The 141,063-nt window shown below is 40.9% G+C and overlaps 10 protein-coding genes and 1 long non-coding RNA gene across 21 annotated transcripts; 10 read left to right on the top strand and 1 right to left on the bottom strand.

The window, feature by feature from the left end:
* The first annotated feature begins 2,852 nt into the window (after positions 1–2,852).
* Positions 2,853–4,727, top strand: LOC115197040 (homeobox protein Hox-B13a-like). The gene is made up of 2 exons (XM_029758177.1): positions 2,853–3,568; positions 4,036–4,727. Exons 1-2 carry the CDS (start codon positions 2,902–2,904, stop codon positions 4,281–4,283), a joined length of 915 nt encoding a protein of 304 aa, XP_029614037.1. The 5' UTR covers positions 2,853–2,901; the 3' UTR covers positions 4,284–4,727.
* Positions 4,728–28,142: 23,415 nt separating this feature from the next.
* hoxb10a (homeobox B10a) lies at positions 28,143–34,153 on the top strand. The gene is made up of 2 exons (XM_029758165.1): positions 28,143–28,751; positions 30,401–34,153. The coding sequence occupies exons 1-2, from the start codon at positions 28,166–28,168 to the stop codon at positions 30,676–30,678; spliced, it is 864 nt and encodes a 287-aa protein (XP_029614025.1). The 5' UTR covers positions 28,143–28,165; the 3' UTR covers positions 30,679–34,153.
* A 5,336-nt stretch (positions 34,154–39,489) lies between these two features.
* LOC115197024 (homeobox protein Hox-B9a) lies at positions 39,490–45,995 on the top strand. The gene is made up of 2 exons (XM_029758152.1): positions 39,490–40,145; positions 43,353–45,995. Exons 1-2 carry the CDS (start codon positions 39,632–39,634, stop codon positions 43,586–43,588), a joined length of 750 nt encoding a protein of 249 aa, XP_029614012.1. The 5' UTR covers positions 39,490–39,631; the 3' UTR covers positions 43,589–45,995.
* A 3,591-nt stretch (positions 45,996–49,586) lies between these two features.
* LOC115197005 (homeobox protein Hox-B8a) lies at positions 49,587–54,337 on the top strand. Of its 2 annotated transcripts, none has more exons than XM_029758121.1 (3): positions 49,587–49,629; positions 51,650–52,528; positions 53,247–54,337. In XM_029758121.1, exons 2-3 carry the CDS (start codon positions 52,105–52,107, stop codon positions 53,561–53,563), a joined length of 741 nt encoding a protein of 246 aa, XP_029613981.1. In that variant the 5' UTR covers positions 49,587–49,629; positions 51,650–52,104; the 3' UTR covers positions 53,564–54,337. The 2 variants fall into 2 exon arrangements, with proteins under 2 accessions (XP_029613981.1, XP_029613990.1); XM_029758130.1 differs by having other exon boundaries at positions 49,591–49,629; positions 53,250–54,337.
* Positions 54,338–54,918: 581 nt separating this feature from the next.
* LOC115197017 (homeobox protein Hox-B7a) lies at positions 54,919–61,038 on the top strand. Its single transcript, XM_029758140.1, has 2 exons — positions 54,919–55,946; positions 60,147–61,038. Exons 1-2 carry the CDS (start codon positions 55,535–55,537, stop codon positions 60,404–60,406), a joined length of 672 nt encoding a protein of 223 aa, XP_029614000.1. The 5' UTR covers positions 54,919–55,534; the 3' UTR covers positions 60,407–61,038.
* An 8,786-nt stretch (positions 61,039–69,824) lies between these two features.
* LOC115196988 (homeobox protein Hox-B6a-like) lies at positions 69,825–72,732 on the top strand. Its single transcript, XM_029758089.1, has 2 exons — positions 69,825–70,473; positions 71,866–72,732. Exons 1-2 carry the CDS (start codon positions 70,047–70,049, stop codon positions 72,120–72,122), a joined length of 684 nt encoding a protein of 227 aa, XP_029613949.1. The 5' UTR covers positions 69,825–70,046; the 3' UTR covers positions 72,123–72,732.
* A 1,103-nt stretch (positions 72,733–73,835) lies between these two features.
* Positions 73,836–77,466, top strand: LOC115196976 (homeobox protein Hox-B5a). Its single transcript, XM_029758062.1, has 2 exons — positions 73,836–75,645; positions 76,347–77,466. Exons 1-2 carry the CDS (start codon positions 75,063–75,065, stop codon positions 76,592–76,594), a joined length of 831 nt encoding a protein of 276 aa, XP_029613922.1. The 5' UTR covers positions 73,836–75,062; the 3' UTR covers positions 76,595–77,466.
* An 11,743-nt stretch (positions 77,467–89,209) lies between these two features.
* Positions 89,210–93,810, top strand: LOC115196984 (homeobox protein Hox-B4a). The gene is made up of 2 exons (XM_029758075.1): positions 89,210–91,052; positions 92,057–93,810. Exons 1-2 carry the CDS (start codon positions 90,629–90,631, stop codon positions 92,383–92,385), a joined length of 753 nt encoding a protein of 250 aa, XP_029613935.1. The 5' UTR covers positions 89,210–90,628; the 3' UTR covers positions 92,386–93,810.
* A 1,600-nt stretch (positions 93,811–95,410) lies between these two features.
* Positions 95,411–121,147, top strand: LOC115196937 (homeobox protein Hox-B3a). 7 transcript variants are annotated; one of them, XM_029758006.1, is made up of 4 exons: positions 95,411–95,429; positions 111,715–111,781; positions 117,550–118,150; positions 118,875–121,147. In XM_029758006.1, the coding sequence occupies exons 3-4, from the start codon at positions 117,658–117,660 to the stop codon at positions 119,636–119,638; spliced, it is 1,257 nt and encodes a 418-aa protein (XP_029613866.1). In that variant the 5' UTR covers positions 95,411–95,429; positions 111,715–111,781; positions 117,550–117,657; the 3' UTR covers positions 119,639–121,147. The 7 variants fall into 7 exon arrangements, with proteins under 7 accessions (XP_029613866.1, XP_029613851.1, XP_029613874.1 ...); XM_029757991.1 differs by lacking the exon at positions 95,411–95,429 and adding an exon at positions 101,167–101,190; XM_029758014.1 differs by lacking the exon at positions 95,411–95,429 and adding an exon at positions 105,527–106,200.
* On the bottom strand, positions 111,941–123,312 carry LOC115196995 (uncharacterized). 4 transcript variants are annotated; one of them, XR_003878945.1, is made up of 3 exons: positions 113,468–113,578; positions 113,190–113,342; positions 111,941–113,033 (listed from the first exon to the last, which is right to left on the bottom strand). It is a non-coding gene; the product is annotated as an uncharacterized LOC115196995 (long non-coding RNA). The 4 variants fall into 4 exon arrangements; XR_003878946.1 differs by lacking the exon at positions 113,468–113,578 and adding an exon at positions 123,249–123,312 and having other exon boundaries at positions 111,941–113,342; XR_003878943.1 differs by having other exon boundaries at positions 111,941–113,342; positions 113,468–113,618.
* On the top strand, positions 122,817–126,632 carry LOC115196969 (homeobox protein Hox-B2a). The gene is made up of 2 exons (XM_029758052.1): positions 122,817–124,421; positions 125,366–126,632. The coding sequence occupies exons 1-2, from the start codon at positions 124,001–124,003 to the stop codon at positions 126,088–126,090; spliced, it is 1,146 nt and encodes a 381-aa protein (XP_029613912.1). The 5' UTR covers positions 122,817–124,000; the 3' UTR covers positions 126,091–126,632.
* The last annotated feature ends 14,431 nt before the right edge of the window (positions 126,633–141,063 follow it).

The raw sequence follows: 141,063 nt of genomic DNA, 5'->3' as shown, positions 1-141,063 counted from the left end.
ATGCCTTTTATTTTCGTGGAGAGCGAGAGAACCGTGAAATGCACCGACCCTTTTGTGAAGTCATTATGAGCCTCGACAACTGGGCAGGAAGTTTGACAATAAGGGTTATTAAGGCATTTCCTGCGTACAGTAGCTCTGTGCGCAAGTGCAGCGTGTGCCATTAGGCGAAGGCTTTGCACCTCCAGGAGCCAAGGCGCGTGGCATCGACGCTGTACGCATGAGACATGACACAGCATAACCAAAATACAGCATAACATAACATCTCATCCTGCACTATTGCACAATTATTCACGAGTAGTCTTAATATACGTTTGTAAACCATAGAGCCACGATTACGTTCTTAATAAATGATCTTATAAATCATGTATTAATTGAGCATATATAGGCTAGCCTAGTCACTTGCCCTGTGGTCTGTAGGTCTTTGATTGAAATGAAAGAAAGGTGCTGGTTACAAACGTTATATGCTATTTGTGTGCCTTGTTTGTCTGTGATGATGACACACAGACAGAGGCAGCCTTGAACTTGAGCATTTGCTCAGGCATGGGCGGGTCTGGTCTGGTCGGTGGCGGCCAAAACAGAGCCTTCAGGGAGGGCCAGACTCACTTTAACTTGGCCTTGACCTTGAGGGCCTATTCTGATCCCTATGTAAAGACTACTGTCTGGGGGTTGTGTGCGCGCGGTTGTGTGTGTGTGCGCGCGCGTGTGAGTAGTGAGGGATGGAATGAGTGAGGGGAGGGGGCTGGGTAGAGGCTAAAGATGATGGAGATAGTCTTTCTACCTATCCCATTTAAACACAATGTACAAATCCTGACCAATGAGAATAATCATACTCTAGTTTAGCCTATTGTTATTGCTTGAAACATTTTCATTATAGTTATATTGTTTGAAACATTGCCCATATCGCTGGACCTTTTGCGTCTCTCGCTGACGCAGGTCAACCATTAGATGCATAACTGCGCCATTGAGCTTTAAATGTACATTTCGTTACCTGATAGCAATTCCAGACGCAGATTGACATATGTTTTCATAAAACTAGATAACATCAGGCCTACCTTCAAAATGGCAGAGTCGGAGAGGTAACGGATTTTTCATCGCAGCATAAGGAGACATTTCAGATAAAACACCACTTTTACGCACACGCCCATGAGCATTTGCCCACTTATTCAATCTCGCGCAACACATTTGTGAACATGCGATAACTTTGATAAAAGCTATATGAGCAACCAGTAACAATTTACTTATTCACTGTGTTTTCCATGTCGTTCTCTAAAAACTATGTGTAGCATTTAACGTATGGGCATAGCCTACACAGATTTTCCGAACTAAGAACCACTTCATGGCAGAATGAAAGCTTACTTTGCTTTTTTGAACCACTTCATTTCAGGTTTGACACGTTTGTGATATAATATTTATTTATTTATTTCGAACCTTTATTTAACTAGGCAAGACAGTTAAGAACAAATAATTATTTACATTGACGGCCTACCCCGGTCAAACCCTATCGCTGGACAACGCTGGACCAATTGTGCACTGCCTGGAATCGAACCAGGGTCTGTAGTGACGCCTCTAGCTTTAGCTATATCTCGAATAATGACAATAGGCCTATGCATTTCAGTATAAAATAGTTAAATTCATAACTACAGTCCTAACCACAGAAATAATGATTACACAAAGAATATTACTTTGAAGTGCCTCAAAACCCCAATAAATCTATTTGAACTTCAGCCGTATTTTAGAAATCTTAAGACCTCCAATCCCGTTCATAAATGATCTTTACGGTTCCTTCAATAAGCCATGAAACATTGATCATGATATATTAAAAAAGCGCACATAATTTACTATTAAACGTTCAAAGAAGTTATTTTATGACCCCCCGCCCCCCCAAAAAAAATGTGGCAGGTATGTAATGCTATGTTATGCTTAGAGAATACTTTTATGACAACGATAAACTTTCTTCATGCATTTGGCAAGGACGATTATAAGTCTTTAAATATGTCCATAACCATTGGGAAATATTCAGCATTTCACATTAGCTAATTAAAGCCGAACCAAAAAGGCAAACGGTGTAACATAATCTGTTGGGTTTTGTGGTAAAATCTACATTAATAGTCATTTTGTGTGAAAGTAAAAAAAAAAAAACATGTCTTAACAGTGTTCATTTTGAATTACCATTTCCCTATGTGAAGCCTATATTATTTTTATGCAATTATTTAAAGAAAAAAAGCAAACAGTATTTTTCAAAGTAGGTTACATTATTACTGGACTTTTGATGGAGTGATTGCCGAAGTGATTCATTCCCAGATTTTCTGCGCATTCAATAGATGTCATAGGCAAAATAGCCCTAATGCCATCATTGTATGGCGTTACTTAACATAGGTAGCCCTTTTCACGGTATTTGATTTAGATCGCGATCATTTGAATGGCTACATGCTCGTTGGTCTGCTTCCATTGGCCTTTGGAGAGGTAGACGCATGGAGCTTTGGGAAGCTTTATTCACCCTACAAATCCAGTACGAAATGCATGTAGAAAGGCTTTTGTACACCGTTTTTATTGTTATGCTGTGCTTCAGAATTGTAGTCAGAGGTTGAATTGTGTTATTTATTCGAGACAGTGTGTGTATGGAAACCGCAGAAAACACAACAATTGGGGAATGGAAAATGACAAAACAATACGCGGAGAGCATCTCGTGCCATTTCTCCAAAGCAATAAAAATAATGAATTTGACTGACATCCCCAACAAGGGTTTGTTTTATTCATCACGTGGTAAGCTTTTCATCCAATGGCGATGCGCCTTTCCATGTCTTGGTCCGTTGCGTCAATACAGCTGTGGATGTAACCTGGTGTCCTACTCTGGACTTTGGTCTTTGAAACAGAATTCTCCGTCCGAATGGTGAGCGTGATATGACCACCTCCTTGGTCCTGAATCCTCGCTGGGCGGACACGGTTATGTTTGTGTATGAAAACAACTTGGATGAGTTGAACAAGAACATGGAGGGTCTGGTTGGTAGCGGCAATTTCGCGGCCAACCAATGCAGGAATCTGATGGCCCACTCCGCTCTGGGGGGTCACCCCTCTAGCTTGGTGCACAGCTCCGGCTACTCCGCGTTGGATGTATCGGGCTCAAGCTCCGGGGAACCAGGCAAACAGTGCACACCATGCCCCGCGGTCCCTCAAGGCTCCTCCACAGGTCCCTTACCCTATGGGTACTTTGGCAACGGCTATTATCCCTGCAGAATGGGGCGGGGTTCGCTCAAGTCCTGCACCCAGCCCAGCGCGCTCAGCTACTCTGCGGAAAAATACATGGACACCCCGGTCACGTCTGAAGAATACCCGAGCCGGGCTAAAGAATTCGCGTTTTACCACGGGTACCCAAGCCCCTACCAGTCCATGGCGAGCTACCTGGACGTGTCGGTGGTGCAGACTCTCGGGGCAGGAGAGCCCCGTCACGACACGCTGCTTCCAATGGACAGCTATCAGCCGTGGGCACTGACGAATGGCTGGGGCGGCCAGATGTACTGCCCAAAGGATCAGAGTCAAGCCGGACACCTTTGGAAATCTGCGTTGGCAGGTAAAAACATATGCTCTGAACACTGTTTTAGTACATTATTAGATTACTGTAATGAGACACATTGTGACATGGGTTGGATAGCTTATATAAGGCAAATTAATTCACGCTTTTTTCTAATGCATGATTTCGCAATATAATTACCCTTCATGTTGTGCATTAATCGCAAACCATCGAATACATTATGATTTTCAATCCCTTATTCTGTCACATGTTTGGGCTGAATATTGGATGTTAATGTGTCTCTGTATAGGCACGCACGTTTATATGAGCGACCATTTTGGTCGTTGTAGTCTTCCTGGTTTTCTGAATACCTCATTGTAGTGTTAATGCATCAATATGTAGGCAGTTATACACTGCCGTTTCCCAAAAAAACGCTACTTGGGTTATCGCTTACAATGAGAAAGACTGAATTATAGAATTAAATGCACATTTTCCAGACTCCAGTTTCTCTTTGTTGTCCATTACAGATGTAGTGGCCCACCAACACGATGGCAACTCCTTTCGTCGTGGTAGAAAGAAAAGAATACCGTACACCAAGGTGCAGCTAAAAGAACTGGAAAAAGAGTATGCCGCCAACAAATTCATCACGAAAGATAAGAGGAGAAAGATTTCAACTGGAACCAACTTGTCGGAAAGGCAGATTACGATCTGGTTTCAAAACAGGAGAGTTAAAGAGAAGAAGTTCGTGGCCAAAGTCAAGACCAGTGCGCCGTAGCCAGCCAGGCTTGAGCTAGACGATTTGGACGAGGGACATTGTTTTTGGTGTATGAACAAAAAATGACGGAAAGAAAACGTCGACGTGGTACCTTTTTTTGGATTGGGATTTGGTTTGCTATTTTGCCTGCGCAACTGCATCTCCAATTCGTCTTTTGAAAATAATAAATAAAACAAGAACCAAGCCCTCTAAAGACAACGTTTTAGAGGCCTGTAAATACAGCACTTGCCTGCTTTAATGTAACACTTAAATCTGCTTAACTGTTTAACTCGTGCTATACATGGAGGTATATATAGGCTATATGTTAGGTATGTCAATGTTGTTACTGCAGTAGACTAGGAAACGTATTATGCAATCATATTCCCAATATATACTGTTTATAACGCTTGTAAAACAGTACTTATAAAAATATAGCGTAATGCTTAATAAATTGTTTTAATCCCAGTATGTTGTATAAATTAAATGTTACTTCGTGGATTATATGTGTTATATATGTGATTCTGTTTGCAAACCCTGTTTAGTTAAAGATAAAATTGAATAATGATTGGTAAAAGTACACATTGAAATATGGATGGTCTAAGACCAAGAAATGGAGTTCAGAAATTCCAGTGCAATGTAAAGTTACATTCAAACCGTTTATAATATATTTTAAATAGGCGTTTTACGCATTAAGTTAGTGATGTATTTTACATATTATGCTCCATCATGAAAGCTGCATAAAAACGTCCAAAAAAATTATAACTTTTAAAGTGTCCATACCCTTTACAAATAATCTCGTGCTTTTCATGCCAAATAAACAGTCTTTCCAGGGCTCATGATTTTGGTGATGGGTAAAAGCTTACAATTGGCCCATTCATCTCCCTCCTCTCCCCTGAAACTATTCCCCAGGTCGTTGCTGTAAATGAGAATGTGTTCTCAGTCAACTTACCTGGTAAAATACCGGTAAAATAAAATAAATAAATACAAAGCTACTGTGCCGTTTGTGCCAAATATATAATTTATTATAAACTGGGTAGTTCGAGCCCCGAATGCTGATTGGCTGACAGCCGTGGTATATCAGACAGTATACCACGGGTATGACAGAACATGTATTTTTGCTGTTCTAATTACGTTGGTAACCAGTTTATAATAGCAATAAAGCACCGCTGGGGTTTATGGTATATGGGCAATATACCACGGCTAAGGGCTGTGTCCAGACACTCCGCATTGTGTCGTGCGTAAAAACAGCCCATAGCCGTGGTATATTGGACATATACCACACCCCCTCGGGCCTTATTGCTTAAATATACTTTGAAAGTTAAAGGCCTGCAAACACAGCCATATTTGAAATGGCTAGCTATGATGTGTTGTATGTTATTACTTAGCCTTACTTGTATCAGCTACCGATGCTCTTATTACTGCTTCATTAATAGTCTTGGAAACCTTGGACGTTTACGCAGGCCTAAGCCAATAGGCTACTTCAAAATATATAGGAATGGTTTAGACAGGATTTTGTTAATTTGGTAGGCCTTTTTAAAATTAGCATAATTACTAGCCTATTCAATACGAGATCAGTCAAATACGGCTACAAAGGTTAAACTGACTTCAGCTATAGGCCTTTATATGCAAACTAAAACTAATGAAATTCACTTCAAGCGTCAAGAAATGAGTTGCATATTCAATATTGGTTGTTAGTCTATATATCCTGTTCTGATGTTCAAGAAGAAAACAGAGCATGAGGCAACTGCAGACTTCCTTTCTCCGGCCTTGACCTTGAGTGTCACGTGGTCACCATCTTCAGTTGTTGATATCTCGGATATACGGTAAATCTCACAACGTTAACAATATTTTGTGTCAATCTGGTTTGGGGTTGCAGGTAGCCTAGTGGTTAGAGCGTTGTACTAGTAACCGAAAGGTTGCAAAATCATATCCCAGAGCTGACAAGGTACAAAGCTGTCGTTCTGCCCCTGAACAAGGCAGTTAACCCACTGTTCCTAGACCGTCATTGAAAATAAGAATTTGTTCTTAACTGACTTGCCTAGTTAAATAAAGGAAGAGAAATTAGGGAAAAGACTCTTAAAGTAGCTTCTAGCCTTGGTTCCCCACACATGCTTCCATTCGTGTTGAGAGGACCTCATAGTGGCTATCCTCCTGCGTAACTGTATGAAATAATATTCTCCGAATGTTCACTCGCTTGGATAAGCAATTTTACGTACTATAATCTGTTTTACAGTCTTTTAAGACGTGATTTACGTATATGTCCGGTTCAGAACAGTTTAATTGTTGGATAGTGAGCAGAGCTAAGGCGCGCTCCGGCTGCATACTACTCTTAACGCCGGTCTAGATTAGTCAGGGTGTAAAAGGTGCTTCGTTATTCAAAGGTTTTACATCATCACCTTTGCATCGACCTGTTGCTTTCTTTTTGCTGTCCTCTGTTTTAAAGTCAGTTGACACGCCACATAGGCATGTACTTCTCTCGTTGGTGAAATATAGACACTTTTGGGGAATGTTGCCAATGGGAAAATTTAGCAGAGCGAGATTTCGGATTAAAGCATATACTACCGACGCATTGATGAAGACGTAGGCGTACCATAATATGTGCCGTATGTAGCCTAGGCAACACTGCATAAAGTAATGTAATAATAATAAACTACTACTAGCCACATAGTCCGAATGTAGGTTATTTCACTTTTCCATTGATAAATGCAACAACTACAAAGACGAGCTGAAGCACTAGTCTTACGGTCCAACCTGGATTGGGAACGTTTGTGCTTGGTATGGATTCTGACAGAATTTGAGAGGAACGATATCAAAGCCCATTCGACACTGTAGATAATGATGCCAACGCTTCAGGTCATACCTTTCTTCTGCAGCTTTACTCATAGCGAGAGACGTTTGGAAACCCGTCTGAGTTTTTTGGTATTCCAACCCAAACCCACAAATGTTATTATATTATCCTGGTGCTACTCTCAGACCTCGTAGGTCCATTTCAACACAGCCTAAGGCGCTTGTATCACTTTTTTTGCTGCCATAGAAACACATGGGCCTGAGTGTTCAGCTGTATGTGCTCCATAGCATTTCTATTCAGGTAAGCCTCAGTAAATAGCAATGCCTGCCATTTGAAACCTTATTTGTAATGTTGTTATTTCAGTTCCATTGTGTTAAATACAATTGCATGATGTATTTTCCCCCAGTATATCTAATTAAGTTTGGCCATTATACTAAATGATTATAAACATGGCCTATAGCCAATTCATGGCGATTTTCAATGGACCGGTCATTTCTCAGTCCAGATTTCACGGCATGCGCAGTGCTGCTTTTCAGACCAACACAGCGTAGGCTAGACGTGTCTTGCACCGAACTGTGCTAGGCAATAAATGCAGAATCACATTCCTTCCACCGCTGGTTAACATTGAACTTGACAAAAGCATTCTAACAAATGGCGCGTCTGCTTTGTGTTTACGTTGTGGTTTAATGGTAGTTCCTTCTCCTTTAGAAAACGCACAATGTGAGCATCAAGCACGGAAGTAGCTTTCCACCAGCAATGCAATAAAGCTGCAATTTTCCCTTAGTTGAAATACCAGACCATATCATTAATTGTTTTACTCTTGAATAGTAAATTGTAATTGGTCGAAATTTTATCAATGTATAGGCAATATAGCCATTTCCCATTTCGTATGGCCTGCATCCACTTCAAGGACTTTAACGTGCATCTGGGCCTATCCCACTCTGGAGTGACGGATGATTGATGCTGTAGCCTATAGTGCCGCAGTACTGACGCAATAGTTTGGTTTTAGTTGAACGTTGTCTTCACTGTTATCATCATTTTGCTTTTGTCAATTTAAGATATTCTCATAACTCAAACGCTCCGGGACTTGAGTGTGCTTTATACCCAAATACCAATACAATATTAGTGTTAGGAGTATAGCCTATATCTTTGCTCAAGATTCACCGAGGTGTAACTTTAAACATAACCGTAAAGAATAGCATGTCGTGGCTTTTTGAAGTAGGCAACAGATCTTATCATCATCACACAGCATTCCAACTCTGGAGAAAGTGCCATTTCAAAGTGTGACGCTCAAAACGAATTTATTTTATTACTGCTCTATTAATACTCATGGAACCCTTGGAAGTTTACGCAGGCTTAGGCCAATAGGCTACTTCAAAATATATATGAATGGTTTAGACAGGATTTTGTTAATTGGTATGCCTATTTCATTTTTAAATTAAAATCAGTCAAATACGGCTACAAAGGTTAAACTGACTTCAGCTATAAGCCTTTATATGCAAACTAAAACAATTGAAATTCACTTCAAGCGTCAAGAAGTGAGTTGCATATTCAATATCGGTTGTTAGTCTATATATCCTGTTCTGGGTGGATACGAGGAATGTTTTGATCAAGAAGAAAACAGAGCATGAGGCAAATGCAGACTTCCTTAATCCGTCCTTGACCTTGAGTGTCACGTGCTCACCAGATCAGCAATACCGTTTGTCTCACGCTGATCATAAATATTTATACGGGGAACGGGAGTTTCTATGTCCCTATGAATAGCCTATAGCCACCGTTATGCTAGATCTGATTATCTTCAGTTGCCCATATCTCGGATATACAGTAAATCTCACAACGTAAACAATATTTTGTGTCTATCTTGTCATGGAAAAGGCTTTCAAAGTAGCTTCTAGCCTTGGTTCCCCACACATGCTTCCATTCGTGTTGAGAAGACCTCATAGTGGCTATCCTCCTGCGTAACTGTATGAAATAATATTATCCGAATGTTCACTCGCTTGGATAAGCAATTTTACGTACTATAATCTGTTTTACAGTCTTTTGAGACGTGATTTACGTATCTGTCCGGTTCAGAACAGTTTAATTGTTGGATGGTGAGCAGAGCTAAGGCGCGCTCCGGCTGCATACTACTCTTAACGCCGGTCTAGATTAGTCAGGGTGTAAAAGGTGCTTCGTTATTCAAACGCTTTACATCATCACCTTTGCATCGTCCTGTTGTTTTCTTTTTGCTGTGCTCTGTTTTAAAGTCAGTTGACACGCCACATAGGCATGTACTTCTCTCGTTGGTGAAATATAGACACTTTTAGAGAATTCTCAAAATATTCTCATAACTCAAACGCTCCGGGACTTGAGTGTGCTTTATACCCAAATACCAATACAATATTAGTGTTAGGAGTATAGCCTATATCTTTGCTCAAGATTCACCGAGGTGTAACTTTAAACATAACCGTAAAGAATAGCATGTCGTGGCTTTTTGAAGTAGGCAACAGATCTTATCATCATCACACAGCATTCCAACTCTGGAGAAAGTGCCATTTCAAAGTGTGACGCTCAAAACGAATTTATGGATAGGACAGGCTATGTCACATATTGGCTATACATGTATGCTTTAATATCATACTTTACTTTACTCGATTTATTTGACAGGGACAATGTTTATGTCTGTGAAAATTGACGGGTATTTGGAAGCAAATGTAAAATATATATTTTAATACGCCTATTTTCCATTTGAGTATTTTGTCTGAAAATATGAACTACTGCGATAGGAAAGTTACACAAAGTTAAATGAAATAAAGCAGTTTAATAATTGTTAACCTATTGAAACGACTTAATTCTATTAAATGTTTCTGGACATGGTAACGTTAGGCCTATTTTAGATTTGAGACATTCGGCCACTCAGGCTAACCTTTGAACCTCCTGAGTATGCTTTAAAATAGTTTTTTTTTTTTTTTTAATTTTAAACAAGGCAGATTGCAAATTAATATGTCAATCTGTCGATGTTAAAATATGAATGTTTTGACAGTGCTTTTGGTGGCTGGCTTGAAGACAAGAAGGAGAGTCCAAGCTCTATCCCGCGATGACTTCCAGGTCATAATCCCTCCAACTGGCCGTCCCAAGAGCATGCTTCATTTCTAGAATGCCAGACTCTTCTCTCTCAAGTTCACGTCCAGCCCCCCCAACCCCCCCACAGTTTACTACACTCTTTCACTTTGCAGACTCCTCCTCCCCCTAGTCTGCATTGCGGACAGTCTTTTGTTACACGGTGGACTTTGCAGTTGAACTTGAGACATCTTGTAAACAGTAAGTAGTCTGGCCCTTGTCTGGACAGAGGTGGTCAATGGACCTGAGGCTCAAAAGGTGTCCGCTGCATGCAGGAGGAAGAGGAAATGACTCTACACACCAGGCCTCCAACAATGCACCTAGTAATAGTGGTCAGCTCAGTCTGAGCTCCCTGAGCTGCAAGGTGACACATAGGCCTACATGGTTTAATGAATTGAGAATAAGACCTGCATCCCCATATAGGCAAAAATGTGGACAAGGTCAAAATCACATAAAAACTTTGACGATATGTATATATTTGGGGCGGCAGGTAGCCGCTGGATTTAATCCCCGAGCTGACAGGGTAAAAATCTGTCGTTCTGCCCATGAACAAGTCAGTTAACCCACTGTTCCTCGGTAGGCCGTCATTGTAAATAAGAATTTGTTCTTAACTGACTTGCCTAGTTAAATAAAGGTTAAGTAAATATACAATATTTACAAAGATAAACAATATATATATATGTAAGAACATATTGTGGGAAAAGATCATCGCTGAAAATCACCACCTAACGACCCGTTTAAAAAGGCATAACACTGATAAACTGTAGCTAAACTGTAGCTGAGCTAAAATTTCCCCAAATGTGTGCTTTAATAAAGGGCCTATAGATTGTAGAAACAAGTGATGTTTCTAACAACCACATCAGCTGCTGCCAACACTAGTCCAATAGGGTATGAACTCAACTGCAAATATTTCCTGCCGGTGCACGTGCTAAAGTTTACTGCCCATACATGTGGTCAAATGGGTTATTTTGAACGGCTCACTAGAATATGGCCTCACCAAATTTTAGGATTGAAATGTCTTTTTTTTTGTTGCTGAGCAAAACAAATTGTTGGCCTAAGCACTGTGTAGATGCTCAAAAGTCACACACGTCTATCGTTTTCAACAATGTATCTGTTTACCCTAGATGTATCCAACATAGTATCATTATTATTAGGCATGTTAGCTCTGTAATAATTATTTAAAAATGAAATCCTAAAAAGCGTAGGGCTATTGTAATGTTTATTGTAGGTCTGTATCTTGAACTAGTTATATGCAAGTAACAGTGATAATTGCAACCAATAACTCTGTTTTAAAACTATTTTAGGTATTTGTTTTATGTCACATACGCCCGCCACATATTACCATTAAGCTAACAAACTCCTAGCCAATAGCTGGATACTTACTTACTGACATTACACTTGTAAAGGAGAGTCATTCAGATTCATTGATACGCCTCTCGTCATGTTAGGTATCTATTCGTATGCCATTATTTACCTTCCTTGCATAGTGTCATGCCAAAGGTTATTGATAGGCCCATACGCCAGCAAAGGGACTTTTGGATAGACACATTCAACCAGGCCTAGACTATTATATTTTCAGCTACCGGATATGGCTGAATAAATGGAGCTTTGGAAGACAAGGCTAGGCTACTTACAGGGAAAGAAATTAACAATATTTAAGATGAATAAAGACTATACTGAAAATAATTTGACAGGAAATTATACTAAAGGGTGACAGCATGGACTTGGCCTGCATTTTGGCCATGCGCGAGGCAACTCAGTGTATATCTTGAATCTGGTTAGGTTTATGCTTTCTTTTCTTATGTCGCCAGGGGCTCTGGGAGCAGAGGGAGATGTGTTGGTGTTGACAAACAGGAACACGAGTTGGAACTCTCTAATGAACTCGCTAATGATCACCAGCCCACCCCCGCGCAATGGAACCACATCACAGCATCGTTCGGATTGAGAGGAAAAGCCCGCCTACTTAAACCGGGATCAACATAACTTTAAGACTACGCAGTAAAATAACCAATTGTATTGGCATGCAACACACAACTCATCTGTGAGATTTTACGGGGCACTACAATTATGTGGACCTTATAAATCGGAGTTGGTTTAGGAAGAAAGTGAGGCAACGTTCTGCATTGTACTGGGCTAACTATTGGTTCCGTTATTTTCCCTGTCATTGAAATCATTTACGCACCGACCTCCAGTTTTAGAGCCTAGTTATTATGTTATAACTGTTAGCTACATTTGGATATATTTAGCTCACCAATAATTAATTTCAATAACATTATGCTGAATGTATTGTCAATAATCATATATGGCTTTACAGGTTAACTCATGGCCTACAATTGCAAAAATAATTTTAAACATTTCGTGTATCGGAACCGAATAACACAAATATAGCTATATCTACCATGTTGATTAGGTCATTGTAAGCAACAACCTCCATCTTTCACCTTGACCTGTTGTGTGGAGATCTCCTTATAGGAACAGTTCACCCAAATCACAAAATGACACGTTGGTTTCCTTACATATGACAGAAATCCATGCTTTGGTTTAGTTTCTCTTTCCACGTGCGAATGTTTTAGCATTTGTGGCACAAATGCCATTCATGACATAGGACGGATATTAGCATTTTGTTCAAAACATCTAAAAGTGACTTTGTTGACCTTCACACATCATTTGAGATACTTTGGATGATTTGGACATGATGGGCAAGAAATGCTGATATCGGTCCCATGACTTGAATGGGATTTGTGCCACGAATTCAAAAACATTAGCATGTGGAAACAGTGCCAGGGAAACTAAACCGAAGCATGGATTGCTCTCATACCTTGCCCATTGACTGCTTACAGGGTAAGGAAACCAATGTGTAATTTTGTAATTTGGATAAACTATCCCTTCAACCTTGCTCCATGCCTTGCACACGTATTAAAATCTGACTCGGTACATCTGGATGAGTTGTGTAACTAGAATCGTCATGAAAGGCGTGGATGTTTTTAGCAGCCCAGTAGACTAGCCCGCTGGCATCGGCGTGGATGTGGTCCAGATGTGTTGGGCTGCGCCAGAGTGCAGAGGTGCCCTACGCGAATCAGCAGCGTGTTAGAAGCCGAGGCCAAATTGACCTTACTCGCATTTTCTGGTCGCCAATTCCATATTTTGATGGCCAGTAAAAAGGGAATTTTGTATCATGACGTGGGTGGTTTGTCAACACCTCACGCCAGACATTGCTCTCGGGGGCGGTGGTGTATAATGGACAAGTGTTGATGCCAGGTGTTGGAGTGTAGCAGCGAAACCGCAGTTCACAAAATGGCCTGATATATTTATTGTGGTTTTTGCAGGCCATTGTGTTTTTTAACGTTTTTCCAAAACAATAACACACAAAATCGTTAATAACCTGTACTTCGGTTAATTCATTCTCTACAGTCATAATTGATCACAGTTTTTTTTCGGTAGACAATAGCTTCCCGGGTTATAAACCCTTAAATGAGCCTAAATTGGGATACACATTGTTGTACAACTTCAGAATTGTGCAGGTTTAAGATATATAGACAACGTTATATTAATCTTATATTATATTCATGGAATATTAATGGTTCTGTGATATAAATTCTAAACGTAATATGCTACCAATTTCTTTATTTCGATAAGTGCGTAAACAAAGACTCATTTAGCCTTATTAGGTCTGGAGAGAGAGAGAGAGAGAGAGAGAGAGAGAGAGACTCGCAAATGCAAGTTTCAATATGACCAATCGATTACAATTGAAAGTTGTTGAACTGTTAATACATTTAGCCTGAATATAGAAAGCGATAGGCCACAGTAAAATGATAAATGATCAATAACTACTGCACACACACTTCTTATAATGAAAAATCTAGGCTACTGAAAGAGCTACTGTCTAAATTTTACAATGCGGGTTCTTATGCATCCGTCGAAATGTGCAATTTTTTGTTATGCCTAGGCATATGCTGTGTCATGTCAAATACCTCAGATTTTGCTGGAAAACATAAATGCTGGGTTGTAATTTTGCATTCTTAAAAATATTTGCTCTTATTGTCGCATGAAGTATCTCTAGAGGCTTTGCTAGTGGTTCAAAGACAATAGCTGTTTATTTATCCTATTGCTTTTTTAACCAAGACAATAATATGCATTGTATACAATTCCGATTTTGAGTTTTTTCAAATCTTGATTAAAATGTTGTATTTGATCTGGTCCTACGTAATCTATTCGGAACAATACAAGAGGATCAGATGAAAATGGTAAAAACGTATTTATGTATGATCTAAGTTGTTCTTGAGTCGACCTACCTCGAGCTGAATTTCTCTCTTCCCTGTTCACCTTGTAAAAAGTAATTTCCAGCAATAATATCTATCGAAAAAAGTATACAGCAGAAGCTTTCTTATTTTATGGATGTTTAATTGTCCTTTTTTGAAATAGGATTTTGCAATTGAATACTCAAATGATATGGGCATATTTTGTGCTCCCAGACACAGAGCTTAGGCCTATATTTTCTGACATTCAACAAGTTATCATTAGCTTCACGCACGTACCGATTAATCTTCATGAATCATGAATACTTTTTTGGGACCTAAAGAACTTCAGTGTTTTCTCTTTTTTTCTGTATGTAAAATTGCAATTTTGTGCTAGCCTTGTTATGAGTTAGCCAACTCATGATTGTTTGCAGTGTAATGCTTGATAATTGACATGATAAAGTAAATAATGTATTCAAATTGTATTCATATTTATAGCCTATTTCCTAATCGCTTAGTAAAGCAGGAAGGCTTAATTTGGACTTCTTGTCGGGGTAGCCTAAGTGTTTAAAATTGTTTATGCACTTCTAGGCTGCACTATAAACTTGTAGAATATAGTTGTGTTAAAATATGATTGCTACATTTGATATGAATTCGTATGCATAGTCAAAGAGACAGGCACTTTTGTGCAACATCCTTCTCTTCAGTAAGTCGGCTCTCTTCTGCCATCTTGCGTCGTTTTGAGTGACATGCAAACAGATAGTTGCATTAAACGTCCACTAGTAGGCTACCCATGAGGTCGGTGGAAGAATTTTCCTTCAAGGGAATTGTGCACAGACCGCACTCACAAACCAAATATACAAATCTTTAGATCGGGATTTGACATCAAATAAAATAAGGAGAGTTATAGAAACTATACTTTACACAGACAGAAGATCATTTCTTGGTTTTGTCTGCTTTCACGGTTACTCAAGGTCAAACGAGATCTTGAAGCGAGAGCCTCTGATTAGAGAACGGCCTAGTGTTTTACGATTTCTTCCCAGTGACGACATAGGCAGCTCGTTTTACAGGAAGGCTCTTTATTGAATTGTTCTCGCTCTGATAGGCACCCAGGACATTGAGCGTGTGTTCCCCATCTTAATTGTCTGTCGGAGGCAACAGAGTCACTGAAATACACAACTATAAAATACTTCACCCTTGTCCAATGATCTAGATTGGCTGTCACCAAATATATATGAATGAAAAATAAAACTCAGGAGGTATTGGAAAATACTTCTTCGCATTGTGCAGTTTTGCTTCCATTTTGAGAAGTAGTCCTAAATGCCTACATGCGTTTTGCATGATTTTGAATTAATCAACTGGTGTAGTGGATTATTTATAAGTATCAGTGTTAGTCAGTCCTAGAAGTTGGTAATTCATCCATCATGAGATCACGGGTTGCCTATCATCATCTTTACATGTCGATGTTTGATTGCTTATCACAGGTGCTGGTAGGGCCTACTGTAGGCCATGTACAGTATAATATACACAGTGTAATTCTTCATAATGTTTAAGTGTGATGTACATTTGATGCACAGAGACAACAATATGCCCAACAGGCTAAACATGACTAAAACACTGTTTCCATTCAGAATGCAGTTTATTAGATATTGGGCCTTTGTTAAAATGAATAACATGTACAAATCATATACTGCATGCATGACAAGTAGGCAAAGTGGAAACCAAGGGAAATACTTTATGAATATGCTCTTACCCTCGTTAAACGGACTATCTTACCGATCCTTGACTTCGGTGATGTCATTTACAAAATAGCCCCCAACACTCTACTCAGCAAACTGGATGTAGTCTATCACAGTGCCATCCGTTTTATCACCAAAGCCCCATATACTACCCACCACTGCGACCTATATGCACTCGTTGGCTGGCCCTCACTACATATCTGTTGCTAAACCCACTGGCTCCAGGCCATCTATAAGTCTTTGCTAGGTAAAGCCCCGCCTTATCTCAGCTCACTGGTCAAATACCTCAGAGCCAACACTTCCTTTGACCCCCTTTCCTTCCAGTTCTCTGCTGCCAATGACTGGAACGAATTGCAAGAATCTCTGAAGCTGGATTCTTTTATCTCCCTCTCTAATTTTAACAATAAGCTGTCAGAGCAGCTTACCGATCACTATACCTGTACATAGCCAATCTGTAAATACAGTGAGGGAAAAAAGTATTTGATTCCCTGCTGATTTTGTACGTTTGCCCACTGACAAAGAAATTATCAGTCTATAATTTTAATGGTAGGTTTATTTGAACAGTGAGAGACAGAATAACAACAAAGATATCCAGAAAAACGCATGTCAAAAATGTTATAAATTGATTTGCATTTTAATGAGGGAAATAAGTATTTGACCCCCTCTCAATCAGAAAGATTTCTGGCTCCCAGGTGTCTTTTATACAGGTAACGAGCTGAGATTAGGAGCACACTCTTAAAGGGAGTGATCCTAATCTCAGTTTGTTACCTGTATAAAAGACACCTGTCCACAGAAGCAATCAATCAGATTCCAAACTCTCCACCATGGTCAAGACCAAAGAGCTCTCCAAGGATGTCAGGGACAAGATTGTTGACCTACACAAGGCTGGAATGGGCTACAAGACCATCGCCAAGCAGTTTGGTGAGAAGGTGACAACAGTTGGTGCGATTATTCGCAAATGGAAGAAACACAAAAGAATGTCAATCTCCCTCGGCCTGGGGCTCCATACAAGATCTCACCTCGTGGAGTTGCAATGATCATGAGAAAGGTGAGGAATCAGCCCAGAACTACACTGGAGGATCTTGTCAATGATCTCAAGGCAGCTGGGACCATAGTCACCAAGAAAACAATTGGTAACACACTACGCCGTGAAGGACTGAAATCCTGCAGCGCCCGCAAGGTCCCCCTTCTCAAGAAAGCACATATACATGCCCGTCTGAAGTTTGCCAATGAACATCTGAATGATTCAGAGGACAACTGGGTGAAAGTGTTGTGGTCAGATGAGACCAAAATGGAGCTCTTTGGCATCAACTCAACTCGCCGTGTTTGGAGGAGGAGGAATGCTGCCTATGACCCCAAGAACACCATCCCCACCGTCAAACATGGAGGTGGAAACATTATGCTTTGTGGGTGTTTTTCTGCTAAGGGGACAGGACAACTTCACCACATCAAAGGGACGATGGACGGGGCCATGTATCGTCAAATCTTGTGTGAGAACCTCCTTCCCTCAGCCAGGGCATTGAAAATGGGTCGTGGATGGGTATTCCAGCATGACAATGACCCAAAACACACGGCCAAGGCAACAAAAGAGTGGCTCAAGAAGAAGCACATTAAGGTCCTGGAGTGGCCTAGCCAGTCTCCAGACCTTAATCCCATAGAAAATCTATGGAGGGAGCTGAAGGTTCGAGTTGCCAAACGTCAGCCTCGAAACCTTAATGACTTGGAGAAGATCTGCAAAGAGGAGTGGGACAAAATCCCTCCTGAGATGTGTGCAAACCTGGTGGCCAACTACAAGAAACGACTGACCTCTGTGATTGCCAACAAGGGTTTTGCCACCAAATACTAAGTCATGTTTTGCAGAGGGGTCAAATACTTATTTCCCTCATTAAAATGAAAATGAATTATAACATTTGACATGCGTTTTTCAGGATTTTTTGTTGTTATTCTGTCTCTCACTGTTCAAATAAACCTACCATTCAAATTATAGACTGATCATTTCTTTGTCAGTGGGAAACGTACAAAATCAGCAGGGGATCAAATACTTTTTTCCCTCACTGTAGCACACCCGACTACCTCATCCCCATATTATTACTTACCCTCTTGCTCTTTTGCTCCCCAGTATCTCTACTTGCACATTATCTGCACATATATCACTACAGTATTAATGCTAAGTTGTAATTATTTTTGCCTCGATGGCCTATTTCTTGCCTACCTCCCTACTCTTCTACATTTGCACTCGCTGTCACATGCGTCGAAATGAGTAGACCAAAGCGCAGCGTGTATACTGCTCATATTTAAACTTTTAATGAAGACACTCGAACCAAAACAATAAAACGACTGACAACAGTTCCGTAAGGTACACTGACAAAATGGAAAACAACTACCCACCAACAACAAAGGAAAAACAGGCTGCCTAAGTATGGCTTCCAATCAGAGACAACGATAGACACCTGCCTCTGATTGGAAACCATACCCGGCCAAAACATAGAACACAAAACATAGAATGCCCACCCACCTATCACACCCTGGCCTAGCTAAACAGAGAAAACACAGCTCTCCTAGGTCAGAGCGTGACAGTATCCCCTCCCCCCCCAAAGGTGCGGACTCCCGGCCGCAAACCTGAACCTATTGGGGAGGGTCCAGGTGGGCATCTATAATTGGCGGCGGCTCTGGTTCGGGGCGTAGCCCCCACACCGCCCGCTGATCCCCCCGCTTCTGTGTCGCCGGAGGAACCAGACCGTGGATCAGCGCCGGAGGCTCTGGGCTGCAGGCCGCCGCTGAAGACTCGGTGCTGAGGAGCGTCGCTAGATGCTCCGGACTGGAGAGCGTTGCTGGAGGCTCCGGACTGGAGAGCGTCTCTGTAGGTTCCGGACTGGGGACCTTCGCTGCAGGCTCCGTGCCATGGATCATCACTACTGGTTCCGCGCCATGGATCATGACTGGAGGCTTTGTGCCATGGATCATCACTGGAGGCTCCGGGCCATGGATTATCACTGGAGGCTTCGTGCCATGGATCATCCCTACAGGCTCCGGGCCATGGATTATCACTGGAGGCTTCGTGCCATGGATCATCTTTACAGGCTCCGGGCCATGGATCATCACTGGAGGCTTTGTGCCATGGATCATCCCTACAGGCTCCGGGCCATGGATCATCACTGGAGGCTTCGTGCCATGGATTATCGCTGGAAGTTTGGACCATTGATCATCACTGGAGGCTTCCTACGGGGAGCTGGAACCCGGTCTCACCAGACTTGGGAGACACACTGAGGACCGCGTGCTCAAAGCAGGCACTGGCCGTACTGGGCTATGGAGGCGTACTGGAGGAAGAGTGTGAGGAGCAGGCACAGGACGTACTGGGCTATGGTGGCGCACTGGAGGGAGAGTACGCTGAGCAGGCACAGGACGTACTGGGCTATGGTGGCGCACTGGAGGGAGAGTGCGCGGAGCAGGCACAGGGTACACTGGGCCTTGGAGGCGCACTGGAGGTCTGGCGCTTAGGGCTGGCACAATCCGTCCTGGCTCGATGTTGATTATAGCCCGGCAAGGGCGAAGCGCTGGTACAGGACGAACTGGGCCGTGCTGGTGAATGAGGGGTACCGTGGGTAGAGCAGGTGCAGGATAACCGAGCCGAGAGACGCACTGGAGACCAGATACATTGAACTGGTGCACTTCTCCCTGGCTGCCGGCAACGGTGAGGAGCTTGCACCGAGCGCACCAGGCTGTGAGTGCGCATGGGCGACACCGTGCGCACCACCGCATAACACGGTGCTTCTACAGTCACTCGCTCCCCACGGTAAGCACGGGGAGTTGGCTCAGGTCTTAACCTCGCCTTCGCCAATCTACCCGTGTGCCCCTCCCCAAAAATGTTTTGCCGCTGCCTCTCGGCCTCCTGTTGCTTGCCTAGCCGTTGATCTCGACGCTGTACCTCCCTCGCTGCTTCCACCTGTTCCCATGGGAGGCGATCCCTTCTGGCCTGGATCTCCTCCCACGTCTAGGATCCTTTGCCATCCAGGATCTCCTCCCAGGTCCACTCCTCTGAGCCATACTGCTTGGTCCTGCTCATCCTCCTGGTGAGTGCATGCTGCTTGGTCCATTGGTGGTAGGTAGTTCTGTCACAAGGGTCGTCGAAAGCGGACCAAGGCGCAGCGTGTAAAGTGCTCATATTTGCTTTATTTATGATAACACTTAAACAAAATAACAAAAACGACAGCCAACAGTTCCGTCAGGTACATAGACAAAACGGAAAACAACTACCCACCAACAACAAAGGAAAAGCAGGCTGCCTAAGTATGGCTTCCAATCAGAGACGACGATAGACACCTGCCTCTGATTGGAAGCCATACCCGGCCAAAACATAGAACACAAAACATAGAATGCCCACCCACCTATCACACCCTGGCCTAGCTAAACAGAGAAAACACAGCTCTCCTAGGTCAGAGCGTGACACACGCTGTACATAGATTCTTTCTATTTTTATTTTATTTTGTGTTATTGACTGTACATTTGTTTATGTGTAACTCTGTGTTGTTGTTTTTGTCACACTGCTTTGCTTTATCGTGGCCAGGTCGCAGTTGTAAATGAGAAGTTGTTCTCAACTGGCCTACCTGGTTAAATGAAGGTGAATTAAAAAAAATACAACATTTTTATCAGCATGTTTATTTCATCACAGCCTTTTTCAAGCTGAAGTAATAACCAAACAATGTCTCGGTCCTCCTGGATTCCAGAGAGATTGTGAATGATGGTTCATAGTGGACCCATCATTGCATCTTTCTCTCCCACTGCAGAGGGGCACACCAGAACAGTACATCTAAGGGCTGTGGACAGATAGAGAGAATGGAACAATGAAGGAAAGAGGAAGATTTTTTGAATGACATTGAAAGTGCCCTTGATAAAATTGTGGGTTGAGTTTAAAACCACGTTTATTGTGGTCTGATATATCAACATGTTGGAAGAGAGTCTCTGCACAGGGTGTCATTGTTAAGCAAGATTTTGGCCATATTATTTGGATTAATATGCTAATTGCAAGCAGACCATCCAAATCATAAATGTTTGAGCCAAAAGTGTGCAAGCTAGTCAGATCGAAATTTGGTTGTGCATCAGCAGTTTTTGTCTTGTTTTGTTAGTCACTGACAGTCACTCAATTAGCCATGTCAGCTTCCAATTTTTACATTGGTAAGTTAGTCTAGCCAGTTATCTAAACTTAATCATAGTACACACCGGGCATGCAGGGCATGTGCCCAAGGGCCCTGACCTCCAGGGGGCCCCATTGATTTTGTTAGTCACTCTCACGCATGGCATAAGTCATGGCAAAATGTATAGAATTGCAGGAAATTAACTTGAAAACATACATTTTTTCTCTTCTGTCACAAAAAATGTTGCCCGCTTGGAAGGGGGACCCCCCAACCAAATATTACTTAGGGCCCCAAAAGGCTAGAGCCGGCCCTGGATGGAGTAGACAACATCTGTGATGAGTCTGCTTTTCACATTTGTTCTTGTGTAAAACAATGTTTGGTTGTTAATCTCCATGGACAGTCTGTTTACTGTGTCCATCATAGGCCTCATTTATATACAGATGCTGCAGTGAAACTTAAATATCTATATCTGGGCATTTGTGATTAAAGCTAGTATCCTTAGTTGCTACATCCATTTTTGGACTTATAAATTGACAATATATACCCATTGATTCTTGAAGAATACAACTTAAATGCCTCATGAGCTTATTTCAGTGGTTGTATCCCATCAGAACCCAAAATATAAGCTTGTTTTACTCCAATGTTTGTAAACAATGTAAATGTAAATAAACACCGTATAGCATGGTTAAAACGACCATTTTGACATCATGGATGGTCAGTCCTTGCATCCATACCTGTCTATGAATTTGATAGTGGTTACACTTCTCCAGGCCCATCCCTGAGTTTTTTTTTCCAAAACAGAGGCGGGGTGTTGGCTTTGTTATTATTTCAATTAAGGATTCAAGCTTTAAAGGGTGCAAAATATATCAGTAATGTCGAATGAAAAGAGAGTAGATTTTCACCGACTTATTGTTTTGGGGCAGACACCAGTACCTTCCACTGCAAACTTTTGCATACATAAATCAGCTTTTAGTTTTCTTGCACCTTATTTGTGGAACAATCTTCAAAATGTTCTTACATGTGATGTTTTGGTGCCTCTGGGGCAATTCAGAAAGCTGATTGAGGGCCTTATTGCCGATGACTGTGTTTGTTTTTCATGACCTTGTTTTTCGTTCTGCTTGCATTTTTGTATTTACATTGATTTGTGTATTTTCTGTAATTTATGTCATTCAGGGCTCACCTGTAAAAGAAACCTTGGTCTCAGTATGACTCCCTGATAAAAATGAAGGTTAAATTAAAATAAATACAGGAGTCAAAGTTAGGCAACACTGTCACCTTCTGGTCATAGTATAGTATTGCACACCGAAGGCAGACGTTCTCTCCAACAGTCAAGTCTCGTTTATTGGTCTTGGTTAACAGTATTTCAACTCAAAGTATTAATTCAAAAGCATAGCTCTTTGCAGATTTTTAAATGTTCATATATTCGTGGGCTAAATAAGATGGTTTCTACAAAATCTAAAATACGGAGCAATTTTGAAATACATAGCATATTAACGGGAAATACGTTTAGATTGAGTCCATCTCATTTTGATTGTGCTAATGGTGACGTCAATGCAAATTATATAGAATTAATACATTGACATTTGAAAGGATAACTCATCACGCAACACAAATGATTTAAAGCATGCTGTTCTGAAATATATTTATAAACATGAAATTACATTGTCTTCTACACAATGAACACCCCACTACTAAGAAGCAAGCACCTTAATAATAATAAATAAATAACAATAACAAATAACAATCAATTTACTTGTCTTCTTCTCTCGCCTCTCCTCGTTTTCGAGTTATGACAATAATAATAATGATAATAATAGTAATAGTAATGATAACAATAATAACGATGATCCTTAAAATAACAGACAACAATACTACAAACAACAATACTATTGGTGTTGTTTTAAAATTGTAATATTTACCACAACAATACAAGTATGAACAATACTAATGGGTTTATTTGTAAAGATTGGTGAAATGTAAAGTTAGGATACACGCCTGCTTCATGCTTTAAAACCTATTGGTGACTAGATGCAGGGTATTGAAATATCTCGGTCCTTGCAGAATGTTGATACTTTGTTGAAGTTCTGTTTGAAAATGATGAAATACATAGCACTACAGTATATAATATACTGTTCTTAGTGTGTGAAACGCCCTGCATTACGCACAAGACAATCTATTCCGTGTTGTTTAGTTTTCACCTTCTTATTTCAGCTTTTTAAATATAAAATGAGGATTTCATATTGAACGACTACTCTGCACTTCCAATCATGCGTTAGATGCCAAAATTGTAATCTGCCAGATGAGACTTGTTAAAGTTCAAATGTGGCATTCTATTTCTGGTTTACGGCACAGGAAACTTGTAATTGTTAGCAGAAGTTGCATGTGGGTTTGTCCATGGCCGTATGTCCCAAAGTCAACCACTTACTATAGTTCTCACTGCGCACAGACGTCCGTTTAACGTGTAATTTTCATTTACATTTGGTTGAGTTGTCAACTAACTCGAATGTATCGTGAAATCAACAAAACATGTCACCATGTCATTGGATTTAGGTTAAAAGTTGAGTGAAAAAAAATGAAATTCCCTTACATTGATGACTTTTTGCAAATCCAATCAGTTTTCCACGTTGATCCAACGTCATCACATTGTTTTAGTTTTTTTTTTTAAATGACGTGAAACAACGTTGATTCTACCAGTTTTTGCCTAGTGGGTTATTTCTCTTGTCTTTTGCAGAGAGGATGCTAGATCTATTTTCAGATAGTCTTTCAAAAGTGTGCACGTCTGAAGATTTGTACAGTATTGAACCTAAACTTTCAGTTCCAATAGCCTCTTTTTTTGTATCAATTGCGTGACCAGTCGTAATGAAGAAAAACTGAGGAGATTCCGAATTTGGAAAAATTGTGAGGTAGGTAAGCACACTGGAAAATATTTTAAACTCCTATTGTCATTATTTACCATAGCCTGCTCATGGGCCTAGCCTACTAACGTTATGCTATTCGAATTTTTTTCAACCCTAGACTACGAATAGACAACTTGATTTCGTCAACACCAGACAAACAGGTATATCAATACCTGTGTCGGTAATTTGGCAAAGGCCCCATGCTGGAAAACATTGACTCGTTTTCTGTTGAGGAATTTAGATAAAGCCAAGTGAGTAGCACATAGCCTATGAATAGCCATTTCCAGTAATGTAGCCCATGCACTCAACTCTAGTGGAGGTGCTCGACCTTCCAACCTCAAGGTTAGACTTTCGCCTTGTGCTGATTATAAGATATGCAAAACAGCTCGTTATAATATGGTTTAATTCTACTAATGCACTATTCTACTATTCTCAGCAAGTTATGCACTCACAATTCTATTTTCATTCAAAAAACTATCGTTGCACGGATTCGTCTTTAAAAGAATCAGCCTTTGAGAGGAAATATCTGCATAAGATCGATTCCATTACCTTCCAGAGCAGTGGCATACTATTTAGAGCCTTTCTCAGTTGTAAAACGTTACAGCAATCTGGGGGCTCCGTAGTCATGGATACAGTTAAAGGAGTTTCACCGATGTTCCTCTCAGAATTTGGAGAGCAATTCTTTGTGATTATGAAAAAGGAATGTTAGGAATATGTAAATCGTCGGGCCTTCGTTGCACAAGAAAAAGTAGGGGCTTAAATCGTGCTTTGCCTGTAGAATAGTCTTCTATCTGGGCTCCTAGGACATGGCCGTCATTCCAAGTTCCCACACAAATGTTTATTTGCTTTAGTGCAGCCCGCCAGACAAAAAGTAAACAGCCGGGTTAGACTGGCGTTGTCAGCGTCAAAACTGTTGTGTCTGGGAAACTATCGGTTTATCTTTTGTGAAGGAAGATACAAATTCGTTTGGTTTAGCATCAAGAGGCCTATAGCTTTAAACCAATAATGTTTGTCATACGTCAACATCCTCGAAGTCTAGTAAGCTTAGGTTACTTTTTTTGAGTGCAGTTTTACTGTAGGCTAATACGTCTTCCCATAGCTTATTGTTGTTATTGACTACCTACTTGCACCATGCCATATGCATCAACGTTCATCCCACGATGCTACGTGTGCAGTGCAAGTTAAAGCCACATTGAATGATGTAGCGTAGGCCTACTGTAGAATAGTTCAATTATATAGAATGTAAACAATTTAAACATAGGTGATGCTTTTAAAGTTGTATAGACAGACCTATGTTTAAGGACACATTTGCAGGCCTATGCAATACTAACGCGGTAGCAGTAGCAATGGTCGTTTTGCGCCCATGCAAACGTTTTATACAACCTTTTAACTCAATTCTCAGTTTAACGTTTTTTTTCTTCTAATATAGGACATATTTTCCCTCAGACACGGTTCTTATGTATTCTTCTGTCGAAGTCTGACCTCAACATGTGTAGGCTAATAGCCTAATATTTATGATAAAGTCTATCAGTTTGCAATAGCGCTTTTTTTGACCAATGAGTTTTTTAGCAAAACGATTACCTGCAACGAATCTAAAATGTCTATCAAATGGACAGTCGCAAGGGCCTATTGGTTGACGAGAAAGAAAATGAGCTGTTACCCGATTGGCTAGTTGGACTAGTTATGTTTCTTAGCTATGTGTTTCATACGTACGAAATATGGTTATAGCACATGGACCTTTTGGTTTTGATCAGTTCTATACAGTTTAGTGAACTGTAAGAATTAGGCTACATATTTATGTATTAGTTGCACGCAGTCTTTGTTGTCTGTCCAAAGCCAACATATGGTATTAGTTAGCCTGTAAACGCAGAACATCAAGAAAGGCGTATAAACCTTTAGGCCCTACAAACTCACAATATTATATCTGTACCCAATATTCAACGTGTGCATTCGACGTGGCATGAGCCCTTCGATTTGATTCAACTGTACAGCGACATCTGGAGGCCACAAAGGATTTTTGCTCGGGGAGATTTCCAAACCTTTCTAATTTCCCTTTGTTTTAGTAACCTCGGTTTTAACTATAACCGTTATATGCATTCAGAAGTATCTGTATTCTCAGTCAATTTTCAACATGCCCAGTGTCCCTTAAATCTTATTTTTCTTCATCAAACCTTTCACATCATTGCTGTAGACTACTCCACTGAGTGGGCCTTGTTGAATGAACACTAGGCCTGCCTATTTAGGATACATATTTTGCGCATACTTGGGCACCAAAGAGTACGTGTAAGTCTATCGTTGAGACATACAGATGTTTTTACTTGTTTCTAAATTCAGAATTTACGCACGTGTTTCGAAATTAAACATACCTGCTATGCCAGCTATTTTCTTTGGCCATATTGCCTAATGCATTAAAATGTTGCCGCTCAAAAAATATATAATATTATTACAATTTGAGGCTTAATTGTAACCCTGATTGTGGGCCGTGACATTTACTTTCTTGGAATTTCAAACATGTAATACTAGATAGCCTATATCGAAAATTATACAGTTAGTTTTTACTTCAGCTCGTTCGTGTGCCCACAATAGGCCTATCCTCTAGCTAAATATGAAAGACAGTCCTGAATTAAATGATTGTTTTCATGCCAAATTTAAGTGTCTATAGGTGTGACTGAAATAATACTTTACATAAAAGAAAGAAAGCAATTTCATCATGTTTTAGGAATGTGTGTGACGGGTACTCTTCATTTATTAAAAACGAAACAATTGTAGATTTGCAATGTGCTGCTAAGAAGGTAAGAACATTTTGACTATTTATGTTGTAACTATAGGCCTTAGTTGTTACTATTGCTATCATTATTGTATTATTACTAAACAATACAGCGTTAAAAACACATTTACAAGATGAATGTAGAGTCCTTATATATTTTATCCATAGTTGGAAAAATTCAAGATTGTCTTTAAAGCTGGGGGGTTTATGTACAAATAATGAACAACGTTTACAGAATATAAATAATCAACAGCAATGACTCATTAGGTTATAAGGAGCCATGGCTAAGGTACTGTATATTACCTGTACTAAAACACAAATAAGTGTGTGATTGAACAAAGTATGAAGTAATCATCCATTTAAAATATGATATAAGGTCATAATATTTGTGCGTAAGGTAGTAATGTTTGTGCGTAATGATGTAAGTGATAGGCTATTGTTAGGCGTGCATTTGAGCTAATAACTATTGTAATGTGTATGACATTGCTGCACATTTCGTCGAATTTATAGGCATAAATCTGACTGATAAATTTGCCATTTTAACAAGGGATTGTAGCCGACACGAAACGCTGCTTAATTTTGACAACTGGTTTGAAAGCTTTAATTCTATAAAATCATACACGTTAGGAACGCACATGAATATGCTCATACAGCTTGGAATAGAGTCAAGTCAGGTGTATATATATTATTAAACCGAGTGAGTGAATTACACATCTGTGTCCAAAATATAATTGAATGCAGATGTTCCATCTAGCAGTGAATAACATGTCAATCTCTGCCATTTTGAAGCCATTTTGAAAACAACTCCGCTACTTGCATTGACACATTGGCGACATGCATTTAATTTAATTAAAGACGGATAAGATAATAAATGGATACGAAATCAATTAAACAGGAAGTTCTGGGAATAGGAGATTTAGGCACTTGAATCAACCAGCGCCGCAAGGGGAGGAGCCTGCCGGTGAACCCTAGACTCTATTGGGTCCCTTGCAGGAAGCTGCTCGCCAGACTTTTCGTCAAAATATGTCCTAGCAATGTCAAGCTCTGAGAGATTCGTTTTCACGGCGTCCTTGGTTAACTCTTTCGTGGTCTGCCGTCCAAAGGAGCCCCCTCTGTTGCCCACCCTCACCAGCACGCTGCCTGCTCTGACCCGGACTGCAGTGTCCAAAATAACTGTGGTTCCGTGCCAAACACGGCCATACCCGGGACAATGAACCAGCACCAGCCGTTGCAGCCGCAAGAAGCAATGGCTCAGCCTCGATACCAATACCACCAGGGAATACTGAACTGGGACGTGCCACACTTGAGTCCGGTCCGGGTGCCGCAGGTCAGTGCGTGCCCTTACAGCGCGTCAAACAGAAAAGACAACTCCTCCTATTTGCTTCTGGAACCTAACAACCACTCAAAACCGTCACCGGACGTGTCTGCCTTCACCAGACTAATGTCAGAGATGGGCTCCATGACGGGCGGTTCTGGTCCAATTCAAGGCTACTTCCGCCCGGAGCAGTCATACTCAGGGATCAAAGTCCAGGAGTACAATAACAGCGTGCACAGATTGCCCACGACCAATCCACCGCGCTCTCCCCACTCAGACTCGCGCCATTTGTGCAACTTGAGCTTCCCGGTGCTGCCATATCCAGACACTGACTTCAAGCGCGTTGTTGAAGACTTAGCGCTGGGCAGCAGTGAGTGTCAAGCCCAGAGAAGCGATAGCAGCAGCATCATCCTGGCCAGTCAGACCAACACGGAAGACTTAGTCATAGGTTTACGGCGAGACAAGCCCTCATCAGTCTTACCCGAGGGCGATAAAAGTCCCAGACAGGAGACGCAAGGTGGGTAAATGGAATGAAAAGGAAAAAAGCTCTGAAAAGATAGAACGCGACCATGGCAATAGCCACAGGAAAACATGATCCGGTCTATCGAGACATGGTGATTTTTTTTACTAAGGCTGTTATAGGGATGAGAGAGGAGAGGACAAAGGGAGCCATTGCTCAACATTTATTTATTGCACGGAACTACCCTCGCCAGGCTAAATTGCACTCAATTTTACTGTGCGCTCTTTTGAACATCAAAACAGCGGAAGACTCCTTTGTGTTTAGGGACAGTTAGCTAGGTGTAGCCTACAATTGATTGTGGGCCCAGGTTTATGTGAGGGTAGGCTATAACCGACTGACTCAGTCTCACAATAAAATCTAGGCTAAAGCTAATGCTAGCTTCCATTTGCCTGTTGCAATGCTAGATGCTACAGCTAACACGAATATAGTTTCGTAAAATGAGCACTGAGAGACGCCATAAAATCTCTCATTTGAAAAAGGCATCATATAACACGAACGTTAACCAATGAACCAAATATTGACCTATTTCAACTCAGGTTGTAAAGTCATCACGCATGCCAATATTTGACATTGAGTGTTCAAATATTACGTAATTTTGTTCAAAATAATATTTTTAAGTACAACTATAACGTGCTTGTCAATAGTAAATATCGAAATAAGTTGTACAACGGCATTTGGCATATTAAAAATGAATTGTCATTATAGGCCTAGTGAAACAGATGAATGGATCAACAACAACCCATTTCTTGTATGTGAAATCTTCTGATGTCTATAGCCTAATCAGAATAGAGCTTTGCCACATAATGATTTATTGAGTAGGCTAGCATCATTTAGCTTAACAATAGCCAATGCCTCGCCGTAAGGCTACACACCATTCACATCATCTGCTACATTCAGATAGACTACTACTTTTCTTTTTGTCCATTTACAATTTAAGCATAGGAAAATATTTAGATTCGTTAAAGATTTGATCCAAACATGGGCCTAGCTTCGTTTTGTGTTTGACGCATGGGTTTCTAGACAAATTGATTTTACTCCAGTAGGCACGACAGTCGTTAAATTCAATACCAGAATTGTGAGACCTATTCCTATTCCTCTCCTATGCCAACGCAGTCTCACAATCAATTCATGTGTAGTCCTACATTTTTCAATTGGTCCTTTTGATAATAGTTTGTTCTTTTGATAATAACCTATTCACCCCCAAGTAGAATGTAAGTCGTTTTTAGCTAAGGCCTACGTGATAACTAACCTTGCATTTCAGAGAACTACCAGAGAACTAGCAAACAGTAAATTAGAGGAGAAAATAGAACACAAAACAATTGTACTATCACAACACACACACACACGCACGCACACACACACACACACACACACACACACAGACACACACACACACACACACACACACACACACACACACACACACACACACACACACACACACACACACACACACACACACACACACACACACACACACACACAGGGGAGAGAGGCATGTCACGTGACATTATATCCCGTCATAAACTGAAATTATCAGCCAGGTAATGCCCGGGAGAGCATTTTCGAAATGTGCATATCCTAAAACAAAGAATTCGCGCTCTGCCAATCTATCACTAAATAAATGTTTTGTCTTGTTTTGACAGAGGATGCAACATTCGAAAATGATGCGTCCTGTGGATGGCTGTGGGCGAAGGCGGGGAGGAAGAAGCGCTGTCCTTACAGCAAATACCAAACCCTGGAGCTGGAAAAGGAGTTCCTCTTCAACGTGTATCTGACTCGCGATCGCCGCCTGGAGATCGCTCGCAGTGTCAACCTCACTGACCGTCAAGTCAAAATCTGGTTCCAGAACCGCCGCATGAAGATGAAGAAGATGACACGGGAACACAGAACCAGGGACACGGTCACACATTTCCCCATCTGATTCCTCACAAACATGGTGCGCAGCGACAGGCCTACATGGACATGACTGAGTGCAGGAGCACGGGATGATGCAAAATCAATAATAGGATGGACCATATACTGAAGGATGTGGAGATAGAAGGTTCTGATTTGAAGGATGTGGAGATAGAAGGTTCTGATTTGAAGGATGTGGAGATAGAGGTTCTGATCTGAAGGGTGTGGAGATAGAAGGTTCTGATCTGAAGGATGTGGAGATAGAGGTTCTGATCTGAAGGATGTGGAGATAGAGGTTCTGATCTGAAGGATGTGGAGATAGAGGTTCTGATCTGAAGGATGTGAAGATAGAGGTTCTGATCTGAAGGATGTGGAGATAGAAGGTTCTGATCTGAAGGATGTGGAGATAGAGGATCTGATCTGAAGGGTGTGGAGATAGAGGTTCTGATCTGAAGGGTGTGGAGATAGAAGGTTCTGATCTGAAGGATGTGGAGATAGAGGTTCTGATCTGAAGGATGTGGAGATAGAAGGTTCTGATCTGAAGGATGTGGAGATAGAGGTTCTGATCTGAAGGATGTGGAGATAGAGGTTCTGATCTGAAGGATGTGGAGATAGAGGTTCTGATCTGAAGGGTGTGGAGATAGAGGTTCTGATCTGAAGGATGGGCTGGATGAAAGTACTATCTATGTCCTATACAGTTTGCAAGAGGATATGGTGGCTCCTACCGGTTACACTTGAGTTTTTCCATGAAGGAGAAATATCGGGAACCTTTTTCTTTCTCCCGCAACACCCTTCATAAAAGCACTTTATTTGATCATTATTTAAACAACTGTCTTGTAGTTGTTTCTTGATACCTCAATGGAATGATTGCAACGTTGCTTAATAATTGGTCTTTTTGCCAGACATAGGCTACCGTATTGAATCGAAAACTATTGTTTACAGTTCATGCTAGGCTATGGGAAGCCAATTTAAAAGGATTACTTTATTTATGACGTGAGCACTATTTTATTTATTTTCGGACGCAATGTATTTGTAAGCGCTGAAAAATGTGCACCCAATAAGCACAATATTTTGAACTTCAATTTTGTAAAATAGGAAGGATTTAAAACATTATTTCTTGTTTATACGGAGTCCCTTTTCAGCTTGACTTGAAAAAAAGCATGTGTTGACTAAAATAATGAATGATTTGATTATAAAATGTTTTCTAAATGAGAACATTTGAATTAAAGGTTACGCTTTCTATGATATAGCGAAACAGGTTCCTACGCACATGAGCCCACAACGTTCCAACAGGCAAGCCTGGGATATAATATATATTTTTGTCTTGTATTGTCAATTTCTAAGCTAATATTTGTTTTAATATAGTTTCGCCTATCACTTCTGCTTGAATAAATATTCCCCAGTTCCCATATTTCTTAATTTGCAACTTCGATATGTATAGATAGATGGAGAAAAACACAGAATATTTGGTTTTGGGTACATCCCATTGCAACAACTTCTAGTTCTAGACAACCTATTACCACCCTTAACCCATTCCTCTTCCTAGGAGCCTACTCCTACATGGTCATATGAGCTCCAGTAATGTGATTATTAGGCTAGTGTTTGTGGTTTGCAGTAGCGTAGTTGTATGCTGTAATTTCCTTATCATAACAAGCAATACCAATGCATATATTTGGTTTGTACAAGGTCTATTTTAAAACAATTTAATCTGATTTAGAAGTGATTCGTTGTAAAAACGAATTATATATATAATATACTTTGTCAAGGTTAGCCTACATCTATCGTATCCCTTTAACTTTATTTCCCTTGTTCACTAGCTGCGTTCAGTGGCCACCATTGTTTTCTAGCCCACCTTCTGAATTCAAAATATATATTCTTTTTTTTTCAAAAGCCAAGTTGCAGATGCCAGAGTTTCCGCTGCTGATTTGCGGGTTGTTAGCCAACGAACAGGACAGTCTTTAACGTCCTCTGGGAACAGTGTAGGTCTACATGCATTCCACATAGAATTTCCTCTTCTTTTTTTCTTCCAGATTGTTAGAGATTGGTCGAGCTGGAATTATGATCTGGTCTGTGACATTTATAGCCTTTTTACCAGATCATCATGATAACCACTGCACGTTAAAAAAAGTAATAACGTGCGCGTATTTACTGTGTGCATATGATTATTTAATCCCCATTGATTCCGTTTGTATCTAGATTTATGGATTCATTCGACGTTATTGACGTTATCTATCGTTTCATTCTGCATGGACTTTCTCTGATATTGTTTGAGTATGAAGATTTGATGGAAAACACATGGCGCAACTTCCCCACACTGGATACTGGATATTGGCCTTTTGTCTGTTGGCCTTTTGACTGTGTAGCGTCTCCTGCTAGCATCGCCATATTGAGGAGCGCACGATTTTAGTGACGCTGTCTGGGGCATCCAGGTTTTATCAGGGGCAATTGACAGGGCATTTATTGTAGACTCAGGAAGTCAGGGTAGCGGATGTGTCCCAGGGATTATAGTACTGTACTTTTCACTACAATAGTATTGCCTGCTATTGTGGTTAACAAAGAACGTGCGTTATAGGCCTTTATGTGCATGATTGAAATGGCATGGGCATGCTACTTCCTCTCATATTCTTCATTCCTACTGTATTGCAGTTTGTATCTTGTCTCGTTTTATAACTGCTGATCACTTTAGTAGGGTAGTATATATGGAATAAAGGCTACATTTAAAAAAAATGTTATTCATATAGCGGAACCAAGAATAACGTTTATGGTTGGTCACCCACGTTTAAAAGGTATGGGAACTTGTCCAGTGGCTCAATCAGGTTCTCTGAAGGTCTTTGAAGAGAATATGAGACAAAGCTGTTGTGTGATTTAGGTAGTTTCAAGTTGTTGGGCTGGACGCGTATCACAGGAACCTGAAACTACCTGAATTACTCCAGTACTGCACATCAACGCTCGTGCGTAATGGACGAATGCAACAACAACGAGAATGAGCCGTTTCCACATGTCTGCGCACTACCCTCCATTTTGTTATTGCACACTAAAAATTGATTCAATATTATCTAGAAAAGTTGTTATTGTTGGCATGTATTTCACTCCCAAGAGTCAACTTATTGCACATGGGCTTGTGGAGAGTTAAACGGCTAATTTAAGCCTCCCTCAAAATACCTGTGTACACCTGGGTGTGATGAACGCTTCTTCTAATATAATACATTCTATGAAGTACAGCACGCCCAGACGCCGTAAATTATCTACATTAAAAACACCAGCACCGGGCTCTACCTCATACTCACACCAGCTTGTTTTTACTTTGCGTCAGGGGCAATGCTCATATGTAATTTGCAGGCAATTTAATAGCACATTAACATTTACCGTCTACAATACATTTTCTAACTTCTATCTTGTTTCAACTTTGTAATACAAGACAAATATCATTCACCATTTTTTTGTTCTAATTTTCTGCATTGTGATCACGAACTTTTCAATAAACTTCAATGAACAAAAACAAACTCAGAAGCCATATATGCTTTTGATAAATGTGTTTTATTTCTTACAGATAAATGTTACAGCATTACCGTTTATACCTTCACGAAGTATTCATACCCCTTCACTGATACCACATTTTGTTGAATTCAAAATGGATTAAATATTTTTTTTCTCTCATCCATCTACACACAATGCCCCATAATCACAAAGTAAAATCATGCTTTTCAAAATTTAAGGCAGATTTATTGAAAAATAAATACAAAATATCTAATTTACATGAGTATTCACACGCTTGAGTCAATACATGTTTACGATTACAGCTGTGAGTCTTTCTGGGTAAGTCTCTAAGAGCTTTGCACACCTGGATTGTACAATATTTGCACATTATTTATTTTTTTTATTCCTAAAGCTCCATCAAGTTGGTTGTTGATCATTGCTAGACAGCCATTTTCAAGCCTTACCATAGATTTTCAAGGAAACTTAATTAAAAACTGTAACACGGTCGGTCAGGATCATTCAGTGTTGTCTTGGTAAGCAACTCCAGTGTATATTTGGCCCTCGTGTTATAGGTTATTGTCCTGCTGAAAGGTGAATTTGTCTCCCAGTGTTTGTTGGAAAGCAGACTGAACCAGGTTTTCCTCTAGGATTTTTCATGTGCTTAGCTCTATTCCGTTTATTTTTATTTTGAAAAACTCTCTAGCCTTTGCCGATGACAAGCATACCCATAACATGATGCAGCCACCACTGTGCTTGAAAATATGAAGTGGTACTCAGGACATAAAGTAATTTTTTTGCCACATTTTTCACAGTTTTACTTTAGTCCCTTATTGCAAAACGGATGCATGTTTTGGAATATTTGTATTCTCTAGAGGCTTCCTTTTCAATCTGTGATTTAGGTTATTATTGTAGAGTAAGTACAATGTTGATCCATCCTCAGTTCTCTCCTATCCTTAAGCGGTTTCCTTCCTCTCCGGCAACTGAATTGGGAACGACGCCTGTATCTTCGTAGTGACTGGGTGTAATGATAAACCATCCAAAGTGTAATTAATAATATTCAATGTTTGCTTTTTATTTTTTTTAACAAGGTGCCCTTCCTTGCGAGGCATTGGAAAACCTCCCTGGTCTTTGTGGTTGAATCTGAGGGACCTTACAGAAAATTGTATGTGTGGGGTACAGAGATGAGGTAGTCATTCAAAAATCATGTTAAACACTATTATTGCCTACAGTGAGTCCATGCAACTTATTACGTGACTTGTTAAGGAAATTTTTACTCCTGAACTTATTTAGGCTTGTCGTAACAAAGGGGTTGAATACTTATTGACTCAAGACATTTCAGCTTTTCATTTGATATTTAACTTGTAAACATTTCTGAAAACATAATTCCACTTTGACATTATAGGTTATTGTTTGTAGGCAGGTGACACAAAATCTCAATTTAACCATTTTAAATTCAGACTGTAACACAACAAAATGTGGAAAAAGTAAAGGGGTGTGAATACATTCTGAAGGCACTGTACATCTTCATATATAACCCAAGGGTTACCATGAATTTTACCACAGGAATGTCTTTATTGGGAAAATGACTGTTATACGTGAATGGCTGACACACTTTCTCTTGTTTGTTTTGATGATTTCATGTGAAAGAGTATGACTTTTTGGACTGGTATGAAGAGCGAGGCTCCTTAGGTGTGTGTGTTGTGTGCGTGTTTGAGAGAGAGCTGTCATCATGAAACCTAACAACTTCATTAACTTGGTCTGTAGGTGGATTCTTACACGTTCAATGGCAATGAATTTAAAACAGGTTAGCCCCGATCTGCCATTGCATTCTGCATTTCAGTTGGCAAAGAAGCCTATTATCTACTTCCCCAGAGTTAGACAAACTCATGGATACTATTTTTATTTCTCTGCATCCATTATGAAGGAAGTTAGAGGTAGTTTCGCGAGCCAATGCTAACTAGCGTTAGCGCAATGACTGAAAGTCTATGGCATCGAGTAGCATGCTAGCAGTTACCACATACTTCCAGTCATTGCTCTGTCTACTAGTATGCTAGCAGTTCCCATAGACTTCCAGTCATTGTGCTAATGCTAGTTAGCAATTCCAATAACACTACTTAGCAACTTCCTTCAAACTGTACGCAGAGACATAAAATGGTTTCCATGATTTAATCTGACTCTGGGGAAGTAGATGAAGGGTTTCTTTGCCAAAATCCTGAAGTATCCCTTTAAGGTTTATCCAGAGGGGGTTCACAGAAAGATGACAGAGTGTAACACATATTCATGTCAGAACGGTAATTAACAGACATAGTAAGTTGGTATGCAGTCATGTCAAACTTCAATGTCTGTAGTATTATTTCAGCAGTGTTCACGAAAACATGAGCCTTATTTAGACGCTAGCCAAAAAAGCTAAAGGTCAATTCATTTGCATTTCAGCTACCACTTCATGATATGTATTTATATATTTATTTTTTCATTATATTTTATCTGATCAGGATAGATAAAGTAATGCATACGAATAGCATACGTTATATAGTATGCAGAGAGCAAGCATATGTGTTAACTATTTCCCACATACAATCATGTCTTGATTATTCATATCTTAAAGGCAAAGCACTTGTACTCAACATTCCACAGAAATGTAAGGCTGATTTATTGTGACTAGTTATTGCTGAAATGTGTAGGTTACTGTTGACTGCTTTAGGCTAGCAGCAACAATCACCGAAAGAACTGCAGACTGCATACTATTTAGCATATAGGCTAATATTAGCTGCATGCTATACTAATGCTGAAGCGTCTACTACTAACCTATATAGGCCTGCTGCTGCTGCTGCTACTACTACTACTTTCTTACAACGCACTGTTATGTAAAATGCATTGTGTTATATTTAGTAAATAACCTATTACAGTTATGTAGTCCCAAGTGCAAGCGAGCTAGCTGTAGTAAGAACATCAGAACCTTTAAAATCAAGCATTTACTGTCAACAAAGGAGGATACAAATAGATGAGGCCTACTTGGAGATGGGGTTGGTAGCATAATCACAGTTGACATGAGTTTCCTAATATCCTAATCACTTAAGGAATTAGACTGACCATTATATAGTGGGATTTACAAACTAATATTATTCACATAAGACAGGAGAGCAACAAAATATTATTCATATTATTTGAACGTTGTATAACACACCAATATTCCTCCCCTCTTTTTTTGCGGACAAATTAAGCTACATAGCATATAAAAGCATATAGCCAAAGTTAATTAACAACATTTAGAATAAAACAGTTTCTGGATAGAACCAAAAGGGGTTATATGCTTGCTTCATATATGGCACCCCGTAATGTTCTATAAAGAACCGAAATTGGTTCCATATAGAACCCTTTATGGGATGGAACCCAATGGTTCTATATGGAACCTTACAGAGTTCTACATATAATCTTTAGGGGTGCCATATATGAAGCAAGCAATAGAACCCTTTTTGGTTCTATCCGGAACCTTTTTTCTACGAGTGTAGGCTACTCACAAAACGTATTTTATTAGCTCTCTTCTGCAGAAATCCACTCAAGAGACTTTCTGAGTGTCTTTAAACAGTTCTAAAGAACCTGAGCATAGTCATAAGATATTTCATTTTGCACGTCACTAGTGTTGCCCATAGCTTTGGAGAGGCAATACGATAGTTATTGTAACTCCTGGCGATATTAGGTTTCTTATTGAAAAGTGGAGGCCTTTGCAGTGGGAAGAAATATCCGATGATGAATTCTAAGTATAGATAAATGTGTTTGTTTCATGGTTTGTTTTAAGTTGATTTAACAATGATGTGATATCACACCCTTATTATTGTAACTTGTAGGCCTATCTCCTTACCAATGATTACATTTTGTTACGATAGTTACGATACAACAGTCTACAACATTTAATTAAACGTTGCTCTTGACATTTTTTTTAAACATTTCGTGCGGTTTGCAGATAATATTTTCAATGTTTACTACTCCAATGTATCTAATTAAGTTGTTGGCACTTTGCACAGCGGGTATTGGGTGGAGTTTATTAAATGATCAACGCAACATTCAAGCCAGTGGAAGGCTACACGCAATGTTATATAGTGAAAAACATTCAAATCACATTACAGATGAATCTCATCTACCCAATTCCCTTTCGCATGTTATCGTGCTTTGGAATTAGCCTATATATTTTTTAACATAACAGCTGCTAGGCTATTTAGTGCTCAATAAATCTGCAGATATATTCGAGTGCAAACACAGCGCAAAGTTTTATCAGCCGTAGGTATTCCTATATTGCTGTTCGTTTTTGCACTTGATAGAAGTTGTTCTGAAGCTAAAATGCATTAGTTGCCAGCACGAGAGCCAGTGGAAGGCAGAGAGAGCGTTGAAGGCCGAGGCCAAAGCTTTGACCCGCTTGAATGTGACAAGTCATGCACAATACCTGGAAAGCTGCCAGAAATAAATATTAACCGTCTCCAAACCGTTAACTTATGAGTCTTCTTCGCTTTCCCCTGTATCAGTAAAATGGTTATCATCCTCTGGGTTTTAGAATATCCTGGTGTAGTCTCACTTCTGCGGTGTTTACTTTTTGTGTCTGAGTGTGAAGTGAGCGTTTTTGTCAGTGGCAGGAATGCTACAGCAGAGTCGTTTACGGTCCCCGCCACAGGCGATATATCAAGTATATAAAAATCAAAGCTGCCTGATGTAGTATTTTATTATAGTATTAAACGACCAAAAAAGTTCAAGTAGTTCCTTCCATAAAGACAGGGGATTGGCACGCATTAGTGTTTACTGCGCTCGTTAAGAAAAATTACTCTTAACCTTCCAATAAAGCATGAACATAGACATTTCCTACACCAGAGGAAACTCAGACGCAAGTTTAAAGAAAACAAACCAACATAAAACAATAAACATAAAACATAAAACGTTATCCGTGATAGACATCCAGAGATGGACGTGAGAGAAATAACGGCGCCTTAATAGTATTCCAATGTTACTTTGATTCTGATGATGTATTGGGCGTTCATTCACGTAATATATTGGATAAGGCTTATTATATTCAATGGCCTTGTTCTATGAGACGTATGCATGTATCAGTTTGATAAAGAGAAGAATGTGGCCGCTTATTTTGTCGTCCATTGTTTCCAATATGCATGTATAATGTCGTTGGGATGCATAATTCAACTGGATATTTCAACGACGGCCTACAGATACCCACATATATATGGATGCACTCACATTTTGCATATTGCATAAACAAGACAATTTATTTAGAGAGGAAAATATGTACAGTGCTAGGAGAGGTGCAGCCCCTTGGCGGATTGATTTACGCCCCATTGACGCTTTATCAGGCTCGTGAAAAAAGTCTGACCAATCATTTCGCTCCGAGCGCACAGCCCCAGCAACCGAGCTCTACTTTGTTCGTAGGCTAGTAGAAGGCTAGTAAAAAATACTTCTGTCCTACATGTTTTCAATTCAATGAACCGTGAATTGTATAATGTCCGAGAATGTCCATTTCTGGAACTCTGAGCAACTATTATGTGGACTCTATAATAAGTCACGAGAGCGAAGATCCGACTTCAGTCAGGTTTTCCAATGTACAGTATTCGAACTCCAGGCAACCGGGGGGACATGGCGAGCATCCCGAATTCCCCTCTTGTAGCTTCCAGCCTAAACCTCCAGTTTTTAGCTCGTCCTGGAGCCCGTTCAGCCCCCATGCCTCCAATGGCTTACCAGCGGTTTACCATCCATACATCCCGACTCAGCCCGTGCCTTCCACGGACACCCGATACATACGCACTTGGCTCGACTGCGCTCCGCGCTCGGAGTCCCTCCCCGGGCAGGGGCAGGTCAAGATGGAGCCGCTACTGGGACACCTCGGGGAACCCCCCAAAATCGGTGGACACGAGTACATTTTGGAATCCTCTTCGGCAAGAGAGATGAATTCCAGCCAGGGCTCCGGATTCGAGGACAATAAGGATATCTGTGAAGGAACCGAAGACAAAGAAGGGCCAGATCAAAGTAAGTTATAAAACGAGGAAGTGAACAGTCTGTAAAGCTTTTAATGCTGTCATAAAACAGGAACAAAGAGATAGCGAGCCATAGAGGCTCACTACCATATCTGGTCCGCAGTGTGCGTCTAATTTACTATGTATGTTTACGTTAGAATTATTATCATACATTTATACATACACCAGGTCAAGGTATGGATGGTACTCTGTTTTGGAGCTTGCGACATTTCACGTGCGCGGTTTTCTGCACTGTCCTGCCTTAGTTTTGGGGACCAACTGGTATTGAATATAATTTTACTGCTGTAAGTTTTGGCACACCGTCTCTGAGAACAGGTTATCTGCGCTCAGTTGCACTTTAGTGCAGTTCATTTTGTCAGCAACTTGTTTTAATCCAGTAATAACTGAACAACACCTCAAGAAAAACGTCCCTCTGTTGAACTATATGCCAAGAGCCTCTTCAGTGCAAAATCAGGGTTTACCAGGGCAAGGCCCTCATAACACTAGTCAATATTTTAGTGTACATATCCTCTTTAAGGGACAACGAGCCTTTGTTTCATTCACGTCGGATGATAGTAGTCTATTTATACACATTTAATGTCGTTTAGAAGGTGGAGTGTGGGGGATTGGGTTATATGTTCGTTTTTGCAATAATTATTATTATGTCAAATAAACCGCATTGACGACATTTTCTGGAAATAAAGTTTTATTGATGCCTTTAGGGCTGTTGAGTGGGCAAGAGTCTCTCTTTAACGCCACAAAATAAATCTGAAACATTTTCCAAGTGAGACTCACAGTTGGTTTTTTTTACAAGCAGACTCATCTGTCTGAGCTATATGACATTATGTGGAGGATGTTGGTCACTGCACTCTCAGTTGACTCGCTGTTCTAGCCATGCCTATGGTTGCCTTGACAGAATAAAATGAAATTTCTCTCCTTTACCAACACTGCCTCATAAGATCAGGCTGGCTATTAATCAGGTCTGGAGCCGAGCCGGAGTGGAAACCTATATATTTGTATTACTCCGCCCGGTAACGTTTTGGTGCGCCGGGAAACTGAGAGATATATCACACATCTGAGGCCTAACCTAGATTGGATGGGTCAAGGTTCTGACAGATGGTCATTTTCTAGTAGTATGGACTGACGGTGGAGACGAACGTTGATTGTAATCCACAAAATGGGTTCACGCACTACGTGAACTCTCTAATGGATGGTGCGCAACAGAATTCCCCTTTGTGTTGCCCTGGGCGGCATTCCAGAATAAACTACGGGCAAAGGCAATGAAGTTGGGAATTACACGTCCCTCTTTGTGCTAGCAGCGGCTTGTGAGTGAAAAAAAGTGATTGCCCCTGAAGTTTATTAAGTTATAAGACCAGCCAACATCACTATTAATTGTTGTGTGTTGGCTCCCTGGGACAGTTGGGGAAAAACATATAAAATACGATGCAATCTTAATGTAGAGAAATGCAATAACGAATCTCTCTAGGCATAGACGAAAGGTCAATTTCTCAGACTATTAAGGTACAATTGCAAAGAGACATGATGGTATAATAACGGTCTGTAGCCATTATGTGTTTCCATCCCAACATTCGTCACAAAACAGACTATGATCATCCAACGACAATACCCTCTTAAACGTGCATTGTTGCAGATCATGTCTCGGAGCTTATAAGTATTTAGATGGCACACCTCTATCTCCGATGTGTCCGCCGGCAACGGATAGCTTTACAGGGTTATCAATCATCCCCGAGGGATTATTTCCTTTCATGATAACAATAGGATTGCGTCATAAGATGTAGGATATTAGAGACAGTTGATGTGGTATGAAAGTGCGTGTCTAGGGGCATGGGCCGATTGGATTTCTCTACGTTGGTTACATGTATGTAGCCTAAGAGAAATGGCCATGGGCTTCAATGAGCCCAGATTTTTTTCATCTGTAGAAATGCCCGGATCCATTGGCCAAAGCTATAACCCTTCACATATCCGTGCGCGTTATGGGATAGCACGGGATGGTTTGTCATGCAGTGACAGGAAAAGCCCTGACTTCGCACGGGATGAATGACACTAGGTGATTATGTACTTGGGGAATGCGAAGCACCACTTTGCGTGTCACAAAGCCCACTTCTACCTCCAGTGCCTCGGAACAGGCATTTGTGTCCACTTGCAGATGCAATCGATCCAATGCCATGCCTGGGAGATTTATATCCCCACGGCCTTTTGAGTAATCAAGGTATTCTCAGTTTAAGCTTTTCAAGGCCGTTTGAATGCCATGGTAGCCCAACTTGCAGGCTCTACACGGTGCTGTTATACAAAAAGCAACTGTGAGGAAATGTAGATGGGCCTACATGAAAATACATAGCATGCATTCCCGAGAAAGCCACCAGAGAGGAAAGGCGTCTCCACGGAGACAGCAAGAATTATTCCCCCTGGAACATTTCCCATAAAAAGGAGATAATCCACTTTCCAAAGCAACCGCATTTCAGGGGGACTGCATTTTTGTTTGGGTTAGGCTCTGTTGCTCACTATAGGTCTCTCATAGTTCCAATGCTTTTGGCTCTGTTGGGGGAGGATAGCGTCTCCTCATAACCATGCTGCGCTTTCTTCACTAATTGGATTCGGCTGAGGCCTGCTAACCAAGCGGAAGGGTGGAGTGCATTGCCATGATTGGAGGTTCTGACAAAAAAATAAATAAGGAGAATCGTAGTTTACGAGATAACATCACATCCAAGTGCTCCACCCATTTAGAGTGTACTTCTCACAAACAGGGTGATTTTCAAGGTCTAGTGGGGTGAAGGACACGAGTACTTTTTCCATTATCTTTGTGTTTCCCATTTATGACATAGTTATGGTAACATGAAAAGACACCTTGTGGTCCAGGAAGTACTTTTATGGTAAACATGTACAGTGAAGGAACTGCCTGTCCTCTAAACCCATTTACAATACCAACCAAGGTCACCTTCGGCCCGAGGGGAGGTGAGGAACTACTTTCCTCTCTCCTCTACTCCATTACATTACCGAACACGGTTCCATTTGGAGGAATATGAGCCTTGGCTTTTGATATCACTTTAACTCAATGATATAACGCATGGGCATGGATATCTTGTTATTACGCACGCATGTTTGTATTTAGTTATGTTATGAGGCTTGCTAGTCTAGGGCCTATTCTGGTCTGTGTTTGTTAGCCATTTACTAAAGGTGTCTGTCTGACTTTCCCTTGTAGATGACCCCTCTGCCAACTGGTTGCATGCCCGGTCTTCCCGGAAGAAGCGGTGCCCTTACACGAAATACCAAACCCTCGAGCTCGAGAAAGAGTTCCTCTTCAACATGTACCTCACCCGGGACAGAAGGCACGAGGTAGCGCGCTCCCTGAACTTGACCGAGAGACAAGTCAAAATATGGTTCCAAAACCGACGGATGAAAATGAAGAAAATGAATAAGGATCAACCCAAGGATTAAGAAAAAAGGAGAGTGCTATTAAAAACACCACCATTACAAAGAGTCTGCTTTCTCGTTACTTTTCCCTTAAATAGGCATACATGGACTGTAATGGGTAAAGTGGGGGTGCAGGAAGCTTGTTTTTATTATTTTCCATATCGATGTGAAATACCCTCTGACATTATAGAAGCGCAGACCAATAGAGAAACCCCTTATGGTACATTGTCGCTCAGTTGGCATAGCATGGCGCTTGTGACGCCAGGGTAGTGGGTTTGTTTCCCGGGATCCCCCGTACGTCAAATGTATGCACGCATGACTGTAAGTCGCTATGGATAAAAGCGTCTGCTAAATGCCATATATTATACTATACAGTAGAAAGGAGGGTGGATTCACGCGGCTCTTTCTCAAGCACTACTTTTATCACTTATTTATTGCTTTACGCATGACACCAACGCTCATCAGGAGAGGCATGGAGGTGCTGAAACGTCGGTTTCGTGTGGTCATTAATACATAAGAGAAACGGTTGTGGTTAAAGGGTGTGCGCGACCTGCATTTCTTCTTATCTTTTAGTTTTTTCGCTCCATTCCTCTGTTCAACTCCATAGATGCGTCGTACGTAATGATGGTGCTAGGCCTATAACTGATCTTTCACGAAAAATACATGTATTTTATTTTCCCGAGCAGCAGTTCCCCAATTCAGTTCCCCAATGATGTTATATTTTAAATCGTTGAATAACCTAGTGTAGCGTCACATCCCCCAGAAGCCCCTTTGACTGGGTCGTATTTACCAAAATATCAGGGTTCCGGGTATTTGTTGTAATCCCTTTAAATACTAACTCAACAGGTATATGCACACTCTTATATGTATCTCTTTTTTCTACATAATAATTTTACATTCAAGTTCCTTGTGCGTAAAGTGCGTAATAACCTAATAAGGGTTTCATATGGAAAGGTCTATGACATGGCTCTCCAACCCTGTTCGTGGAGAGGTACTCTCCTGTAGGTTTTCACTCCAAATCCAGTTGTAATGAACCTGAATCATCTTATCAACCAGACAAATATTAGAATCAGGTGCGCTAGATTAGGGTTGTAGTGAAAAGCTACAGGACAGTAGCTTTCCAGGAACAGGGTTGGAGAACCCTGGTCTATGGGGTATTTATCCGTTAACATTTCCTTGAGACCAATGTTACTATTTCGTTGTGTAATTGCTAAAGAAAAAAAAGTATTTTAGACTACTTGATGTGTAAATGAATCAGGAATACGTGTTTTCGGGTAGATAGCGCGGCATGGTATATTTCATTGAAGTATCATATGCAACATGTTAGATCACATTCAAGATGGAACCTTGTTCGCGACTGGGATTAATCCTAGTTTTATATAGTTTGGTCTGCCAATATAAGGTCAGTAGATCCAGTGGCCTTTAGCCTACTTGCTTTGATCTAATGACAGTGCAGTCTAACAGTGGGACGTTTTGAACATTTACGTGGAAATGAAAGGGCCTACAATAACACGCCCTTTTACACTCTCTCTCTCTCTCTCATTTTGATATATGCCATAAAAAAGATTTACTCCTATGCGCTTAAATACAGGATATAACATATGTCGAAGAAAAACAAGCCTACATTGTCTAAGAATAAAATGTTTACATTGTTAGCGCATGCCTAATATCATAATGAAATGTAATTTATTTCTTTATGTTTGTGTGTTTTGGAAATGAAAAGCTATCTGAAGAAAATGCGCCATGCTATAGCAGTTTTTGGACGGTAATATTTCTAATTAATTGTAAATAGGCCTAGGTGAATAACCTCGATTGTTTTTATTGGAACGAGTTGAATATGTTCAAAATTGGTGTTTTGGGAAATGACATCGGAGTTGAATGAGCAGACGTCGTTTTTCCAGTTTTAGATATTGTTTACATGTTCTTGTCCAGAATGTATTGAGCATTAACTGATTTAACCGTGTTGTCAATACAATAAGGAATGATGTACTTATTTGGTGTACATGTATTTGTGTTTGTTTGTTTGTGGGAGTACTTACAAACATACTGGGACACTCTTGTGATGCATTTTCAGTGAGGTAGGAAATGGGTGTCGTTTCTGGAGTCGCGCGCATGCCTGGCCTTCATTCGGAATATTAAGGAGCATTAAGACCCCATTGTGTCTCCATGCGCTCGAGCCTCGCATGTCCACGGCAGCTTTCATTGCAGAAGCCTTCAGGTCATCTCAGTTGAACTCTTCGTTTTTTAATAACAACAACGCTGTAAGGACCGACTCCAGAAACTACTAACCCCCTCTCAGTCTATTTTTTTTTTTTATATCACATTAATCTCTTGTGTCCCTCATGTAAATTGTATTCAGTCCTGTGTTGTTTATCTGTGAGATAGCACTGCTGATGCTGGATTCGTATTAAAAAAATAGTTTACATTAGAACAACGTCTCTGCTCTTTTTACTACTGTTGATAACTTCATGGAGTTGATATGAGATTCAAATGAAAATAAAGCAGTTGTATTTATGATAGCCAATTCATTTTAGACAGTGAGAAGGTCTCATGAGCGCGCGTAATAGGGCACATATGCGCCTTCTCTGCGTGTGAGTGACAACAAAACAAGTTTGAGGTTTTTTATATTTCCAATTTCACTTCATCTTTTAGGAGGAGCATGTGTTCGAAATATGTCTCGTGCGCCGGAGCATTTGTCTTGAATTGTACTTGAAAGAAAGGAGTCAAGTATGCACATGGTTCCCTGAAGAAGACTGCCCCAGACCCTAACATTCATTAAGATGACTCTATGGCAATGTTTATCTTGGCGTTTTCATTTAATACGTTTATGACAATAAAAGTGTGGGTTATGTGTATTTAAAATGTCCCACTCTGTGTAGAACCCGAGAAGGGGATAGAGAAGAACGTGGAATGAAACCAATCTGCTGTGCTGTACAGTGCGTGGAAAATACTATTCATGGGGCCTGTGGCACATGGCTAGTGAGGTAGGTTATGATTCTAAGACCCATGTTCGCTTTTTTCCAAAGATGAACGCAAAGAAAACTGTATGATTTGTTAATGGGTCTTTCCAAAAATGGCACGCCCAGAAAATGCCCAACCCTTTGCATAATGAGTCTATATATTATACTTAACTAAAAAGCAGTCTATTCATGAACTTGGAATAAATAGTTTTATAGATTTATTGCCTTATTTTGGTACAGTGTGGTGCATAATGGTACAATTCATACCCTACATACTCCTGTAACATCCCATAATAAACAATTATGCTAATGTTTCATCGATTTATGGGAAATGGGAAATGGGAAATAACAACATGGGCGTTGGAGACTGGAGACCGAATCTAGGCTACATGAGGTTGAATGTACAATAACATTGTTGGGTGTTATTCTCTGAATCCCTGCAGCCTATAGTAATTAAAATATGTCTTGAAGTTCGGGCCAACCAGAACTACTGGCTTGCAGATGTGCAACTGAGACATGAACGTTTTTTTTTGCGTCGCCAAGCATATGGGAATAAAAAGCCTATTTCTTCTTAAGTGGGCTAGGGGGTCAGTATTGGTTATTATGGCTCTGTACCACCCAATCCTGGGCCTGTTATGATATTTTTCAGGAGGAAACAAACAGCAAAAAAGGATGTGGGCTTTCGTTTGGGGAGGAGGAGATGGGGAAGCTGACTGTCATAAAAGAGAGAAAGAAAATTCAATGCGGTGTGCCGCAATAAAATAATATGACTGCAATAAAACTTAATAGGGTATACCTTTCTGAAGGTTAAGAACTAAACGGCTGTAAAGCAAACACGGGGAGAAGGAAAAGTTTCAAGTCCTCCTTAATAACTGTTTCGAGGTGTGGTGTGGTAGGCCTAATCCACGTTCCTAGACTGGGGATTTACTTTGTTCCTTTGCGTTTTGTCGTTTATTGTTTGCTGCGTTTGTTGTTTTCGTATTCCACTAGGAGTGGGGGGGGCTTGCGTGGCGAGGTCTGGACCGCCAGATGAACCGCCGGAGTCCGGTGTCCGCGAAGCCTCCCTTTGTTTCACTTCCGAGCGCATCCTGACCGCCCTATAGCAGTGCCATAAAACGCCACAAAAAGATTCTGGCGAGACGTCTGACATAAGGGAACCTTAATCTGTTAACAACCTCGCCCCCAGGCTAGGCTGGCCATTTTGAGGCAGAATCTTTGATTGTTAGGTCATGGAATAGCTTATGGTCAGAGTGCATCTCTCTTTCTTTTAAAAACCATGTTTTCCCATGTTCTCATTTTCAGTTTGCTGTATGACAGTATGCTGGGATTTTGCATACAGTCTTCAGTAAAAAGGCAAACTCCTGGACAGAGTAAATTCAATTTATCATGGCAATTTTATCATACACCAGATTATCATGCCAAATGTGAAATTACAATAAACATCGCAACCTCTTTTTGACAATCATTAACACTCTTTTCAGTACTTGCTACCACTATGAGGCACACAATTAGGCTGCTACCACGACCTTTTTCAAAGAAATTACCATAAGTATAGGCTACAATTAGGCCCCACAACAATAACCAGAGATGAACGAATAAGTGATAAGCAAAATGTACATTATACTGTCTCTAAGTTGTTTTGACATTTAAACCTCTGCAAGGTACACTTTTCAAATATGCGCATAGTCAATGAATGTTTCTATTCACATTGTTTTCTTTTCGTGATCAAGTTTTTATTATTTTGTTTGGTTGTCAGGACAAACAAAAAACACAAACAAACAGAAATTACACAAATACACACTTATCCCCCCCCCCCTGCTTCCAACCCACAGGACCTGCATATATTAAAATAATGCCTTTATACTACGAAGTGTTGTAGTCGATAAGTTAATATTCTCTCATTTTGCACCGTGTAGTCGAGAGATCATATGAATACATGTGCCAGGAGTACCCTGGGGGCAGAGCATACAGACAGGGGTTGAGTTTATGTTCACCCGGAAAGTTCTTTTGGAGTCGCAAAACTCATATGGGCAAAATGAATACATTTTGACTTCTAAATCTCTGCAAGCTAGACTTCTCAAATATGTGCACAGAAAATAAATGTTTCTATTCATATTGTTGACTATGTTTTTCCATCAACTTTGGCAAAAAGTTATGTAAATGATCATTTCCTAACATGAGCTTGACTCAAAGTCCTTCAAATAAATATTCGGATCGTTCTTATTTTCGTTTGAACCATGCACGAGAGGTCGTCGAATAGGGTTGAAGCATAATTTGCCCTCGTGTTTACACGTCTTTCGTTTTAGAAATAATGAATAACTTCACCTGCCATATGCTTACAAAAGTAAAGTTTCATAAATATTTTAACAATTTCGTGTTTATTTTTTTTATTTTTTTTTTACATTATTCAGGTTATTCATCTAACATTATTCATCTCAAATTATATGTTTAATTTGTTGTCTGCATATAATCAAATACAATAAGGTATGCTTTCTATTAGGTAGGCAGCTGTTAGAGTAACAACTTAAATGAAACAAATATGTATTATATTCTTTCCAACAATATGTAGGCCCATGTACGGCAGCTAATTTTTCTTACAAAAATAATTTGTAGGCTACATATAGAAATGACTCAATTGATACTATGTTGTCAATTAAATAGGCCTAAATAATTTTTTAGCAATATTAATTCAACTAGACCGCATTAGGCCTATGTATAGACTAACATGTCTTCAGAAGAGGAACAGAAGAGGAACAGCTCTTGTAGACTATATGTTTTCTTATTTCGAAATAAGGCCTATACTTTCATTGTTTAGTTGTGAAATACCGTCATTATGTTGGTTTATGTTTCGTGTTTATAGAATCATAAACTGGTAATAACCTGAAATCCCTGCGTCACACCTAAAAACGTCCGCTTGGTGGCGATGTTGGTCCACGAAAGAAAGCCTCCACTGTCTTGTCTGCCTATCCGGAAGTCCTTAGAAAACTCAGACAGGCCACTTTACACCACCTAAACTTGGGCGAAGAGAACCTCTTGCTTCACTTAAGAGATTTTGAAGGGCGGCAAGAAGATTAATATAGGCCTATATGTTTCTCCTGTATTAGGGTAAGATTTCAATTTAGGCCTATATATTTGAATAGTCAAACAGAAGCGCATTGACAATGATTTGGGCTATTTGTTTGCTTCTTCAGAAACGTTATTAGCCTGCAAATAATGTTTTGACCCTAAAGCACATATATAGAGGGCACAGCTCTTCTGAGAGGATTATATAGCCTACTAATTTGTAATAATTGATATTGTTACAAAGTTATTGTCCATGAATTTGGGAATAATTACTAAAATCAACTCAATGTTGTGAAGGTTTTTTATGATTTATTGTTATTCGATTGCAATATGTTTAACTTTGTAGTACAACTATTAAATTCATTATTCGGATCGAAAAACGGTGTTCATATTTATGTTTTTTACAATGTAACGAAATATGGAAATAAGTGACTTGCTGTAAACCGTCATATTAGAAGTAAAATGCCGCTAAATTGGGTAACACGCTACATTGGTAAGGCTTTAGCGCTGTGGAATATGTTTGAATTTACATTAGAACTCCCTGATATGTAAAGGACAACAGTTCATTCAGTGTAGCTAATTCGAAAGTTTGTTATAATTCCAATAGATAGCAAATTCATTTGGGTTAGAACCTTCATTAAAATTGCAGTACACTCCTTAACGTAGCCAGCCTATCATGAATGCACCAGCTATAAAGTATGAAAAAAAAATGGCAGACAAATTGTCCTACTGTAAATTGGACATTCACATGACATATGTTTTAAAGGTTTCCAAAAACACGGATAATAATATGTAAAAAAAAATTTGCAACGGTTACATTTGACAGTAGCCTAGCAGGGCTAACACTTGCATACGCACACCGGGAATAAAATAATGCACGCAAAAATTGATATTTTCTCACTTCATTTCAACAATCCTGAACATATAGGCCTATATCTTACATAATATCGGAAAACTGCATAAAACAACAATAACAAAAAGTTATAATTCGTTTGGCTCCTATACTACAATGTAAGTCATTAACTGCCAAATACAACCTAAATAACACGTTATCATAATCTTCATTATCTAGGCTAGTTGTCCTAATACTAGAATTCTGAATAAATGCTTGACGACACTCCTGGCTTCAATTTGTAAACGCAAACTACGCTCAGCCTATTTCTCAAACCAATCACGTAGAGATAGGCCTATATTCTCTTTAAAACGTATTTTAGTCCCAATCCTAACAATAGTTTCGTTTTTATGAGGTCATTAACGAACACAACCTTTCCACAAGTTATCCCCTCATTAGTTATTCCAGAAAATACGTCTAGGGGTTAAAATATCAGCTTCTACAATGACAGTCCGTACGGAAAACACAACTAAAATGACAATTAAATACTTGAATATTTCTGTATCGGTGAAATTGCTCCAAGTGAAGCATTTATGGCTTTGGTCGTGGAACCTCATAAAATCTTAAGAGCTTTTTTGATGCTAGGTGTAAACAACAAACAGCCTCAGCGTTAATTGCATTTTATAGTTTGTTAAACCATTTACAACCACTTTCTCCATTATACCACGAGTGTCGCTCCTTTCAGACATCTTCACATCTTTATGAATATCATATTTATAAAAAATACTATAATCAAAATGTTAAATCTGACTACCTCGTTTGTTCTCAACAAGCCCCAGACGCTGGTGCCGAGGCTTTGACAAGTTGTTTTAGAACTGCAATTACATTTATAGGACTTGTTAAAACTGATACCAATTACATCGTGTACTTTCACAATTTGCAAGGGCGACCCTGACATTTTCGAAAAAGAGGATCCCACCTCATTATAATTTAGAAATCAATGAGTAGGCTATATGTGCATCCCTTCAGGTTGACCATTAGCTAGGCTACATGCTAAAAATCAATCTCTCCAAGAGAGGTTTTTAGAGTGGGTAAGTTGTGGTGGGTGGGGGGCGCTCTCTATTTGATCTGATGCAAAGCGGCAGATTTCTCATTAACTTACCCGCTTGAATATATTAATGCGCATATTCTCCCCTCCTCTCTCCCTCAACCCCCCTCTCTTTCCCCTAGTCCATTGCTCCCTCTCCCTTTCTGTTTTTCTCTCTTTTTCATTCTCTCACTCCTTCCATATCAGAAGCCCGCAGAGTAGAGCAGTGTCCGTGTGGGATGCGAGAAGCCAATGAGATGAGGACCCGATAATAGATGCAAATTATCGTGAAAAGACACCGCAAAATATGAAACAACTCATTTGCAGCGGAGTAAATCACAGAAAACTGTTTGTGAACTGGCACCTCATACCAGAATTGTGATGCAGGAGCACTTCAGTGGAGACGATTTTATGGAATCGGCATGATTGTGGCTTCGGCTATTTAGATTGGGTGTTTTGAAATACAACATCAGTCCATATATTGCGAACCAGCTTGGGTTCTTTTTTTTTTTTTACCCAATAACTCTTCAATTGCCTTCCTCTCGAGCGCTTGAGTCTTTATAATCACAAACAACAACAAAACCAACAACAACAAAAGATGAGTTCATATTTTGTCAACTCTCTCTTCTCCAAATACAAGAGTGGAGACTCTTTACGTCCCAATTATTACGAGTGCGGGTTCGCGCAGGACCTTGGGAGTAGACCCACAGTAGTGTATGGACCAGGCACTGGAGCAACTTTCCAACATCCCCCTCAAATCCAGGAATTTTACCACCACGGAGCGTCCACGCTCTCCAGTGCCCCTTACCAACAGAGTCCCTGCGCCGTAACATGCCATGGCGAGCCGGGAAACTTCTACGGGTACGACGCTCTCCAGAGGCAAACCCTTTTTGGACCCCAGGACGCAGATTTGGTCCAGTACAACGACTGTAAGCTAGCCGCTGGTGGTATCGGGGATGAGACGGAGAGCACGGAACAGAGCCCCTCTCCAACGCAGTTATTCCCGTGGATGCGACCGCAATGTAAGTCAGAGCTAAAACTGAAACACTGCTTGTGGGTATGCATGAATAGCCTGAAAGGGGTAGAATATTAAACCTCAAACCATTCGCAATTAGGGCTGAGGTGCGTTTCCTGTGTTCAAAGGAGAGACAAAGTGCTTTTATTGTTTTATGGTGTCCAAAACTTTACAGTTTAATGACCCCGCCATATACAAGAGAGAGGGGAATAGAGAAGAGAGCAAAGCTTTTCTCTCCATGTGCGAGCTGGCCGGCAGCTGATTCTCTTACTTCTCACCCAGGTTAAAGTTTTACTACTCGCTTTTACGACTTAAAGTGGTCTCGGGGATTATTTCGCTACAAGGTGGCCATTTCCCACAGGTTAGGCGCTTTATGGCTTCACCTAATGCTCTGAGTAGCCTATGTGTGGGCGTAAGACATTATTTGCTTTGGATTTTATTTAATATCCTTTGAATGTGTGGACATTGAACATCCAATCACTTGAATTGTATTGCAATGCTGATAAATCACTTGGAAGTCAATCTAGGTTTAAGTAACCTCGGATATATATAAAAAATGAGTGGATTATATAATTGATAGCTTCACTCTGTAGGCCTAGACAATAATAATTGCTTATGGGGGATATTGGGGATGGAGATTAGGGGATTGCATTTGTGAACTTGTATAGGCTATTCGTAATGGCTATTTGTATATTTTCCTCAAACATGTCCCCTCATTTTGCCAGTAGCTGCCGGGCGGAGGCGAGGCCGACAGACCTACAGCCGCTACCAGACGCTGGAGCTGGAGAAAGAGTTCCTATTCAACCCCTACCTGACCCGCAAGCGGCGAATCGAGGTATCGCACGCCCTGGGACTGACCGAGAGACAGGTCAAAATCTGGTTTCAGAACAGGAGGATGAAATGGAAAAAGGAAAACAACAAGGACAAATTCCCCAGCAGTAAGACAGAGCAGGAAGAGATCGAGAAGGAGAAACGACAGAAGGAGCAGGGCGCGGGGACACACTCGTCCGGGGAAGACTGCGACAAAGCCAAGCAAATGTAAGCTATAGGGAGGAGATTAGGGGGTCGAAATCAGCACCGCGGAAAAGGCAGCGAGAACGATAAGGGAAGTGGGGCCAGCATGTGGTTTTGTCTCGGAACATGGCAGTCTTTGGCTAGTCGTTCCAGGGTTTGATTCATTCGGTTGGAAAGTCTCCTGACGGTGACAAAGGACAGGACCATTCACATTGTGTTTGTTGGGAGACAAAACGAAACATTTGAACGGGAAATGAAGCATTTGTACTTTTTATCTGATGTTGGAAATTATTATTGTGTTAAAAATAGAGTCCTTTCATTGTGGAACAATTATCGTGAAAAAAAAAACATTTATATTGTTAGAATTTTGTCATTAACAATTATATTGGCAGCTGTATAGTTTTTAAGTTAAATTGTGCACTTTTTACTGTTCTCACTTCTATGTTATGACGACGTGGCGAATAATGAATTCCAACAACATGAAACTGCCTATTTATGCTGTAGGCTTTCCTATTTTTACACTTGTCCTTCCTTAGTTCGTTTCAATTGATGGTATTTTGTTGTCTTCCTTATTTGGGTAAGCATGCGCACAGTGCAAACATGAAAAAAATGAATAAAAATACAAATGAAATAAAAAAGGATGTCATGTGACCCCTCGTTGAAACAGAATGTGTACTGTAGGCTACTCGTGAATTAGTTTATGGGGACTTGATGATATGCTTTATTGTTCTTCATCACTTTGTTCTATTGTCTAAACCTGGAAGCGGCGGAAGACAGAGGACACAATAAAGAGAATCTGTGACATCGTTGCTGCTTCATTTCCTCTCAAGGTGTGAATCCCAATAGCCACCGTCACCACACAGAGTGACTCAACCAATTACTAATCTTACCCATATTACACAAGTGCATTAAAACCTTCACCAAACCAATGAGTATTTAATGGCTACTGGGTACTGGATGCACACACTTCTAACAATGTAGGGATTGACGCGCGGTCAGAATTGTGTCGTACATGTTTATCTCCACACAAGCTCGACATAGATAAGGCCATGACATGTGGAACCACACTGTAAAGTCTGGCTAAATCATATGACTATTGGCAGTAACAACACCCCCCCCTTCAGAAAAAAACGTGATGATATTTCACTTCCCATAACAGTCACATTCATGTTGAGTCTTATTCGAGAGGGGGAAAGAAAAAAAAGGTGCATAAAAGCACCTGTGCGCCAGGTAAATCTTGTCAAACACTGGGAGAGCGTGGTACGTGGCACTAGGCGACTCGAGACAGCCTCTGGCCTCCCTGTTCCGTAAAAACAAAAGTACTTGTGTTGTCCAGAGCTTCTCTGTCGTGCTGGAGATGGGTGCTGTGGAAAGAGGGATGCTCTGAAGCAGAAATTCTCCCAGACAGGGCCGGAGTGGGCCGGTGTGGGCTATACTGGTCCCTGGACATAGTACAGGCATCGTGCGCAGAGACCACAATAACAGACAGAGGAACTTCCTGAGAGATCCCACCACTGACAAGGATAAGTAAAATCGATATGGAAACTAATAGGTTTTTCTTATTTGTGTGGTGTCCAACGAGAAGTCGAGGGCATTTTAAGATCTGTCTGTATACATTCAGTCGGATATTTGTAAGCATCAGCCCTTTTTATCACTGTGCAAGGCGCTGGGTGATTACATAATATATTCTATTGACCATCGATTTGTTTGTGTTCTAGTTAGTTCCTTGATTGGAGGTAGGCCTACCTTTTGGCTTACAGTGAATAGACTTAAGTATTTTATGTGTATGGTCAGTGGTGCACTATTTTCCACATTAGCTGAGCTGGTTGGAAGCCCTGCTGTTATTGGACGAGTTTGTATCACATGGCCCTCGTCACGTGCCCCCTGAGGAAAAAGGGGTGATTTTTGGTGTAAATCTAGACTGTAATTCTGTAATATATCACAGTACCTCGTAAAACCGACAGTAAAACCTCCCGGCCTACAAATCACCGGTCAAATTATGAGTTCATTGTATTATGCGAACGCTTTGTTTTCCAAATATCAAGCTGCAAGTTCGGTTATTCCAAGTGGGGTCTTTCCCGAGCAAACTTCTTGCGCCTTTGCGTCCAGTTCACCGGGAGCCAGCAGTTATGTCTCGGGCTCCGGCGGCGCAGGCTTCTCCTCCTCTTCCTCCACACTGTCGGGACTGTACAATAACGCAGGGAACATGCCCACCCAAACCCGCAGCATGTATCCCTCTGCGTACGGGCTGGGCACCGGCTCTCTGAACATGCACTGCTCCCACTTTGAACACCCCAACCTCTCCATGATTTGCTCCGGTGGTGACCCGTCCAAGGTGTCCAGCTGCGGTAAGGCGGAGCAGAGACAGAACGAGGACAGTTTACGGATCTACCCCTGGATGAGAAGCTCAGGTATGTGAGCTTAAAATGTATGTTTTCAAAAAAAGAGGAGGGGAGAAAGGAATGGGGCTTTGCTCCGACCTAATAATTCTCGTAAACGGTCTTTAAACAGTGCGGTTGCGAAGTGGTCAGGGCTACTTCCTGAACTATGCTTTACGCCGCTTTGCCTGCGCATCTTTTATTGCTATATGACCTCAATAAAACCATAATTTAAGACATCTGAATATTCATCAGGCGGTATTGTGTTAAAACAGAGAGAGAGGGCGTTGGATTATTTTACTCCGTCCTCGGGTAGAAAGAAATAGCCAACATCGGCTATTCCATCGCTTTCTGTTGTTTATGCTGTTTCGATAGGATCTCGTGGTAAGCGCACTCTACAACACAGCATAATATCCAGATGCCTGGTCTCTGCCCCGTGTTCACTGGCTTATATTATTATCGCATAAATGCCTCTGAATGTTGCAAACACTGAAAACACTGTGATGCTAACAGTTGGTTAGCTCTTGGTTTGCGATGTTAGGCTGTGTTGTTTTGTTATAGAAACGCCTTTGTCTGACATTCTGCACTGGCTTGTTGAATAGTTTCAGTGGGCCTTACAGCTGCCTACAGACCACACAACAAACAAGTAAGTCTAGTCTGAGAAAATGATGCTTATAAAATAGCAATTCATGTTACGCCAGTGTTTGATTAAGTGTACTGTCAAATAATGTCATGCGTAAAACGTGTGTGTGTGTGTGTGTGTGTGTGTGTGTGTGTGTGTGTGTGTGTGTGTGTAGATGTGTAAGTGGCTGTGTAGCTGTGGTATGTGTCTCTGCGTGCGCCTGTGCGTTGTGTGCACATTAGGAGGCTGAACAACTACACACCATCAACGAACAACCACTTTTAGTGCGCGCGGCTCATGTGAAATAGTGGCTGACAACAACTTTGTCTAATAATTTTCAGTAACCTCTCAAGGCCTTGGCTACTATTACCACAAAATTCCTATCAGTCAGTTGTCAATGTAGTGCTCCCTCCTCTTGTTAGCCTCTGGCGTAAAACGAACAACAGCTTCACTAGTTTTGAAACATACGTCCTCATTAGCAGGGCTTTTGACATCTACTAGCAGGCATTCGTTGCCACACGTTTTCTCGTAAATGTATGCTCGTCGTGTAAGTTGTGTGTAAGCTATTTATGTCCTTGTGTGAAATATGCATACGTAAAAAAAAACAATCCTAATGGAAGCGAGCTCCTGCCTGGTATGTCTGTCTCTCTTTGCCAGCCCACGCTTGCTAATTTGGTTATAGGAGCCACCAACTGACTTTGAAAACCTAATTTAGATTTTCAAGTGTAATTTTATGAGGCTAAGACTATTCATACACAAATAAATATAACAAATCAAGACATTGCTCAAATTGACTAGTAGGTACACACAGTGATGGACAAGCAGGCAGGCAGTCTATCTCCCTCTCTCTCGCTGTCTCTCTCTCTCTCACACACACACACACACACACACACACACACACACACACACACACACACACACACACACACACACACACACACACACACACACACACACACACACACACACACACACACACTCTTGTACAGCTAACAATTCACTCCCATTCAAAATCCAATTTTCTCTAATCCCTAACCCTACACCTAACTCTAACCCTAAGCCTAACCTTAACCCTAGCTCCTAACCCTTTACGTAATTCTAACCTAAACACTAATTCTAACCTTAACCCTTAACCACCTAGAAATAGCATTTGACCTCCTGGGGACTAACAAAATGTCCCCAGTTGGTCAAATTTTTGTTTGTTTACTATTCTTGTGGGGACTTAGATCCTCACAAGAATAGTTAAACACGTCCACACGTCCAGACAGACACACACACACACACACACACACACACACACACACACACACACACGCACACACACCACCCACACACACACACAAAACATATATGTTTTTCACTGACATGCCCACCAGTATGGCCTGGCCTAGCAATTAACTTATATAATTGAATTTAGATGAAAGGACATAAAGAGTTGTTTAACTAGACTATTTGAGTGTGATGTTTGAGCCAACAAAGCACATTTTGAAAGGAAATATATGCTCTGGAATACACCCACTTCTCCATAACAAATGAAACTTCATAAATAATACCCTTATCAAATGTAGTTTATAGATAGTCACACACACACGTACGCACACACGCACGCACGCACACACACACACACACACACACACACACACACACACACACACACACACACACACACACACACACACACACACACACACACACACACACACACACACACACACACACACACACACACACACACAGAGAGAGCCCACTCTCTCACACAGACATTAACTTTCAATGTCTTATACTCCGGGACGGGTGTGTTGTAGACTATGCGCGAGTGTACTAGAGGGTCTCTGAGAGCACAATGCTCGCTCTTGTTAAAACTCCTGACAAAACTGCGTTTCACGGAGAATAATTCCAGCCAAGCCGTTTCTCTCTGCTGAAACACAAATCACCGAGGACACCATAGGAGAGAAAAATATAATCAATAAGAATACCCCCCTTTCTCTCTCTTCCTCGGCTGGCTCCCCAGACCTCCAAACCTCCTCCTGTCTCATTTCGAGCCAGTTTCACCCAGAATGTGACACGTCGCCAGAGAGGAAATGAGAACCACACCAGTGACCACGGCGTGCAATAAAACCCCACAGTGCTGCAGCTCAGCTCAGACTCCATTCGATGTCTGCCTTGACCGGAAACGGGAGGAGACCCGTCCCATTCGCAACGTATGCGGAACTTTTGGAAGTAAAACCACTTGTGTATGTAAACAGGGAGTGATCTTGTTTTGCTCCTCGCCTATATGCCATCGAGGTTTATTCGAGAAGGCCCTACGCCCAATTACGATAGGGGTCCTGTTGTGTGGGGAAGGTTGTGTTGTTGTGCACACCAAAACTCCCATTTTATGTTCCAAGGAAATGGAATGTTATGTATTTTGTGCAAAAGGAAAATGCATGAATATACAGCTGAGCATTTTCAGATGGATTTTATGGTTTTATAGCCTACTTCTATTGTATAAGCCAGGCTACCTGTTATGGAAGGAACTTGCGCGCCCTTTGCCACTATTGGTTTGAATCCTTGCCAATTGAACGATACAGCGTATCAGTCGATGCTATTTCTATTAATTGCATCATGAATGTCAATGAAAAGTAAGTGGCGCTAAGTATAAGGCTAGTTTAGATACATTACAAACATATAATGTATTATGCACATGATGGAATAGGAAACCTATAGATTACCTAAGCTTGTAATACAAGCATTTAAAGGCCTATAGTATCGCATTACAAATATTGCTTATTTATTCAAATTCTTTTCTTGTTATTTTCATGAAACGTTGCTGGATTCTAGGCCAAAATGACTATAAGGATTTTTGGTGAGCCTACAGTCAACGCTATCTGACCAGGAATACTAATGAAAAAAACACTGCAATTTATTTATATTTCTGATAAGTGATACTTTTTACTAGAATTCCATAACAAAATAACAGCGTGGAAATTGCTATCACTTCCATTCAGGCCTGTACATCCGCTTCCCTCTTACTACCCCACGGTTATACCTGCGGGGATTCTAAAACTATTTACTGTACACTTAAAATTAGTAGTGGAAACAGCTCGTAAAATGTAACTTTTATGTGTTTATATTTGCTCCGCAAGGCTTGTTTACAACATAGGCCACTACTGAGGTAGCACAACAGATGCATTTGGCCCAGCTAGATTCAGAAATGTAATTATTTCCCAACCATGAGAAATATTTCCCCCAGTTGCCTTTTAACCTCCGAGAAGATAGTAAATAATAACAATATCCTCTCCACAACTAATCCTTCGAATCATATAATCTTCAGAAATATAACACAATTGTTGCGTTTATTTCAGCAAATATCACAACATTTCCCTCCACTGGACTTATGCTTTCTATGCACTTTTATCTTTTAAGCTTTGTTATTTAGGTTTAAAAAAGAACCCACAAGATGTAGCCTATAGGCCTACACGTTCACAAGAACAAAAAAAACTACGTCGATCTAGAGCATTCGATTGTATTCACTTTTTTACTATTTCAGTTTGTTGAGAAAAAAAGAAAGGCGTTTTCTCTCGATCTCTGTCTGTTCAGTATTTTCACACAAGCTCTGCCTCTGTTTACAGGTGCAGACAGGAAGCGAGGTCGACAGACGTACACGCGTTACCAGACGCTGGAGCTTGAGAAGGAGTTCCACTTCAATCGCTACCTGACTCGCCGAAGACGCATAGAGATCGCTCACGCGCTGTGTCTCACCGAGAGGCAGATCAAAATCTGGTTCCAGAACCGGAGGATGAAGTGGAAGAAGGAGAACAAGACGCCCGGACGGAGCTCCCCTGCAGCCGAACCGCCGGGGGGCGAGGAGGACGAAGATGAAGATGAGTAGCGACGGTGAAAGGACGGTGAAAAGACTAATGGGCACTACATGAGACTGATATTATATTAAAACCGTAGGGGGAAACCGTGTCCCCCCTATTCTTACACTGAGTTAAACATACAATGCTACCTATAAGATTAATGATTCATTCATGTAGTCTAAAGCCACGTCTTGTTTTGTTGAAAGTACAGTGAAATTGTATAAAGAAAAAAATGACATTGATTTCTAAGCGATACTAAATAAGCTATTGTTGCTTACACGTTGATTTAGATAAATATTATCTAGTTTTTTTGGCATAGACCTGTAATATTGCAAAACCCTGGTTGGGAAAACTAGCCTATATGCGAGAAAAGGGATCGGCTTTGCGGCAGTTTTGCAACTCTACGATCATCGTTGTTATTATATGTTCATTCTCTGTCATCTTGTGATCTTCTGGATGTATATTTTATGACTTGTTGTAAGGGCTTTTACCCCTATGTCAATTGATTTGACGTATTTTGTTTTTATTCTCGACATGTAAGCCTACAGTGGACCACGAGATGTAGGAATGTGTATATTTTCGTGTTGTGAGGAACTATTTGTTATCCAATTGCACAAGTGTTCTGTTCATGCCAATAAAACAAAAAGTCATCAATTACAAATGATTTTGTTTTGGATTTCTCTTGGGTATATGCTACATTCCTAAATGCTTAGGCACTATATGTTTGTAATACATAGGCCTATGCGATGGGCGATGGCCTGTCGACGAGGCTTAGGCTATTTGTTGAAAAATAATATTCTAATCGAAGATTAAAAAAGAAAAAGACAAAAGTTAACATGTATGATGTTTCAAGGACTAGGTCTACAGGCTACATGTACAGTTGTAGGTGATATATCTTCGTTTCATTTCAACAAATGAGCCTTCATTAAGGCTTTTGTTGAACAAAACTAGTGGAAGCATGATACTATCCACAATTCTTATCAGAACTTTTTCGCTAATTATCACATTTTGTTGATAGTAGGCTAGCCTTCCACTGGCAGGCTAGTCTGGTCAAACAAATAAATGGGCCCAGTCATTTTGTAGGCCTTATAGCAAAGTGTTCTAATTTTCATTGAATATTATTTTGAATCTGTGTTTGTAAAGTCAAGATAGTCTAACCTGTTTTCATTTCTAAGACAGTCCAATGTTTAATATTGATTATACAAGGGATAGTGGTATTGCTATAAACAGCCTATCAGTACCACGATTTCATCATCCTGTTCAATTGATTGATGCAAGTGTTTGGGTTATTTTGAATATTTCGTTAATTGGTATATCTTTTAGGCTAACCTATGGATGTTAAATCTACCCGTTTGCCATGGAATTGTTGGCTATAGTCTCTGCCTCGGTTCTGTGCATACAACACTGACCAAAAGAAGGCTTATATTGGGGGTTGTAACTAATGCATTTATTGCATCAATGAAAGACCGGAAACCACCATCAAAGTAACAAAAAAATCAACAAAATGGGAAACAGGCGCTTACGAAAACGTCTGCTCATGTGACAGGATTGCAAGACCAGCAACAATACCCGTCTTCAGAGTTTAGTCTTTCCTTTTTCATTTTCGTTAATAATCAACATATTTAATTTGCTTATAGGAAGCATCAAATTGCATCGTTTAGCTATTGTATATTAGACGAAACAGATACCAGGATACAAATGCATTTCATTCTCTTTAGGACCTTCTTTCTTAGAAGACATCTTTATGATTTGGGCCTTGGCCACAATGCGGCGATTATATGCCGCAGTGCGAAACATTTTACGCCCGCCTTTTGTAGCATAGATATTCAGTTGAATGTTGATATTTGCATATTTCCATGGTTGTGTTGTTCCACAATATTCGATTAAACCTTCTTTATCAAAGTATCTCCTACTGGACATTTTGGTAGACCGGAATGCTTTGTTGTTTAACTTACACGCCTCAAAGTCTGTTTACAATGCTATATCGTAGCCGTGCAAGACTTTCTCTTCTAAAAATGGTTTTATTCTGAACATAGACCACCAATACACCGTCAATACATAGAGCTGGTCACATACAAGCAATATTAAGGCAAATAATATATAACATCTAAACAAAGGCCTCCATAATGCATAGATAGCCTATCAGCAACGTAAATGGCTAACATTTATGGAATTTGAGTATGCAACTATTCAACGAGATAATAATAATGCTGGTTTATCATTAGCTCTTGATGTAAGTAATTGTTTTTTATGCGGTTTTTTTTATTTTACATTTCAACAATACAATGATAATGTAATTAAACAACAGGAAAAAGGTCAACCTAAGCCTAGTCTTGTCCTCCAAGTTCTTGCTATCCATAATATTTACGCATTATGCCAATAGCACATTGAGACATCCCTCTCCAAACATCTATGGACAGAATACTAAATATGAAATATCTGAGCAATATAGTTGTATAAATTGCTTATCAGCGCACAAAAGCACCCTCATAAGAAACATTTATGTCCCACGGATCGGCCTACAACCTCTTTCATGTAAAACACAAGAGAAATCCTCCATTTTCTTTTCCTTTTTGAGAGAAAAAGATGGCGATGGAGGAACCACTACCGCCAAAGCAGTCATGAAGAAATGCAATAAATTCCTTGTTGTTTTATGAAAATTTACAACTTTGTGATAGAACTTTATGAGTGCCTGGGTCCTGGGATTGGCCGAGGATGGTCATGTGGATGGGTAACCGTGAACATGAACTTTTTATGATTTCCCAAGTGGTTATATTGCAGCAATCTTTTGGACACCGCACCTTCTGTAGCAACACCGTGCTCCTTCAACGTTCTAGGCTCTTTAATCGCATGTTGAAGTAAAAAAATAACCTTGTCCCCGCGCAGGGTTTACAGAGAAACTGGAAGACCTGCCTCCTCATCCTGCGCTAATCTAATGTGGCCGACTGTGATTGGGATTTCCGCTGCGATGGAGAGAGTGACTGACTGTGAGCGATCTGGACACACCGGAGGGTCTCATCTAATTTTTCATACCGGGATGCTTCATTCCTGTTGACTGATGTAAATTAAACGGTATGGAGGCGGCCTGTAAAGCCACAGTGGTGACTTCGCGCGCTAATGGCGGTACGGAGCTGGGGCAACAGGAATGCTGTATGGCGAGCTGCGAGACTCGCGGATGCTATCCAAGGATTTAGTGACGGATTATCAACAAAGGTAAGGCGTGCTTGTCTGCCATTACACTCACGCTGTTTCGTTTCACAGAAAGTTTGAAAACAATTATTCAAAACGCAATCATAGCTGCTCTCTCCAATGAAAATATTCACATTTTAAGTGTGCATAAACCAGTAGTAAATATTACATTATATGATGACTTTGTATAAGATGTCGTCACTCGAAAGTGCTTGTAAATGTTTACCTTGTTATGTGTGCATGACGAATTTGTATTTGGTTCGGAGGCATATTAGAGAAATACATATCGATTTCGATATGCTCATTTGTGGCTGGCTGAGGGTGTTTGTGGTATAATGGCGAGGGCGAGGTTTGATGGAGCGGCTCCTATGCAAATATGATTTCTGATGTACAGTCTTGGGTCACCTCTTAAGAGGAATCCTTCATCAAAAAGAGCGGGGCTATACAACATTCCTTCGCTCTCATACGACTCCCTAAACCGTGGAAACAAACAAGACGAGGCAAACAACATGCCGCTTTGTGGAGATAGCAGATTATCTTTTGAATATAGCATTGAGACTGGCCGTCTTTTTTTCCTAAATCCTCCATTACGCAAGGGCTTGTCAAGTAGTGGTGTAGCGTATCACTTCCAGATCACCGACGCGACGCTTCCAGGTTACTGGACAGTTGGTGCGTCTGTGCGGTGGAGAATGTTTTTTGTATGTTTCTGCGGGGTGATCTCGCCCACTTTTATTGCTTCATTTCCCCTTTCATTCCTCCTTCTGTGCCATCATCTGGTATTTTTTTAGACGCTAGACCCTTGGGTGTCCATTTGTTGTCTCCTCGTCAGTAAAAGGTCCCCCACACCCACCATAAAGGCTGCTTCCACAGTGCACTTGTTATGAGATCTGTTTCAGTCTGTCTGTGCCTTAAACCAAACGTAGCCTACTACTTAGTGACTTTTAATGTACCACTATAATCATGATCACATAATAGGCTACCACTATTACAACTACGACTAATATATTATACTGACACAAATCATGCTTGCCAGTTCTTATCCAATGTAATAACATATTATTTTTTCCAATGTATAATCAATGGTGGTATTATTAGTAGTAGTATATAATGCGCAATTGTGAGTGATAATATTCGCTTCTAGCTGTGCATCAAGGGTCTGGCAGTCTGTCTACCTATATATTTATCTGCAAGTATATCTGTCTGTCTGTCTGTCTGTCTGTCTGTCTGTCTGTCTGTCTGTCTGTCTGTCTGTCTGTCTGTCTGTCTGTCTGTCTACAGTTTATCACAATACTTCTAATATCAAAACCAATGTTCTTTATCATCTCACTTCAGTATTTGACATCCCAACAAACCACAGAGCAATTCCTTATTCAGAGTTTATTCAGCAGTACTGCAAAATACAGACTAAAATCCAAGAAAACAAATGACATGATAAAATCAAAGAACCACTGAATGATATGGTATTTAATTGCAACATGTTATAATATACATTTTCTATGTTATAGCATAGTACATTTGGTATTTTATCGCATATTGTCAGCAAAATACCCAGCCTGCAATAGGGGTTCGTCCATGCATATTCAATTACTATCAAGAAATAAAGGGTAGCATCCTAGTGCATACATTTGTATGGCATATTGTCAGTAAATGTGCTGGCATAGTATATTTTGTATTGTATGGCATATTGTCAGCAAAATAGGCAGCCTACCATAGAAGTTCGTCCATGCAGATACAATAACTATCAGGAAATAAAGGATAGCAGCCTAGTGCATAAACAGATATCCTATTCCACTTAACGATGATAGAGACTTTGTTTTGGATTTCATTTCCAAATGTGATAAGCCGCCTTGGCAGTCTTGTAGCTTTGCAGTAATTCCAGTTGATTTGATCTTGCAGTGACGCAGGTCGCTGCAGACTCTGCTCGTTCCTAACTCTTTGGTGCCATCTAGCGTCCATTTTTCCATAATGCCCAAAAGCCTCCTAAATCAGGGCCTTCTGTCTGGCGTGTGTGTGTGTGTGTGTGTGTGCGTGTGAATTTCTGTGTGTCTCTGTAGTCGTGCGTAATAGAATACAGTTGAAACGTACGTATTTTGCTCCTGTGATTGTGTGCGGAAATGTGTTTGTCGCTAAGTGCTTGAGTTGTTGACAAACAGATATGTGATCTTTCCAGTGTTGTTGGTCCATCTTCTGAACTATTGCGTGTAACAAAGTGGTGAGGCCCTGGCTGGGGCAGGAGATAACAGGAAAGCTGTAATGGGGCGGGTTGGGCTCGGTGGCAGTGAAACGTAAAAGAATGCAGAGGTTGTAAATTCTCGAGCTGCTGTTGTCGCGCTTTGATGTGCTCGCGTTTGGGAGAGATTTGTGGCACACACGCAGAAGCCCAAGCCTTAAGGCTCGATTTCGTGCATCCCCCCCCCCCATTTCTCCCACTTGTAAAAAGCCCTTCCCCAAGACGTAAGCGGATGGCCGCTCCAAGGTTATTGCATTGTGCAGTGAATGGAGCGTATAGTGGCGGCCGGGTGTTCGAGACAACCTGGATTCACTCAGTGTAACTTTCACTGTTATTACGCGGCTTGACTTTAGTTGGTCATTTGGTGTATTAAGTGATGTTCTGGTGTTGTGTGCTCTCTCCCCAAGGAAACAACCGTGCTATAAATGTCATCTGGACAATTTGAGGGTCGTGTTGAAGTGGAGATACAGTCAGAGTGGTTGTGGATAAAGTGTAGGGTGTGTGTGTGTATGTGTGTGTGTGTGCGTGTGCGTGCGTCCGTGCGTGTGCGTGTGTGTATGTGTGTGTGTTGGAAGCATACAGGATGTGTCCTTGGTCACTGTTTTCATTTGGTTTAGTGGGGTCGCACACTCAAGCCAGTCATTTGTAAACACCTTAAGACATGTTTTCATACCGTGTGTTTGTGTGTGTGTGGGTACATGAATGCGTTTGTTTGTTGGTGCGTGCATGCATGCGTGCAGCGTGCAAGCCTGTAAGTGTGTGTGAGCGTGTGTGTTACATTGAGCTGGCTAATTGTTTAGTTTTAATGTCAAATTAAATTTTACAGGTTTATTACCATCGACTGTTGTATAGCCTGTGATACAACAAACAACATAATAATTTCCCTTTGAAAATGAAGTGTGTGTTTTACTATAACAGAATACAGTAATGACTAAATATCTATATTTTGACTGCCAACCATGATTAAAAGTTACAAAACATCAGAATATTAGCGATAGAATGTCTACAGTAAGCCTATACGAAACTCCATGAGACGAACGCTGTTAAATATTTAATGAGTAACCTGCGTCCTAAGCTTTTGGCTGAAGGCTGATCAGGTAACGGTCTAGTGACTTCACAAGAGTTGAAAGTCCGTGAAGGACTAGTCACTTTCTGGAGAACAATAATAAATATGTAAGGAAGGGTCTGGCCTGTCTATCATTAACCAGTACAAGTTATTCACTTGATAGAACACCGTTGTAACAACGCGATTTAAAACCACACCATGCTACATGGGCCTATATAGGCTACAGTAAAAATATTTGCTAATGATGATATAGTAAGTTTGCTAACATTTGATTATAGTTCTAAACGTTGAACTATGCATTTCCAAGCTAAACTGTGCGGAAAAGCATTGTTGTTATAGTCACCTTTAGTTTATGCATTATTCACATAGGCAATCTACTTCCGTTTAATACGATATTTCCGCGCACTTTCATCCATGTAAAGACTTACAGAATGCCTTGTACAGAACTGGAGTGCCTTCAGAATTAAAGAGTTGTTGTGTATGCAATGAAAATTCACAAGACTGGTGAATCCTTGGTTTAATATAATACAATTTACTAAAACGTTGACTATTTAAATCACAACAATCACTTTCAATAGTAAAAAAGGTTCAAACTAGGATTACTGTTTATGAAAACTGTGGCAGAATGGGGCGAACAAGTGTCAAAAGCAGATGATTCTTTTCGATAACCGAATTAATTAAGCTACGCACGCTAGTGCGCACTAAACCGTCTAGAAAAGTCCAATTGTTCTACATAATTCTGAATTGTTTCTTGTATTATGGTTAGGCTAAGTGCACTTATATAATAAACATTTAAAACAAAATGACAGTAAAGTAAGAGCTAAGCCAGGGGCATTTGTTCTAACTTCTGTTGCCGCCACTTGTTTTCAATTCCAATCGTATCTGTGAATTTACAAGCCCCCATAAAGTCATAAAACACTAAAACACTTTCCCCAGTGAAATAAAACAAGCAACTACAAAACACATGACACCACAACTCGTTTACAACTTTCTTATATTTTTATGATATTATCACCAAGATTACAGATAGGCCAATGAAAAGCTACAATCAACAAAATTGGCCAGTTGACATGATATGCAGTTATTATCTTAGCAGAACACGGTATTGATATGTTGAATCGTGCAAAATATACTTGGAAGTCAATTATTTCCATCAAAACGCTGCGCGTCAAACACATTTTATTCACAGTAGCAAATATAACATTTACAAGGAAATATAGGCCTATTACTACTTGGCTTTGTTTTCACACACATACTCATATACATACATGTATTCATATATTATCAAAGTAACAAATATACAGAACAATGCAGGATCATGAAAAGAGCACATACTTACATACGCATATGTCATGCGGAACTCGGGGGTCTATGATGTAGTTCCGTGACACATGACAAAAAAGTGACAGGCGCGTGTTTCCTCCCTGGTCTGTATAAACAAATCACCACTTTTTCTCCATACAGTCAGACTCATCTTCACTGGGATTTCCGGTCATAGTCCATAGATATTGTGTAATATTAACTGAATTGGTATCCAGTGTGTTGCTTCCCATGCAATTTGTGGACAACCTTTTAGCAGGACAGTTTTGTCCACAAAAGTTACCAAGTCAGAGAACTTCAGCCGGCTTTACCTTGCTGTTCGTAAAGTTGTCAGGAGACCTGCAACGAGACAAAAAGCTAAATGAGAATTGGTTCAGAGGAACAGACATTAAAGTTTGTTTTTACACAACAATAGCCCCATATCATTAGATTATTATGTTACATTTGCTTAGTAAAGACTGAATAAAATTGACTTATGGTAGTTATTATTCATGAATTATTAACCGAAACTCAGACTGGCCAATTTCTCTGTGTACTTTAAGAAATGGTCACACAATGGACGTTTTCCGTTCACGCAAAACTAAGCCAAACCAAAGGAAGCTCTGTGTCCTGGTTTGAAAGGGAACCAAACTGAAAGTAAAAATACACAGACTGCCGGCGCTACTGGACAGACACCACTTGTGTGAGGACCGGACTTATTTATGGGACTGGCTAATTTATGATTTTGTAAATGCCATTTGTAAATGAAAAACAGATCCAGACCTGACTTGACTCGTGGTAGAAAAGTCAGCGAAACATTTAAAGCCTTACAACGCGTAATGACCTTCCCAGTCAATAATTTTGAAATAAAAACTGGTGCATGAAATGTGGTCAGGGCAGCATGCATGTAAATACACACTCAGACTAGACAAATGCGGTAATAAGGAACTTGTATGATACCGCAACATAGGCCAGAGCCGTTCAACAAACAACCAATGGTAACATATCGACTAATGTCTGGCAGCTAATTTGCTCTAAACATTGATGAAAGCCAGAGCTCTCAAAATATTGTATCATATTCAACTAATATAGGAATATTGTTCAGTGAAGGCAACTGTTGTAAAACCCAAAGCAATTGTAATGCTGAATATTCCAATATATTCCAATAAATAAAATAAGCACGTGCATGTTGAAGTAAACATTAGGTTGTATTGTCAAATACCCGGATGGAAATCTCTATGGAAATAACGGTGATGATAATGTGCTGTAAGAGAGGAGAAGACATATCTCATCACATATCTACTGTACTGAGCGAATAAATCAGACCTCTAAAAATATAAACACAAAATATTTCAAATGCAGAAGATAACTCAAACCCCCATTGGCGCGTCTCTATTTGATTTACGTCTTCAAGTCCTTTTTAATGTGGTGATTACTTGAAGGGTCATATTTGTTGTCTTGAGTGAATAGGGCCTTTACTGTTTATGGGCTCGCCAAATACCAAATAGAGGGGGAGAAGTGTCCATGTATTCAATTTACCACTTTAAAATTCCAGTGTGATTCGTATTGTGCAATCTCATTGGAAGGAGAGAAAGGCGAAAGAGAAGCGAGAGAAAAAACGCCTGCTCTCGAGTTTGCGCTGGGGTCTCCCGACGCATGCAATCACAGCCCCCCCTCCAGGGTGCTATTTTGCAGGCACTGACGCACGCGATTGGTCAGCGCCTGGTCAGATGGTACGGTTTCCCTCTGTCCCGCACTGGCACATCGCCACCCAGCGCCCCCCCTCAACTAAAACCCAATCTCCGATAAACTACTAATAGCTAAACCACTTGGACTATAAAACACAACAAATCATAAACCAAGGAAAAGAACCTGTACCCTCCCAATGAGTTCCTATTTTGTAAACTCAACTTTTCCAGTGACTCTGCCTGGAGGACAAGAGTCTTTCTTGGGACAGATACCGTTATACTCCTCCGGATACACTGATTCTTTAAGACACTATCCCGGTGCTGCCTATGGCGCTACCAGCGTTCAAGACAAGGCGTACCCATCCTCATATTACCAGCAGGCGAACGGTGCCTATGGCCGGGCCAGCGCCGCCGGTGCATGCGACTACGCAGCAGCCAGCTTTTACAGGGAAAAGGACCCCGCCTGCACCCTCGCCAGTATAGAGGAACATTCGCTCGTCTTGAGCCAAGACCATCGCAAGACGGACTGCTCGGGGCAAAATAAAAGCATATTCGGGGACAGCGAGGACCAGAAGCCCTCGACGCCAGTTTATCCGTGGATGCAGAGGATGAACTCGTGTAACGGTGAGTCCACATTGTCATGTCATTTGTTTTTTTCTTACGGTTTGTTTTGGTTTTTGCCTGTCTAGGCTGATACATAGAGCTCGCCTATTACATGTGACCTGCAGCTGCACTGTACAGCGCCGGAAGAGCATACCGTGGGGAATATCGTCGCTCTGGTCGTGTCTTAACACAGGCTGAAAGTAGAGGAAGCAAAGCATGCTATAAAAAAATAAAATTGACACTTTTGCGTCCTCCATAAGTAAAAATAAATAAAATCTCCTTATAAACTGGTATTCTTATGGTTCCTATCGCCTCATTATTCACGTTCTAGATTAAAATCTCACGGCACACGAACACATCCTTGGCAACAATTGGAGCAGCAGTTCCAACAAAGATGGGTTCTTATCACAAAATGGCTCGTATTGTTGTTCTGACAGGGTTCCAGCTATTCGTGCTTGGTTATTCACCACAAAAAGACTCTCACTATCACAAAAGTTCAAAATGTATCACAAGGAAAATACATGTCTGTGCTATGGGTTACAGTTAGAAATGAGGTCCGAGATATGAAATATGATAATGATAAGGAAGCACACTACACAACAATAGAGGAATAAATTAGCACCATAAATTCCCTTCGAGGAATTCCGTTTCGACACAAAAAATGAGCTAAAATAAATCTTAATAGACAGTGAGAGAGAGCTACACTTCCTTGACTGTTAGATATCCTAATATTTGAATTATGATCACTTTAAGATACACCCTCCATAATCCAAACGTTGATCTTCTTCTATAAAGGCTTTTTATTGTTTTGTGTCTCAAAGCAAAAGCTGTGTGTGACTTGCTAGAAGCAGTGTGGGTAAATTAGTGAATGCTTAGAATTATGATGATCAATAAAGAGCTTTCTTGTTCTTTAATGTTATGGTGCGCCATGGTTTGCCCCTACTGCAGGCTAGCATGTGTTCTTGAAGATAAAATACGTTGTTATTAAACTTGCCAAAACTAACATCCCTAGCTTATCTTTTTGTATGTGTGGGGAAAAAAACAACAGGAAATAGACATGATGTTTCAGTTCTCAGTTCTCAGTTCTTGCGCTCATTGTTTGGCGCAAAAAAACACACATGCATGATTCAAATATCGTGCATATTAAAAAAGTCTTACATAACCCTATGCCGTATGATGTAAACAGCACTTTTACGAACTAATTTAAGGGCAGCTTCCAGGACTATATAAAGGATATCATTTTTTTTGCTACTCTACACAACATGCCTACCAGTAATGCCTAAATCCTTCAGCAAAAGCTCACGAGTTCCAGTCATGCTATTCGCCCTCAGCTCTTTCTCCTCGGACATAGCCTATCTATATCAGTCCTATAAACACAAAATGTTTGACTCTCTCTTCCCTTTCTTTTGACAGGGACCTTCGGTAACCCTGGTCGAAGGGGTCGTCAGACTTACACCCGCTACCAGACGCTCGAGCTGGAGAAAGAGTTTCATTTTAACAGGTACCTTACCCGTAGGCGCCGTATCGAGATCGCGCACGCACTGTGCCTAACAGAACGCCAGATCAAAATTTGGTTCCAGAACCGAAGGATGAAGTGGAAAAAAGAGAATAAACTGATCAACTCTTCTCAGACCAGCGCAGAGGAGGAGGAAGAGAAGAGGTCAGAGTAAAGAAAAGAAGAAGATAAAAAAAACGCATAAAATGGCTTATGGCATCACCTTCGGATATCCTACAAATATGAAGATACTACTTTCATATGCCCAAAGTTCCCACCGGTGAAGTTGTGTTTGGTAAATTTGTTGTAGCATTCCAGAAGTTCACTTAACTGTCTATTTTTTTTATTGTCATTTTATGTTGTTTTAAAAAAAAAATCATAATTCGGGTACCCGACTGGCAGTGTTTTTGTGCACTTGCCTCTTGATTTAGGATGTGCCCCCCCCCCCGAAAAAATTGCCATGTATAACGAAACTATTTGAAATATATGTCATATTCGTGTTCATATTTAAACTGTATAGAAATAAAATGAAATTCTCCTTCTTTGGTGAATGAATGTATTTCTTTTGTAAGTTAAATACCCAGGCAGATCGAGTTGTTTTGTTGACTTGTTGTATAGTTTCATGGGGAGAACAAACTGATCCACTGATAATTCAACACTACCAAAAGACTGGGTCAAAAGTTTATATTTTATGGATTTTATACGTGGTTTATGTTTGTGGTTTTGTCACAAATAGGTATCTACTTACGAAATCCTTCAATAAAATGTAATAATTACTCAACCTGTCGTGCACGGTCTGAGCGAGCATACTTTATAGGTCTTCGTGATTTTGTCACCGGCTTAGAACGCCATTTACAGTAAGTAGGCTAGAACACATTTGGCTCAGGAAGTGAAATAGGCCTAGGCCTATATAATTCACAATTATGGCCAGAACAAAACTTGTGGATAAGTATTTGAAACAGAAAATCATAGGAAAGCTACATTTCTCTCTGGAAAACGTATTTTAATGAACTGTCTACCATTTGGCCCTGCATTAAAAAAAAGCGAGCACCGTCCATCTGCTGCAGTTATAAAGGTATGAGCAAACAGTGACTTGGTCATAAACCAAGCGTCGCTCTTTCACAGGTGTATGAAACACACGAATTGAAGTTTATCCAAGGCTAGTGAATACTTAGGCCCAAACAGTGAAAGCAAACTTTGCGAGGCTGATTGAATTAATGGGTGGGAGGGAAAGTTGACCTGTCCACCCAGAGACTCACCCAAACACTCAAGTGTCCAAACCACGACCCCCATGTCTCTCAATGCTCACGTTCCCTTTCCAGGTACCATCAGTGTGACATTTCATATGCAATAGAACCCTCGGGCCTGGTATTCCCTAGTCGATAATTACACACAAATTATCTGGAAATTGTCAACCGACAACCTCCCCAGTGTACATGACACATAAAGTAGCCAAGACATCACAGTGTTGTCGTTTGGAGTAAAACCTCACAAATACATATGGGCATACTTGTTTTATTTAATGTAATATTTAATCAACTAGGCAAGTCAGTTTAGAACAAATTCTTATTTACAATGATGGCCTACACCGGCCAAACCCGGACGACGCTGGGCCAATTGTGCGCCGCCCTATGGGACTCCCAATCACGGCTGGATGTGATACAGCCTGGAATCGAACTAGGGAGTCTGTAGTGACGCCTCTACCACTAAGATGCCTTAGACCGCTGCGCCACTCGGGAGCCCCATACATACAGCAACAATGTATAGAAGTGTTTATTGCTTGGACCAGACTGATATTCTCCAGGCTTCATGTTACAGAAGTATCACACATACTTAGAATAGCCTCATGTGTGATATGTGGATACGTAGAATGCATACGTATCAATCTGTGTCTCCCCTTGGAGATAGTTGAAATAGTCCAGACTATCATTTTCCGGTCTATATGTAAGCACATATGTATGTTCTGTATAGGGGGTTTACATATCATGGTACACATAGCCTACATGAAATAACTTGCGCCTTTCAATCAACAAACCACAAATCAATAATTTCCGTAGATCATGACTTTGCATTTCTCTTGTGAACAGCAACACGTTTCCAGTCAATAACTTTGCATGAATGGTGCCTCAGAAAAGAGCATAAAACACAAAGACAAACGATGTGGCGTCGAAACAACGCCTTTATTTCCTTTCACGGCTAGGCCTACTCACCGACGATATTTTACTTACATGTAAGACACATTAGCAGGTTACCTGAGACTGAGGGTTTACTATTCGCCTTAGAGTCTAGACCTATTGTGTGCTATGTTCTAAATACAGACCTTTCAGACTTCCTAAAAATAGTCTCGTAACCTCAAATTAATAATGCAAAAAATGAATTATATATTAATATGACTAATATCATAGTGTTCAATATCTACCAGGTATTATTATTATTATTATTATTATTATTGGGATATATGACGGGGAGCCAGTGTGACTAAAATCTTACGAGAAACTTCCCCAGGGCATGGTAGAATGAACAGGACTCGGCATCATAGCTATTAACGTTATTAGCTGTAGTGTGTGTTTGTCTACTGTATTAATATTCAGTTATTAATGGTGCATTTATTGGCATGAGCCCACTTTCTCTCCCACAGAAAAGGTTAGTAAAGACGCACAATTATACTGCACTCCCAACAACCGACAAAGAAAGTTATGGGGGAACAAATCATTTTTATTCTTTCCGAAAAGAGACCTAAATCCTAACTAAAACTCATTCTCCTAAGTCCTTCTTTACTGCATTAAATTAAATTCCCGGTAGGTGACGCTCTCAGCCAACACCGAGCACAACCCTGCAATGGGGAGGCACACGTTGACTTGAGTCTAACGACTCCAATCTCGTCATCATTTGTAACCATAGAGCATGAATTACCTCTTGAAGTCATCAGTGAGAATTTACGACTGGTCAACAAAAGCACGTGATTCTCAAACGCACCCCCACCCCCATATTTGGCCGCATACATAGCAAAAACGAAGTACAGTGCATTGCTATAATTCATTAATACATCATAAATCGTGAAGCACAGCGTTATAACGACCGAGATCTACAAATCAAGCCCTCTAAAACAACCTAAATGAGCTCTTACTTTGTAAACTCGTTCTCAGGGCGCTACCCAAATGGCCCCGACTATCAGTTACTAAATTATGGAACTAGCAGCAGCGCTATGAACGCCTCGTACAGGGACTCCAGCACCATGCATTCGGGCTCTTACGGCTACAACTACAATGGGATGGACCTGACCGTCAATCGTTCATCCAATACTGGCCACTTTGGGGCTGTTGGGGATAACTCCCGGGGTTTCCAGTCTCCCGCCCCGGAGACGCGGTTCAGGCAGCCGTCAAGCTGCTCGCTGGCGTCCCCGGAGCCGCTGCCGTGCTCCAACAGCGAGAGCCTGGGACCCAAATGCTCTTCGCCCCTTTCCGACCAGAGCGCCTGCACGACGGGCAGTAACCTCACCAACACCACACATTTCACTGAAATAGACGAGGCGAGCGCTTCCTCCGAGACCGAGGAGGGCACCCATAGAGCCAGCGGCAACCCCGCCGCCCGGACGCAGCAGAAGCAAGAGTCCACAGCAACCTCCACCACCACGGCATCGAGCGATGGCCAAGCACCACAGATATTCCCTTGGATGCGGAAACTGCACATTAGCCATGGTATATAGCCTACGTCATGTCTATCTTTGCTTATTTTGATATCAGAAAGGTTGTGTTTTGTGTGTTCGCTTTATTCGTTAGCGTTTCCTCTTGTTGCTCCTGATGGTGCCTTTACTTTAGCAAATTCCACAAAAGCGCCATAAATCTGTCAAGAGGGTAAGCCTCGCAAACTGAGGGCTAGAGAATGGAACGGGGTGGGAGAGTGAGGGCAAAACGGCAGGAAGACTTAGAAGTTGTTGTTCCTTTGAAAAGTTAAGCTTTATTACGTGTGGGAACTTTATTACTGCAGGGGGGAGAAGAACGGCAATAAAATGTGGAGAATGGAGAAAGCCAGTAGAGAAAAGAAGAGTGCAAGAAGTTGAGGGATGTGTTGAGGACAGTGGCCATTCAGGAAAAGAAAATACTAATGTTGTAACCAAGCATGTTCTTTGTAATGGGGAATAAATGCCCAGTGAATGGAATGCATCGATAGCCAAAATAAATACACAAAAATACCCCAATACAGCCGGATGAGGCGTATAACACCATTTGGCGTAGTTTTATGTGCAGTGATAGCCGTAGCCTATATCGTTGGACTTGGTCGTGTGTTGTGTTTACAAACGTGTGCTGGCCAAAGTTATTGAGTATTTGCTTGTGTAATGCTTTCGGTGGTCCTTTCTCGCTAATGTTTATCCCCTTGCGTGTTTGTCCATGCTATTCAGATATGACTGGACCAGACGGCAAAAGGGCCCGAACAGCGTACACCCGCTATCAGACGCTAGAGCTGGAAAAGGAGTTCCATTTCAATAGGTACCTTACCCGGAGGAGGAGAATAGAGATAGCCCACGCGCTGTGCCTCTCAGAACGGCAAATTAAGATCTGGTTCCAAAACCGAAGAATGAAATGGAAAAAGGACAATAAACTGAAGAGCATGAGTCTGGCTACTGCAGGTAACGCTTTCCAGCCATAGACGTCACGCAAGTAAATAATACACTACGTGGGGTGTAAAGAATACACACATTCAAAATAGTTTTTAAAAACACTATAACTGAGTACTGTACAACGCGGCATCTTTTGGCATGTTGTTGATGTTTTAGGGCAACTTAACTTCTGCTGTTGTACTGCTTCTATAAAAACAGTTCGTGTTCATATGCTGTTGTCTTTTTAATACAACAGGGATTATTGTTTGGAGGGGAAAAAAAGAAAAATAGCTATCAATGCCGTCCGTTGTTATTGTTATAAATATCGTTTACGTGTCAAGTGCTATGTTACTGCTTTCTTGAAAGTTGGCATGTGAGCTCTTAAATGTTATAACTTATTAACAAACTATAACGAATATACTTTGGAGTTTACAGCTTTAGAGACTCCTCTGCCCAAACATGAAGTTAAGCTATATTAAACAGGCCCCTGTGTTGCTTTAGCAGGAGTCTCGGTGTGTTATACATGGTGACCTTCATGTTTTCATACCATTGTTTGAATCATATCTTTGGATTTTGTCATGTGTTTAAATTACTCATTTATTTTTTGAAAAAAGGGAAACTTGTATAAAAAAAAAAATCTTGACTAGAATTCCTGTATCCGTTCATACGTTTGTATAGTTATATTCAAAATGTAATTGTATATTATTGGATCATGCTCATGTTCCAGAAAGGATGTATATATTAGACATTTTTAATGTGACCAATTGGCTATTTGTATTGGGCAGAGTGAATGACAAGTGTGTGGGGGAAAATGACAATTGTCATGTCGGACTGCCTGTAAGCATTTTGCCAATAAGCTTTTTTGTATTTGTTTGTAGCTTACCTTGGAGTACAAAATAAAGTTCCTCATACTCAGACCAAACCCCTCGAGCACACTGCTTGTAATTCTGTACCCCCTGCCCCTACCTCACAAACGACCCACCTGGGGTCAAACACGCATCAAAATCCCAGAACCTCGTGTACCCACTCTCCAAACCTGGTAGACGTATATCCTTCTTTGTACGACATCAGCTGTCAATTCGTCTCAAAACCTTATCAAAATACTTGGGGAATATGTCTAAGTCTTCCACAAATGCAGTTGGACAAATGATAGGCCCGAGTTAAATCTTAAATGGAACAATCGCAGTCACGCATTACGCACAAGCACATAGCCACTACTGCAGTCCTATCCATTTTTTTTTTATGCAACCAAAGGGACATGTGACAATCACAGCGGCAAAACTACTGAAACTCAACTAAAATACACACCGAGCACACACTCTTGGCCCATCTCTTGTTGACAAACTTTGACATCCAAAACATTAAGGAATTGGGCACTTTTCTGTAATGATTTCCTCGCTGTTAAACGGTGCCCCTCCTGTACAAATTAGTTTACGTCTCACTTTCAGTAAACAAGCACTGAACTTTCAAACTTACCGGTGGGTCCTCAACCGTTCTTTCTGGTCCTACGCTACTTTTTAGAGCCGAGTAAAGGTCCTGCCAAAAATCCCCATCTGCCCGGCGCTGCCTGGCCAATTGCGTTTTGAAAATTTGCTTTCCCCTTTGGCCAAACTATACAAAAAGAAGCTATGACATTTACATGTCAAACGGATGAGGGTTTTATCTTGAAGTTAGACCGTAAAAATCGCCCAGGCCACCGACAGATACCCCTTACTGGCTCTCAAAAGTCACGTGGGGTCCATAAAGTTAGTTTTATGGTTTTGGGGAGTTGACAATATATATTTCACATTCTAGAAAGCAAGTGGCGGTTTAACTGCTTCGGAAGGATTCTAAAGGGTCAGTAGTTAGACAAGAGCTATGTAGTAGGCCACTGCCATGCCCTTGTCTGGTACACACAATGTCAGCGCTCCGGTTCGAACCATTTCAAGGCAGAAATGTAACCCGTGGACTGTATGACTGCACCAACTGCACAGTAAGTCCAGTTTAAAGGCTTATATGGCTGGTGGCTAGGCCTAGGGGCAAGGGAGGAAGGAGAGGGGAGGCATCGTTTGTACTTACTGTGTCATTTATTTTACTCTCAACAGTGTTATTAATATGGTACTAAGTCTCTGGACCGTCATATATTTCAGGTATTTTAGTTAGGCCTATCTACTATGTGTGGGGACATGTGATATGGGCGTCGTAGATACATGTGTTTATGTGTGCTTGTTTATATGCTTAAATTGTGTATTTGTGGATGTAACTATACAAACCGTGACCTCCCGCCTCCGAGGGAATTCATGTAGACTCAACTGTTGAGGGAACTTACTTAGACATGTAGCCTGTCGTTTTCTATTGTCATTTTGCATCTATGAAATAAAGTTTTGTTGTGGTATACACTATGACATCTTGATTCGGAAGGATTGTAATTAGATATTCAAAATGATTGAACATTTCTTGTCAATAATCTCATAAAGTATTACTAAAAAAAATGCTTAAGGCGTTAAGGTGCTTGGTAACCTGGAGTGGAGTTGCTTCCGCCACAAACAGATTGCAGCATAGGCTACTCGACGGTCATGGCGATAGGTCCTTAGACAGTATAGAGCTGTGATCAGAAAATAAACAAGTTCAAAGTGATTATGAATATGAATTTGAGCGTAATATGCTTGATTGTGGTTGTACATTGTTTCTACCTGTCTGATTTGAGGATCAGATATGCTATTGTGATTATCCAGTGGGCAATAGATTACTTATACCCACAGTTTTACGCAGACTGGTTTAGTGTATGGAATGGATATCAACACCAACAATCAGAAAATGTCACCAAAGTACGCTATGCCAAATGCTAGATTCCATGATTTTCATAGAAAGACCACACACACACGAACCCACACACACACACTATAATGATATGCGTCCTAGAGGTACAAGCAAATCTTTGTTTGAACCCTGCCCAAGTATTTTCAAGCAGGGAGGGTGTGAATAACAAAACTGGATACGAACATTCACATTCGACCCCTGTATCAAAATCTCCATGTAGGCAGGACTATTTCGAGGAACAAAGCCTTGAATTAAAATCCTTGAGATATATTCAATACCATGGAAATGGCACCTCTGTACGACGTATGATTAAATCCCTCACGTAAATTGTTTAATAGTTGTGTCAAAGCGACACTTACATTTGAGACCAACTGTAGTTGAACTCAGTTGTAAACTTTAAACTGTAAATCATTACATGTCCTTGTGTAAAGATCTTTATCGTGGAATATCTGGCAGTTACTGTCGATGAAAAAAACAGAGGATACAGACGTCATTATTTTAACAATTAATAGCTATGTAGTCTACCCAAAGCAGGGGGCAACCGCAACAGAGATAGGCTAGCGAATAAACGGCTGCTAATAGGGAGGGATTTTATTTCGGAAGTTCCTCAGAACTCGTCTACAGATCTCCAACTGTCATTAATTATTTTCTCTCAGATCTATCCCAATGATTTTTCAATATGGCGACGACTGGCCCTCTTTCTCTTCTAGTACTTTCAACCGTTTGAACAGTTCGTGTTTGTAAGGAGAGTTGTGCGTATCATAATGCAACATATTTAAGATAAAAACGACTTTACACGCTGGAATATTTACCATAAAAGTTATTCAGAATCAACAGGTTTGTTTAGAATTATTTCTATTCATGACAGGCTAAAATGAATTCACAAGGATATGAGGTTTTATATTTCTAATGGCAACTTCGGAAAATGGAAAATCCACTACGGATTTATGAGGCCTATTTAAACTTATATTCATATGACGAACGTGAGCAAGACAGATGTTTAGTTTTACAATAATAACTATATCACAATAACAATTGCCACTGGGACTACATTTAATTGCACTTTCTTTTTTCCCAAATATTATCAAATCGACAACAAAATAGAATGATTCAATCATATGTTCCGCTGATGGGAAGCGTCCCATACGGTAGACAATTTGAGAATCCAATATTGTCCAGTGGGATCTAAGGCCTAGTTCATGTGTTTTTTTTTTTACATTGAATCCTTCAGCGTCCTTTTTATTTTTAAAAATGAATATTGAGCTTCCGGTGTGATTTACTCTTGGCTTGTTGTGTGTGTGTGTGTGTGTGTGTGTGTGTGTGTGTGTGTGTGTGTGTGTGTGTGTGTGTGTGTGTGTGTGTGTGTGTGTGTGCGCGCGTAACATAGTGAGGAAGTTCCAGCCAGTAAACAGGAAGGCGAAACTCTGGTTGGGAGGCGAGGTTAGAGCTTCCATTTCATTTTTCATCGGCTGCCTTTTTATAATGATAGCCTACATTCGGAAGGGCTCTGGCCAGAGGCCTCAGCCCGTCACAGAAGTAGTGTGCGACATGAATTTTTGCTTCTTCAAAGTTGTCCAAGGGGTTCACCGATCTAGACCCCCACGAAGTCGACCACTTTGTTTTTTTCATCATCTGTTTCCCGTTTATGTAGGCTACATGTACTTTTTGACAGTCAGAGGCTTAGCACGAGCATACAAGTTTGTAGATGTGTGGGTGAGTAACTAGGCGACAGCTTTTTCATTGTAAAGTGTGTGTGCTTTTACGTGCGGGTGTGGGGTGTGTTTTGGTGATGTGTTGGCACAACATGAGAGAGCAGAAAGAAGCGTATCCGTAAATGGGTATGAGAAACTGTATTGTGGTTTTAACAGAAATGATAAGACGTGTGTCACAAGTCTTGGTCTTATACAGTGCTTTTCACATTTGAGACGTGTATATAGCCAATTTAATTTGAGTTTGAAGATAACACGACTGACCTAAATAATCATGAATTATGACAAACTTGTTAATGCAATTTGGAGTGTTGCTGTTGCTTGTGTACAATATGAACACGACTTTCCCTTTTGTCTGGGTCTCTACGGTTATTTGGTATCACAAAAACCTCAAAATCTTTCCGGTCTTTTCGATGGAGGACCTGGAACATTCGAACGCCACAATTTCGAACGTTTAAATTGCCATTTCAACAGCGTAATGTGTTTTGCATATTGATAGGGGTAATCTGGGCGCATATCTCATCCATAATGCATAGGGTGTCACCGCGAGGTCAGCAGACGAGCGATGCAAAGCGAGCTCTATCTGAGTGCGCAGGCGCAACCACAATACAGAAAGCCCATCAAGCGCAGCCAACGTGCCATGTTTACCCACCGACAGGGGGAAAATGAATTTACTAAGTTGTTTTTATTTACCTATTGTTTACACGCTTCTGCATCCGATTCTCGAGGTGAAATGGGGGGAGGGGAGGGGGCGAGGTAAAGGCAACGAAAATATCCTAAATGTGTCCTGCACGTGGCACATGTAGTGGCCACTTTTGAAAGAGGATTTCAACGGAAATTTTTTCCAAAAAAAATCAGATATTCCTTGCGTTGAGATAAGAACTTGATAACGCCAATTCCTGATAAGGGGATTACCCTCCTGCAAATATTTGAAGTTTGTATATCACCCATATTAGATGTGTATTCCATGCATGTTTAAGTTTAGTGATAACTGGAGGAAATGGAATCTGTACATCATTTCATTACTTCAACATATTCCCTTCGAAGGGCTATTCATTCATTCCAGAAACAGCCATTTATATTTGTGCAACTTTTCAAATGATTATGTAGGCCTATGTATGTGATTGTTTTTCTTCATATTACAGGTTCTTAACATCTCCTCCACTTCTAAACTATTTGTTAATGGTTTGCGTCTTTCAATTCTATCTACACAACAATAATAATTATAATAATGATAGTTTAACAATGAAACTGGGCCATTGCTGATCAAAATGTCATGTGTGAAAGAAACTGACTGTTTCATGTGAATACATATCGAATCTCACACTTACCAATTGATGTCAGCATTACAAAGCATTTGTATTTTCCCCAAAAAAGTTTAGTTAACTTTGGTGATCTTATTCATCCTCAAAAACCACCCCTTACCATAATCCAACCACACACCACAAAGTAGGCCTACCTATTTTCACAAATATGTATACAACGTAATATGTTTTATGTCCTATTTCTCTCTCAATTTGACTCATGGTGCATACCTTTATCAGGCTAAATATTTTCTGGAGTAGGCCTTAAACCTAAAAGTATTTCTCCACAAACACAACAAGCTGGATGTCTTCCCATGTAGTAATGTTTACACAAGTAGATCTGCGCCAAGAAATATTCACTTGAAATGCAACTCTCTCCCGTCGCCAGCAGAGCCCGCTTTAGACCAAGTTCATAGCCACGAGAGAGAGTCATAAGCCCGCTTATCTTCCACCCACCCTGCGCTTCGACCATTTGAAACATAACAGTCCATAACCTAAACACTGTTCTTTACTAAAATAGCCCTCTCAACTACGTCAAATGTTACTTTGATTCTACAAAGTGGAGACCACGAGTCGAAACAGCCTTACTAAAATACAGCCAGGCACACATGACAAACAATTCTACGTCAGACTGTCTATCTCCCTGTTTTTCGTCGCTTTGTTAACTACACGAAAGGCAACCAGAAAAAAAAACCCAGCAGCGTCTGCTAAAAGCAGTTCTGAGATAAGAGAGTTAGCATCGTACACTCCCGGTCTTTCTCTTCTCCCCTGAAGCTAATAAAGGAAGGTGGATCCAGTATTGGTCGATTGGTTGTATAGCTGCATGGGGTCAAACAGTTGAGGGGTCAAAAGTTTACGTCGTGCGTGACTCTGCCGTCGGCTGTCGACTCTGTATTCTAGACCAATTGCTGGGTGTCAATGGCAAAGTGGGAGAGGAGAGGGAGGGAAAAGAGAGAAGGGGCCGCGAGGGACGGGGCTACAGAGATGAGAGAAATTATCGGGAGAGGAGAGGGAGAGGTGAAGGGCTGACCTTCGTGGTAACAAAGCAACCCCCAGCGCGCGATGGAGAGAAAAATGGACGCTTACATTGAGGGAAGAAACGGAAAGATTTGGTGACATTGGGGGTCTCTCACGCACATTACAGGTGTTTGCTCTCCCCAAATGTCCTGTCACAGGGACAGTGGGAAATATCTGATGGCTCGTGCAATAAAATTGTATTTATTTTGAACAGAGGCATTACGAAGAGAACGAGAGTAAACTGCCCATACATGAAATGCACGATGAGGAATTCTGATAATTTACTCTAAAATAGCTCACGTCTCTTCATCATATTGCAATTAAATGATACGCTACATGTGTGGTTCAATCTGGTGGTGTGGTGTGGTGTGTGTGTGTGTGTGTGTGTGTGTGTGTGTGTGTGTGTGTTTAAAAACCTCAACCTATAGGCCTAGAATTATATAGTTTTCCCTTTTCCAGCAATGGATAATCAAAATAATGATAGGCCTATCAATGAAGCACTCTTCGTTGACACTAGCCTATATATTTCCGTTTTTGTCGCGTTATTTTATTGTCAGACATTTAGCTAATTGGCCTGTATGAGGACACTTCTCGTCTGTTTAAATAACATGGGAGAGGACAAACTAAAGTGAATGATTTGCTTTATTGTTATTAATTCTACTCTTCTACAACTACAACTATTATTGTTGTATTATTATAATTATTATTAGTAGCTGGCAGTAGTGATGTGCAGTAAAGAATGATGGTGCTAGTGTTACTGACATGGCGGAGGTCCAATTATAAAGGTAATAGGCTATAGTATAGGCCTAATAATACAACTTGTGTTAAACTTGAATGTATTGAAATTGATCTGAAATCCCGGTATGCTACCTGCGGTTGTGAACCCCAGAGCCCTCCCTTCCTCTCTCTGTGTTTATCAGCATAACGCCGTCAAAAAAAAATAACATCTTTATCTTGCTTACCATCTTCAAAATCACTCACCTTATCTGATTTTCCGCCTAAAAATCACGTGCACGGAGACAGAACCAACATCTTGAAAAAATGAGTCTTTAGGCAATCCTAAATAAGGTTAAGCGGATACACTCAAGCTATGGACTACACTTATACTGGTATGTAAACAAACACAAAAAACAGTTGAAAAAAAATGCTATCCTTTGCCAATGGTCTCCAGACTAACTCCAAGCATATTCAAATGATGTTAATAAGGCTGGAATCACTACGGAGCAGCTTCATTCTATTTCTAGACGCTACAATTGCATATGATGGTTTTCCCCTCACAAATGTGTTGGATTGTCTATTTTATGAGAATGTATTTTGCAACCCCTGTAAACAATTGAAACAAAACACAACAAAGTCTGTAGGCTACTAAAGGCGTATTGCAATGCACATTATTTCAATACTCAAAAGAAGGAAATCACCCTCTGTTGAAAATGTCAATTTGCCACTTCCACAAAGCACTGCAGTAAACAGTGAAAATACAAGGAAAACATCCCGTGCCCCCACCCCGAGGAGAACAACAGTTTTCATTTCACTGTGAAAGGATGGGTAAAGGATAGTGGTTGGCAGAAAAGGGATGTTTAGACAACGTTTTGTCCACATGGTGACAACTTTCCCAAGTAAGAATATCAAAGTTGCATACATGGAATAAGGTTATATCATGCAATCTGGTTGCCGTTCGGAACCCTAAAACACCATCCTTCAGCAAATTCATCAACAAATAGGCCTCCATTTCTCTTTACCTAAACCTCTCTATCAACGTCGAGAATTTGAATTGGTGACTTTGGACATACATTATTGAGGGATGCTTAATGTTCGGTGGAGAAAAGAGAGGGGAGAGACGAGAAAATGGATAATTCAGTAAATAAATAATTTCGTTATTGACATAAACATTTGGCCTAATGGTAGAGTTTAGGATGATATAATTCTGGTTGGTCGGTATTTTGCCAAACAAATAAGTGCATAAGTGGTGAATAATTGTATTAGAGAACATATCCCTATTAGAGTTCATCTGGAGTTCACTGAATTAATTTCAATTCCATTGTAGCTTGTGCGGTTGCCTGGCAGGGTATTGCCGTGAATTTTAATATCTGCAGTTTGCACACGGCTAGAGAAAGACAAGAACGAATCTATCTATCGTAGCTTTACACTTTTCAGTACGTCAAAGGAATTAGCATCGAATGATAGCAAAGAATATTTCATTTATTTTGAGCCCACACACGATGCGTGCATCCCTAAAATGTTCAACGTATGCCTATTATACATTTAGATGAAAATAAGACAAAAAGTGAGCACATATGTTAGATCCACAATACACAATAAATCTACTGTAAGGAAAGGGTATCGAATATCCTCAACTGCATTTACTTTATACTTTTAAATCGACAAGTAGCCTAGTGCATTTGTGGTGATATATAGGCTATCAACTAACAATCAATTGAACAATTTATAAAATGTTAAACAAAACATATATATATATTTTAAACAAGATAGATTTCTAAATGTTATTCTACATCAACAATATTGTATATCACGGTTTGTTAACTTTGGTTCCCCCCGTTGTGCACAGGACATTTTATACATGCAACAAAGAAAATGAAAATCACTATGCTTGAGTTGTTTTTCGGGCTTGGAAAGCCTTTTTGAATGAGCCCCCTTCCTAGTCCATTTTTCTTCAAAGTAATGACCTGGGCACAATTCAATATGACCGAGCAAGCTATGCATACATTACTATAGAAGTTGCGAGTGGGAGAGACCCAAAGAAGGGGTGAAACGCAGGTCAGCACGTCTAACAAATATTAAAATGTCCTCGGACTCTTGACACGCCTTGCTGTTTAACAAAGACTGCCAAACTGCGAGATTAATACGAAAACTTGAGTCCACAACAAAAATGCATTAAAGCACCCGGTGGTTTGTCGCGTTCACAACAGTAGAGGGGTAATGTGCATTTTATTTTTTAGATGTATTAGGTGGCATACGGTGGTGTTGAGCGGGGGATAGACTAGCCCTCTCTTGTTGCTCACCGCAAGGTTAAAGCGAATATGTCGCATTTGTTCGACTGATGAAGAAGGTCTCCTGCTGTTTTATCGTATTATTTTCTTCCTCTTATCGTGTGTGTAGTATACGCGTCGGAGATTGGCTTTCGCCCTTTGGATAGTTTAATGTCCGCCTGCCCATTGTTGCCCTACGCTACCGGAGTGAAGTTTAGGGGAACATCGCGGAAATGAGAGGGAGTTTCACGCAGAAAGGTATCACGGAGAGGTCACGGGCTAAACCTGTGGCGTTAGAGAAAGGTAAAGGTTGGCTTCAGGGCTCACCGCACGGCGAAAGAGAAAGAAAGGTTTGGAGAATCGACAATAACCGGAGCACGACCGCGTCCTGTGTGCAGCAGGAGAGATGGGGAAAGGGGGGAATCGAAGACGAGATGAAATGTGCCAAGGAGCGAAGTAAGTAAGAAATTGGCGCTTAATTTACATATTGCGGTGTTCTCTATTGAGCAGGTGCTTGCCTGGGCGGACCACGTGCCTTGCACTGCGGTGAGTGGCACTGTTCCCCCTCCTTTCATATTGGGAGTAGTTATGACTTTAATTTAGCTCATTGAGGCGCAGTACCCTGAGCACCGTGTGGGGTTTTGGGGTGAATATTTACCTTGGCTATAGTTTGTGGGTGCTCTCCTTGAATGCCTGTCGGTGTACACATTAACCCCGAAGGGGCAGATGGCTCAGGGGTCCCTATGCCGTTCAGAGGGGATAGTTAAGGGGGTGAAGGCGAGGTCGTGGACTCCAGGGGGTGAAAGGGCTAGTGGACACTAGGGCTGGACTTTCTCCCTTATGCTATGAAAACACATTGGTCCTATTTTTGTGCGTTAGAATTTAGTCCCTGACATATGTTTATTATACAGGTATGATTAGGACTAGCTGGATTAATTTGTTCATATTGTCCACATTGTACATTGATTAATTCAGCCGTGATATAAAGAATGCCAGTTGTTTTGAGGAGTAAGATAGAAGAATAGACTGAGACAATGCAAGAAAAGGACGATTTCAGTGTTCAGGACATTGTTAAAGGCCTATTTGTGAATTAACGAATATGTAAACGCTAGGGGTGCTAAAGATTTCGTAATATAGATTTGGTTTGTTGTTTTCCTCATTACAAAGTATGAAACGAACAAAGAGAATTCTGGTATAGAGGTTAACTTCGATGCCATCTCCATTTTTTGTTTTTCTAAAATGACTTGGCTTTTGCTCAGTAATAGTTTATTTAATTGAATTTGGTCCCAAATTCCATAAAAAAAGAACCGTTGCGATTTCTAAACAAAGACCCATCCAAAGAATAACCTATAATCATTGATATAGGAACACTTTGAGATAAATATATTTAGACTAAAATGGACACATGGGATTAATAAATATCAATAGGCCTACTTTTTGCTTGTTCTACTACTCTAATTTATTGGTAGCCTATTAAATAATGGCACAATATAAGATATTTCTAAATATTGTAATTCTCCATCATAGGAGTAGCCTATCAGAGGTTTCATGTTAGATTATTAAATAATATTTCTTCATTAAATAAATAGCCTATTTGAATATGAAAAAATATATTTTCCTAGTCAATATTTCAATTTATTTAAAACAAAAAAAAAATGTGTATAATAATCTAATTTCACATGTCTCTTATAAAGGATGGTTTGAGATTAGAGGTGAAGGTCTTTGTTGAATGTATATGTGAATGATTTTATTTTTGGAAAGTAAAAAGCTGTACTCAGAGACTATTTGACACGTAGCCTGGGCCAATCATTCTCAGAGGTAGCCTATATACACATTTTATTCTAAATATTTCGACGTAGGTTGATATGCATTTTAATATAACTCTGTAAAGTCTTTTACAGATATAAAATGCCAACGCAACCTATTCATATTAGGTATTGTTCACAACACATTTAACATTTAGCTCTCACAATGAAGTCGATATTAAATGGTCTACTCTGTAGAAGATTATTGTGGTTCTAAATGCTGTCGTACACATGTCTTACCTCGATAGTATGGATGATATTTTAGCCTTTTGTATATGGTCAATATGCTTGCTTCTTCGTAAGGTTGGAGTCTTTGAGTAGCCAGAATGAGTATATGTGTTTTTTTCCAGGACGTTTCAAATCGAAATGAGAGACTCTGTGCTTGTTGTGAGGGGGAAACTTGTTACAAAGGTCGTAAATTCTGCTGTGCTGCTTTAAGGATGTGAGAGGAGTTGGTCACTTCTTCCTTCGTGCATATTTTATTGTTTTTATATACCCTACCTCCGGATATCGCCGTTTGAGTGGTGTTTTGTCGGCGACTTGTAAACAAAAATGACCTGCCATAAAAAACACATGTTTTATTACAGCCTGGGCTCGAGCTTCGGTTGACCTTTCTGCAGTTTGACTCACTTGATCTTTCTTACTATGTGTATCGTTGCTTGTCAATATTGTGTACAGTAGTCGATAAGGAGCTGGCTCTCTTATCATCCCGTACACCCTCAAGTTTAATTCACTTGGCGTTTGTTCGCTCTGCATTGTCAGATAGATTGCTGGCTTTGGTTATAAACGAGCTACCTCCTCTCTTTTAATTGTAGTGTGAGCTAAGCTTCAGTCTCCCCTGAAAAGTAATATTTTTTAAACCCAATTATTTACACTGATTTGCTCTTACTGTTCTTTTGTGGTTACCAAAAATCACTGTGCCATTCACCAATTGCGCAATATATTTTGGTGAGTCACGCTGTCTTTTTCAAAGCATAAATGCATGGCAGAAACAAATGCGAATTTGTAAAGTTGGTCCCTACACATCACGAGCTATGTTTGCGAGCAAAGCACCTTTCATTAAGTAGTGCTGTAGCACATTGCTGACACACTTGAAGGAAGCTTGCTTTGGGCGTAGCACCTTGATACCTCACATGACGCAGTCAAGGTGAGCAGCCCCTTTCAATACCTGTCCGGAGAATGCCTGTCATCTATATATACCCTGTAGATCCGGATTTGTGTGAACAGACTCACGGTCACAAATTCGTGTCTAAGGGAGTATGTAGTTGATGTATACACTACAAGCCATCGATGGATACAGACGACTGCCAGATGATGTTAATTTGAATTGTGTTGTACCATTAGGCTATATTATCCCAATGTAGGTTAATGGGGTGAGATATTTTGATATTGTTTTTCATTGTTGATCATTCCAGGAGAAAAAAGTAACCGAAAGTTATAATGGGTTTTATTTGCCATGATAATCTGTCAAGTGCTGTGATTTGCTTGTCTTCCACTGAAAAGGGTATTCACGGTGTCACCATTTCGATTGAGAAACAGTCAATCTGGACAACAAAGGAGTTTTATCGCATGATCACTCTCCATGCATGGAGCCTTATGCCAACGATAACATTGCATGGGTTAGGATAATGCAATCCTGATAAGGACCAAAACTATTATTCGGTTAGCAATGCAAGGGCGCATGGTCTCAATTACTATGCAAGGTAGGTGTGTAAATTGGTGTGCAGGATAAACGTGGTCTTTAGGGGGGGACTGACGGTGACTCGCTTTAACGCAAAGGTCTAGCTGTGATTTAGGAGGCTTTGTAACCTGAATTAGTTGATGAATTTTCTATCGATCCTAAACAAGCCTAGATTCATCTCTGACAGGCTTCTGCTGCACGCAGCGTACGCCAGGGCATTCTCTCCGCATTATTAGCGAGGGCATTTAAAAGCCTGGCAAGAACGAGCACACGGCATCACTTTCCCAGCCCTTGTTTTCAAAAGCTCCAGCATAAAGAAGAAGAAAAAAATCATTCAAATGAATATAGCTTGACTATCAAGTTTGGGACGCAACACTTTTCTTGTTTATGTACTGTATAGCGAATTGGGGCAGGTGAGGGGGTTGGCTAGTTGTTCTGCTCTGTAGACCGTTTGAAAACTCCGGCGGTATGTATTTCTGGCGTGTCTGCTTCGGGTTGTTATTGTTTTGATTCGTGCTTATCGCGGAGCGTGCCAGTGTGTAAAAAAAGTATGCAACATTCGAATGCCACAAACTATGCCAGGATGATGTGCGGGTTCTGCTATGCCTAATCCTATTTCCTTATCCGGGAATCGCCAGGATCCACGCCATTGGCTCTCGCTGTCACATGGATTCTTAACTTTGTTCACTTGACAGAAAGTAGGAGGGTTCTACGAAACAGGAAAACGAGTAAAGCGATAGATATAAATTTTAGTATATTTTGTGTGCAATTCAAAGAAATTAATGGCCATGAGTTCCTATTTGATCAACTCCAACTATGTGGACCCCAAGTTTCCACCCTGCGAGGAATATTCACAGAATGACTACCTACCCAGTCACTCTCCGGACTACTACAGCGCCCAGAGGCGAGAGCCTGCGTTTCAAAATGAGTCGATCTACCACCAGCGGTCGGGCTGCGCCGACCCGCCTTACACGACGTGCCAGGGTCCGGGGCAGCCCGCGGTGGTGATGTCTCCACGGGGTCACGTCCTCCCCCCGGCCGGACTCTCAACCCCTCTCCCGGAGCCTAGCCACCATTGCGACTCCGTAACTCCAAGCCCTCCACCCGCGTGTGGCCAGAATCCCCTCAACCATAGCCCTTCCACGGCCAGCTCTCGCAAGGATCCCGTGGTTTACCCCTGGATGAAAAAAGTCCACGTAAACATCGGTAAGTGCTGCTAACTTCTCCCTACTCTGGGTATTTGTGAGCCTGTATCAGTTTACCTAAGGTGGGAAGCTTGGTGTTCGGTGCTAAATCTATCTCCCTCGTGAAGTAGCCCTTGGTCTAGATTTACGATCGGCTGTTTGCAGGGCAATATAATTACATCCTCCATAAATTTTTATTGCACTTGTTCGCCAAGTACCTTTGAAGTCTATGTAACCTAGCCCTTCTCATTTCTTCCTAAGATTGGTTTTTATGACGACTCGACTATCTCATAAGTTAAGTTTTATGCTTTGGTAATTTGATTTTAAGTGGTTGGATGTACAAACGTGTACTTTCCTCTGTCACCTCTCTATTGTTCATGGAAAAGTTTTATGGAAGCTAGAATGTTCATATTTATGGAGACTACAATAAAACACTAATGGTAAGGCGAAGAGTTGAACTCTGTTATAGACCCACACAACTATTCTGCAGTGATTAGAGTGTGTGCTTGGAGAACTAGAGCATGCATTCAGACAACGACAAATGCGACTATTGTAAAATAGTCGTCGTTTAAAGACATTGCTCTTTGCATAATGCCAGCGTCATTCGCCAGAAAATCAAAATGAAGGAGTTAGGGCCTTACTTTTAGATAGGTTATTAGGTTTGGATTTTATTAGGCTTTTTTGTGGATACTATCCAGTGTTTTGTCTAGTTTTGAATTAGTTGAATCATTATCCAGCACCTATTCAGGCTCCAATAACAACCTCATGCGCCCCTTATTCACAGTGAACGTATATATATATAATACTATGAGCATCCATGGACGTAGGCTTACTTGTAGAATTTTGCGTAACATAATCCAGCAAGGTTATGTCTATATAGGCCTACTTTGTGACACGTTCTGAGGCAGATTTAATATAATATTCAAATGTTTTGATCTGTGTATTAATAATGTATGTTAAGGCCTACAAATGCAATACATGTATGTTTTGGGGACGGCCTGTAATATATTGCTCTCTGTCCCACAGTGAATCCAAATTACACAGGGGTGGGTGAGCCCAAGCGCTCGCGGACAGCCTACACGCGACAGCAAGTCCTGGAGCTGGAGAAGGAGTTCCACTACAACCGTTATCTGACCCGGAGACGCAGAGTGGAGATCGCCCATACCCTGGTTCTGTCCGAGCGCCAGATCAAAATCTGGTTCCAGAACCGGCGGATGAAATGGAAGAAGGACCACAAGCTGCCCAACACCAAGATTCGCTCCAACAGTAACTCCAACAACACAAACTCGCAAAGCAGCGGGCTCGCGCTGGGGAGCTCTCAGAACCGAACCAGCGGGCCTCCACCGAGCCTATAGCCTCCCCCCTTTTTCCTACCCATCCACCACCCACCCACCATGCACTTTGAAACCTCCGTTTCTGGAGTGGGATACATGAATTCCACCATGTTTTTACCTCCCCTCTTCAATTCAATTACAGGGATATAACATGTGGGGGGGAAAGAGAAGGGGGAGTAAAAAACGAAGAGAAAATGTGTATCTTAAAAAATGTAAAAGGGGAGAAGATTCAAACACAAACACTTCCAATGATGTGTTCACAACCTGATCCAGTTCCCTTTTTTTTATCCCGTGCCCCTCTCCTTCTCTCTCTCCTTCTCTCTCGTCCCCCCTCTCCATTAGGACAGAAGGCGGCAGATACTTTTCAGATTTGGTGAAGATGGATCCGTGTTTCATCTTTAATCATGCCAAACTCGGCCCCATTCGTCATGTTTACTCTGCAGTACAAAGGGTGAACCGTGGGCCTGCCCATTACCTCGACGTCCAACGTTCTGTTTAATACATAGCCCCCTTGTTTCGTCAAGAGCCGTTTTCTTACTCCTTTTTTCTCTCCTCAATACTAAAAAAAATACACCGAATATGTTCTCCGAACATGAAGTTTTTTTTGTAAGAGAAAATATAGCTGGTTCTCAGTTGTATTCTATGTTTATCAAATGCAATTAAATTAAGACTGACAACGATTGTGAGGTCCGTTGCTAGTTCATTTTTACAGGGACTCCTTTTCCTTCTTTGTTTCTAGCAGAGACAGGGTGCATTTGAAAAAATGATGGTAAATCACGGTATTAACATAGGATAGTCGTCGCAGTGGAATGATAAAGCTGGACTTATAGAAACATATATGAACCAAAATCTGGTACAAACCTACCTAAGTTAAAATAAAAACGGCACTACAATGTACTACCTTGTTATTATAATTACCTCAGTTGTACTTTTATGTTCATTATCTTCTTGCCTTGTGTTATGAAGTGACAGGTTAAGCTCATTTGAATTTTGTGGCAAGTATCTGCAATACGAACGTACTCATTTCTTGTAAGTGAAATATAATTTAAGCAATTTTGTTGGCCAGGGTTGTAAAGAGAAAAAAGGTGCGTATATTGCATGACTGAATACACGTTAATTTTGTCTTTTATCTTTCTCTATCTGGTATCCTTTCTTGGCACATAAACATGCGCACACACTCTCTCCCTCCCTCTCTCTCTCTCTCTCTCTCTCTCTCTCTCTCACACATTCTTCTCACCATGTGCCATTTTTGGTATTTTATTTGTGTGTTCCCTTTATTTACATTCCAAAGATCAGTCCTGTCGCTGATAATGTCGAAATGTTTTTTTTCTTCTTCTTCCTCCATATTTGAATGTTGCTCTTTTTCTGCTTATTCTCCTCAGTGTCTACCTTTTATTTGTAAATAGCTATAGAAATGTAATAAATGCTTGAAAAAGCGTCCATCTATCCTCTTTGTGTCCTCCTTTCCCTCTGCCGCTGTTTCCCCAATACTATGGGTCCAAAATATACGGAGATATGTCGCTCTCTTCAGACCAGCTCCTTTAATAGCAAGGGATGTGTAAAAAAAACAAAAATGATTCAATTTAATTTCGCCCTCCCATGGTGGGTTTTCGTTTGCCTTTCTATGTAGCCTGTCTTAAAAAATCACTGAATATCTCCGTGGTGATTTATATCTTGTGGTCATGAGTGATCCTGGTACATTATGCCCTGGTAATCTCGTTTTAAATCACAAACCCCTTCGTTTCACTCTCTTCTCTCGTTAATTTAACGGTGCTCACACACCCGCTGCTCGCTGGTGCTGAAAACAGCCTGAAAATATGGATCCTCGTTTTGAAAAAAATGTTAAATAGGTTCTCGGCTCGTGGGCTTTTAATGCTTTAATGAGTCTAATTTTTGCACAACAGTTTCTCTGTGTTTGCTGGCTCGTTGTGGGTTTTTTTTATATTTTAAAGGAGCGGGCCGGTGCCATAGCTCAAACCTTGACAACCAAATAGATAATCAAGAAGACAAATGGCTTCTTTTGTAAGGCGCGGCTCTTGTATTAATTTTCATTTTCTTCTCTTAGAGCAGGTATCGAAAATATAGAGCAGGAGAAAATAACATTCTGTTTGGGTGTTGAACTTTAAACAAAAGTGTGGGCTCAAATTGGTCTTCTCGCATTCCGTGGAAAAGAGAAGATTTTCTATTACTTGTTGGTTGATGTAAGCCCTTGTGCCATATAGCCTCCTCCAATCCATTTATATGATTTTTTTCTCACCATATATTTATGAAATGCCTTTTAAAACCTCCAGCTTCCTACAGGCCTATGCTATGCTTCAAGACATTGAAGCAAGTCCAGTCAAATATGCACACACGGTACCATTGAAATACATACAATGTGATAAGGCCTGCTATTGAATTCGTTCACAGTATTCTTGAATGTGCTCTTTTTTTTAAAGTCTATAGCTCACACACATAGGGCCCTTAGGCAGTGTCTCTATACTTTTCAGATGGCAAGTGATATTATGTCCAAATGTTGTGATATTCACAACAGTTCAAACGTCGTTTATTTGAATAGATACATTGGTCCCCACGCATATGTGTCTTCACAAAAAAGCCCCCAAGCACTTGCATAGTAAAATAAATGAATTTGCGTGTGACATCACATACAATATGCACCTTAGAATTCTATTCTTATCCTTTATATGAAAAAAGAAGCCTTCTGCCTTCGGAGCGTGAATAGGAGCGAACAGATTTCTAAGGGGCCCCAAAAGTTCACCACCATTATTTGCGGACAGAGCCAAGAAAAATGTGAGAATTATACAGAAAAATCATTAATCACTTCTTCTCTTTAAACACTTCTTCTCCTCTATTGTCATTCAGCAGCACAACTGCACGGACCTTCTGCTAGGAGGGGAGAGGAGTCTTGGAAGACACTTGAAGATACCCCCCCCCCCTTCTCAACCCACTACCTTCTTTTTAACCAAGTCTTGCCACAAGAAAACTTTTTTTCCTTGAAGAAAATCCTCATAGAATTCCAACGACATTGAGAATCTTCCGCATTACCGAGGATGGCAGCGACGAAGGTAATGACTTTTGTTTCGTTGGTTTGCTTTGGTTGGAGTTTTATTGCTTTATAGCCCTTGCTTTCACAGCCGGGTAGCGGGCGCGCATTTGTTGTGGTCGGGAGAAGGCTAGGTAGGTTTTATGGTCGCTTTGATATAGTGTGGGGACTTCTGGAGCCCTGCTGTTGTGTATCCATGATCGGTGTGGAGGGTAGAAATTAAGTTGCGTTTTCCTGAGAATTTGTGCAACTGTTTACTTCTCTTGGGCTTCAAGCGTCACCTCTGAAATGGTATTAACATGTTAGATGTCTCTCTCGCTCACCCTCTCCCTCTCTCGCTTTCTCCATTTGTGGCTTATTTCAATAGGCCTGTGTTGTTAGCACATTATATATATGGATATGGGGGTATAGGCTTTGTAATAGGCCTACACACCCATGCGTAATGTTGCCTTTTGGAGTGGACAGCATCCTTGTCTTCAACGCTTGACAATGCACCGCATTCTTCCAGGATTAGGATATTTACATTCTTAGAATACTGTACGATAATTGGCCTATTTATATTTATATTTTTCTTCTTGAAGATACTTGTTTAGTGCTACTGGCAGTTCGATTTGAATTTGAATATGAAGCCTAAGTCCTATCGTTTTTATACAGGCGCGTAAATGCAACAGAGGCTTGGCTATGAGTAATTCGATTATCAATTGGTCAAACCAAAATTAAAAGAACGATTAATGGGGGGATACCGATCGCAAACAAAATTATTTACCTTGAAATAAACGACTTGTATCACATCTCTGCAACGCAATTGCATTTAGTAGTTTGCTTACATGAGCACGGATGCTGCAGAAGTGCATTCACTGCTGCTTGACCCCTGCAAATCAATCTCTGCGGGTATAAAAAAAAAAAAAAGCCAGAGGTTCTGCGCCATGGCTTCTGCTCCCTCTGCGGGCCTGTGTGGCATGATGCGTGTTAAAGTAACAGAAACAAATGGTAAAAATATAAGGACTGTTATCGAAGGGAGAGGCAGAGAGAGAGAAAAAAATCGATGGGTGGAATTGACAACAGAATGGCCTGGCCGAGCGCGAGTTCAACCAGGGGACACGTTTTCTGACCGATTAGGTCCGTTGCGAAGTCACAGACTGACCCTTGGTACCCCTTGACCCCTCACAGACTGCACAGTGCTCCATGTTACATTTCCAACAAAGACCCCGGGCGAGTTAGTCATAACACCACGGCCAGGTGACTGTAACCTCGGGGCACGGTGCTATCTCCTCTCAAGACACCCACGTAAACCAAACAGTGCCTTAAGAAAACAGACAGCCGTACCCTTCTCCAGAGCTATCTAGCTGCATGGATTCTTTATTTTCCTCTCTCGTTCCCCTCAGATTCACAAATATATCGGCTAAGCCTCTGGTTGCTATAGGAGACGTTTGAGTTGTGTCCCACATCTCGTTGATAGGCCTCGCTATGAGTGAGACTGTACATTTCAGCGGCTTCAGCTTAACACAGGAAGTCATGGGGCTTTTGCCCCCCCCCCCCCCAGATATGACTACTATATGGTATGCCAACGCCTTGCATTGTATCATGCTCCCTCAGTCCCCCTCCAGCCCCATTCCCTCCCTCATTGGACCTAAAACCCCTCCAAGATTTGTTGGAAGCCTCTGCCGCTTGGCCTGGAGAGCTGCGGTGGTACGGTGCCTGTTTTAGATCACCCCGCTAATTGCGAAACAAATAGCCTCCGCGCATTGATGAATTATTATTGTGGAAAGCCACTGAGCGGAGGTCAGCGCCATGGAGTCACAGAGATATATAGCCAACGCACGCGCACTTTGTGTGCAAAAGCTGGAAGCGTTTTTTCTTTTTTTCTTTTTTTTTTTTAAAGGAGACATTAAATAAAGCAAAGCACCGTTGTTACTGCTGCCAGCAACGACCCTCCCCCCATTCTAACCCACTGTCCACTAATACATAGTACAGTATACCATTTTACTTTGTTATCTGTGTAGGGTGTTGTTTTTGTGTACACTAATGCCTCCGAAATAGCTTACATTCACTGTGCATACATGTTTGCACGCAATAACTTGCACAAGCTGCCAAGAATAGTGTTGTTTCTCTTTGGAGTCTTTTTCCTTTTCTTTGTGGGCTATGTCTGAATGTGTGGCTCAATATGATGCTGTTTCATCATATAATCACCAAATGCGGAATGTGAAAATAAACAGAAAGTTCCATGTTACTATTTTAGCGAATAAGTTTTGGTTTCAAGGGTAGTAATGCATGATAACTAATGGATAATGCAATGAATAATAGCACTGCTCCTATCTATAGCGTTCTTCTAGCTGGCCTCTTTACTACTCTTTATTACTTAGCCTACTACTATTATTATTATAGCCTACTACTACTACTACTACTACTACTACTACTACTACTACTACTACTACAATTACTACTAGTAGTACTTTAATGATACTACTATTATTATTAGAGCCTACTACTACTACTACTACTACAATTACTACTAGTAGTACTTTAATGATACTACTATTATTATTATAGCCTACTACTACTACTACTACTACTACTAGTACTTTAATGATACTACTATTATTATTATAGCCTACTACTACTACTACTACAATTACTACAACTAGTACTTTAATGATACTACTATTATTATTATAGTCTGCTACTACTAGCTACTACTACTACTAGTACTTTAATGATACTACTATTATTATTATAGCCTACTACTACTACTACTACTACTACTACTACTACTAGTAGTACTTTAATGATACTACTATTATTATTATAGCCTACTACTACTACTACTACTACTACTACTACTACTACTACTACTACTACTAGTACTTTAATGATACTACTATTATTATTATAGCCTACTACTACTACTACTACTACTACTACTACTACTACTACTACTACTACTAGTAGTACTTTAATGATACTACTATTATTATTATAGCCTACTACTACTACTACTACTACTACTACTACTACTACTACTTTAATTATACTACTAATGATAATAGTAAAAATAATGATAGGCCTACATTAAGACAGACAGTACATACATACATGCATAAGCTATAAAGTACATCAATACAATACAAAGGCTACAGTACATACACTAACAGCATCCATAATTCATCTTTATAGTTATTATCGCAACGCCAATAGCTTGATACCGTTCATCATGTAGCCCTACCTCCATGTTTTATCATATTTCAGACTGGCTTCCATAGATTTAGAATTTTCTTCAGAAGCTTACAGTATTGATTGAAACATACCTAAAATAACTAAAGTATAATGTTAGGTTATGTTACATGCTGGCTGGATGCTGAATGCTGTCCTATGGAGTCCATGTCCTTCGCAGAATATATTTTTTTTTAAAGGCTGTGTGTGTCCTGCCGGCTCTGACAGATTTACGATCCCCAATAAAGTCCGGGATGTTGGACTTCGTAAATCAATCTCTGCTACCCCATATAAACCTATCCTTTAGCATAACGTTGTGTTTACGTAGCCAAACTTCAGCTTTGATTTTCATGGACTGCTGTTTGATTTTTGTTTCTGATGAGAGTATTTATTGTTATTGACCATTTATTACTATTATGATGATGATGATGAATAGTATTATTGTTATTATTATTATTATTATTATTGTGTCTTCTGTAAGCAAAAGTAAGCCACAGATTGGCTATTCTTTATTTACACAATATTTCAATTGGTTTTTTTAATGGACACTTGAGTTTTAAGTGCAGTTTTATTCAATTCTAGAGTGATTAGGTTAATCATTTACAAGGATAAGGCTTTTGGGTGTTCCCATCGATCACGGATTTTTCTTAGACCTTTTCTTGCAATGTATTTCGCCCAAATAAAAAAATTATATTTTATTAGGCCTGTGCAATCATCACTATTATTCTCATTAAGTAATTGGTCTTGTTGGTGGTGTTAATATTACTATTATAATTAGCCCTACAGAATATGGTGTCAGTCTTTTGTGAGTAGTATTCGTTTGTTGTTCTTATTGTGGTCATCCATGTTGCGATTATATGGGCCTACTACGTTTAGATTGCTTTATAGCCATCATTAATAGTGCTATCACCCCTGCAAATATTTGATTTCAATTATGTGTGAAATCTTTTGCAAGTCCTTGAAATGTGTTGTTAGTTTTGGATGTCTGTTTTGGATGTCTCCCCTATGCTTTTATCGAAGCGAGTAAAGCTACAATAACGATTTTATCTGACATGCACAATTGTATTGTTCTACTCTGCCATCCGCATATAGGCTTATCTTGCGTGCATTGTTCAACATTTCCCCCCGACCGCAAATATTTCCAAAGAACCTGCTGCTGGGCAAAGCTATAGCCGCAAAATAGCTTTTCTACACAGCGTTGATTTCTTTCTTAAATACCTCGGGGTAATTACATTTGATATCAAACCCTTTTGTGCCGTTTTCCCTTGAAGCTGTTTAATTTCTTGTGTACGATATTCCTGGGGAAAAAAGGGAAGCAGTTTCAGTGTTGTGTTGTTCTCTGCTACTCGCAGGCACAGCACCAAGTCTTGCTATTGTTTGACCTTCAGGATTCTCCTTTAGACATAGCTGCATGGGTTTGTTGGACACAGCCCCAGGTCTATTGTTCTGAGCGTGTGCAATGGCAGAGCACACCAAAGGATTGGTACCATTGTTGCCAAGTGCTTGCGGCAGGGTCTCTCCCCATTACAACTCTCTCTTATCTGCCGCGTGCTACCTGTCTTTTATTCGCTCCACAACGGTCCCTGCAAAAATGAATCACCCTCGTGCCACGGGCTTCCACCAAATGTGTTAATAATTCGATGGTTGCTATTTAGAGAGCTCGTCAGCACAGCTATGTGCGCTATCACTTCACAACTCCGATCGAAGTCATTCGAAAATAAGGATACCACAAAAGGTCGTTGTTTTCTTTGATCTTTTAGCAATTGTGTCATATTGAATCGCCATCAGTAAAGATACGGTTATTATGACATTGGCTGTGGGTGAAAGAGTGTATGCATCGTTTTCATTTCTTCCAGAATGGCCAAAAATGTATTTAATTATTGTGTAAACAAAAGATTTGTGCAAACCCACAAGGACTTCAACGAATAATAGGACATAAATAATCTCAATAATAGACCAAGCAAACAAGTTTAGCTATTACAAAAGTAGCTTTTAGTCTAAGGATTGCTTGTTTTCAAGCGAAAGAAAAACACCCTTATCTCGAAATACATAAACAGAGATGGTAAGGAATACAGACAAAACGAACGCACCCAAGAGTTTCACTATCCTCCTCTATTCGTATCATGTCATCTCTCTCGTATTGCGCTTAACATAACTTATTTTAGTAGCCTACATAGCACACACGTAGCCTAAGACGTATTTCTCCCATTCACAAAGAGCTGTAGAGTAAACTGTGTAGGCCTATAGGCTAGTCTTTATTGTATATGTCTGTAAAAGATTTAAGTTAGAACGTGGGCTCTGGAGTGCTGGGTCAGAGTGGTCCCGCGAGCGTGCAGGGAGAGGTACCCCATCCCCCTCCTGGTCACGTGATTCATTAAATAATTAATGCAGAGGTTGCAGAATAGATATGTATTCGTCAGGAATATCGCAGACATGGTCTCCCTGTGTCTGACGTGAAATTCAACTGTCCTTTTAAAAACAAGACCTATAGCGGAGAAAAAAAGAGAGGGGAGAGACACACACAGGCTGCAATAAAACAAATTTGGACGGGAGCCTCTCGTGGTGTGGACATTGTGAGTATAGCGGAAACGGGGACGCCACTTCCACGCAAGTGCATTGCTGCGCTGTTGGCTTACCCGAGTCAATGAATTATATGCTGTTTGTTATATTGTGGTAAATATGTCAAAAATACTCATCTTGCCGTACTTTGACATCATGCATGTGTTTGCACCCATCATCCCATCGTTTGACTTCAGCCTTGGTTACGTGAACGATGCTAGCCGTTACATGTCATAGTACTGCACTGTATTGCAATGCAATGATAGCGATGTATATATTTTAAAAGCAGTCGTATTACTATTCTCATCCGCCCCCATCCCATCTCGGTCTTCCTCATGTCTGCATGTCTCTCTCTCTCTCCCTCTCTCTTCTTTTCAGCCAGCTTCTTCGTTTGATTTATAGTGATATGTGTGTCATCGGCAGCGGGCTGCCATTGTGCGTTTGTGAGGGAGTTGTGTTGTTTATGGCCGTCTCCACTATAAATCATTTCTCGGGAAAATGATTGGCGAGTGATGATACGCGGGAATGAGGAAGAGATTCCTGGATCCTCGTTTCTCACTCTGGCTTTTTCGGTGCTTCTTGTCTCTCGCCGGTGGAGAAAAGCTTTTGCCTTTTTCACACTCCTCTCTCCCCCCGCAGTTGATTATCGCGGGCGATTTACGGCAATGGATCAGCGACTAATATGAAGGCTAAGTAGCTCGAGGTCTTGAGTTACTGCATATGCGATTACCAATTAAGGGAAGATTTGTTTAAATTTGGCAAAACGGGAACGCCTCGTCGCCATTTGAATCTCAATAAAAGCGCCGGAGCTCGCCAGCATAGGCCTATTCATAGCCAGAGGTGTAATACCTGAGCTCCAAACGTTTTTTTGGACAAGATAGACAACTTAATTGGAATACAAACTTAGGAGAAGAGTAGGCTATAATTCAGCTAGATGGGGAAGTGTTGTATAGAGGGGTGGCGTGACGAGCATAGTATCGACTCACTGTAACTAAAGGGACTGGAGGATTTCTTTTAGAATATTTTTCGACAGATTTTTTCGTTTATATTTCTGTGGATTTTCTTCGACCTTGAAATGATGCAACATTCGATGACTTATGTCAGTAGCTTATATTTCTGAATTTCATCATAACGCACAATGAGACCTGTATATGGGGGTGTTTAGTAAACAGCAGATGGTATTGTTTATTATTTGGTGTAGTGATGGTGTACTGTACTATTGTGTCATCTAGCACAGGCACCATTTTTATTGGTTGTGGTGGCATTTGGGGGGGTGGGGGGGTTGGGGGGGTTGGGATATGTTATTTTCTGGGCTAACCGTAGTAAATGTTGTACATGACGTGTTAACGTTGTTTTGGTGTGGATATAACGTTTGTATGGTGCATTGATGCTATTGAAAGAGGAAACTACAAAGACAAAGACTGCAACAGTTTCCCACTTGAAAATGTTTTACTCACATTTTGGTTCGAAAAGGATGACAATACAGATAATGAAATCAGTATTTTGTAGGATAATACTAATAATAGGCCTAATAATTATTATTATACATATTTATAATACAGTGCTTCTTTTTATTCATGAATACAAAAGCAGCTTAAATGTCATTACCATGGCTGGCTCCTTCCACAAACCTCCCCTTCGCCTCGCTAGTGTAAACCTTTGTGTAACAAAATTAGAACAACTCTGTGGCTCCCATCAAATATTCATGGGCATAGCAGCGAGGGGCAGCACTTTTCAAAATGTCTATTCCAGCGGCGCTCCTTGTTGTCGGGCCCTGTGTCAAAAACAATATTCCAGCTCATTTCGGTGGACGCTCAGGGGGCAATGAGAAGGGGGACATTGTGCGCGTAAGAGATCACCGTTGTTCACTGAAACCGCCTCATGTCTGATTTCAATGACAGCCCAGCGTTGGAAAAATTATTCCAAATGCCAGTCAGATGGGTAGCTAGGCTGGGTGCTCAGATTATGTTGGAAACAATTGTGCATCATAATCATGGTGCCAAGACAAATGCTAATAACATATAGTACAAAATAAACTATTAGCATTACGCAACAGCTCTAATACACGTAAATAGGCTACAAATAGATTATTAGTACCACTTGTAAGTAGCATGTAATGGTAGAAACAGTGGGATATGAGGCTTCTATAATAGCATCAATATAATACTATTACAAATTATCTATATTCCCCTCCCTGCCATAACTAGAGGTTGAAAGATGAAAGTGAGTCCTTTGTTTGAACGGCTCTTCGGTTCGATTCTATAGGATAGGCTATTGCACTTCATAACCTTTCAGCAACCTGCAACTGATTCACGGCGTCCAGATTGTATATGTATATCTCAATAGGGCTCTATGTATGTATGCGTAAGTGTGTCTGATTATTGTTTATCATTTGTGTCCCAGACAAGGTCGTTAGAATCCCACGCATAAGAGACAAGGCAGCACGAGCGCATCTTCCCGCTCAACAGCGGTGGGAACAATACAAATATATGGCAGCCATATTGAGCCCTTCTCTCACCAAAAGGCGCGACCCTCCAAGAATACACCATTCATAAGCATAGCCCCTTTTCTCCAGAATATTCTCTCGCTTACCTCAAAGTATTCGTTTTGTTGTGCTACAGCAAAAATATCGAGATAAATGTATTTCCATCCGTTTTTTTGCAAGTTGTTTACATAAAGAAAATGGTGGCTCTATAATACTATTATTTTGGAGGTAGCTTAAATTCAATTGTTGCACTTCCTTTTTACAATTATAGATAGACTACGACACTGTTTACTTCACTCATTGTAGTATAGAAACAATAACGGGACCTTTACATAAAATAGCATGCATGGTACGTAACACTGCAGGCGACAAAAGATTCACTAGAACACAATACTTTTCCTGTGGACAAAAAAAACAAAAAGACGTACCATTAATCATTAATTTACGCGTAAATAAGTAACACATGTATCTACCAAATAATAACCTGGACAAGAGGTCCACAAAAAGCAATGGGATTGTTTTAATATATCCAAACAAGAGGAGAACTGTTTATTCTAAAGCCTGTCCTAACCTCGATCTAACTTAGCTCTATAATTGCAATATTTGTCATTGTAAACAAATATCGAAAGCTTTAGTTGAACTTTTACGCAATGGAAATCTAACCATCTAACATATCTAACATATCTTGCATTTATCCACTAAAACATAAGCGTAATATGTATCCTCTTTATTTCAGTCACATTGACCACCCTTAGCCATAATATTAAGTAGACATTTGACATAATATATTACTAGTAGCCTAATACAGTTTCGATGTAATGTTACTCAATGACTTGCCCAAAAGCTACGCAATAATTTAGCTCCCCAAACCATCTATTAAAAGCTGGTGAAAATACAGCTAAAATATCAATCTAGTGGTCAGATTAGTCTTAAACTTGAGTCTTAAACTTGAAAATAATAGCTGTTATTTCCCCTAAGTTATATTACCAGTATTATTATTATTATGATCCTTGTGAGTAGTCTATTTCAATCTCATAATTCTTTTCAGAGGGCCATGTAGGTATTGGTTGGCCAGGTAGGTATTTCCCCGGCCTTCAGTAATGCAGGAATGATTACCCCTTCGGAAATAAATCAATATGAAGCCCCGCGCTAATTTATAATGATCTACAAGAGCAGCAATTCAAAAGCGCATGAAAAATGACCGGTGAAACCGTATCCAGAGGCTGCAAGGAGAATTTTCACCCGGTTGAAGAGCATGCAGGGGAGCGATAAGAGTGCTAAGCCGGAAATGTTCAGAAGAAAGGCAAGGTTTTTCATGCAGGACTCAAAATAACTCGGATACTATCGTGGCACATTTGCATCAGTATAATTGAACTTCCCACTATTCGTGTGGGTATCTCTACCTCCCTCTCCATACTTTGTATCTCTTTCTCTCTCCCCCTTTCTTTCTATCCCTCTCGCCCCATTTCTTTCCCTCTCTCTCTCCCTGTGTGCGTGTGTGTGTGTTTCTGTGTGTTTCTCTGTGTGTGTGTGTTTTTGTGTGTGTGTGTGTGTGTGTGTGTGTGTGTGTGTGTGTGTGTGTGTGTGTGTGTGTGTGTGTGTGTGTGTGTGTGTGTGTGTGTGTGTTGTCTGAGCGTAGGCAGATAACACTCAGACGCAAAAAAAAGGATCAGCCAAGAAACAAAGCCAAGTGCATCCGACTTAGTCACAAATTCTAAAACGTAATAATCGACGTTTACAAACGTTAGTGCAATAAAAACAATCACAGGGTGAGAGCTTTACAGCACATCAAGATAGAGGTAACTTATTTTCATATCCCCTGCTATGATGCAAGCCTATTTCATTCGTGAAGAACATACTATCCGTTATCCGTCAACCACCCCCAGCCTAAAAATGAATTTAACTCTGGCAAGAAAATGGCAGTATCGGAATGAGGTTGACCACGTTCACCCCTGCAGAAGCCCGCAGGTTGTAATCGCCATATGGCCCGCGTGTCGGCCTCGCAGCCGTGCAGTCAGATCCCTATTGGACAGACGAACCCCTTTGCCTTCTCCACCCTGTGTGTCCTGTCAGTCCACTGGTTCAGTAGTTCACCGTGTCAATCCACCCCGCTCCACGCAAGCAGCTATAGGCGGTAAAAAGAGGTAGAGGGTAGAGGTGGAATCTATCGCCTGCTGCTGACTGCTAAGCCCGAAGGAATCGCATGCAGGGTTCGAAGAGTTCGGAAGTGCAAAGGGGGCTCCATGTTCGGGAGCACTCGGGCTCGGAAGACCCCGTCGTGTTGATGGGTGCGCGCGCGCATGTGTTGTGAGCAGTCCGTCCTGCTCGCGGTTGAGGATTTATAGCTTTCCAAAGCTGCCATGTAAACTCTCTTATTTTGTTTTGTTTAGTGGAAAGATACCATTACCAAATTACGCATAACTCATCCAAGGTCACCAAAAAGCAAAAAACGATATATTCCAGGCGCGTTTACAGTAGATAATCCCGCAAACGCTGGTCAAGCTTGGCTCATGAGACCCACAGAAGTGCTGGAAGTCAGGTAAGGTTTTCAGGCATCGACTGACGCCGGATGCTTGGGCTCTTCCCAGTGTTCTATGCTCCTCTGTAGACAAGTCATTAATTATCCGTTGTGTGACCCATCTTTGGGTGTGCCTGAGCTCGCAAACTTTTGTGTTTTCGAATAGCCGAAGACAGATGCCTTCGAATAGGTAACCGAGGAGGGCTAAAGGGAGACTCGCTCCCCTCTCTCTTTTCCCTCACCCGCTCTCCATTCTCTCCATCTCAGTGCATTTTTTTTTACCTCTCCCTGCCTGTCCCCCCTTCTTCTTCTTTCTACTTCTCTGTCAAGCATTAATATCTGGGCTCCCACACCCCCATTTAAAAGTTTACTCATTGCGTAAAGTGCGGTGCATCTGATGTTTAGAGAGTGGAGTGGGGGACTCGCGGTGTGGGGTGAGCCGTGAATGGATCTGATGGCTAGGTGTAAAAAGAAGATGCATGTGCTGCTGATTTATGACCGTGTGAAAGGATTGCTTACTCTAGCTGCTCCCAATTTAGCCTCGGCTTTTCCGTCTCCCTAGGAATCCAAATGTACTATCAAGCCCATCACGACGGGCTATCTTTGTTATTATTTTTCATTCTTGCTGTTTGTGGAACAACCTGTGCGCCACACAAACCTACAAATGGCGTTTTAGACAATGTGAAGTAATGTAGATTAGCGCTATTAATTCGAACACGACCTGGAGGTTCATGGGCAATTGAAAGATCTTGTTTTTCATACTGCAACTGCTAACCTCTAGGCGTGTAAAATAGAACGTGTTGACTTAAGAGGACCTCGAGAGCTCACTGATAATAGTAAGATAGGCATTTAGAGGCCCTCTGTGAGCCTATACCGTAATTGCTCATTTTGCTTCCCATGCGTCTCGGTCTGTACATCTGCAAACTCCAAATACTTCGAGTCGATGAAACATATTGTTTCTATTCTAAATTACCCATCCGTGAAATATTGAGATAGATAAAGGCATATGGCGCACAACCTCACTAACAACATGTGCTAATGTTACAAGAATATGAAAATAAATGGTGTTAGAGGACTTTGTACAGCAAGAGATGCAGTCAATTAAAAATACTATTACATGCAATGTCAACTTTGCACAATGTAAAACCATTGCAAACCGATTATCGGCAACTGCCATTTTACAAGTACACATTGTAAACACATTATCTATGCATGCATTATCTAGACTACCCTCGAGATAAACACGAGCAAGATGTCAGTGAAAGACATCTACAAGGCACGTGGACTTGCAACTATATAGGAACCAACGATGCTACACGAACAGCATGCCAATTATAGCTTCTTTAACCTACAATAAGTAGCTGCGCGTAAAGGGAAACCAAACAATCGACACCCACATAGGTGGGACACCTGTGTTGTTGTTGTTTCTGTTTTTTTTTTACACATTTTATTTCATTATTTGTGTACCTGTTTGACATTTTCCTGCATTGTTGGGAGCTAATAACATACGCATTTCGCTGCACCCGCTGTAACATCTGCTAAACTGTGTACGCGACCAATACACTTTGATTTGAACCTGGTCCATTGGTTATCTCAGTACATGACGACCATGTTTTGACAATCCCACTGTACTTCTATAAAACACATTGACTTCTATAGACTCACTTTGTCTATAGGCTGTACTGCATACCAACCATTAGTTGGATAGCTCGGTGGATATCTTGACCTGGCAGTTTGTGCGTCATGGGATGGAAAACTGAATGAAACCACAAAAGTCTAAGCGGCCATGATTTCATTGATTTTATCATACATCACTGACAATATAGGCAAGCTCCAATGGAAAAAGGGAAAGTAAAACTACCGTTTGTCAGTATATAATATCTGACAGCTTGGGATAGCATCCACAGGACCTTTCTTCAAGTTATTTGCTATAGTGGCATCTGCTTAAGACGCCTTGGATCACTCTGCAACACAACAATCCCTAGCATCATCTCTGAAGCATATTAAATGTCAAAAAGGTACTATGAAAATCTAAACGTTCAATTTAAGTCGTTTTTATATTGAAAATAGGTCCAGGTTCCAGTAAAACCTTGCAGGACTAAATCGAACCATTCATTCACTAAAAGCCTGGTCACACCACCCCATCCTCACATATTGGTGAGGTTGACACTTTTTAGTTCCCTGGAACAGAACGGGTCCTGTGACCTATAAGGCCCCCCAACCCCAGCCGTCTCCAAGTCAGTGTCCTCTTTGAATTCTCGGTTAAAGATTACCACCTAGAGCCCTTCTCTCATAAAGATTAACCCTGATCTCTCAATGAAACTAGCTGATGGAAGGGATTCCTTGTTGAGCATTTAGAACATGAAGACGTTCTATGTTCTGCAACCAAAAGCCAATATGCTGAAGTCCTTCATATGCAGAGAAGTCAGTGGCACTGATGCCATAGCAAGGCATCCACTCTCCATTGGCACCTTTCTCTCTCCATTCGCACCTTCAACAAATGAGGTAAACAAATGAAATAAACACTTAGTAAATTTAGCTATAACACCACCATAAGAACGTAACCTAATGACATTCACTCTAAAAGCACAACGAGCTAACCTTGCCTAAACATATTTGCCCATGTTTATTATTCAAACACAGGCACACCACTTCTGAACTTGCGTAGGTTCTCTTGCGCAATCACAACTAGCTCCACGGGATACAGACATAACGCGCAGGTCACCGCGTCTCAAATGGGAGTTGAATTGTAATCCGGAGATCTTTAGTAGAGGGCTATCTGCGTGGGTGTAAAACCATGCCCCCTTGCTCCACCAGTCGCCCAGTGAGCAGTGCAGAAACCCCCTTTATCACCCAAAGATTGGAGGCAGAGGCCTCGCATCCCCACCGGTCTCTCTCACTAAGTCCATGGTGTTGAAAGTCTCATGTCATCCGGCAGAATGGGAGAGAAAATAAGATCTATCATGTCTCTCTTCGTTTAGAACAATTTGTCATTTGCCATTTGGGAAGCCAGTCGTTAGACCTCATTGCATTTCAAGGTGGCGGAATTCGGCGAATGGACCCGATGAAAACGACACCCTCCCAGAGATTGGAAGAAAAATGTAATTTTGGGGGTGGGTGGTGCCTTGCAAAATGGGGCAAAAGTCAGAGAAGCAACCAATCCGGAAAATGTGAAGGAAAATATATTTCTCCGTCGTTTTGGAGGCATCAAACAAGGGGGAAGAGTAGCCACAATTATATCAAAACCAGAGTATGTTGAGCTACGCGCATCACGTGAGCGCATGATACCGGGGCATTATTTTGGATTCGGAAAGGACCTTATTGTTGCTTGCTGGCTGTGTTTTCGCCCAGTCACTAACTCTGCTGTTAACAACTGCCTGGTAATTACACAACAAATGGGATGTCGGCGTTTCGCTGACTTCCAGAAGCCCATGCGTCCTCTTTGAAAGCCTTGGACAGCAAGGCCCGAATTAATACATAAATATAATACATTAAGAGAGGACTACAAAGTAGACTTCTTCCGTTGATTGATCATTCATCTGGTGAGTTATTGCTCTTCAACGCAAAGGTCACTTGGAAAACCGAACGCCAATCCGTCACATCGAGATATAGCCCCGCTGCATGCCTGTTAATTTCGGGTGTTTTGCACCCGGCTCGTGTTCATTAACATGGTGCACGTAGAATTAGTGATGTTGGAGAACCGTTTTTCGGTAAACGAATGGCCACGGAGGGTGTGAGGGAAACATGGCTAGACGCAGGCTGGTGAAAGGACCGCTAACGGAGTGTTGAGAGGGGAGAGAGGGGGGTGGGAGAAAAAAATACTTGATAATAAAGTTGGAGAGAAACTATTTGTGTACTGGGGCTCTAGTGTGGAGCTACAGGGGTGTGGGATTTGATCATTGGCGTAGATTTGATAGAAAATGACCAAGTAGGCAAGCATTCCCCATTCCCCTAATGCCTGTGCATCCACTTAATATGCATTTTGATAAATTATGCAGGAGCCCTTTGTTGCAACCCGTGCAGAAACGAACCAGCCAAATCCCTGTGTTGTTTGTCTCCGTTATTCTGATAGCCCTTAGCACATGCCAGGCTTTTTGGATGATTTTCGTTGAATTAGTGCTTGGTTAGTCGTCATTTCTTCTGAATTTCCTCGCCCCGTGGTTTCTTTCAACCTTTTTCCACAAAAAAAATTGGCTCATCAGCTCTTCTGCTTGTAGCTGCCTCCTCCCTTTGTTCTGAGCGTGCAGCGTTGCTAGCTGCGGGGGCTGTAGCACCCTGCACTTTGTAGGTAACTTTAGGTTAGTCCAGTAGGGCTCCGGGTCGAGGGAGCTATCGGTGCTGAAAATCTTCAAAACTACCAGGGTAGCAGTGGAGTAAAAACCGGGGCAACGGGAATGGAAGCGAGCCAATGCTGTGCGTGAGTGCGGGGATGCAATAAATAACTTTATATCGCTATAGGCCGCAAAGTCGGGGAGGTCGGGGAATCCTCGTTTTGATTTATGTGTTTGGTGTAGCTGTCAGGAGCCGGCGAACGAGAGCGTCCAACGTTTTTATCCCACTTTTAATAAGAGCTACTATGCAGACCATCATGGCCATTTGATTTAATTTCTCCTCCGGCCCTGTCTCTGGATAAAGCCATTTTCTGTCTACTTTTACTCTGGAACTGGATATAGTGCTACATTTACCTAGACTTTGGGATTATTTTCCCAGAATGGTGGGGCTTTTATTTACGGTGTTTCTCAATGGGCGCTACACTTTCGTTTATTTTCGATTTCATTCGTTGAACTGTTTCGTTTATTGGGACTTTGTAAGCTATTTCTCACCTTTATAGCTATCTTTATTATAATAATGATATTTTTTTCCCCCTATTATTATTGTGTTCATTATTTTCCTTATTATTAGCCTATGGATATTATTGTTGTTGTTGTTGTTATTAGGCTATTAGAATATGATTGTCATTAGAACATACTTTGATCCCTATTGCCTTGATTGGTAGGCTATTATTTAATTGCTACATTTATAATTAATTAGTCATTGTCAACATAGCATCAACTAGCCTACTATTATGGATGATTTTTTATGTATTCTTCATTCATGCTTGCTACACGAGCAACCTTGAAGGAAAATAACATAACATCAATATCCACACAATTGCTTTTCCATTTATTAACATTGCGGGAACATTTTAGTTTATTTATTCAACATGAACCTCACTGTGTGTGGATTGATTGACTTGCTCCATATGTAAGCCTACTGCGCGAGATTACAGAATCTCCAAAATAAATAATGGGAAATATGGTATGTAATCTGATAGATCATTGAAATCAATACAATGGGAACACTCTGGATAATATCCTTTGGTTTTGCATTTATTCCGCGGTTCCACGAGAATAATTTAAGGTTAACGATATCTGTCACCTGTGGTAAACTCTCAGGTTGCCTGTGTGTTCGATTTGTAGACAAGAGGTCATATGCACTGTATTGGATTTTTTACGACCTCCTTTGATTGCATCTTTCTCTTTCCCCCCACTGCAGTTCCCTCAAGCCTTCAGGAAGCTATATTCTTGCATAAAATCCAGTGATAAGAAACAACATAATCCCGGTAAGTCACCCTATTACAAGTATATAAGCATTGCAAATGATTATTTGTTCGGTATTATGAATGTGAATGAAAAACGGATGTGCTGCTGAATGTAATCTATTCGATTAATATTTGAAATAATATATTTATTTTTTTAACATAAGAAAACGTACTTTGAAATATTTGAAAGTGAATATGTTTTATTGGAATGGAGTATGCATACATTGCATACATTCAACAGTGATGATTTAGTCTGCATATGACATTCACATAATCGGTAAACGTTTCCTAGGCCAAGAGGGTGTATCATAATGTTCTCTAATATGGCATACACGTAGCCTGTTGAGAATGGCCTGTGATATATTTCTGAGGCATTGGAATATAAGTATGAGCTTTTCAATTGAGTTTTTTTTTTTAAACAAATAAACATCTCTTAGCCTATATGCATAAAGCACCACAGATAAATCAAAATCATTGTCAAAATGGTGGTGCCTGTGTGTGTGTGTCCTTGTGTGTGCTTGTGCTCTCTTCTTTCGATGATGCAATGAATGCTATCGTGTAATATCTTGTTGGGGGGGGGGACATTATGAATGATGAAACTATGGGTGTGTAGCATTATGTAGATTAGCCATGCAACAGCATTCTTCTTTACAGCATGTGTGACAGAAGAATCATAGGATAACTCAAATAAGCAAAGAGGTGGCAATGTCCTATTGTCCAAATGGAAAACGAACACGTTCTATATATATACGTAGATAGGCTATGTCTTTCCGTGTAAAGGGTCTGTCATATGAATACAGTAGACAACGCTCAATACATTTTAAATGACATACATTCACACTCGATGGCATTTTCACCACACAATCACAAGCATTTACCCTTGAAAAAAAACAATACACCAGATTCAAAACACTTTCCACCTAAAAAGCTATCCTTCTCGTGAACAAAATAGGAAATCCCAACGAAAAGTCTCATTGAGTTTGTAGTCTCTTTATGTAATATGTTGGTTGCAATGTTCACTGCAGGAAAAAGGAAAACCTTGCATCCCAAAATCTGTCCATATATTCCAACGTTGAAATAGTATATCCGTGACTCAGTCAACTCCAATGTATCAGGAAGACGACGCATCTAAGTCATCCTATGGAAATAACGGAAATACTCTTCCTCAATCTTCTAACAAGCATCGGCATGTTGTAATCCCAAAAATCATGTTCGTATAGACTCTTCTCTTGCCATAACTCAGAAATAGTAACTTGTCTTCCCCCGGTATGTGCTTAGTCATGGAAAGAAAACCAGTTGTTAATACAAAATACTGGAGCATTTGGGTTTTTAGTTCATTAGTAATCTTTTACGTGGGTTGCATTAGTCCATTTAGCAGTAGTTGCAAATCCAGAACAATGTCAGGCAGATAAAAGTTGCAGACACCTACATTTTTGTCTCCTACCTTCTTCCTACACCGTTGGTGATCCTCTCTATTCAAGTTCCCACACGAAATGCATCTTTTTAAAGTAGCTGTTTACAGCTAGTCCTGTGTGGTAGAAGTCATAAATCTTACGTAGCCATAAACGAAGGGGGTAGTGTCCTGAATAATAAAAATAGAGAGAGAGAGAGAAGATAGTGAAAAATTGAGAGAGTGAGAGAAAGAGGGAGGGGGGGAGAGAGATGGTGAGAGGTGGTGAAGAGAGAATATAAAAACCTGTAAAACACCTTCGGCTTCGTGTTTTCATTTCCATGTTGATCTCTCCTCGTTTCCTTCTCAGTTTTCCCTTCTTGCTGATTTACGTTTCTCTTCCCGTTGGGTGTTAAAGTCCTACATAGCCTACAGTAAAAACACAGGAAGCCCTTTCTTCTATTTTTAACATGGACTCGCTATCGAAGTTTTTCTAAGAAGTTGGTGTAGCACCGGCTCGTCCAAGCTGTTAAATATCACAGATTTCTCTTCTTTTTCCCCTTTTACTGATTTGTTTTTACACCCTTCCCTCGTTTTCTAAGTGCGCCTGTTGTCTGTTCCCTGAGCCTCCCCACCAGCCTCCATTTTTCGCATTAGTTATTACACTAGTTGGGTGTGTTGGGAGAGATGTGTTGAAACATTAACAATACAGGCAGAATTCGGTTTCTGCCGCAAGCCAAGCGAGAGCCGGCTGTGGAAACCCACTTCCTGGTCATTTAATATAGCGGAGTAAAAAACAGAGGCTCCTCTCATATACTTAACAATATTACCATGGCTTGACACCTAACCAGGAAAACACGTGAATCAAAAAGTACTGGCGCTGTCTCTCCGCTTGTAGGCCCCTGTCCTGTCCAGCACGTCTGCAATTAGCATAATTTTTCACTGGTGATGCTGCTTGATGGGGATTAACAGCCGCGACTGGTGCTCCAAGTCAACCCCGCAATATACAAATAGCTGCACAAGGGCCTTGTGTTGATAATACAATAACCCACCGAAAGAGCTACGAAGAGCGAGAATAACCACCGAGAGAAACACACGCATTGGGGGAAATGCAATGGAGGAAATTTCGCGGCGAGCCGCGGCTCTGCTCGGATTATGATGTTAAGGTTTGCGCTGTGAGAGAAAGGGAAATCTGAGGCCATTGTTATCAGCGAGCAGGGCGTACCAGTCGACAGGGCAGCCAGGCGCTTGCTGCCTGTCCACTCGCAGCCCCTCTAGCATTCCTCAGATCTTTCATGCCAGACCGTCTCCCCCCTTCCCAAGCCGAGGGGATCCGTGCAGGAGCGCCCGGACTCAGGCTCCGGGCAGCAGTCCTCGAGATACCGGTGGATTTACATTCGCTGCGAGTTTTTGAAGGGAAGGGGAGAGCTCCCGTTTTATTGATTACATCGAGGCCGAATGTGAAAAATATATGATGCCTGCCCGTGCTTCCTTCGTCAGAGGCTAAGGTAAGCTGGTCTGAAATAGGCTATCAGGTTGTGAATGGCGGAGAGTGTGTCCCGGTGATTTATGACCATATGACTCCAATCGCGGTTCAAGAAGAGTTCACAATGCTTTAAGCTTCCTTCCACGACGCCCCCCTTTTTACTTTAGAATCTCTCTCCAACGGATTCATTTTCCTCTCGTACATTTATTTACAAAGCAACGGGGAAATCATTTTTGGGCTATCTGTTTTCGTGGGCTTTGATGTTCATACATGGGTACGCGTTTATTTTCAGCTCGTACTGAGGCATGGATCCCCATGTTATTGGACTGCCGCGCTAAACTAATCTCAGATTGTATTCTATCTGGTCATATTTCTAAATGTTTTGATAAAGTGTTTTTCGTATGACATGCCATTCAGACGTATAAGGCCTATTGTTTTTAATTGAAGGAAGGCAATGGGCGAATGACGACGGCTCTACACGAGAGACCATTGCACTACTCATGTGTTGTTTTGATGCAATAATTGCCATTTTTCAATCTGTAAATGGGCTAACACATGTCTCGATACATAATGTCTTTATGTGTGTGTATTACAGGCGCCATTTGTAATTTTATCCATGCTAAAATACAAATTGGACACCCAAACTGATGTCTTGCTCGTCTCCATGTTGTTGTTGTTGACGTCCTTATATGGGATCGCTTTTTATCCACCCCCCCCCCCCATTCGCTCTGGACCTCATAATTGTATTAGAGCGAATCTATAGGAAAGTTCGTTATTGTGTTAGTGATACAAGCAGGCCAGGACATTACGTGTTCCATTTAATGGCATTGCGATATGATTTAATATCTATTATTCCTGTAACCATTTTTCCCCCTTCTTTCTCTCTGTCTCTCCCTCGAACAATTCCTTAGAGAAAATAATTAGGATTCCAGCCGTCTACTGGAAAGATAAATGAGCGACATTTGTGACGTGGTGAGAGTTGGGGTCCTAAAGCTGTAGCCCAGGATCCCCTTCCTTCTCTCAGACATAGCACTGCTCTCAGCTCATTTAGCCTATTCCTTACCTCTTACAAATCTTTTTATTCAAATGGGAGAATGTCTCCCTATTCCATTTTTTTGTCGTTTTAGTGGGTAGGCCTATGTAATTAGGATGAGCTATACGTCTCACAAAGGATATACATACAATAAGATTCATTATTTCTTTATGAACACAAGCGTTGTATTTTCTTGGAATAGCATGTAAGCATTATCTTGTTTTATGGGTAATTGATTTTAGCCTTAAAAATGTGTATAATGGTTATTATGTGGATTATTCAGATTGTCTTTTTAATTTTTAGGCAATAGTATTGTTTTATTGTTGTCCAGGGATTTTCTAGTGATTACATAATTTCAATTTTCGTCATCAGTTTACCATTTTTGTAATTGTAGGCTATTGGGTAACTTATAACAGATATTAATAGGTAATAACATAAAATATGTCCATATTATTATGCAAAAATCCTAATAGTAGAACAATTTCATTGATACAACTGCATTCACTTTTTGACTGTGTTTATTTGGGGGAATTTGCCATCATAATACCAAGTGTAACCACAAACACAAAGCATGTGTTTTTGTTTTGACTTATATGTAAGTGAACCTGCTAGTTGGCTTTCTATCTGAAAGCTGCCTGCTACAAAAAAAACAAAAAAAAAATACAATTCCTCAAAGCTTCCACGGTCATTTCAAACCTATTTTCCAACGTTTTATCTCGGTCTTCAAGGGTCCAAACGAAATTAATCCCAGGTGCGTTATGGTGCTTGGCAGGGGCCACGCACACTGCCCTTTTGGCCACCCCAGCTCGAGCACATATACGGTCTCGAGCTTTTTTTAGGGGCTATAGTCCTCTTTGGCCGAGCTACGGTTATGAATCAAACTCGCCTGAAGCTTCCGGGGACCCTATCTCATTCTTCTTCTATTGGGACGTGCAGCAACGCTCACAACAGAGTCTCAAGTGCCGGTTTTTCTGGGTTTTAATGGTTGCCCAAATACAATATTGTGTAACCTGAGAAAGCCTGACAGGAAATTGAACTAAGAGCGACATATGCACTGATTTCCCTACAACGACATGGCAAAGGCCCATTCATAGCTTTCTACACAGGCTAGACAGCATTTTACAGACAGCATTTTAAGACAATTCTTTCAAAAAAACATCACTAATTGTATATTGCTCGTTTTCATTCATAATAAAGGCAAACAGGAATAAAAGCCATTATATAGCCTAGTTTGGTTTTAACACCGAAATGCACCTTCTTTACGCAGAAGGTTTCTGTCTTTATCTTTCAATTGTGAAAATAAATATGATTTTTCTTTTACAACCATAACACAAGTCATGTTAGGATAGTATTTTAATACAAACAACCTGTGCATGAATGCATGAAAAAAGAATTATAACGAAAACACGTTTTATTATCGTAGAAATAACAAAGTCCAACGCTGGAAACATTATTAAAAATGTTATAATGTGAAAATCCGGACAATATGCACAAATAATGGGTTATACCTACCCAAACAATGCAATCACCACATATTTGTGAGGTTATATTCGTTATTTATTCAAGGGCAACATCTTGAAGACAATCGTGTCCTTGCTCCCAGGTGCGAGTGCAGAGTGACTGGCTGGATGTTGTTTGTGTTCGTGTGCAGTTGTGTGTATGTGTGTGAGAGAGAGGGAGAAAGAGACAGAGAGAGAGAGAGTTAGGAGAGGGGGAGTGCTGCTCATAGTGAGATAGAGTAGGCCCAGTGCACCGTGGCCTGACATGGCATCTGCAAGCAGTGCTGTGGGAAAGCGCTATTCATGTCATGGCGCCTTTCAGCGGTAGAAGATGGATTTATTTTGCGCCTTTCTTATTATGTGATTCTTATAACCTTTCAGGTCAGCTTCCAAGAGGCCTTTGGAAAGAGACCGTCACGTGACATCTGGTGCCAATGTTCTTCCAGAAGGTCGTCAGGACCCTGGTAGCCGGTAACTCCACTTTTGGAAATGCAGAAAACGACCTACTACGACAACTCGACGCTTTTCGGAGGTTACTCGTACCAAGGGGCCAACGGCTTCGGCTATGATGCTCCTCAACCGGCCTTCCAGTCTGCGGCTCACCTCGAAGGCGACTACCAGAGGTCCGCCTGCTCGCTGCAGTCCCTCGGTGGCAACAGCGCTCCTCCTCAGCAGCATGCCAAGACGAAAGAGCTGAATGGCAGCTGCATGCGGCCCAGCCTGCCACCTGAACACCAACCACCCCCCCAGGTGTCCCCTCCCGTCATCCCCGCCAACGCCACCAGCAGCAGTGCCACCGCCACCAGCAGCAGTGCCACCGCGCAGCAGCCGGGAGGCAGCGGTGGGGCCGCCAAATCAGCGCCCAAGACGTACACTCTGTCCACCAACCCAACCCTCAACAAGCAGATCTTCCCCTGGATGAAAGAGTCGAGGCAGAATACTAAGCAAAAAAACAGCTCGCCAAGTGCAAGTTCAGCTAACGGTGTGTGCCCCCCCTCCCCAATGCCCGTTACCTTGTTCATGCCCCGAATATACACATTCAAAGCTGGATAGCTTAACTACAACACAGTTACAATACATAATCATGGATTTGTATCTAATGAGCTAAGTTATTATTTCTATATTTAAAGCCTGTGTTTTTTTCCTAGTTAGGTTATTAGGAAAAGCCCTCTAGTCATAACCATATTAACTTGGAAACTGAGACCTCTATTAAAGCAGTCATTCCCTTTTATTGATGAGCATTTGAAACAATTACATTAAAACATGGCAGTGTTTGGCCTATACTGTGTATCTTTTCATCAGACTGGAATCCGAATGTGCTTGTTTATTTGCAGCTAAGAGCAATGCTTAATCTAAACTGTAGGTTGTCAAAGATGATTGATATGAAGATAGTAACAGACAAACATACCAATGTATGAACATGAATTGAACATCAGGTATGTGTGACACTATTGAAGTGAAAACAGTTCATGTCCAGCTCCTTCAACTATAGAAGGCTACAGTTCTGGCTGTGGGCTTTGTCTATGATGCAATTTACGTACACGGTCAATGTAGGGTCTCGAATCTCTTAATAAATGCCAAAGTTATGAAGTGTTGACAACTAATATCAAGGGGATAAGTTTCGTTTCCTGGCCTCTGCTTTATTAGGAAATGATGCATTCAATTTCCGCATGTAGTAATTATGTTTTATTTCATTCCCACCCCAGCGGAGAGCAGCGGAGGTGAAAAAAGCCCCCCGGGTTCCGCAGCCTCAAAGAGAGCGCGCACCGCGTACACGAGCGCGCAGCTGGTGGAGCTAGAAAAGGAGTTCCATTTCAACCGTTACCTGTGTAGGCCTCGCCGCGTGGAAATGGCCAACTTGCTCAACCTCAGCGAGCGCCAGATCAAGATTTGGTTCCAGAACCGGCGTATGAAGTACAAAAAGGATCAGAAATGTAAAGGGCTGGGCTCGTCATCAGGGGGCCCCTCTCCAACCGGAAGCCCACCCCTACCCATGCAGTCCTCAGCTGGCTTCATGAACTCCATGCATTCCATGGCAGGCAACTACGACGCCCCCTCCCCGCCATCTTTTAACAAGTCCCATCAAAACGCCTATGCCATGTCTTCAGCCTACCAAAACCCCATGAAAAGCTGCCCCTCCCAACAGAAGTATGCCAACACAGCACCAGAATACGACCCGCACGGGCTACAGGGTAACAGTGGCAACTATGGAACTCCCAACATGCAGGGCAGCCCCGTGTATGTGGGAGGAAACTACGTGGAGTCGATGCCCACCTCTGGGCCGTCCATGTACGGCCTCAATCACCTACCACACCACCAGGCTGGGAACATGGACTACAACGGTGCCACGCAGATGTCAGCTAGCCAACACCACGGACCGTGCGACCCCCACCCGACATACACAGAGCTGGCAGCCCACCATCCTTCTCAGGGTAGAATCCAGGAAGCTCCCAAGTTAACTCATCTGTAGTAGCAGGTTTGGGGAAAAAACTAAATTACAACTACAAATAACTAACCCATGGGACGCTGCAATGGGGTTGAAAAAAAATATGATCCAGTGGTTTCTTGCCATGGCCAAAAAAGTATTGTCTGTTGTCTTTATCATTGTGCGTATTAGTAACAGTCACTTGAATTGCGTTTTGGTTAACGTTACATTTCCTTGAATATGGAGCTCTCCCTCGAAAACAAGTAATTAAATAGTAATAGTTGGGCTTAATGGACAGTTAACAAGGTGCGGGGTTTATTACGGTCAGACCTTTTTGACTCGGTGGAACACATGTTATGTCAACGTGGATTTATGTTTAGCCTGCGTCCTTGCAGTCAGCACAAATGGCTAAGCTTGACTGACGTCAATATGCATTTTTCAATTGGTGCAAGCAAACCACTGGATTGTTTTCGATTACTTCCCTTATTCATATTACCTCTCTTTGGAAATGTCTCACTAACCCACTGTGCAGTGACATTTTTTTTAACATGTCCTCGCCAAACATTGTGGCTTCAAGGGAAGAGCTCTTTCAGCATCACGCAGATGCATCGTAGGCGTACACCCCCCACTGGGTTTATGGTGTTTGGGTTCACATTGCTATGCTATGCTAGCTAACATCCATAAACAATCACAAACACACACGCGAGGACATCGAATTGATATTTGTTATGTTGTTATATCATCATCACAGGGTAAAAAGGAGTTGAGAACTCTTTTGACAACTATGATAGGCTCATTGCCCCCTCCTCCCCTCTCTCCCCCCTCACCTCTCTCGCTACCTTTTCTCTATCACTCCCTACTCTCGCTCTCCCAACTCTCTATCACTCTCTCTCGTTCAATCTATAGGGTTCACTTACATTAGCCAAGACTAATGCGAAAGGCTCACAATTTCTCATGTCTTGACTTAACGTGGAAACAGGGTATATTTGAACAAAATGCATGTCCGGGAACCAAGCTGAAGTGTAGGTTTACACTAATGCTTTCTCGTCTGGGCATCATTGTTGCACTTAGAGTTTACATTTTGATGGTTAAGGGAAAAAAATACATCTTATTTTGGAAACGGAAGACGTCCAATCAGCGTCTTTCTCAATGTATGTTCAAGTGAACATTCATAAATATATATTTATTTGTTATAGCCAGTTTAAATACTTTCTTTTTGTATTATTTATCCCCCATGTATTTATATCAAGAAAAAATGTAATTTTTTAGTATTTACCTGTTATAAAGACGTTGTGTTCTTGTCATTGTAACGAATACATTTTAGTTATTGTATTTTAGAAATAAATAGTTTTATGTTACCCTTGTACGTAAATAATGTCTTGACTTGTACAGGGGTCAGCGAGGACGGAATCAGACCGTTCCTGCATAGTCGAGAATTAGACGAAATATAGCGAAACACTTTTGGAGAACTTCCTTTGTCCTTTGTAGCTCCTTTTATTTCATTGTTAAGAGTTGTCTGTTGAACAATTCTTTAATAAAATGTTATGTTATTCAGTTCTATGTGGTCATTTCAAGTTTTCACCTGAGACAAAACGAGGGCCATACTTCTAAAGTTGTTAAAAAACGCAGAGGTATTCATTAGTATAGTAGACACGTGCACAAACTCTATTGCTCCCTCGCTGGCTCTATTCCCCTCTCTCTCTTTCAGTCACACACACACACACACACACGCACACACACGCACACACACACACACGCACACACAGCTTCTTGGGAGCATCTTTCCTCGTGCTAGTGCCAGACTACTGAAAGAGCCCTCGGGTATGCGCTTGGGTTGGTCACGTGGTCCAAGGCAACACAATCTTTGCTAAAAAGCAAAAATAGTTTTGTACATAATTTACACATAGATCGCCTCATATACTGAGTCATATTTTAACGAGAGTAGGCCTACTGTATGAAGACAATCAACGTATAGAAAATAACATTTATTTTCATAGAAATCTAATTTATTGGCAAATAAGCAATGGAGCAGATCACAGATGCTGGAATATGCCAATACCTAAATGCAAGAACATATAGTTTAATAGTTTGGATTGCTACCGAAAATACTCATTATCATTGACATTTCCGTGCAATGAAGTTCCCTTTCAGATGCTGTTAAATATTGAAAGGCAACCATCAAGACTAATACTCTTGCTAAAACTAACTGCAACTGAGGAAGTTGATTAATATAGCAGTACTAACACAAATAACACAAGTAGCACTAACAACAGAATAGTAATAATAATAATAGTAGTAATAAAATACACTGTTTATTCTATGCTTCAAAACACATTTGGCTTGTCATAAAACGATAAAATCAACTTACACCTAATTGTAAATGTGTGAAAACACTAATCACCCACCATTAATAATAAAAAGTCAGCATATAGCCTAGCTAATAGTCTGTTAAACAGTAGTTAAGTCTCTTAATCGTTTGTTAGCTGTAAAAAGGCAGTAAAAAGAGCACACTCCCACCACACTCCAAATATGAAAGAGCACATTCCCCAACAATAAATATATAAATAAACAGATAACGTTGCAAGTCCATGTTCTGGCAAGCGTAAAGATTTTTCTGGCACAAACAAACCACATTCAAAATTCTAAACAAATAGTCATAAAAAAATTGAAATTAAATTCCTGACGGTGAGAAATACTCCTAAAGTGTCCCAGTTTTTGCACAGTCAGCTCCAATATAAGCAAAGAGAGCCCGTGTTTCTGACCTCCTTTCCATATTCTACAGCCTGCATGTATGGGTGAAACGCGGCCTACTCACTGCTTTGCATTTAGCTTTAAATGGGCCAAACACCCACGCACATTTCTCCCGTCTTTGTTTTTAAAACCTAGAGTCAAGTCAAATGGGAGTCGAATAGTGCACTGCAATCTTGGTCCTTTTCTTTTATTTTGAGATAATGCTGATGCCTATTTCAGCACCAGGGTTTTATGCGCAATGGAAAACAATTCTAAGGCCTGCGTTTGGGTTGTTAGACTACTGGCTTTTTCGTAAAAATCAGTAGGCCTAGATTCTGGGGGATAGAGAGAGCGTTTCTTTGTTGCGATCTTGAAGGAAAGAGAATCATTCTTGAGGCTGGTTGCTGTCAAGCGCTTTGCCTGGGAAAAGATTGATCACCGCAGTTGTTTTTTTTCACTAATTCTACGTTTCCAAAAATATCCTAGCAGCGAGGCTATTTACTATCCGTTTTAAACTGCTACAAAATCCTTCAAAATCAATACATGTAACCGAGGCCTATACGCAATATACTATGTTATTGCTTATCAATAAACACAAATTCGTATAGAGGCATTATTGTTAACGCAGCCTAAGTTTTTAGTTTTTAAGAAGCTAGGATTCGCAGTTGTACACACGACCTCGCTGTGAACTTTAGTCTGTCGGCTCAGTAAACAAGCCGTCCATTTTTTACACTGTGAGAGAAAACTCCTAGCTAGCAGTCAGTGGAAGGCCTTTCTGGGCTGCATATTTTTAGGACCATTTCACACACACACACACACACACACACACGCACAATATATAATTTAGTAGCATATCTCTCCGCAAGGTGGTAAAGAGCTAGGCTAGCAGTTATAGAGAGATAACATAATATAATTATACACTTACACACACCGACCTCTCTCTTCACTCTGTAGCTTCCCTTTATGAAAACAAAAATATAGAAGTCTACCATTACACCATGCAGGCTGCTAACCTGCACTATGCTAGGCTCTAGGAAACCGTTCTTCAGTATTTTGCCAAGCGAATCTCAGCCTCCTGTTGAGACATCTCCCATCTAGGTTGGGTGGAGATATTTTTTTACCTTAAGTCTGCTCCTCCTGTCAAACTTTTAAGATTAATGGCCTTCTTTTGTATAAACACCCCGTTTGCCATATTGTAAATGTGCTCTTAACAATAACCACGTTTTACTGGATTACATCACCAGGGTCCAGGCAGAATATCTGCATGCAAATCTCCATTGTTTGACATGAAGGGACTCACATAACCTCCCACTCGAAACAGCGAGGTGAGACAGTTGGCAACCGAACACTTTTTTTGATTTCGAATATAATACCCCCTGCTAACACAAACCAATATCTTATGGTATTTTTGAGCATTTGCTGAAAATAATGCTTTCTTTAGCCACCAGGCCCCGGCTTTCCATTGGTTGAATCTGGTCATGTGACCAGGAATTGGCTGCAATTTCGCCCATAGTCTTCAGTTTAGTAGACCAAGGTCCCCATACGCTAGTAATATCACCAATATACACAATTATTAAAGCCCGCAAATACGGGACAGCGGGGAGCTAATAATCACGCGTTTTTGTTTTTATTTTGCTCGTTTTGATCTCGCCGTCCGCCTGTGGACTAGGATAAGCTATGAATTTTGAATTTGAGAGGGAGATTGGGTTCATAAACAGCCAGCCTTCCCTTGCAGAGTGCCTGACGTCTTTTCCCGCTGTCCTGGAGTCATTTCAAACTTCATCAATCAAGGACTCGACAGTAATTCCTCCTCCTTTCGAGCACACCATCCCCAGCCTGAGTCCCTGCACAAGCAGCCAGGCGCGACCGAGGAGCCAAAAGCGAACCTCCAATGGCCTCCAGCTTCGGACGCCACAGCCGCAACAGGGCCCAGCCCCGCCGGCGAGTACGGCTGGCCCGCTGGCACACGAGTTCCCCTGGATGAAAGAGAAGAAATCTTCGAAAAAGGGACCCAAATCTGGGAATGCCACGGTAGCCTCCTCTTCTCCCTCTCCGGCATCCTCCGGGTACGCCACTGCAGGACTTGAATCACCGACAGGTCGGTACATGATGTAAAAGACAAGGCTATTCATTTTTTTTTCTGTCGTTTCTTTTCTTTTCCATTTTCTTTATTTGCATGGTTCCATTGCATGTTGGTCTATACTGCACCTCATAGAAACAGATATGGAAGCCTAATCTTTCTCAATCGTTGTTGCAGGGCATTTGTCTCATGTTGATGTTAATAAAAGGACAAGAAACATGCATTTATTTCTGAAATATGAGTGCCCTTCTGGTCTGTGTCGTGTGTATGGAGGAGTCACAGAGACCTGCATTATGCTGCAGTGTTGCTTTGAATGAGCTATTTCCCGTCATAATCCTTATTGTTACTAATCTATTACACAATTTTCGATTGTATTTCACTGTAACATATCCATTTCTTGCATTGCGTGATTTGATGTCAGGCATATAAACATTGATATAGCCTACACATAATCGACTATATGTTAGCTATATTGCAAAGTCTTTGTAATGCCTGTATGTGTCAGCAGCCCAGCCAGATATTATATGCATAATGCGGATGTGTGTGTGTGTGTATTCTTGCTGATAAAGTTGCCTTTCTCAAGATACAGATTGCAAATCTTGTCCTGGAATAACGATTTAATCGCAGTCAGTGTCAGTGCTGTCTTAATGATATATATTCATAACCATGTCTCGAGGTTTGGGGTAGCCATGTTGGATGTCAGTATATAATGTGGAGGCAATGGGACAAAACAAAATATGGGGTTTAGAGGAAAAACGCGTGTTCTCTGCAAACCTCATACACTGACATCAGAGAAGCACTGCAGTCATTTGAAAATAATGCACGTGGGGTAGGCCTATTGAGATTTTGATACGCCTCGTTCATTTTTATGGTTTTCAGTAGCTGCGTGTCAAATGTCTAGACTCAACCCTATTAGCTTGCTATTTTGGACTTATTTATGTTCTATGTCTGGGCTTTTGCAGAGGCGCAGGGTGGACTGGACAGCGGTAGCGGATCCCGGAGGCTGAGGACTGCCTACACCAACACGCAGCTACTGGAGCTGGAGAAGGAGTTCCACTTCAACAAATATCTCTGTCGGCCACGGCGGGTGGAAATAGCTGCCCTTCTGGATCTAACCGAGAGACAGGTCAAAGTGTGGTTCCAGAACCGGAGGATGAAGCACAAGCGGCAAACGACACACCACAGGGAAGGCCAAGAGGACGACCCCGGCGGGTTCGAGCCCCTGGAAGGTGCCGATGCTTCCTCGCCTTACTCGAGCCAGCCACTGGAAGCCTCGGGCTCGGCTGCGTCTGAGGGGGAGACGTGTAACTCGGCAGCCTCCTACACGAACAGCAGTGACAATAACCAGCCCACGCCTGAGGAGGACCAGCTGAGCTGCCAGGAGCCCACATCAGTCTCTGACACAACTGTGCGGTCGACCCGGTTCCCAACGCCCACTGCAGATAACCCCGCAACAATGGGCGACGGTGGCGCATCTGGCCCGGATCATTCGTTTTCAGAGCAGCAGGACGCCTCCTCCCTGCCCGATTTGAATTTCTTTTCTGCTGATTCCTGCCTCCAGATTTCTGACGCTTTATCGCCCAGCTTGCAGAGCTCGCTGAACAGCCCGGTAGATTTCTCCGAGGCGGACTTTGACTTATTTACAAACACACTTTGTACAATAGATTTACAACATTTACAGTTCTAACAACAACAACAATACAGAACAATCGAATTAAGGAGAATGCCCCACCGTATTACAATGGTATGAATGCTTCTCGGCAACATTCCTGAAACATTTATGAAAAAGATTCCTGGGTTCATTTTGAAGATAACATAGAACCTGAGATAGCAAAGGAGCGATTATGTCCTTTCCTGGCATTATAATTTTGGTTTACTCCATCGAAATCACATACGGATTTCCCCTTGTTCAAATTTCAGGTATTTATTGCCTTCTTGTTTTCTGACAGTATTAATTGGCAGTTACAGTAAAATACTATACTGTCTCCTTAATGTTTCAAAACTGTTCAGTGCAGCTCAATCGCTTAATTCTCAGGAAATGTAGGCCTATCAGATATATAGGCCTAAAGGATAGTTGAACTGCTTTTAGAAATTCTTTCGAGATGGGCGTTGATCCCGTTGATGAGTTTTAGAACTAGTTTATTTATTGAGATTCTTTAATAGTAAATTTCAAATTATTTATTGTACATTATTTTCCTAGTTGAAATAAAAACAAACTTTTATAATGTGGCCTAAGTGTTTTTGATTATGTAGTTACTAGTAAATGAAAAGTGCAATTCTTTTTGATAGATCATTCAAACAGTTATTTCAGATAAGAAAAATACAAATAGAGATTGTTTGAGATGTATTGGTCTACCAAATATATGTTACTGGTCTTGGCAAATGCATCATTTGCTATTGCACAGTTGATATGTTCAAAATGCAGCGTGTTATAATAATAATAAGTCCTATTATTATTGTCGTTAATATTATTTCCACACAATTATGTTGTGATGGTTTCATCTATTATAGGGCAACACATGAAATCTCTAAAGGTTGTATAGGCCGTTGGTTTCAGATTTTGGGGTACTAAAGATACAAAAACGAACCATTTGCGATTTTAAATATCATTGAAATGTTTTCATTATCTTCCAATAAGCTATTGCTGGGGCAAATGCGTTCTTACTGTGAATTCATTCTGTGCAAAAATTAACACAACACATATGCTAAAACTGTTTTGGTAAAGACGTTTGCCAAGATAAATCGTCATAACCAAGAGCTGATAAAGAACACAATGTGTTGACCAAGTTATTGTTTTTGTCTAGGCTAGCCTGGTGGGAATTTGGTGCATGGTAGGCTAGCCGACCTAGCTTAGCTTACTTTAGCTAGCATTGTAGCATGAGGGAATGACTGAGGTAACGGCGCTCATGGCTGCTGTCAAAATGGCGCTGAGAACACAATGGGCGATATGAACAATAATGCGGCAGCCATTGTAGGACATTTGGTGTATGTGGCTTCACAGCCCAGCATCTTGCAACACGTTCAATTGTAATTGGGTAATACATAGGCCTATAGCCAAATTGATAAAAAGAAACCAGTTATGTAATTGAACCGTACCTTATGTTAATGAGATAGGCCTGGAGTATAGGACTATTGACAATTTATACCTTTGTTTGGTTGCTACTCCCTCAGTTATTAACATGGTCAGAACCAAAACAATAACGTAAGAAGAAGAAGAAGAATGATTATAATACAAATAATTATAATAATGTTTATTATGTGCAGTATTGCATTGTTTTATGGTAGGCCTAATAGTCATGCATTATAGCAGGCCTAAAATTCACAATGTATAGTGTGTATTCCTAAGACATAAATGAAGCTCTTCTCTAAGCTCGGCCTGTCTACTGTACCCATCCATCTGAAATGCATCTCCAGGATCTGTGTTCCAATAAGCACTATTCCTCCTTGTCACCTTTACCACTGCCTGTCTACCCGCCTCTCCATAATCACATAGTCTATACACATACATGTTATCTCATCAAGCATTATTACTACGCCATCACTACATAACTCACTAGCTAGTCCAATATTCCCTTTTATTATTTGACTTAGAGGGAGTTATTTTATTAAAGACATTGATATTAACTTCCTATATCAAACATGAATATTATTATTATTTCATAGTGCAATTACTTAGCCTACTGTGTCTCTGCCAATGTAATGGCATTTACATTGTACTCCTGGTGGGGAAACCAAATGTATAGTGTGCACCAGCTAGATCCAGAATGGCTTCCTACTGTACATGGAATCAAGTTTAAGGAGAGGAAACTGAGAACTAGAACCGGGTCACAGACCTCTGGAGTCACTCAGGGGGCCTTGAGGAAAAAAAAGTGGAGAGGGCCGGACAGGGTTCAGCCAAGACGAGTGTGTGGCTGTGGCTGGAATCGTCACTTGCCTATCAGCAGTCAGCCTCCACCCCCCCCCCCCCCCGTGAAAAACAAAGACACCTGATCGATCCCAACTTCAGAGGTCCCTATCTGCCTGGCAATGGCAGAGGCACACTCACAACCCTGGGACCCTAGCAGTGACAGGTATGAATCAATTGAACATTCAAATAACCACCGGAATGAATGGGGTCAGTACAGTTCACTGGTGTACCTTGGTGTGTGTGTGTATGTGTGTATGTGGCGGAGATAGAGGAGAGTGGGATGAGGGGTGTGGGGGTTGAGGTGGTGTGCGTTCATATTTGACAAGGGTGCGAATCACTTGATCCCTTCTATGATATATCAGCTGATCGACATACATTGTGAAGGCCATTGAAACACGGGTTGTGACAAAGTGAGATGTTAACAAAAGGAGCATTAGTTTACTTAACATTAGCATTAGTGGAAGGCAAAGAACTACGGTTAATGTCAAGTTTAAGGTTGAAAAGGGCAACTGGGGTGTCTTATCGACCAAAAGAAAGACCATCTAAACTATCCAAACTTGTATCCTCAGTGCTGCATCTCAGCAGAGAGTCACTTCTTGGCTCAAGTTCAGCTAGCTCAAGCTAGCACTCCCAACCTCCTGAAGTGAGTAGCTATGGGAATGGACATGTTCATTCAGCTTCTCATGTGAAACATCAGTTGGTACTTCTAGTCCACTCTACCTGGGACCAGACCACAACACAGACATAAGCACAGGGAAGACGCCAGCCATTGTTTAGACAACAGAAGTCATGCCCTGAAGCCCTTACTAGATCAGTAAACACAGGAGCAGGAAGTAATGGCCGACTGATATGGTTTATGTGCTTGATAATTTGAGGTGTGGTGCCTGTGTCTATGCTTATCCATCTGTATTTGCTTTCTTTGGACTCCTGCCACTACTAAGAGAGAGAGTTTATCAGTCGGTTCCCCTCACAATCAGCGAGAATCAAGATGTTTGTTTATTTCCCTCTTAGAGAGTGGCCCTTGCTGTGAAGTTTTTGCGAGGTGTTTCTCTTGGACGGTGCAGGCTAGTAAGGTGGAGCAAGGCAGATATTTATTTCATGAAGAGGAATGTCACTGCCCAAGATTTTCCAGTATGATATTAACATAGTTATGTTTACACATAAAAGTGGGATGGGTAAGTGTTCGCTATAGCCAATCACATTTGAATGAGCCTAATGAGTGTTGGCTATACATTGTCTGATTGGCTATAAGGCCTCACATGACTGTGTAGGAGAGGAGGTAGGCCAGAAAAAGCAGTAGCTGCATGCACAAACTCTCCTCACATTGGAAACCTTACTAGGTTGACCTGTATGTACGGTGCCTTCAGAAAGTATTCATACCCCTTGACTGATTCCACATTTTGTTGTGTTACAGCCGGAATTCAAAATGGATTAAATATATTTTCTCTCACCCATCTACACACAATACCCCATAATGACAAAGTGAAAAATGTTTTTCACATTTTTTGCAAATGTATTGAAAATGAAATACAGAAATATTTCATTTACAGAAGTATTCACACCCCTGAGTCAATATGTTAGAATCACCTTTGGCAGAGATTACATCTGTGAGTCTTTCTGGGTAAGTCTCTAAGAGATTTTCACACCTGGATTGTACGATATTTTTACATTATTCTTTTAAATTCTTCAAGCTCTGTCAAGTTGATTGTCGATCATTGCTAGACAGCTATTTTCAAGTCTTACCATAGATTTTCAAGCCGATGTAAGTCAGAACTGTAACTAGGCCACTCAGAAACATTCAGTGTCATCTTGGTAAGCAACTCCATTGGATATGTCGCCTTGTGTTTTAGTTTATTGTCCCGCTGAAAGGTGAATTTCTCTCCCAGTGTCTGTTGTAAGCAAACTGAACCATGTTTTGGATTTCGCCTGTGCTTAGCTCTAATCCGTTTCTTTTTATTCTAATAAAAACTCCCTAGTCCTTGCCGATGACAAGCATACCCATAACAGGATGCAGCCAACACCATGCTTGAAAATAGGAAGAGTGGTTCTCAGTGATGTGTTGTGTTAGATTTGCCCCAAACATAAGACTTTGTATTCAGGACATGAAGTTCAGTTCTTTGACACATTTCTCCAGTTTTGGAATATTTTTATTCTGTATAGGCTTCCTTCTTTTCACTCTGTCATTTAGGTTAGTATTGTGGAGTAACTACAATGTTGTTCATCCATCCTCAGTTTTCTCCTATCACAGCCATTAAACTATAACTGTTTTAAAGTCACCATTGGCCTCATGGTGAAATCCCTGAGCGGTTTCCTTCCTCTCTGGCAACTGAGTTAGGAAGGATACCTTTACTTTGTAGTGACAGGGTGTATTGATTCACCATCAAAAGTGTAATTAATAACTTCACCATGCTCAAAGGGGTATTCAATGACAGCTTTTTTATTTCTACCAATAGGTGCCCTTCTTATCAAGGCATTGGAAAAACCTCCCTGGTCTTTGTTTGAAATTCACTGCTCGACTGAGGGACCTTACAGATAATTGTATGTGTGGGGTATAGACATGAGGTAGTCATTCAAAAATCATGTTAAACACTATTATTGCACACAGTCATGCAACTTATTAAGCACATTTTCAGTACTGAACGTATTTAGGCTTGCCATAACAAAGACTCAAGACACTTCAGCTTTCATTTGAAATAATTTGTAAAAATTCATAAAAACATAATTCCACTTTGACATTGTGGGGTATTGTGTGTAGGCCAGTGACACACATCTACATTTAATCCTTTTTAAATTCAGGCTTTAACAACAAAATGTGGAAAAAGTCAAGGCACTGTAGCTAAACATAACAGTGTAAGGTATCAAACTCTGACCCTATTCATCACTTTCATCTTTGATTCACATACATCATTATGACCACACCATTGTTGTTATAGTAGATATGCAGTTGAAATATTATATTAGGATCATAACAACATAAATTTCATATTTTACATTAAAGTATGATGTAGAGTTTAACATAATCTCATACAAGAATGGAATAAAGTGGAACTGAAAAGTGGAAAACTCATCACATTTCTTCTCATACTGTCTGAATTAAACAAAGGGATTGCTGATCGGAAATGAGTACTTTTACGGTACTTTTACGGTTTGATCACAGAAGCCGCCACATCAAAGAGCTATTTCCAGGATGGAACAAGACAGGTCCTGTGAGCTGCTCCTGACACATCAGAGAGAAGGGTAGGCAACAGCCTCAAGTGATGCTGTGGAGTCACGTAATGTCATATCCGTATGGTGTACACTGGTGGAATTACACTGAGACTCTCCTTGACACAATAGGACAGGTAACACTTCACATATAGTTCTCCATCTTTTACGTGGTTACTCGATGACATCTTTGATAGACAAAATACGATCACTCAAAATGACATTATATCTGCTAAGAAAGTAGGCCTAACATGTAATAATACATAATCATTAGGCCTACACACATGTTACACTCCACTCCATATTACTACTCCATGTATAACTATATTGTAATATAATAGGTATTTACACAATTATTACCAAATAAATTGAAATTATATAATAAAAAGTGACCTAAATTATAATGGTATGGAACACAAAGTCTAACCTTATAAAGTACACTGTATAGGAACATGATGTCATCATCGCTCCTCCTGGAATTTCCCAGTGTTTTTCCAGGTGGCAATCTGAGGTGACAACATTGGTTGACAGCCAGATAACTTTTGAACCTTATCATCGATGGTTTCACACAGATAAGACAAATCCAATGTGGCATTGAACCAATATGGCTGCGGACACATTGTCTCAGCCCACAACTGCTGATGTCCTTCAAACACAACTGGGGCAATCCATATAGAAAAAGGCGCAAAAGCGAAGGAACAAACAAACTGTGTTTGAGAGCCATGTAAATATGGCTATGAAATATGCCACATGTTTTGACTGGCTAGAGACAATACTGATTCAGTAGTTCTCCATTGTTCCGTAACAGTCTTCGTCTCTCATCATGCCATAGCCTCACAGCTGTGCCAGACTCCCATACACACAGACACATTCACTCACTCACGTGTATCAGGTCAGAGTTCAGAGGATATCACAACTGAGGTTTCTGCCACCATTTAAATAGGAATTTCTCAATATACACTAAAGACAGTGATAAACATTGGTAACACTTGACACCGTACATTACATTGCCCTCAGTTACTCTATAACCACTACGGTAACCTCTGATCTGTAACCTCTCAGCATTACACACACAGCACCTGAAGAGAAGTAACAGGCAACAAGACTTGACAACTTGACATTTGATTTGGCAACCGACCCAATTCTGTTACTACCAGCATCGTTTCCATGTAGTTACATGAAAAAAAGCATGTCGCAACTAATAAGCATGCATATATCTATATCCTGCAAGTGTCACCCCAACCCAACCTCACACACACAAATTGACTGTGTTGGAATTATACTGTAGATTCCTCACATTTAGTCTTTCTCAACATATCGAGTTGAGAACTTCAACAGCCTACAGCTGAGTGCATTGTGACCAAATGAAATATGTCTGACTATAACATAACCAGCCTGGAGGGGCCTATAGAAAGGGGGGTTGTGCGAGGGGGATTTGGGGAGGGTCATATCCTGTGGTCTAGAACATGGGCGGAGAACCGTGCTGCTGGTGAGCCAGGATAGTCCCCTCCGTCAGCACCTCATTCAGAACCTGAGCAGCCGTACGAGATGACCTCATCCAAACTAAGGCTTCCACATGGCCATCCACATCATCTGATGGAGAAAACTAACCAATCAAGTTTGTTTTTGTGTCAACCCCATTGCTTCGTTAGCAACTTCTCACTGATACTTCGACGTGATTATGAAACACACGAAGACAATGGAGAATTTAAACCAAGAATCTGTGACACTTGAGAATATCACTATATACCGTCCTTTTTTTCCTCTCCTCTAGTCTTGTTTGTTTCCTGGTTCCTGGTGGAGAGAGGTTCTACATTCTACATTGCGGCAGTGTTAACGTAATAGGCTGCCTACTCAGCAGTCGAGAGGGAAATCTCCTCATCCAGTTGCCTATCACATTCCACGCTTTTCGGGAAAGACAGGGCCTGCTTCCAGGAATGCTGTAATGGGCCCGGAGGGTAATGTGACTGTCTAAAAGCCCAGAGCGCGCTCAGTGGTTCTCAGACCGCCCTCTGTATAACGGAAGGATCCGATGACACAGCGCTTAGGGAATAGGTTGGCGACCATCCGCACCCTTCAGCAGTATGGCCATACGGTATAGGGGCATTGTTTTATCAAAATCAGTAGGTCTAGGTGTCATGATATGGCCCATACACTGTCAGAAATTAGAAGGACTCACACTCACACTCACAGAAGCTGACAGGCTCTTTGAGGAGTGCATCTCACACAAAGTGAGTTTAGTCAAATGACGGAGCTCTAACCAGGTCAAAGGTCATGGGGTCATTATCGAATCAAACTGTTAATATTTACAATGGAGAGAAGATGACATAGCAGGTTATTGCACTGAAGACACTGACTTGCAATAAAGCAGTAGATCAATATAAATATATTTTTACCTGATATTGCACATATTAAATCAGCTAATTTGACACATATCTGTTTGTTATATTCAATATTCAAATTTGGAAAATATAGAACTAAATATATAATGGTATTATCAGAGCCATATTCACTGAGTGTACAAACATAAGGAACACCTTCTCTTTCCATGGCATACACAGACCAGGTGACAGCTATGATCCCTTATTAATGTCACTTGTTAAATCCACATCAAATCAGTGTAGATGAAGGGGAGGAGATAGGTTACAGAAGGATTTTTAAGCCTTGAGACATGGATTGTGTATGGGATGTGTGCTATTCAGAGGGTGAAGCGGCAAGACAAAATATTTAAGTGCCTTTGAACTGGGAATGGTAGTTAGTGCCTGGCGCACCGGTTTGAGTGTGTCAAGAAATGTAACACTGCTGGGTTTTTCAAGCTAGTTTCCTGCGTGTATCAAGAATGGTCCACCACTCAAAGGACATCCAATGTGGGAAGCATTGGAGTCAACATGGGCCAGAATCCCTGTGGAACGCTTTCGACGCCTTGTAGAGTCCATGCGCTGACAAATTGAGGCTGTTCTGAGGGCAAAATGGGGTGCAACTCAATATTATAGGAAGATGATAATAATGTTTTGTACACTCAGTGTATAGCGATGTAGTCTATGTAGCGCTGGTTATACTGTATGAGGACATCACAATATTCGAATGTGTTTTATTACCTGTTGACGGACGTAATTTTCTCCCCTGAGATACTGCAACACCCATGACAACGGTGTTGCCACCGAGCACTGTACAAATTGTTACACTGAGTGGCTGGATAGACAATAACTGTGGTGACAGCAAGTTGACTAATCATCCCTGAGAAATACCTTACTCTGAAGTATTGACACACAGCGTGACAGCTACCATTATGAAATGAAAAACTAGCTGTCAAAACTGACTTTATCCTCGCTTTGTGAAGAAAACAAAATTGCTTCACTGTCTTAGCATCTGGTTTAACTACAGTAAATCAAGTCAACATAAGCCACAGTCAACTGATACAAAGGCCGGAATAACTATGTTTGTTGTTATGTCTATCTTTTTTGAAGACATAATGAAGGACAAAGAACAAAATAAGATAAATATCTATCTGATGGGTAAGTTAAGAAGAGGGTGTGGAGGGAAATAATGTAATGGGAAATACAAGAAAGCCCTTCGCACAATAAAACCGTTTTAAGAGGACATTAGGAAAATCTGGTCATGTGATGTCATAGAACAGTGGCAGCAGCTGGTTGGCTGAAAACCCAGGGAGCGGGGTGGTTGGAGTTGTCAACAAAGCAGCATGACAGAAATATGATGCCATGTTTTCAAACTACCGGTAGTTTCTTTGAGAAGATATATGAAGTGATCGGTGCATTTCAACAACAGCATAAATACACCTATTTAACTTTTGCATGTAAAAAAAAATGAATGACCCCCGCTGTACACGCGGTCAGTGTTTTGAACAGATTAGATTATACTATTCAGAACGAGCGGCCAGCTCACGAACAAAGGAGTACACAATGGAGTACTCAACAAGCATGCAGATGCAATAAGTGAAAACACAATATCCCTAACTGGGGATAGCTAGCTAACATAATGTCACAAAGCATGATGTGCTAGCCGGTTAACTTTCAATCTGAAATAACTTCATATTTTTGAGTAACTGAAATATTACTTTAGAAAGACTTGAAATTGACATGGGAGCTCACTAGCTAGCAAAGCTACTAACTAGCTAGCTGCTTATCAAAGGTCAACTGGTTAATTTGACGACAAAAAAATGACTGAACTATTTCTCAATGTTTCTCAAAATTACTGGAGCCGGCTAATTAATTTGATCATCCTTTGCGCTACAACGGTTTTATGCTGTTTTAGTCGACACAACAAGTCGATCTGTCACCCACAGTAGCACCTGATGAACAATAAAATTGGCCAGCCACCGTCATGCTTTTTTGTCCTAACAGACCTGCGATGAGAAAGTTCGAGCTAGTGTATCCCTCTGTACTTCGACTCTTGTCGGTTGTAGATATCTGGTTTATCAGGTCCCAGGCTCCCATGACTGTTATGATTATTTATTTACAAGTTAATTACAATTTGCTTTTTGGTTTAGCGCCATCTGTACCTGATAGAGCAGATCTAGTCTCACATGCGGAAGTAAGTCATTTGGTGCGAGAGGCTTATTGGGAGGGAGAGCAGACCCAGAAGTTCTGACGGGACACATTTGAGCGACCCAGGACAGTCCATTTACTTTGTTCTGTCACAATTCGTGCTATAAAATTCTGTGATTTTCAGTTCCCCCCTCATAGCAAATAGCTAGAAAAACAATCCAAGCAATGTTGGCATGGCCTATGCACCTGCGGAGCTGCTGGCAGTCACTGAGGGGCAGAGTAGTAAGTAAGTAACTGAACAGCTTGTTTTTAACAAACAGGAAAATATACACTTACCACACTTCTATGAGCAGTTAAAACATAATCAATGAATTATGTAATATACAGTACCAGCCAAAAGTTTGGACACAGCTACTCATTCAAAGATTTTACTTTAAATTTACTATGTTCTACATTGTATAATAATAGTGAAGACATCAAAACTATGAATGTCACGACTTCCGCCGAAGTTGGTGCCTCTCCTTGTTCGGGCGGCGTTCGACGGTCGTCGTCACCGGTTTTCTAGCTGCCACCGATCCACGTTTCTTTTTCCATTTGTTATGTCTTGAGTGTTCACACCTGGTTCCCATCTCGTTATGATTATTACCCTATTTAACCCTCTGGTTCTCATTATGTTTTGTGCGTGATTGTTTCTTGTCTTCGTGTTAGTTGTTTGTGTCAGGATTGTTATCCCTGCGTGGATTATTGCCGTATGATTTCATTCCGAGAGTAAAGTACGTTATTTTACTCAGTTCTGTGTCCTGCGCCTGACTCCATCCTCACCTCGGCATAACTGACGACTGACAATGAAATAACACATATGGAGTCATGTAGTTAGCAAAAAAGTGTTAAAGAAAATCAAAATATATTTTATATTTGAGATTCTTCAAAGTAGCCACCCTTTGCGTTGATGACAGTTGACACAACAGTCGTCCTTTCGTCTGATGAGTCCAAATGTGAGATTTTTGGTTCCAACCGCCGTGTCTTTGTGAGACGCAGAGTAGGTGAACGGGTGACCTCTACATGTGTGGTTCACCAAACCTCAACCCAAATGAGATGGTTTGGGATGAGTTGGACCGCAGAGTGAAGGAAAAGCAGCCAACAAGTGCTCAGCATATGTGGGAACTCCTTCACGACTGTTGGAAAAGCATTCCAGGTGAAGCTGGTTGAAAGAATGCCAAGAGTGTGCAAAGCTACATTAACTACTTTGAAGAATCTCAAATAGAAAATACATTTTGATTTGTTTAACCATTTTTTGGTTACTACATGATTCTACAATGTAGAAAATAGTAAAGATAAAGAAAAACCCTGGAATGAGTAGGTGTCCAAACTTTTGACTGGTACTGTACATATTTTTATGCAAAAATGTGTTTACTTATTTTTTTGGACCACCCTAATGGGCGGGCCGCCACTGTCATAAAATCAAAAACATCAAGCAACCACTAGCTATCAAAACATGACCCTTTGCAGTACCATATCTAGCCAATGGTGGAGACAACTATATGGATTCCATAGTGACAGGATGCCTGGCCAGATTTCTCCAACATTTTCATCAATCAACCACAGCTTGTTAGGGTAAATTAATAGTATAATAGTGCCTTCAGAAAGTATACCCCCTGACTTATTCCACATTTGTTGTGATACAGCCTGAATTCAAAATGGATTAAATAGATTTTTTCTCAGCCATCTACACACATAATACCCCATAATGACAAAGTTAAAACGTTTTTAGAAATTGTTGCAAATATATTGAAAATAAAATACAGAAATATCTAATTTACATAGGTATTCACACCCCTGAGTCAACACTTTGTAGAAACCTGTTTGGTGGCGATTACAGCTTTGAGTCTTCTTGGGAATATGTATCAGCTTTGCACATCTGGATTTGTAGATTTTCTCTCATTCTTCCTTGCAGATTTTCTCAAGTTCCGTTAAGTTAGATAGGGAGCAGCGGTGAACAGCAGTCTTCAAGTCTTTCCACGGATTTTACAATCGGATTCAAGTCTAGCCTTTGGCTGGGCCACTTAAGGACTTCCACATTCTTGTTCTGAAGCCCTTCCAAATCAAATCAAAGTTTATTTGTCACATGCTCCGAAGACAACAGGTGTAGACCTTACAGTGAAATGATTACTTACAGGCTCTAACCAACAGCGCAAAAAGGTATTAGGTGAACAATAGGTAAGTAAAGAAATAAAAAACAACAGTAAAAAGACAGTGATGCTTTGGCTGTATGCTTGGGGTCCTTGTCCTGTTAGAACATAACAATTCCCCCCAATCTAAGGTCTTGGCACTCTGAAGCAAGTTCTCATCAAACATCAAATATTTAGCTCCATTCGTTGTTCCCTTTATCCTTACCAGTCTCCCAGTCACTGCAGCTGAAAAGTATTCCCCATAGCATAATGCTGCCACCACCATGCTTAACAGTGGGGATGGTGTTAGACGGGTGATGAGCTGTGCCTGATTTTACATTTTTTGTCTCATCGGACCACAGAATGTTTAGCTTTATAATCTCAGAGTCTTTCATGTCTTTTTCAAGCTCCAGGCGTGCCGTCATGCGCCTTTTCCTCAGGATTGGCTTCTGTCTGGCCACTCTCCCATAAAGCCTGGATTGGGGAAGTGCTGGAGAGATTGTTGTCCTGGCAGGTTCTCCCATCTCAGCCAAGGAACTCTGTAGTTCTGTCAAAGTGGTTATTTGGTTCTAAGTTACCTCTCTGGCCAATGTCGTTCGTGCACTGTTGTTTAGTTTGGTTGGACGGCCAGCTCTAGGCAGACTCTGGGTAGTTCCATATTTTTTTCCACTTCCCAATGATGGAGACCACTATGCTCTTGGAAACTTTCAACACTCTAGAAATGGTTTAATACCCTTCCACAGATATATGCCTCATCACAATAATATCTCGTAGATATTATACGCACAGTTCCTTGGACTTCATGGTATAGTTTCTGCTCTGACATGCTCTGTCAACTGTGGGACCTTATATAGACAGCTGTGTTTCTTTCTAAATCATTTCCAAACAATTTAATTGGCCACAGCCGGACTCCAATCAAGTTGTAGTGACATCTCAAGGATGATCAAAGGAAATTGTATTCACTTGAGCTCCATTTGGAGTTTCATAGCAAAGGGATGTGAATACTTATGTAAGTGAGATATTTCTGTGTTTCATTTTCACTTTGTCATTATGGGGTACTGTGTGTAGATCGGTGAGAAAAAAACCATTTTATTTAGTTTGAATTCAGGCTGTAACACAACAAAATGTGGAAAAGGTCAAGGGGTATGAATACTTTTTGAAGGCACTGTAAATTAATTTGGCAAATTAGAGAAGTGTTATGTTACTGATTTGGTATATTGAGCTTAATGCAACAGGTCCATATCACCAGAATACTACTAGACTCATTTATCCATGCGACACAACAAAAGAATAACTAATTTCTATCATTCTGAATATCAAAACACATAGCACCATACTTGAAAAACATTGATCAACACTACTTTCACCTACTCAAAGCTGGTGAGACAAAATGCAAAAAGCCAAAGCTATTTGTGTACAGTACACAGAGTGAGTTTACATCCCTGAGAGATCACATCAAATACACTTTCTTTGCTTGGATAGAGCTGAAGGACAGTAGCTTTGCATGTAGGTAAATATTGTTGTTCGTATCTGGAGGCAGCAGGGACATGTCTGAAAATAAGGGTCCATAAGGGTTCGGGGATGGTGGCATCTCCACGCTCAGCCAGCTGAAACGAAAACAGCAGCGTATACTGACGTAAATCGCTTACTGCCATTTGCATCATCATTTGCAAAAACACTTCGGCAGAGTCATTTGGGCTGTGTCTCAAATGACACTCAATTCCCTATATTGTGCGTTATGGGATCCTATGGACCCTGGCCAAGTAGTGGACTAATAGGGATATAGGGAATAGGGTGCCATTTGGGATACAGCCTTGGTCAATGCCAGATTGCGGTATCGGGGCACTTGAGGATAGGTGAGAGGATGATGCCACTGCCACTCTGTAGAGTCAGAGTCTGGCTGCAGTGACATTGCTAACAAAACAAGGCTTGTAAGATTGTGATGTAATGATTATGATTTTAGCCGCCCATCTGCATCTGATGTATGATTCAAGTCAGCTAACAAAACAACAGGGCACAGCCTGCTTTGGGGATCAGACAAGTAACCACGGGCAGCATAGAAGGCCACATTCAGATCCAGAATGTAGACTGCAAATAACCCAAGTGGGTGTTCCAAACCTCGTCAGATACATTGGCCTACCCTTTGACTCCCCTCCTCATCCCAAGGAATCACACGAGCCACAACACCAATGTGACAAACCCAGGTCTCCTGTGTGCAACCAAACAGTGTTAACATGCTAAGCTGAAGCTCAGGGAGCCAACATACGTACATTGGAAGTCGGAAGTTTACATACACCTTAGCAAAATACATTTAAACTCAGTTTTTCACAATTCCTGACATTTAATCCAAGTAAAAATTCCCTGTCTTAGGTCAGTTAGGATCACCACTTTATTTTAAGAATGTGAAATGTCACAATAATAATATAGAGAATGATTTATTTCAGCTTGTATTATTTTATCACATTCCCAGTGGGTCAGAAGTTTACATGCACTCAATTAGTATTTGGTTACATTGACTTTAAATTGTTTAACTTGGGTCAAACATTTCGGGTAGCCTTCCACAAGCTTCCCACATAAAGTTGGGTGAATTTTGGCCCATTCCCCCTGACAGAGCTGGTGTAACTGAGTCAGGTTTGTAGGCCTCCTTGCTCGCACACATTTTTTCAGTTCTGCCCACAAATTTTCTATGGGATTGAGCTCAGGGCTTTGTGATGGCCACTCCAATACCTTGACTTTGTTGTCCTTAAGCCACAACTTTGGAAGTATGCTTGCGGTCATGACCCATTTGCGACCAAGTTTTAACTTCCTGACTGATGTCTTGAGATGTTGCTTCAATAAATCCACATAATTTCCCATCCTCATGATGCCATCTATTT

The sequence above is a fragment of the Salmo trutta genome, chromosome 1 (assembly GCF_901001165.1).
Source record: "Salmo trutta chromosome 1, fSalTru1.1, whole genome shotgun sequence".
NCBI lineage: Eukaryota > Metazoa > Chordata > Actinopteri > Salmoniformes > Salmonidae > Salmo > Salmo trutta.
The sequence above is the reverse complement of the archived record's forward strand: the minus strand, read 5'-3'. Positions and strand labels throughout refer to the sequence as shown.

What these genes read in the sequence shown, in the direction of transcription:
- LOC115197017 (XM_029758140.1), top strand. Translation starts at nt 55,535, where the DNA reads ATGAGTTCATTGTATTATGCGAACGCTTTGTTTTCCAAATATCAAGCT. An exon ending in CCCCTGGATGAGAAGCTCAG is followed by an intron (nt 55,947 to 60,146) that starts GTATGTGAGCTT and finishes CTCTGTTTACAG; the next exon opens with GTGCAGACAGGAAGCGAGGT.
- LOC115196969 (XM_029758052.1), top strand. Translation starts at nt 124,001, where the DNA reads ATGAATTTTGAATTTGAGAGGGAGATTGGGTTCATAAACAGCCAGCCT. An exon ending in AGGACTTGAATCACCGACAG is followed by an intron (nt 124,422 to 125,365) that starts GTCGGTACATGA and finishes GGGCTTTTGCAG; the next exon opens with AGGCGCAGGGTGGACTGGAC.
- LOC115197024 (XM_029758152.1), top strand. Translation starts at nt 39,632, where the DNA reads ATGTCCATTTCTGGAACTCTGAGCAACTATTATGTGGACTCTATAATA. An exon ending in CAAAGAAGGGCCAGATCAAA is followed by an intron (nt 40,146 to 43,352) that starts GTAAGTTATAAA and finishes TTTCCCTTGTAG; the next exon opens with ATGACCCCTCTGCCAACTGG.
- LOC115196976 (XM_029758062.1), top strand. Translation starts at nt 75,063, where the DNA reads ATGAGCTCTTACTTTGTAAACTCGTTCTCAGGGCGCTACCCAAATGGC. An exon ending in GAAACTGCACATTAGCCATG is followed by an intron (nt 75,646 to 76,346) that starts GTATATAGCCTA and finishes CATGCTATTCAG; the next exon opens with ATATGACTGGACCAGACGGC.
- LOC115197005 (XM_029758121.1), top strand. Translation starts at nt 52,105, where the DNA reads ATGAGTTCATATTTTGTCAACTCTCTCTTCTCCAAATACAAGAGTGGA. An exon ending in CCCGTGGATGCGACCGCAAT is followed by an intron (nt 52,529 to 53,246) that starts GTAAGTCAGAGC and finishes TCATTTTGCCAG; the next exon opens with TAGCTGCCGGGCGGAGGCGA.
- LOC115197040 (XM_029758177.1), top strand. Translation starts at nt 2,902, where the DNA reads ATGACCACCTCCTTGGTCCTGAATCCTCGCTGGGCGGACACGGTTATG. An exon ending in TTGGAAATCTGCGTTGGCAG is followed by an intron (nt 3,569 to 4,035) that starts GTAAAAACATAT and finishes TGTCCATTACAG; the next exon opens with ATGTAGTGGCCCACCAACAC.
- hoxb10a (XM_029758165.1), top strand. Translation starts at nt 28,166, where the DNA reads ATGGCTCAGCCTCGATACCAATACCACCAGGGAATACTGAACTGGGAC. An exon ending in TCCCAGACAGGAGACGCAAG is followed by an intron (nt 28,752 to 30,400) that starts GTGGGTAAATGG and finishes TTGTTTTGACAG; the next exon opens with AGGATGCAACATTCGAAAAT.
- LOC115196937 (XM_029758006.1), top strand. Translation starts at nt 117,658, where the DNA reads ATGCAGAAAACGACCTACTACGACAACTCGACGCTTTTCGGAGGTTAC. An exon ending in AAGTGCAAGTTCAGCTAACG is followed by an intron (nt 118,151 to 118,874) that starts GTGTGTGCCCCC and finishes TTCCCACCCCAG; the next exon opens with CGGAGAGCAGCGGAGGTGAA.
- LOC115196988 (XM_029758089.1), top strand. Translation starts at nt 70,047, where the DNA reads ATGAGTTCCTATTTTGTAAACTCAACTTTTCCAGTGACTCTGCCTGGA. An exon ending in GAGGATGAACTCGTGTAACG is followed by an intron (nt 70,474 to 71,865) that starts GTGAGTCCACAT and finishes TTCTTTTGACAG; the next exon opens with GGACCTTCGGTAACCCTGGT.
- LOC115196984 (XM_029758075.1), top strand. Translation starts at nt 90,629, where the DNA reads ATGGCCATGAGTTCCTATTTGATCAACTCCAACTATGTGGACCCCAAG. An exon ending in AAAAGTCCACGTAAACATCG is followed by an intron (nt 91,053 to 92,056) that starts GTAAGTGCTGCT and finishes TCTGTCCCACAG; the next exon opens with TGAATCCAAATTACACAGGG.